This window comes from Ursus maritimus, unplaced genomic scaffold (assembly GCF_017311325.1).
Source record: "Ursus maritimus isolate PB19 unplaced genomic scaffold, ASM1731132v1 scaffold_26, whole genome shotgun sequence".
NCBI classification, from domain to species: Eukaryota; Metazoa; Chordata; class Mammalia; order Carnivora; family Ursidae; genus Ursus; species Ursus maritimus.
The window spans coordinates 15,340,607-15,484,785 of NW_024425119.1; the positions used below are offsets into that span (position 1 = coordinate 15,340,607).

General features: G+C 38.7%; 1 protein-coding gene and 1 non-coding gene across 2 annotated transcripts; one reads left to right on the forward strand and one right to left on the reverse strand.

Annotated features, from left to right (window-relative positions):
- Positions 1-44,608: 44,608 nt before the first annotated feature.
- SLC15A5 (solute carrier family 15 member 5) lies at positions 44,609-120,292 on the reverse strand. Its single transcript, XM_008707090.2, has 9 exons — positions 119,932-120,292; positions 115,717-115,939; positions 105,638-105,807; positions 95,102-95,322; positions 90,594-90,780; positions 77,032-77,220; positions 68,227-68,355; positions 49,690-49,798; positions 44,609-44,756 (listed from the first exon to the last, which is right to left on the reverse strand). Exons 1-9 carry the CDS (start codon positions 120,290-120,292, stop codon positions 44,609-44,611), a joined length of 1,737 nt encoding a protein of 578 aa, XP_008705312.2.
- On the forward strand, positions 65,000-65,106 carry LOC121105452. The gene has a single exon (XR_005837980.1). It is a non-coding gene; the product is annotated as a U6 spliceosomal RNA (small nuclear RNA).
- Positions 120,293-144,179: the final 23,887 nt, after the last annotated feature.

Here is a 144,179-nt window from a genome sequence, read left to right on the forward strand (position 1 = left end):
TGATCACGGAGCCTTAGTATGTTGGGTGACTAACAAGCTTAGGCCGATTTCCCCTGGTAAAGAAGCTTTGGATGACATAAGCCAAACATTTTTCCTCTTAATTCTCCTGGTAATAGCCATTTATCTTTTTCAAGCCGTGGTGGAAACGGAGGAGTGTACGTGAATGCAGATGCTGGACCTCTCTGCCCACCTCCTATGTAAATGTTATAATAGGATTTCCCTGACTTAGCCGTACAGGATAGTGGAGGTGCCCAGAATTTATTTGGATTCTCACCCCCGCTCACGAAGACTACTACATAGGTTTGTAGAAAAGATCGGCGCGAAGCAGAAAAAGTCACAGCCACACTAACACCTCTGGGAAGCGTGCGGGTTTACCAGAAAATACAAACCAATCTGAAATCCTAGTAAGAAAGTCACGGGTGTCTTAGGATGGTCGTGGCTGATCCACAATTGACTTGGGCAGATGTTCAACTGCCATTATCTTGCATTTCAACATTCATGAATAAATTCCCTCAACCTAAGGCATATAAACACACATTCATGAAAGAACCCACACGACTCTTTATTTTTAGGAGATTACATAAAATATTTATGTCCCTCTGTCCTCCTAACCAATTACTTCCCCTTCGAAAAAAAATAGTACATATGAAATGTGATTAAAAATTTACCTTGTAACAAATAACTGGCAATTAACTAATTCATTTCCACATTTCTTCGTTCTCAGTTACAGTCAGGATGTATTGTAAAATAACTATCACTTTGGAACCTTTCAAATTGGAAATACACCATATCAATGGTGGCAGGCAAGTCAAAACACAGTGTAGATTTCGTATCAATCAGAATGTCAGATGATCTCATTAGAGTTTCAGGTCTATATGTGGGTGCATTTCAACTACTCCGCTTTTGCGGCATGAAAGTTTAGCAAAGATTAAGTCATTTACCAGCGACAGTTGGCTAAGGCAGCTGAGTGGAAGCTTTGATGAAATGTGTCAGTCATTTCCCAGCACCCCTGCCTTCGACAGGAGGCTATCAGGAGTAACCGCTGTCGCTGAGCCGTTGCCAATGTGGCTGGAATTCTTTTGACAGAATATTCCTACTCTAAATTCTGTCTTTAACTTGTTTGTGAGCCTTCTACGTCTATGATGGTATTTACCATTAAGATTAACTTTCTCAGCATCATAGCCTGGAGTTACTATTCCTTTTTTGAAAATAATTTTGGGGAGTAATGAATTGAAGCGAAACGCTTTAGAGTTTCTAGAAAGAAAGAGTACATAGGTAGTGCACAACGAAACTTATGTAATGTGTTGTTCCAAGCTTTACTTAAAATTAACCACCTACTCTTATTGAGCTCAATTCTGAGAGTCAAATATTGTTTCTGGTCTTGTCCCTCTCATAAGCCTGACGCAAATCCAGATGTCTGGTGCTGTTGGTACACAGCATAAACTCTGCACAGCTGCTTGTGGTGTATTTATGGAAAGCAGAAAAATCTTGGCCTTCCGAGGGTCTCAGTAACAGGTCACTCTAGGAACTTTTCCAACTATTTCAGATACTGAGCTTCCAAAATATTGCCACTTCTCTTCTTCGGAGGAATCGGTAGCAATCAGATCCTAACAAAATTTGGAGTCTCTGAGCATGTGCACGCAAATATTACATAAAATGGTAAACAAATTTAACACCTAAGAAAATGAACTTGAAGTAATGACCATCTGTTATTAAAACAGTGATTTTACCCAATCTTTAAATATTTTTCTCAAACTAAAGGAAGCTACTTTAAATTTATCTTATCGCGAAAATCAGCACAAGGTTCATGACTTCTGTTTGAAAAGTGCCTTGTGGAATTCTTAGCCACACAATACTGATTTTAACTAGCACCTTGGTACTAACTGAGTAGACTGACCTTTAATAATGAGACATATTAGCCTGGCCATGATTACCATCAAATGAAAGCAGAGGACCTTCTAGTTCAAAACTACCCTCTCAAATTAGCTCGTGTGTGTTTCAAAAGTTGAATATTTATTTTAGGATATTACATATTAATTTAAGACTTTAGTGAAAGGCATGTATTAAGGAAGCTGAATCACACGGTGGAGCATTCTTAAATATTTTCTAAATATAAAGGAACTTTCTTTGGGGTTAATTTCTTAAGGAGAAAATTTCACTTAAAAGATTCTGAGTCGTGTTTTGAGATCTTGAAAACTTTTAGTAGGTGAATAATCAAGTGGCGTTGATTTGAGGGTGAAAAAGACATGTCAACAGATAATTACAATAAAATGTGATAAGTGCTATTATAAGGATTTGTGCCAAGTCCTCTGAGAGAGCTCCTCCCCTTCCATATGGGAATTTTGGCAATGACAGAATCAGGGTGTGGGTGAATTTGCTGAAGTGATTGCAATCAGGTCAGAGAATTAAAGAACTCTTGAAGTGGGGACTTAAAACAGTCTTCCTACTGATGGTATGTTGAGTATGAAGGAAATAATGTTAAATAGGATCAAAAAAGACATTATTAAGATTATCTAAGAACTCACTGTGGCATTCTAATTGAAATTAAAATTCTGCCTAAAATTGACTACAGTTATAATGCTTAAAATTTATGTAGCGCTTTGTGCTTTACAGAGTAATTTCTCACTGTATTAGCATTTGCCTTAAAAGGTAATTTAATTTTTAATATATTTATTCATATACCATTCATTCGCTCAATAAATACGCTCTGTGCCAGATACGGTGTTAGGAGTTGGTAATTCCAAGATGAATAAGAAACGGCTCTTGTGTTTATAGAATTGTATTCTTGCTAGACGTGAACACCTTTGAAGGAAAAGGTATTTGTAGCGTATAGGTACTCACTAAATGTTTGCTGAATGAATAAATGAATGTGTGTTTTGGTCAAGTTGGCAAATAAAGGATTCTTTTACCAAATAGAAGTTTGGGCATGATAAATTCATGGGTGCTGGAGTCAGAAGCCTGGTTTTAAGTTTTGGCTTAGATATATAGTAGGATACTGGAAAATTCACTTAACCTTTCCAGTCTCAATTTTTCTCGCTGTGGGCATAAAATGATATCTCTCTTATAAGGTTGCTATGAGGATGGATGTGAAAGAGGTTTCTAATCTGAAATGCTATTTAGATGTTAGTCATTATTAAAAATATGATCCCAATATTCTACATTATAGAGCAACATTTAACGGTAAGTGGCTCGATCAGGAATAAAGCAATATAGCCTTTCCAGAGTGGGTAAATCAAGAGTGCTAGTCTTGGCAAAATGCCAGGTACCCTGAGGCGAATACACCAGTGATTAGAATCAGAGGTCAAGACAGAAGTCTCTGTATAGATGAGTAAACCAAAGGGGACTGGAAGTGTTGTGACTTGGAGGTGGTACAGATCCCGGGTAGTTGTAACTGAAGGTACGGGGTTCTAAGTCTGACCAGCAACAGGCAAACGTGTTCCAAGGTCAATGAATGGTCCTACAGTCACCACTCAGGCATCTGAATTTTGGTGCTGGTATTCTGACGACGCTTGGAGTTTCACTGAATGGGAGCTAAGGAGCTGGATGAGTACATAGATGAAGGGCTGTCCTGGATGTTGCTAAAAATATGTGAAGACAGAAGGAATTGCACTGAGGTGGGGCTCATAGACAGCGGGCTTGATGACAAGGATGATGATGGTGATACTGTGACTACAACAGCCACTGCCAGCACGAATAACTATATGTTGATAGTTTACCAAGTAGTCCCCATTATCTCTGTTAATTCTCATTAAAAAGTTGTAAAGTACTTATTCCATATTACAGACAAAAGCATACACTCGATGAATCAAGTCACTAGTCTAAGGTCATATTACAAGTCAATTGACTTAGCCTCTATGAATCCACATCCCCTGTCACTTTGTATAAGATGATTGACCCTTTATGTCAGGGTCCCAGACTATCAGGGTGCTGTGCAGAGTGGCCTGGGGGAGCAGAAATTGTTTCTGGACAGTCAACAGCATTTACTACAGGCTGCCTTGAATTGTTTTTTTTACGTATGTGTGTTTTTTTCCTTATGAAGTGAAAAACTCCTTGAGAACAATAAACTTGACCTTATTCTCCCTTTTCATTGATACATCTTCAAGGGCAGTATTCGTACCTGCTAGACTAGATACGTACATTTAGTAATTATTAGTGTTCTAATAAAAATATTGACTCAAAGTTTGCTTTCCATTCAAATAGCTAATTCATGAATTGCTGCCATTTCTTCCCTCTCTAACAGACATATGCAGATTTCACCACTAAACCCATTTCTTTTTCATGCTACTAAATCCCTCTACTGTACCGTAGGACCAGCACATCACAGCAAAACCCTTCAGGCAGGGAAGTTCCTGAGCGTGGCTCCTTGCTGACTTGTCGCCCATCACGGTGATCCTCTTTTCTCTCCACGTAGCATGTGGCGTATCTAATGTGCCATACACTGTCCCATTTCTTTTTCTGGTTAGCTTCTCCGTTCTTCATATTCTTTGAACTTTATATTTCAAAACTAAATATTTAGCTTATTAAAGGAAGGAGAGACAAAAGGGAAAAGTGGAAGGTTAAAGTGGAATGAGTGAATGAGACAAATAATTGTTAGATTTTAAAACATAACTTGTATTTAAAATTACATTGCATGTCTCATTTTTAATGACTATAAACTTGTTCATAGAATGGAAGCTTAGGTGAGACCAAAGTGTGAGCGCAACGCCTGTCTTTGGTACTTATGAAGCTGCTTCTGGTAGTATAGAATCTGTCTGGCTCTCCAGTCATGCCAGACTCTTTCTTTCCTGGCCTAATCTTTTTAGAAACCAAGTAGGATGGGCTTCAAAGGGGGGGCAGCTGAAATTGGCCATGCTGAGATTGAAGTCTTACTCAGTAGTTCTCGATCAGCAGGCTATAACAGAAACATCTTGGAAGCTTTGCAGCCCATCCGGCCCACTCTTCCTCTCTCTAATGAGTTATCAGAATGCTGAGCGGGGTGATGACCTGAGCCGAAGGCAGACACTTAACCAACAGAGCCACCCAGGTGCCCAACTAGATTTGTGACTTTGAATGAACTACATAACCTCTCTCTCCGACCATCTTATTCTCTCATTTGAAAAATGTAGTTAATAATTCCTGAAACACTTAGACAAAATTTGCTGAAATACGTGCTAGACCTGTCTGGTAAAAACTAAAGAACACTGATAAAAGAAATGAAAGAAAACCCAAATAAGAGGAAAGACATATCACATTCATAGATTGGAAGATTTAATGTAGTTAAGAGTAATTCTTCTCAAATTGATATATAGAGTCAATCCAATATTAATAAAACTCTTATTGTGAGTATGATTTTTATAGAGAATGAGAAGTTGATTCTAAAACTTATAAGGAGATCCAAAGGATCTGGAAGAGACAAAAACAATTTTGAAAAAGAGGAAGGAAGATGGAAAATCACTACCTGATTTTAAGACTTAACTGTAAAACTGTAGTAACCAATACAGTGTGATCTTGGCATAAGGCCATATAGATCAGTGGAACAGCATGGAATCCAGACATATATTATCAATTGATTTTTGACAAAGGTGCCAAGATAATTCAATGGGAGAAAGACAGTCTTTTAACAAATGGTGCTGGGAANAGCGGCTATCTGTATGGGGGGAAAACATGAAGCTCTGCCCTTATTTCACAACATATACTAAAATAAACTGGAGATGGAGCATAGATCTAAAGACAAGTGGTAAAACATAAAACACCTAGAAGAAAACGTAGAAAAAAATCTTTTAAACATTGGGTGGACAAAGATTTCTTAGGACACAAAAAGCATACAAGAACATATTTAATAAATTGGACCACATCAAAGTTAAAAGCTTCTGTTCTTCAAAACACACCATTGAGAGAAAGAAGAGGGAAGCAACCAAAAGAGGGAAAATATTTGCAATATCTAACAAAGAACTTGAACCCAGAATCGATCAATTACTCTTACAACTGACTAGGAGACGAACAACTCTCCAAAATGAGCAAAAGATTTGAACAAAAACTTTTAAAAAGAAGATGTATAATGGCCAATAAACATGTGAAAAGATGCTGAACATTGTTATGTGTTAGGGAAATTCAAATGAAAACAGAAATGAATACTATTTCACACCAACCCCAGTGGTTAAAAAGGGTTGTAAAGGGACGTCTGGGGGCTCAGTTGGTTGAGCGTCTGCCTTTGGCTCAGGTCAGGATCCCAGGGTCCTGGAATTGAGCCCCACCTCGGGCTCCTTGCTCAGCAGGGAGTCTGCTTCTCCCTCTACCTGCTGCTCCCCCTGCCTGTGAGCTCTCTCTCTGACAAATAAATAAATAAAATATTTTTTAAAAAAAGGGTAGTAAAGACTGATAAAAAGACTGATAATTCCTAGTGTTGGTGAGGTTGTGCAGCAACAGGAAAAATAAAAACAGGAAGCAAAAACAAAAACCAGAAAACCCCAACCTCTTACTTTGCTGGTAGGAACATAATATGGTACAACCACTTTGGAAAACAGTTTGACGGTTTTTATAAGGTTAAATGTACACTTACCATATACCCTAAAACCCCACTCCTAGGTATATGTCCAAGAGAAATAGATGACCACAAAATGTTCATCATAAATGCTCATCGTAGCTTTTTTGGTAATAGACCCAAACTGGAAACTACTCAAATATCTCTCTGCAGGTGAATGGAAAAATAATGGTATGATAGCCATACAATGGGCTAGTACTCAACAGCCAAAAGGAATAAACTACTCATACAGCAAGATTGAGGAATCTTAAAAGATAATACGGAGAAAAAGAAAACAGACACAAAAGAGTTTGTACTGTATATTTCCATTTAAGTGAAATTCTAGAACAGCAAAAGTAATCCACATGACAGAAATCAGGTCAGTGATTGCTTTGGATGGGGAAGGGTGAAGGAATTGGCTTAACAGCGGTCTAAGGAAATATTTTTGAGATGTTCTATATTTTAATTTAGATGGTGGTTACATGATGTTTTCATTTATCAAAACACATCAAACTCTACACTTAAAATATATGCGTATTGTTGGGGCGCCTGGGTGGCACAGCGGTTGGGTGTCTGCCTTCGGCTCAGGGCGTGATCCCGGCGTTGTGGGATCGAGCCCTGCATCAGGCTCTTCTGCTGTGAGCCTGCTTCTTCCTCTCCCACTTCCCCTGCTTGTGTTCCCTCTCTCGCTGGCTGTCTCTATCTCTGTTGAATAAATAAATAAAATCTTAAAAAAATATATATATATGCATATTGTTGTTTAAAATTATATCTCAAAATAGTTGACTTCAAAAAAAGCCTGCCTCATATAATTGCTGTGAGAAAAAAGTTATACACATGTGATATAATATAAATATATATTATATAAATATATAGCAAGTGTCTTGCATAATAAAAATTGAATACATGAAATGTATATTTAGTCTACTTTTACAGTTGTCATCAGGACACTCTGAATGAAATACAAGAATATAAGCTATGATCATTATAAAGTGCGAGCAATTTATAGACAGACTTTGGTAAAACAAACAAACAAAACGCCACACAAATTAGCATAACAGTATTTATTTAAGTTCTTCGCTGAAAGTTGGTCAACATTAGCAAAAAAAAAAAAGGTTTATTTGTCCTTTTTAAATTTTATATTATTCTAGTACAGTTAACATACAGTTTATTGTTAGTTTCAGATGTACAATATAGTGATTTGACAATTCCACACATCACCCAGTGCTCATCACAACAGGTGCACTCCTTAATCCCCATCATGTATGTATGTATGTATGTGTGTGTGTGTGTGTGTGATATATGTATAAATATATATTACAACTTCTTTATCCATTCATCTGTTGATGGACACTTGGGCTGCTTCCATAGTTTGGCTATTGTAAATAATGCTGCTATAAATATAGGGGTACATGTATCCCTTTGAATTAGTGTTTTTTTATTTTTTTTGGTAAATACTCAGTAGTGTGATTACTGGATCGCAGGATAGTCTTGTTTTTAACCTTTTGAGGGGTCTCCATACTGTTTTCCACAATGGTTGCACCAGTTTGCATTCCCACCAAGAGTACAAGAGGATTCCTTTTTCTCTACATCCTTGTCAACATTTGTTGTTTCTTGTGTTTTTGATTTTAGCCATTCTGATAAGTGTGAGGTGACATCTCATTGTAGTTTTGGTTTGCATTGCCCTGATGATGAGTGATGTTGAGTATCTTTTCATGTGTCCATTGGCCATCTGAATATCTGCTTTGTAGAAATGTATGTTCGTGTTTCCTTTTTTTTTTTAAAAATTCATTTATTTGAGAGAGAGAGAGAGAGTATCTATGCATGAGTAAGAGGAAGGGACAGAGGAAGAGAGTCTCGAGCAGACTTCCTGCTGAGCAGGGAGCCTGATGTGAGGCTTGACCTCATGACCCTGAGATCATGACCTGAGCCAAAACCAAGAGTCAAACACTTAACCATCTGAGCCACCCAGACGCCCCTCTGCTGATTTTTTAATTGGATTATTTGTTTTAAGGGTACTGAGTTGTATAAGTTCTTTATATATTTTGGATACTAACCCTTTACTGGATATGTCATTTGCAAATATCTTCTCCCATTTGGTAGGTTGTCTGTTTTGTTGATTGTTTCCTTCACTGTGAAGATGCTTTTTATTTTGATGTAGTCCCAATTGTTTGTTTGCTTTTATTTCCCTTGCCTCAGGAAACATATCTAAAAAATGTTGCTACAGCTGATGTCAGAGACATTTCTGCTGGTGCTCTCTTCTAGGATTTTTATAGTATCAGGTCTCACATTTAGGTCTTTGATCCATTTTGAATTTTTTTGTGTGTATGGTATAAGAAGGTGGTTCTGTTTCATAGTTTTGCATGTTCCCAGTTTTCCCAACACCATTTGTTGAAGACACTGTCTTTTCCCCACTGGATATTCTTTCCTTCTTTGTCAAAGATTAATTGATCATAATATTTTTCCTTTAGATGCTTCATTTTGAAGAATCTGGAAGATATCCTTTACTATGCATTGGCGCCATACCCACACTAAGCACGTGAGTGTTATGACATCAGGTACAGATGGACCACCAGAATGAAGGTGGGAACTTGGAAGTGGGCCAGTGGTAGGAAGTGATGCTGGACACCTTTGTGAGGCAGACTCTGAATGAATTAGAAAGCAGTCTGTCCAGAAAAATAGGGTTATGGATTCGTACCATCTTCTGGGTTCTGTACGTTTATGATAGGCTAACAATAAGATTGTTCTGAATGTGGTAATGGACTTGACTCCTGTAGCTTTCCAAGTACTAACTGAGATTTTAGATTTAGGCAAAGAACACAAATGTACAAAATGTTTACAAGATAGCTTGAAAAATATTTGTAGTTTTAATTGTTCAATGTTTGATATATTTTCAGAGTTAATTTTTCTAGTTAAAATCATCTAATCAATCAACCACAGGGCAGCCAACCGCAACATGGAAACTAGATGCTATCTTAGGCTGCAAAGATAATGGTCTCTGCACTAAAATGGTACAAGCTGTATGACTTTGGACATGTTGCTTCACCTTCTGGAGCTCATTTTCCCCACCTTTCGAATGGCTCTTGCATTATAATACTTCTGTGAAGAGCTAATGCACAGATGGTACTTAGAACAAGATCTAGCACTTGGTAAGTGTAAATTAAATGTTAGCTACTAATTATTACTAATTCTTTCTGGGAGACTAAGGTGGAGATTTCTGTGTGAAGTAGGAGGCTGGGCAAGATGATCTCTAAAATTTCTTCCAATTCTATGTTTCTGTAGATTCAGCATATTGGGAAACATCCTTCTTTTTAGAGGCTTACAGATCATTGCCTTGAGTGTGGAATTCTCTTCCATGAAGACTGAAACAGTAAGCCCATCTGGGTATGATTTCACATGACTTACCAGGCTGGTTTAAATACTTGCACAGGAGACTGGCTTTTCTCTCCAGCAAGTCCGTGATCCGTTGTTCCTGGGTCACTTTTCATCTGTGATATTCTCAGTGAGAAAAAGAGTAGGACACAATACTTCTTTCTGTTGTTTTCCCAAGCATTGTACAAAAAGTTACATGCTATGACAGCTTATTAGAACATATTGACTAACAATCTAACATAGAGAAATCTTGGGCCCCTGGGTGGCTCAGTTGGTTAAGCCTCTGCCTTTGGCTCAGGTCATGATCCCAAGATCCTGGGATCGAGTCCCATGTGGGGCTCCCTGCTCTGCAGGGAGTCTGCTTCTCCCTCTCCCTCAGCCGTGCCCCCCTGCTCACGCCTTCTCTCTCAAATAAAATCTTTAAAAAAATAAAATACAGAGATCTCCACTGATCTATGAATTAATAAATACTTATAGAATGTATGCTATGACATAAACATTGTGTGAAGCGTTGGAAACATACTCATCGCTTAAAATCCAAGTTAAATACTACGTAAAAAAAAAAATCTCATCCGGATGTGTATCGTGACCCTTGGCTGTGTTACCAAGCCCCTCCAAATTAATGCTTTTCTTTGTCTTGGACTCAGCCAGGCAGTGCTTCTTGTCTCAGCTGGGGTGAGCTTTGTCTTGGCTAGGAAGCCCTGCTTCTGGATGTAGTTGGGTGTTGGCAGCAGCTGTGGGTGACTGGGCCACATATCTCTCATGTTTCATCAGACAAGCCTGGGCTTGTTGTCACTGCAGAATCCGGGGTTTAAGAGAAAGACGCCAGAGCCTAGGTTTAGAACATCATCCTTTTCACCAAATTCTGTTTCACCAAAGCAAATCACAAGTCCAGCCCAGGTTCAAGACTTGGGGAAACTGATTCGTCTCTTCATGGGCAGATCTACCAAGTCACATTGCAAAGAGCACAGATACAAGGGAGGCCAGTGTTTGGGGCCATCCGTGCAATCTATCCCCCACCAGATGCAAACACCAAATAGATGAGAAGTGCTAGTGTAACCCTGTTATAGAGGCAGACACCCTGCAGGACAGTGTAAGAGATTAACCATATTCGCTGTACAAAGCTGCTCAGAACTAATGGAAAGGTAAGCCACACTGGGGTTCTGCCAGCCGGACTTTTTTTTTTTTTTTACTCAGCGTTCCCAACAGATGTCCAATAAGCTGACAAATATATAAAAATTTTTAAAACAGCACATGATATCAATGACAAAATTATAGTGTCCAGAGTAATTTAACTGGAGGTGTCAGAGTAAATAGCCAGCAATGTGAATGTTCTAGAGGTATGCCGATTAATTACATAGTATGAGAACCAGGGACTTCTGTTTACAGACAAGGAGTTAAACTCTCACAGCAGCGCTAGAGAAGACTTTTGAATTAATGGCTAATTTCAAACAAAGCATTTAATGTCACCACTTGAAATGTTTCAGTAATAATTCAAATGGTTTAATTCTAAGCCACTTATGATTAAATTTCAAATATGCTAAGGTATTATTAGACATTTATGGGAAAAATCATTTTTCCCCTGCAAATTAAATGTTCTTCTGTGACAACGATTCAAGTTATGAGGGGGGGGGTCCCTGTTTCCTTTTAATTATAGCCCAAACACTTACACGGATAAAGCGGCAACACGATCACTATTTCATTTTGGAGCCATTATTAACAAAATGCAAAATATCTCAATATCTATCCCTCTCCCCCTCCCCCTCGGTTTTCTTTTTAATCCCATAAAAGCATCTGTCTTTGATTTCAAGTGGAGTACCTGCTGTGCAGGATGCAATGCAAATCCAATTTGTGTGTAACAAAACCAAATGGGCTGAAATGAACTCTGCATTTTAAAGATGTTTTTGTTTAATCATTGCCATCACTCGTCTTTAATGAATGCATAATCAAGTTAAACTTCAGGCAAGAAACGGAATGGCTCTTCTTAAGACAGAGAAAGCAAATTCCTGTGATATCCCTCACCGCCGATCTGCCTCCTATTCCTGTGTTGGCAGGAAGAAAATAAGAAAGATCTTCAAATGCGTCTTACGGCAAACTGTTGAGAACCATGGCGTGAACGGCGGCACTGCTCATTTTTTTCTGCTTTCTTCAGAAATCATTATAATTATTGTTTAGAGCAGAAAGTGAGATGTGAGATTCCTGGGTTCTCATTTCATCCTCCCCTTTTCCACATCTCTCAGAAATGGGAGGTGTAATAAAGTGCTCTGGGAGTTTGGAGGAGCATTTCTCTGTCACACACCATCCAGCCTCAAGGGTGGTTTCTAATGAACTAAGTAGAGAGTTTCTGTGTGGTAGTGAAACTTCGGTGGCTCTTTCTTTGGGAAGGAGGGAAGCTACTACAAAGACCTCAAGGTGTCAGATCGTTTTCGTATCGTCTGACACCGGACAAATAGATCAGTGACAAACAAGGAAGTGGGAGGAGGGAATGTTTCATTCATTTCACAGATGGGAAAGCCAAGCTTGAAATGTGCGCTGACTAACGCGGGGTCGCGCGGTTAATAAATGGGAGAGTCCGAGCTGGAACACTGCTCTCTCGGTCCTCAATCTTTCCAGAGCCATCCTGAAATATAACACTGTGTTACTGTAAAGCAGAGATGACAGACATCAAAAAGGGACTACGTAGAAGACTCGTTAGGTCAGTGTACATAAGCTTTGTATTTAAGGTGAATGAGAGTGGCATAGGGTTGAGCACAATGTATAAATGTATCCTTTTTTGTTGTCAAGCAAAAATCTAGAGATTTATGAGAGTGCCAGAAAGCAGCACTTCATTTCTTCTGATTATTTTTAATGGTGAAGAGTTAGGATTGGTTTTATTTATAGCTGAGGTCTCCATGGTAGGATTTCTAAAACTCTTGAGATGGACAGTTTGAACACCTGCCATTATGTTTGAAATTCCAACATTGCAAGTTATTTTTATGTGATAGAGCATTGCCTTCTTTAGGGAAAAATTCTTTTGGAGCCCTAACACTGTGAACCGGCATCTGTCCTTTACCCTTAAATTTCCAAAGATTCATTAATTTCCTTTCTGATTAGGAACATCTCCCTGGGAGCAGAGCCCTGTGATTGCATACCACGATGGTTTGATGACTGATGGGAAGGTTAAGTAAGGTTGGAGAACTGCTTACAGGCCAAGGCTGTTAAGACCCGTGGTGACTATTGTGGAAAGCCAGGGGATGGACCAACCCTGACAAAACCGCAAAGCTAGGTGCACTTATCTGCAACTTTTTTGAGGGTGAGTGCTCGTGAGTTAAGTTGCTCAGAGGGCAGATGCAACGATGCGTGTTCCAAAGATTGGGTCTTAGGAGTTCCCTTATCCTTGTCCTTGATCTGTTTATCTTGTCCTCCACCTATAGGGGTTCTATTCAGATAAGGATATGAATGTGGAGTTTTGAAAGGTATTAAAATTTCCCACGTGACAGGAGGAAAAATTATAAGCATAATAATTAAACTGCATTCTAGGAGAACAATATGACATGATATTTTTTATTGACCAAACTCTTTGATCCCATGACAGAACAGCACCAAACAACTTTCAATAAAATTGTTCTAGAGAGGTTAAAAGACACATGTGTTCTCTCCTCACTGAAAACATTTCAATTCCCACATTGCACTCGCTGGTCAGTGAGACCTCTTCACCCCTCCAACTTTTGCATTTTTTTTCCCTACTGCCAAAAGGAAGGCTTCTTCAATATCGGTGTACCTGGCACACGCAGAGGCCAGAAGGTCAGCCATGTAAATGGACTGAGTCAAACAGCTTATTATGTTCAGAATCTTTTTTTTTTTTTGAAGTTAATGTCGTCACGTGATTTGCTTTAATGTTCTAGAATCATTTTGAGCAGCGGACTCCGACCCGGCTACCAGAAATAAATTTATTTGGGGGAGATATACTTGCCAGTTGAGTTCTAAATACAAGGAACTGGCTATCAAAGGATCCCATTTATGAGAGTTTAAAAATAGTTAAAACCAAAACTCTTTAGCCTTCTTTGCAGTACAAGGGTTTATATCAAATCCTAGCGTATCATTGTAGTGATAATTCAGCTGTTATCAACCTAGGTGGCCACTGGATGTCCCCACTCTTCCTCAAATGCAGCCAAGGCATCCCTTAACTGGCAGTTATAAAAACAATGCATTTTGCAAGGAACCTTTAGAAAGATCCTGCAAGAGTTCTGGTGTGCTTAGCAGCCTTGTTTGCCCCTGGCAACAGCAGGGTGGACTAGAAATGGTGACTTAGAGACTGAGTTGAGTGGAAGGAATTCTCTGGGTCATGTCACTCTGCGTCATGCATATTTACTTTCATATCCTCTCCAGTGACTAGCTTTTCTAAAAAGCTTTAAAACAGAAGTAAGTCTGTGGATATTCTATTATAATTCACGCAGGTGAAACAAGTATGACTGGGGAAGGGTGAGAACATGGGAGAGTGCCAACCTTGCAAAATACATGAAAAACTGCCTCCTGGGAGTGCGGGATAGAAAGCCTAGGACATTCTTCAGCACAGTGGAAACTCTGAATTTTGATCACTCAATATGCTGAGCAGTTGGACCAAACCAGGTAATGGTGATAGGACAAATGACTGAACTTTAAATTTGGAGTTAGGACACCGGGATTTGAATCTTATTAGTAGCTCTGTGCCATTGGACAAGTATGCTTTTGTTTCTGAACCTCTCAGGCCCTTGTTTGTAACATGGAGAGAGTAGTCCTGTCTTCAGATTTGTTGAGAAGCTTCACTGACGTTTTGTATATATGAAAGAGCCCAGGGCAAAGTGCTTACAGAATAGATGTCAAACATATTAGAAATTTGAGATGCAATGAAAAGTTGAAAAAGGACTTTACATCTTCAAAACACCTAGGTCTAGTTAAAATGGAAAATAGAAGGATTTAGTTTTACTTCCAATATAGTTTATGATCTATGTGGAATTAATGAAAATTTGTTTCACCACATCAACTCTCCCTTTACAGTGTCAGGGAGGGAGAATAATGCAAGCTACTTAGGCTTCACCTAAACTGAAAGGCCTTGGAAAGTAGAACCCTCTTAAAAAAAAAAAAAGTGCTGTAGATACCTTGTTACTTTTCAGGATTTTTTTAGAGAGGGAAAGGCAGTGCAAATGAAATGAGGTGTTTTTTGTTTTTTTGTTTTTGTTTTTGTTTTTACTGAACGAGAAGCTGAAGCACAGAATGCTGCGCAAAGTTGAGGAAGGATTTTGCACCATTAATCACACGACTGATGCGGTAGAATTTACATTTGTTCTAGAACCATGGTCCGAAACGTTCAGAGAATTATGGAAAACTGGGAATTTTCCTCTCTGAACAGGGTTGGTAAGACTCCCAAATGAAGTCCCGTTTCTCTAATTCTATTCTACCACCAGACTATTTTATTTTCGTTTAGGGAAAACAATAAAACTTGCTTGTAACTAAGGAGCAGTCCTGGCACACTGTTCCTGCTGGGAAAACAGTATTGGAGCTCATCTGCAGGGAGACACTTTCTCATGCTCACTTCCAAGCACTGACTACCAGGCTACTAATTAGTATTTCTCAAAGGAAGAAGCTGACTCTTTTTTTTGGTTATGTATTCTCTACAATAATACCAATGTTTCTATATAGTTTAGCCAAAAAAAAAAAAAAAAAGAAAATCGGATAGTATTTCTGTCATTGGCAGCTTCAGTAAAAGTTATTTCGGAGATACTGTTTGATTTGAATGACTGAGAGTAAGATTCAAAGGCTTTTATTAGCTTTGGTTTGGTTGAGAGTGATTCTAAGCTGCCGAGAGGTTTGATAGTTCAGGAGTTAGGTGGGTGAAGAACTAATACTTCTCAGGGTTTGTAGCCAAGGTACAACTTTGTAAATTGGCTTTGGTTATCCCACTGAGAGGTTTTTTTTTTTTTTTTTTTTAAGATTCTATTTATTTATTTGCTAGAGAGACAGAGAGCAAGAGAGAGAACACAGAGAGGGAGAAGCAGACTCCCCACCGAGGGGGGAGCCCGATGCAGGGCTTGATCCCAGACACTGAGATCATGACCTGAGCCGAACTGACTGAGCCACCCAGGTGCCCCTCCACTGAGAGATTTTATTGACCATATTGTATAAAAAGAATCCACCCACAATGTAACCTCGCAAGGTGCTCGATAGAATGGATTACAGGCTCTGCTACCCTTAAGATCTTTGGACCTAAGAACCAGACGTGAGTTAACCAAGAACTGGAGTAAGTTTCACTGACATTTTCCTTTTTTGGAAACTAATACTAGTCTTGATTATTAGTTAGGCATTCAAGAAATGCCAATGGAAAAAAAAAATATTGCCCATCACAAATAAAACTGATGCCCTAGAAATTAGTTTTCCGGTTTGGGTAATAAGCTTGACTTTATCTATCCAGACTGTTTCCCCCAATTCCCCATATTGTTTAGCTGTTTTTAGTTGGGAAGAATGCTGAATAAATAAGGAAAGGGTAGAAGTAGAACTGCCAAGCAAAGTTGGCTCTTCGGTCTGAGAATTGAACTGCAGTCTAATTAGCTCTAACTAGCTGAGCTAACCAATCATAGACGTCTAAACTGAGCTCAAACTTTTGTATGTATCAGAATCATCTAAACAGCTTGTTTAAAGCACAGCCTTGGGCATCATCCTCCAAAATTTTAATTCAGTGGATCTACAGTAGGACCGAAGAATTTGCATTTTTTGTGAGGACTACTGTGATTCATCCTCAGATGGTTCTGGGGCCAGACTTTGAGGAACAATGGTAAGTGATACCCGAATCATTTGAATTCACTGGAAGCTAGTTAGGATGCAATGAAGAAGCAAAGCTTTACCTTCCTTCTGAGGGATGGGGAAACTGAGGGAGAAAGGGGACAGGGAGGAAATGGAGCTGGCTAGATGTCTGTAGTGTTGATTGTGAAAGTCATCCATCCTGGAAATGTATGACTTCCTTTTTTCATTAGATAAGTACTTCCCATCGTCCCCTTGGGACTGCGCACCACACGTCGTTTGGAGGGTAGGACTTACCCCATAGAGTTGCTAGGAGGAGGACATGGGAGAGTACAAGTGAAAGTGCTCAGAACAGTGCTCAGAACTAAAGCCTGGCCCTTAGTAAGTGCTTGATAAAAGTTAGCTATTACTCCTGCTTCCGATTCAGTGCTTTTCTGGGAAGGAAAGGGGATGCAGGTGGAGCTGGGAAAATGAGCTCACGCAGAATAGAAGAAAAAAAATCTAGAGCTTGTGAGCTCTTAAATTGTGCCAAACCATTTTGTCACTAGATTTCAGTTATTTTAAGATAAGATATCTCTATCTTGTAAACTTGTCTGTATTTGAACTACATTTGCAGTATTTGTTTTTTATTTTGGTTTTGCTTTGCTTCTCGGGAAAGTCCTATGTGAAAGATTCTAATGCTGACGTAAAGAGAGCAGTGCGCTAGAGCATTCCTTCTTGGGCTTGAGGGGGTCTCTGAAGTAAAATTTTGCCTGTATGTACTTACGTGCTTTTGTGGATACCAGGTAAGAAATTTTCTCTACCAGATTCTGGGAGAGCACTGGGATACCAGAAAGGTTAACAATCATCCCCTGAGAGCCAGCTTACCTGTGACCTTTTCCTGACCTCACTTTCTGTGACCCGAGGTGAGTGGTTGTCAACCAAGGGCAGCTTTGCTCCTTGCTCTGGGGGCACATGGCAATGTGTTGAGGGAGTTTTGGTTCTACAAGAAGTGGGTGCTACTAGCGTGCATGGGTAGAGGCCGGGGGGCTTGCGAAATATCCTGCAGTACATAGGCAACCACTCACAATGAGGAATTATCTGATCCGAAGTGTCAATAGTGTCAAGGCTGAGAAACCTTGTCCTAGAGGTAAGATCAGCAGAAGCCCAGCTGGGGATTGGACGCAGATCTGGTGAAGCTGGGTGCTAAGTGAGAAGCAGCAGAGCTGGGGACAAGGGAGGTCGTCACTCCTTTCCTTTTGAGCTGTTCCTTTAACAATGGTATGGGCTTCCTATCAGCACAATGCCAGATGCCAATGGCAGCTGATCTTTGTTTGGGTACAGAATACTCCTACCAACACTCTCTTTGGGACTTCATGACTTGCAACTGTGGGGGTACACTCCCGCCATGTTGTCTTACCACTTTCCCTGCTCATAGGTCAGGTATTGGGATCCCTAGAAATTTGGATGTTTGATTCAGAAGCAGGCAAATTTAAATTTCTTCTTTTGTAGTGTAGCTTTTATCAGGGGAGACATTTCCTCACTTGGGTAATGGAGTCCCAATAATAATTAGCAGTAATTGAGATCCAGGTAGGAGCTTTCGTAGAAAGGCTGACAACTCAATCACTCATACTGGTGACCTGGGGACTAGTCTCATAGGTCCTTGTTTAGTCACATGAATGAAGAAGAGGGAGGCAGAATTGAATGAGATTTTTGTTAGTTTTCAGGAAGCATTGCATTTGTTGTAAGCAGTTGGAAAACTATTTATCTGGACTAAATGCCATGAGCCAAATACAACACACACACACACACACACGCGCGCGCGCGCACACACACACACACTCATACTTTTCTTAAGGAGAATCTGAGCTCTACCTAATTATACACTGAGATCAGAGGGTCAGCAGGATTATTCTTTGAATAATATATAGGTTCTGTCTAGTAGCCTGGGGACAAGATCACATGTGTCCCAGTCATGTCCCTAGAGTGTCTTTGTGTGACTCTTACTTAACTTTCCTTCAGTTTCTCCATTATTAAAATGACCTAAACCTTTATTGTTTTCTGTTCCGTGAAAACTCTCCCATACCTCTGGAGAACGACATTGGGAGGGGAGGCTAACATCAGAGAGAGCTGTGAAGTTTAGAGAGACATGAATTTATTAGCATTCGAGAGTCATATCCTGGTTTTCTGGGGGAAATAGAGTAAGCGTGGGAGAGAAAATCATTTAGACAATGAGGACATCCTTTTAGATGGATCACAGATGAGAAAAAAATTCAGTGGGAAAAAATCCCTGAAAGAGCCAGGGTACCTGCCATGGAAAATAAGATGTAAGACTTTGGCTTTGTCATATAAACCTGGGGAATAGACGCCAATCAAAGTTCACGGAATTTTGACAGTCTCTCTCTAACATTCCTCATGAGAGTACAGAATAAGAAGTCATCTGGACTGATAAGGGCAAGTTCTCCATAATCCGGGACAAATGGGGTAGATGCCAAAGCTATAAGAGTGTCAGTAATCTTTGCCCTGTTGTTCTTGTGATTTTTCCATGAGGAGACAAAAGAAAGAATTATCTGGTTTCTAGTTCCAGCTTTGCCACTCACTAGCTGGAAAAAAAAAGGTCCTTCATATGCCAAGAAGAATCCCAGACAACTTTCTGTGACAGAAGTTTCTATGAGAGGGGTGCCTGGGTGGCTCAGTCGGCTAATCGTCTGCCTTCAGCTCAGGTCATGTGGGATCGAGTCCCATGTCGGGCTCCTTGCTCTGCCTGCCATTCCCCCTGCTTGTGCTCTCTCTCCCTCCCTCTCTGACAAATAAATAAATAAAATCTTAAATAGAAAAAGTTTCTAAGATAGAGTAAAATTTCTGTAATCCGTACCCCTGGGGCTCCCCAGTTTTAAACAAAATCTCCAGCTTGGACCTTCCCCTGGCTGAATTTATCATGAGAATTATTTACTGCTATGAGTCCCAAGCTTGAGTCTACACTGCTGGCACTCCAGGCAGTAGGACGCATCCACTCCTTTTGGCAAAACCTATAGACTCACTAGAAGCCTGTTTGCATAGAGGCCCATCGACATTTTATATTCTCTGTCCATGATAGAAATTCTTTAAGAAGAGAGTTCTAGACACCCAAGCTTGCTCTACTAGCCTTGGTAGTGGACAAGGTTTTGAATACATAGTGGTGTCCATTATTTTTAGTTTCCTGTTCCCACTAGCAACTCCATGAGACCTAAGGGTGCCTGGCTGCTAGCTTTGGTATTTGTGTGACAGGGTAGAACACAAAATGGGCAAGGCCTTTGGTGGGGAACAGAAGTGGGGCTTCTGTGAATTGAGGGAGTAAGAATACAGAATCTGAGGGGCGCCTGGGTGGCACAGCGGTTAAGCATCTGCCTTCGGCTCAGGGCGTGATCCCGGCATTATGGGATCGAGCCCCACATCAGGCTCCTCCGCCATGAGCCTGCTTCTTCCTCTCCCACTCCCCCTGCTTGTGTTCCCTCTCTCGCTGGCTGTTTCTCTCTCTGTCGAATAAATAAATAAAATCTTTAAAAAAAAAAAAGAATACAGAATCTGAAAGGCTCTCTCAGAGTTACATTATCAGGAGCTGTCAGGGTACCCAGGGGCTCTGACAAGGGGATCTGGCAGTGGTGATACCTGGAGTGGTCCTGGGGACTCTGGGAAGGAGGGCCCTTACGGTTAGTGGCCTCACTGTGGGTATAGGCTGCCGCTGTGCTACTGAGATCCTCTTGAGGGGCTTTTTAGGGACTATGTGTGTATGGAAGAGATGTCACAACAGTGTGTACTCCACGTGAGGTGGAGAAGCTTCTTCCGTAAGAACCTGGGAGGTCCCCCTTGGGGGAGACTTTGAGTAAGGGGCAGGAGCTCCAACAACCACAGGTCCAGGGGGCAATTGGACAAACATGGTGTATAACTGTAAATGTGAGCCCCTGTTTTCACTCTCCCTCCTCCTCCTTTAATAGCACCCCTCCACACCAGCCTCCTCCCTCCAACCATTCCCTATTCCTGGTGCTGAAAAACCACTGGGTCAGAAGTGAAATCTTATGGGAAGTCTGAATAGAACTGAGTTAAGTAGTTGCAGTGCTCGTTACTGCATGTTTGAAAGCAGTTCTTATGTAATAGTTCGAAACAGAAATGCTTTCAGGGGGTTTAAGATAATTTGATTGTAAATTTCAGATGATAATGGTAAAATGCAAGGAAAATACTAAAGGATGCATCCGAATGGAATATCCTGGAATAGAACTTGTACACATACCGTAACTTCTGGGAAGAGAGCCATAGCATATGGTGAGCTACACAACCTTACCTGGTGATCCTAGCTTGGAACAGAAAATCATCAAGCTTGCTTCTGTGACTTTTCCAGGTTTAAAATCATGTACAATTTCTTAATTGTGCTGAGCTTTCTACCCTGACATTCTAGGTCAGACCACTATAATGATCTCTAACCTTTATTTTACTTTTGCTTCCTTGCATCAATTTTCCCTATTTTAGGTGACTATACCCCAATTTTCCTTTGGCAAACTACTCTATCCCTAACTTTCTGTACCTGTCCTTCATTCCAATGGAGTAGTTGCAATCTCCAACTTCAGAGATGGGCACTGGGATAGACCTCTGTGTAATTAGAGAATTATATTACTCTAGTTGCAGTGATTGATTCAGAAATGGGCATAGGATCCATTGGAATCAATGGGATATCCTGAGACAATCGTTGGAAGTTTTAAGAAAGAACTCTGGCTTGTTTCTGCAGCTATCTAGGAACCATGATGTAAGAGCCTGGCTGAGAGTTAGTAAAGCCAACATGGGGGCAAGCAGAAGCAGATAATGAGAAAAGAGACATTGATTTCTGATGCTATCTGGAGCTTTCCATAACATTATATCAAGGGACCAGAACTAGTTTTATGTGTGTATGTCCTGTGCAGGCGCACAGGGCTCCATGCTCGGAAGGATGCTGTGCTTGAGTTTTATGCTCAGCCGTTGTCTTGAAAATCTGAATGCATTTTATTCTTTAACTTGTGTTTTGTAAGTGAGGTCCAGTGGAACAATGGAACGTGTGGGTGAACACAGGAATACATGTAAATGTGTCTGCTCTCCTTGCCACCCCACCTGCATATAGCATTCATGATGAACCAGAAACACAGAATTCCAGTAAACTCCACAATGTATAGAGGCTCAGGGAGACTCAAAGAGAGTACAAGGTGAGCCTGTGGTGTCTGTGACTGAGCAGGCAGGGGGATGCTGACGGTCCAGGGAGGCATGCCATCCCTCTGAATCAGAACTCACTTAGAATGCAGAAAGCAAGCAAGGACACCCTAAAAAACTACAAACAACCAAGCATCCCTGTCAGGAGTTTTCTTGCTTGTGTATTACTTCCCTGTATTAGTAACCATTACTCTGAAAAATGATCACTAGAAGGAATGGGAAAGAAAGAGCAACTTTTAGTTGCTTTTCCTTTCAGTCCTTCCATACTCATCAGTAAATGTAGGGTGGAGTGTTGGTAGAATTTATGCGTCTCAAGAAGTAAAATAGAAATAGTTGAGTTAGTTTCTGTGGTGTTTCCACTATTCTTGTAAGATTGGTATGGCTATGCACGTACAGGCTATGAAATACGAGTTGGGCCATTTTGGTGATTCTGCATGTGAGTTAAGTGCTCTTACCTTTGCATTTAAAACCGGCATTGCACAATCTAGAGGTGAATGGTAAAATTCATGCTAATAATTTAACATTTTAATTTTTCTCTGCTTCGAATGACTTAAGTAGCAAAAAGTAAAAACAAAAATGCCCCCAAAACCTGAACAACAAAACCACCATGATAAGTTGGAGGGAGACAAAAAAGGAAAAAAAGCCTGATGTTTTAGTAGCATTTGTGGTGGTTTTTTGTTTGTTTGTTTGTTTTTGTTTTTGTTTTGTTGTTGTTGCTGCTGCTTTTTGAACCAGGAGCACCACAGTTTCATTTTTCACTAGGCTTTGCCAATTATAGCCAGCCCTGCGAGGGACTGGTAGGAGTTTGCTAGGGCTTCTTTTCCTTGGCTTGCAGATGGCCACCATCTTGCTGCCTCTTCACAGGGTTGGCCCTCTGTGCATGTTTACCCCGGTATGTTGGTCTGTCCAAATTTCCTCTTCTCGTAAGGACACCAGTCAAATGGTATTACGGCCCACTCACCTAATGACCTCATTTAACCTTAACTACCTCTTTAAAGTACCTCTCCAAGTACAGTCACATTTTGAGATTCCGAGGGTGAGGGCTTCAGTGTATGAATTTTGAGGGGCTATGATTTAGTCCATAACTAGGCTTTTCAACAGCATGAGCAATAAATTTCCTTTTTTTAAATGTCAGCTGTGTTGGGGGTCTTGTAGCTGGTGTATTAAATAACGAATATGCAGAGTACGACCCGCTGAATGAGGGGGTATCAGCTACACACATGGGGTGGCAGGTAGCTTCCTCAGCATCTGAGCTTCCACTTTGGGGAAGTAAAATCCCGAGTGCCATTTTATTTGAAGGTGCAGTTTCAATACACTCACTCAAAAGAAATAAAATCACAAGATTTATTACACAGAAATTCCAGAAGTGGGGCAGAGCGCAATGAGCCCCAGGAGAGGGCAGTCCTCCTGTCCCAGGTCATGAGCAAGCAGGAGACAGAGAACGGAGAAGGAAGCACCTGTTACTTAGAAGGTGGTAAGGGCAGAGTTCCCTAACTTCTCGTGGGCTCAACCATAGTGGTTATTTTAATAGATGCCCTGGGAAAACCAAAGCAGGAACTTGTGGTGGGAATCCTAAGCTCAGGTCCTTATCTAAATGTCCAGACTCTGGGTGTGAGCAGGTCATACAGCAAATGCCTAAGCAGCAAAATAGTTGTTTTCTCATCCCATCAAAGTAGGTTTCAGTGGGTTTTTTTTTTTTTTTTTTGTCACGTAGAACTTAAAAGAGTCTAACTGAGACTGCTTCCCAGTGCAGCCTCTCAGCTCCTACTCCTCAGTATCCTGTTCTCTGCGGGCGAAATATTTTTAATGCTCTTAAGAGACTTGGAAATGAGGGAAGAGAGACCGACAACATTGTCATAAGGTGCAACCAGCTGTTTGTTAAAATATGCTTTCACATTTTGTGCATGAAGTTCAGAAAATATTTGTGGTAGTAGAGATCAGGTATCAGCTGCTTCATTCTGTAAATAGTAGAACAAAGCTTGGGGAAGTCGAATTCCATCTAGATAGCTTGGTGAGCAAATACTAGAACCCGCATCTCCCGAAGCCTAGGTCAGGATTCTTTCCATTCTACTCAGTAGTACTTAGCTCCAGTGCCCATACCTAGTACTGAGATGGAGTGCATAATTTTGATCCCTGAATTGGCTCACTTGTTTGATAAAAACCTCACCTCTCAGGTGGTGTTTGCAAAATTTTTTCAAACAAAGGATCATTTGAATGAAAAATGTACCAAATACACAAAAAGGTACGAAGATCCCCGGCTAAATTCAAACTAGCAAAATATGTGCAATAGAAGAGTGTTTTCTCATTTTAAAACAACTTCTTTTATGGAAGTAAGGCAAATGCATGCATTTCTCATTCAGGAAAAACCACAAATGCTACAATCGAAACTGAGATCTTTGTAGATGTGACTTCAATTACAGTATGTGCAAGGTGATCAATAATTATAGAAGGCAACTTCTCTAAGGCGATATTGGGCTGCGGAGCCAGGATTGAGATTTGAAATTTAGAACACCCTCTACTCATCCCCCGGAGTTAATTCTACATGCAGGGCATAGACTTTGGTCTCAAGAACGAACCGGGAGCAGAGAAACGCTATTTTACTTGCACAGTTTTCTAAAGAGGAATCACGTACGGGGTGGATGGATATTTTTTATTTATTGAATGTTCACAGCATTTCTCATTGGTGTCTCTAAGCAGCAGCACCTCGATCAATAGGAAGGCATGAAGTTGCAAGATGGGGATGAAAAATGAGATTAAGAGTAATGTTTGTAAAAATGCTAAGATACCTGTTTGAGAGACAGGGGAGGCTGGGTGACCGACTCTCTCAAGCTCCCCTCTCTTCTTCCATGAGAGCACTGATGCTGTGGCCTCCTTGAGAAAGCTCTTTCTAAAGTGTGGAAAAATAGAAGGCATTGTAGAAATTGAGGCAGGGATAGAATGAGATTTCAAGGGAAATGACCATTTGGTCAAAGTTGAGGTATTTGTCACTGTCCTAAATACCTCTGACTATAAAGTAATTTGGCTTTTTTTTTTTTTTTTTGGCTTGGTTCTGGTTTTCCGCAGATATACTAATATAGCCAAGTAAATGTTTTCATGCAAAATAGTCACCTTGACAATGCATGTATTACTACATAGTAGCCATTGCTTAAAACATCTTTGGGATTGCCTTGATTCTTTGAATATTTTCAGAGCTAATAAACATGTGACTGTTGATTTCTGGAAACTGCCAGAAGCTTGGAAGTGCCAAGTTTGGTGAATAAAGCCATGATTTAAGCAAATCATCTTTTTTCTTTTTTTTCTTTATTGTACAATTGCTAATCAAACATGGAGAGTCAATATGAACTAAGGGAATTGATTTTCTTGTATTGTTTATAAAACGATGCTGAAGGGTTAAGAAAGAGTTGAACAATGACAGCACCATAAATAGAACTTCTGACGGTGGCTATTATGAAGGGTCTAATATTCAAGTACATCTGGTTATTTTTGCAAACACATACATATACATACAAATACACACAGAGCTTACATACAGGTTGTACTATTTTCAATTGTCTTGGTTGTGTAAAAATATAATTTTATATGATTCAACTAAATATACATTCCAAGACACCATTACTCCCTGGTTATAAATATTACAAACAAAGTCAATTCTGAGTTTTCTCTGTTTCTGATTGAAGCACCATCAAGTCATAATTTCTGCTTCTTCCCAGGGCTAAGGTGTGATGTTTTCATAGTCTCATAGCAATAGTGAAGAGATAGTGTCTACTCCTTGGTCTTCACCTGTCCTGCACTGGTCTCTCCTGAGCTAAGCAGTTGTCCCATTTGGTCCTGTATGCTGCTTTGTACTTCGGTGCCCCCTCATCATGACTGCAGGGTCCATTTGGGGGCACTTGTTCTCTCTTTTACTCTGTTCTCTGTTTCAGAGCTAACATCTGTTCCTGAAAAGGTGAGGAAGAAGAAAGAGTCAGTGTACCTCCCATTCCTTTTGGATTGCTGCAGACCGGGAGAAATCTTGGGCCCTCTACCCTAGGCATCCCACGAAGCCATTCAGTTCCACAGCTGCCTTCTTTGGTGGTTTGGAAAAAAAGCCATATAAAGATGTGCCTGGTGTGCAAACAGGATCCCTATGAATATTTTTTGATCCACTGACGGGATGAATGCAGATGTTGTTTCCCAGAGTTCCAGAAGGGAAGTCAGGAATGTGTTTTCTCTTCTTTTGGATTCCCCAAACTAAACAAAGGTTCTATTCTTTTCTCCACTCTCTTTGAAACTATTCCTGAAGTAGGAATGGGGGGAAGAGGATGAAGCCCTTCCGAGAAACCTGGCAAGAATAAATCTAGACCTCCAAGGACTCCGTGTATCAACGTAGTCACTTGAGGAGGCTACCAAGTGTCCCACCTTATTTGGTTAAATTATACTTACCTTTTAGGGTCTAGATGAGCCCTACCCTTAATTCTCCTCTGGACTGTGTGCTCCATGAGGAATCTTCTCTGTTTTTGTCATCTTCGTATTACCAGGTATTGTACTTGGCACGTAAGCAGCCAATATGTATCTTTGAAATAATTAATGTGAATGTGAATAACTGAACTATTTGAACCAGTATATTTGGACATTTCAGAGGGTTACTGGTATTTTCTAGATTTTGGTAGTTTAGTTATCTCAGAAGACCGAAATTATTGTCTTAGTCCTGGCTGCATCTTTACAAATCTGGAGATAGTGGGTTAAGAGGGAAATGTAACTATTCCCAAGTTAATACCCCTTATTGAGCCCAAAACTCAGGGACATGATCTGGTTTTAAGATACCATTTTTTTAGCTTTTCAGATAGTTAGTTAAAAAATTTAGTTTTGCACACATTTAAGGTCCTATTAGAGTGCTTTGGGACAACTTGAGATTTGACAAAGTCAGTAATCATATGTAAATTTTTGGTTATATAACCAACAATCCATTTCTTACACTTCAGATTCCTCAGTGACCATAAATGACTTTGAAAGGAAGAGTAATCCTCACCAACTTGTACAGGGAAATCTCCAGTGGACACTTCCCACAGTGAAGATTAGGAATGGCTGGTAAATCTTTAATGGACAATTGGCTCCACTCTTCATGGGTTTATGAGAACAGCTGCACCAAGCTTACTAAATTGAAATGTTCTGCATTCTGCTAAGATGGGTCAACTTTTGTCTTCCTTCCTTCCTCTCTTTCTTCTTTCCTTTCTCCCTCCCTCTCTTCTTCTATTTCTTCGTTTGTTCCCTCCTTCTTTATTTTTATTTTCCTTATTACATTTCTAGTCATCCTGTCTTTAACCTAGTTAACTAGATTTGCACAGAAGTAATTCTACTTATGATCGGCACGTGTGGGGGAGAGAATAGTGCATATTTCCATTTATTTAAGCTGTGTCCATATCCAACTCAGCTGTACGTAAGAGCTACATTTTTTAAGGTTAAAGAATACATTTCAAGAAAAATAACAGTTGTCTGGAATTTCCTCTGGACATATACCTTCCTTTTATCAGTTACCAAAGACAGAGTTATTATACATCCTCAGAGTCAAGACAAAAATTTATCATGTGCGTGCAGTATTCCATCTTGATTAACTTGGGTTAATCGCAATGAGACAGTACAGCCAATATGAAGGGTGGGAGTTAGAAGATGTCAGTCCTTTATCTTAGATTTGGGAAAGATTATTGAACTATGGTTTTGAAATCTGGAGCTTCTTTCACTGGGGCAAACATGCATTCAGTTTTTTTTTTTCTTATTTCCTTTCCCTTAGTTTTGACAGTGAATCTTCCAAAGAGATGAAGACTGGATTATCAAGATGCATTTGTTAAACAACTAATTGTGTATGTCACTGACAGACTGATAGCATTTATAGCACACTTAAAAAAAAAGGTTTTAGTTTGGAATATTTTAAGCATACACAGAAAGAGTGAGGATGGTATTTGCACCCCGTATGCACTTTATGCACCCAACCCCAGGTCCAACATTTGTTAACTCACAGCCAAATTTGATTGATCGCAATTTTTCCCACTTCCCCTCACCTTAAATTATTCTGAAGAAAATATTAGACATCACAGCATTTCATCCATCTGTATTTCTATATGGTATTCAAAATGATACAAATTATTTGAAAAAAACATAACATCATGTCATTATTACGCCTAAAAATTAACAGTGATTCCTAGATTATTAAATGTTGTCAGTGTTCAATTTACCTCATTTCCCCCCACATTTGTGTATTGAATCAGAATCTAAGTCCAAACATTGAAATTGATATGATTTTTAACTTTCTTTTTAAAACTTTTACTTTGTTGTACAGGAGACTGACCCTTTTAACACATATTTAAGTGTACAGTACATTCTGGTTGACTATGGGTGCCCTGTCTTACAGCAGACCTCTAGAGCTGAAAGCTTATGCTGATTAGTAAGTTCCTATTTCCCCTTCCCACAGCCCCTGGTAATCATCATTCCATTTTTTGATTCTATGAGTTTAACTATTTTTGATATTTTCTCCCATTCTGTAGGTTGCCTTTTCATTTTTTGATAGTTTCCTTTGCTGTGTAGAAAGCATTTTAGTTTCATGTGGTCCCACTTGTTTATTTTTGTTTTTGTTGCCTGTGGTATTCATGTCATATCCATAAAATCATTACCCAAACAAATGCCATTAAACTGTTCCACTGTTTTCTCTTAGGAGTTTCACAGATCCAGGTCTTACATTTAAGCGTTCATCCATTTCGAGCTGATTTTTGTGCATAGTGTAAGATAAGGGTCTAACTTCATTCATGTAGATACCCAGTTTTCCTAACACCATTTGTTGAAGACAAATGGTCCTTTTTCCGTCGTGTGTTATTGGCACCCTTGTCAAAGATCAGTTGACCCTAGGTGTGTGGATTTATTTCAGGTCTCTCTATTCAATTTCATTGGTGGGAATACTGTAGTTTTGTGATATGTTTTAAAATCAGGAAATCGATGTCTTGTTTTTAGTATAGAAGTCTTTCACTCCTTAATTAAGTTTATTACTAAGTATCTTATTCTTTTTGTTATTGTAAATGAGATTGTTTTTCTAATTTCTTTTTCAGATAGTTTGTTGCTAGGATAGGAAAACAGAACTAATTTTTATTTGTTGATTTTGTATCCTGCAAATTTACTGAATTTATTAGTTGTAAAAGTTTTTTTATGGAGTTTTGGGGTTTTCCGTATTTAAGATCATGCCATCTGCAAACAAAAACAATTTCACATCTTCCTTTCTGATTTAGATGCCTTTTATTTCTTTTTCTTGCCTATTTGGTCTTGCTATGATTTCCAATACTATGTTGAATAGAAGTGGTGAGAGTGGGCATCCTTGGCTTGTTCCTGATCTTAGAGGAGAAATTTTCAGTGTTTGACCATGGAAGTTGGTGTTATCTGTGAACTTTTCATACATGGCCTTTATTTTGTTGAAGTAATTCCTTTCTATTTCTAGTTTATTTAGAATTTTTATTTTGAAAAGATATGTTGAATTTTGTTAAATGCTTTTACTGCATCTTTTGAGATAATCATGTAATTTTTATCCTTTATTATGTTAATGTGGTGTATCAAATTCATTCACTTTCATATGTTGAACTATCTTTGTATCCCAGGGATAAATACCGCTTGGTTATGGTGATCTTTTCAATGTGGTGTGTTGGGTTTGGTTTGCTAGTTTGTTATTGAGGATTTTTGCATCTACATTTATCTGGAATATTGGCCTGGAAATTGGCCTGGAATGATTTTCCTTTTCTTTTTCTTTCTTTCTTTCTTTCTTTCTTTCTTTCTTTCTTTCTTTCTTTCTTTCTTTCTTTCTTTCCTCTTTCTCTCTTTCTCTCTTTCTTTCTTTCTTTCTTTCTTTCTTTCTTTCTTTCTTTCTTTCTTTCTTTCTTTCTTTCCTTCTCTTTGTCTGGCCTTGCTGGCAGGGTAATTTGGCTCCATGAAATGACTCTGAAGTATTCTCTCCTCTTCAAGGATTTGAAAGAGTGTGAGAAGCATTGGTATTAATTCTTCTTTAAGTGTTTGGTGTAATTCACCAGTGAAACCATCTGGTCCTGAACTTTTCTTTGTTGGGAAGTTTCTGATTACTCCATACTAGTTATAGGTCCTTTCAGACTTTCTGTTTCTATATGACTCAGTCTTGGTGGGTTGTATGTTTCTAGAAGTTTATCCATTTTCTCTAGGTTATCCAGTTTGTTGGTGTATAATTATACACAGTGTTCTCTAAATTCCTTTTTATTTCTGTGGCATCAGTTGTAATGTCTCCTCGTTTCTTCCCAGGCAGTGGCATCTACCATACTGTGGCATTTATTGCTATGAATTCCCCTTAGTACTGCTTTTGCTGCGTTCTATAAGTTTGGGTATGTTGTGTTTTCACTTTTGTTTGCCTTGATGTGTTTTCTAACTTCCTTTTTTAATCTTTTTCTTTGACCAAATGGTTGTTCAAGAGTGTGTTGTTTGTATAGCATAATGTATAAAATTGTCGTATCATTACGTTGTACGTTGTCTGAAACTAATGTAACATTGTGTGTCAGCTATACTTTAACAAAAAAAAGTACCATGTTGCTTAATTTTTGAAAAATTTTTTATATTATTACTATTATTTATTTGAGAGAGAGAGTGAGAGAGAGCACAAGAAGGGGGAGGGTCAGAGGGAGAAGCAGCCTCCCCGCTGAGCGGAGAGCCTGATGATCATGACCTGAGCTGAAGGCAGTCGCATAACCAACTGAGCCACCCAGATGCCCCATATTGCTGAATTTTTACATATTTGTGAGTTTTCCAGTTTTCCTCCAGCTCTCGATACCTAGTTTAGTTCCATGTGCTCAGAAAAGATGTATGGCAAAACAGTAATCTTCTTAAATTTGTTAAGACTTACTTTGTGACTTAACATGTGATCTATCCTGGAAAAAGACCCAAGTGCGCTTGAGAAAAATGGTGTTTTGCTGCTCTTGGGTGCAATGTTCTGTCTAGGTCCATTTGGTCTACAGGTTAGTCAAGTACTTTAGTCCTTATTGATCTTCTGTTTGGATGTTCTGTCCATTATTGGAAGTAAGGTATTGAAGTATCCTACTATTATTGTATTGATGTCTATTTCTCTTTTCAATTTTGTCATTGTTTGTTTTATATATTTAGGTGTTCTCATGTTGGGTGTAGTTGTCCCTTTTGTGACAGTTTTTGACTAAAGTCTATTTGAACTGATGTAAGTGTAACCATCCCTGCTTTATTTTGGTTACCATTTGTATGGAATATCTTTTTCTAATAGACAGCATATAGCTGGATCTTGTTCTTTATCCATTCAGCTATTCTATGTGTTTTGTTTGGAGAATTTAATCTATTTACATTTAAAGTAATTATTGCTTAGGAAGGATTTATTATTGTCATTTTGTTGTTTGTTTCTGTAAGTCTTTTAGTTCTTTGTCTATTTTTTCTTCTCTTGTCATCTTCCTTTGTGCTTTGTTGATTTTTTGTATTGATATCTGCCTTTTGCACAGGACAAATAGGGGAGTTGAGTGGGGATGTGGTGGGAATCTGTGTCTTTCAAGTTCTTGACAGTGACAGTTTCTGCAGTTCCTTCAGGAATGTAGTATTGCCTTTGGTTTGCTATTTTCTGCCATAGAGGCCATCCTAATGGATTCTACTTGGCCTTTCTCACCATAATAACCCTTACCCTACAGGCCAGGAAGCTAATGTGAGCATTATGCCAGCAGCTAAGTATGTCTGTTCCAATTATTCATTCTGGAACTGGAGAAATAACCACCAAATGGGCTTGGGGACCCACTGACACACTGTGATTCATCTTTTGGGACCTGTTAGTCCCTACTCTGTCTTGTGGGCCACTGTGATATTTTGGGTCTCCTGGAATGAGTGTCAGTTCAAAGCCAGTATCTAGTGGTCTTCCCAATATCTGATTATTTCCTCCCCCCCGCTCCATGTACAGGCACTCTGGTAAAAGGCAGTAGATCCCTTTTGGGGAAAGCTGAGAGGAAAATTAACAGTATTGCATTTCTGTAGTGTACTGTGTTTCTTTCTCAAGGGAAACTGGACTCCCTTTCATCTAAGTGTTCTGGGTCTGTAAACTGGCTCAAGCCTGAAAATTGATCGAATGGCTATGACTCTCTGTTTTATGATCCAAGTTAGACTTTTGTGCACTTAACCTAGAATTTTTCTGCTTATACAAGGTGAATAAGAATTTGGTATTTCATGTCTAGGAACATCATGAGATCAGCTACTCAATTCCAAAAGTCTGCATGAGTCATGCTATTCTGATTGCCACTTTGACTCTGCTGTCCATTATGGTAACTATGCCCAACCTGTCTTTGGTGGTTGAGTGCTGCCAGTTGGCTCCAATCACTCCTATTGTATTTAGATTTCCCAATTCAGTGACTACAGTTCCCACTGTAAATTTTTACCTCTCAAGAAGAGTGATCACAGAGCTCTTCAAGGATGGTGGAACTCCCTCACAAACTTATTTATAATAATATTGTGAAAGGTATGTCTTCTGGATCCTTCCAGTATGGGTGAGTAGGTCTTAAATGACAAATCCATGCTAATATTCCAGTCTTCCTAAGCCCTTGAATCCCTTCTTATATATTAAACCAAGTCAGGCTGGGCTTTTCCGGTTTGTTCACTAGAGCTCTTCAAGGATGGTGGAACTCCCTCACAAACTTATTTATAATAATATTGTGAAAGGTATGTCTTCTGGATCCTTCCAGTATGGGTGAGTAGGTCTTAAATGACAAATCCATGCTAATATTCCAGTCTTCCTAAGCCCTTGAATCCCTTCTTATATATTAAACCAAGTCAGGCTGGGCTTTTCCGGTTTGTTCACTATGGGCCATTCTTTGGTTCATGTTTCAGCCAACCAAATGAAGAAATTGTTAGAAAGCCATTTCCCAATTCAGTGACTACAGTTCCCACTGTAAATTTTTACCTACCAAGAAGAGTGATCACAGAGCTTTTCAAGGATGTTGGAACTCCCTCACAAACTTATTTATAATAATATTGTGAAAGGTATGTCTTCTGGATCCTTCCAGTATGGGTGAGTAGGTCTTAAATGACAAACCCACGCTAATATTCCAGTCTTCCTAATCCCTTGAATCCCTTCTTATACATTAAACCAAGTCAGGCTGGGCTTTTCCGGTTTGTTCACTATGGGCCATTCTTTGGTTCATGTTTCAGCCAACCAAATGAAGAAATTGTTAGAAAGCCATTTCTAACTTTCTGAGTTGCATTACGTGCACAATTTTGGCTTAGTGAACCGATATCAATAAATTCTACCTGACCCAGCTTTATATTCCTTCTACCATTATCCCACATCCTTAGTGTCCATACCCACAGATATTCCCTGATTTTCTGTCTGTTTAAATCAGAACTGTAAATTTTTACCTACCAAGAAGAGTGATCACAGAGCTTTTCAAGGATGTTGGAACTCCCTCACAAACTTATTTATAATAATATTGTGAAAGGTATGTCTTCTGGATCCTTCCAGTATGGGTGAGTAGGTCTTAAATGACAAACCCACGCTAATATTCCAGTCTTCCTAATCCCTTGAATCCCTTCTTATACATTAAACCAAGTCAGGCTGGGCTTTTCCGGTTTGTTCACTGTGGGCCATTCTTTGGTTCATGTTTCAGCCAACCAAATGAAGAAATTGTTAGAAAGCCATTTCTAACTTTCTGAGTTGCATTACATGCACAATTTTGACTTAGTGAACCCATATCAATAAATTCTACCTGACCCAGCTTTATATTCCTTCTATCATTATCCCACATCCTTAGGGTCCATACCCACAGATATTCCCTGATTTTCTGTCTGTATAAATCAGAAAACGCATGTAGTTCTTCTGGAAGGTAGTGCATCTCTTCATGGAACACATGCTGTACCTCATCTCTAGGGGTCTACTGGTACTTGAGTATAGTTATAGGTCTAGAAGCATAGAGGGGTGATGGGGTGGGTCATGGGGATACTCAGCATTAGCTTGCAAGGAAACTTCCTCAGGGAGGCCATTACGGTTTCTTCAGGCAATGCAGACTGAGGTGGAAAGGACAATACTATAATGGGTGAAAAGGCTGATTCCACCGAGGGTGGGGAGACCACTTCCCCTGGTAAAGACTCATCAGAATTTAGTTTCAATATCCCCAGTTTCATCAAAATCTTCCTGCATGTCCCTGTTTCAGTCTGGTTCTTCAGGCAATGCAGACTGAGGTGGAAAGGACAATACTATAATGGGTGAAAAGGCGATTCCACCGAGGGTGGGGAGACCACTTCCCCTGGTAAAGACTCATCAGAATTTAGTTTCAATGTCCCCGGTTTCATCAAAGTCTTCCTGCATGTCCCTGTTTCAGTCTGCAGGATCCCATTCTTTCCCAATCAATGCCCTCACTTTAATAGTAGACACCCTGAGAGGCTCTGAGTTCAACTTGGGTTGTAACTCAATCACCAGAATCACAGGATGGTTCTGCATTTGATTTTCAGCAATTTCATCTCCGCACTACAGAAGATAGGGGTCTCCTTTGGGGCACATAAGGAAACTCTTAGGTCATTTATGGGGTGCTTGAACAGGGAATTCAAACCTCGTAGCTCATCTTTTTCTTGCATTATTTTGTCCAGCAACATTAGAAGTAACCAGCCAATGTCATTATATTCATTAGTTTTTAAAAAATACTCAAAAATATCATTACGAGTTACCTAGTTTCTTGGTTCACGTAGGTAGTTGATTAGGAGTATCCCATGCAGGTGTTTCGGCTAGGTCATGCTGTGGGCTATCAGTGTTCTCTTTATAACTATTGGAAACAGAGTCATTAGCATCTTTACATCTAGTCAGGTTAGAGAGCCAGTTCCAGAAACTCTGGAACCAATTCAGAAAACTCATTCTTAATGTCCTGTCCCTCTAGAACTACTTTTCGTACCAAAATCTGTATTAGTCAGGGCTTTCTAGAGAGAGATAGAGAGAGAGCTAATGGGATATGGAGATTAATTATGAAGAACTGGCTCATGCAATTATGGAAGCTGAGAAATCTCACAACCTGTGGTCTGTAAGTTGGAGACCCAGGGTATGATTCTAGTCCAAGTCCAAAGGCCTGGGAACCAGAGGTATAAATCTCAGTCTGAGGTCAGGAGACCAATGTTCCAGCTCAGGAGGCAGGCAGGAAGGGGATGAATCCTCCCTTCCTTCACTTTTTGTTTTATGCAAGCCCTCAATGGATTGAATGATGTCTACTCACATCAGGGAAGACAATCTACTTTACTGAGTCCACTGATTTAAATGCTAATCTCATCCGGAAACATCCTCATAGACACACCTAGAAATAGTGTTTAATCTGGACACTTTGTGGCCCAGTCAAGTTGACACATAAAATTAGCCATCACAGTTCCTTTCCATCTCATATACTGATTATCTGTATGAATTTCTAACTCCATTTATAATTCACTTATGAGTACCAAGGAAGTGAAGACTTGCTAATTGTGTATCTGAAGAAATTCCAAATTCCATGAAGACTTGTTATGATGAATCAACAGGGACTTTTGTTCTGCTGAATGAGATTTCTACTTCTCAATCTCTTCTAGCTCTCAAATTGAAAGAATTCAGGGTCTGGTATCAAGGTGATTGGTATTAATGGTTAATAATTTTATCTGGAGTAAAATAAATAGGAAAGACAGAATTTTTTTAGTTTTCCTGAAATAATGGTGAGGAAAATCATATTAATTAATATCTATCTGTGAATGGTTTGGGGGGTATAGAAGATGTCCAGTGAATAATTGCTGATTAAAGAGGAGGAGAAAATAGTAGCTGATTCATTTTTACTGATCATCTCTATGTCTGAGGGTCTTTGCCACATGAATTATACATGTTGACATACAAAGTATTGTGAAGAATATGCTCTGACCCTATTTTGCAGATGTAGAAACTAAGGCTCAGAGAGATTAAATGACTTGTCAAAAGCTGCCCAGCTACTAGCATTCAGAGACTTAATTCAACTCCAGTCCTGACTTCAAAGCCTATGTATTTTTTACCCTACCAGCATTTCCAATGTATAGCAATCATGCCCTGAGCCGAAGGCAGACGCTTAACCGCTGTGCCACCCAGGTGCCCCGTGAAGAATATGTTCTGACCCTATTTTGCAGATGTAGAAACTAAGGGTCAGAGAGATTAAATGACTTGTCAAAAGCTGCCCAGCTACTAGCATTCAGAGACTTAATTCAACTCCAGTCCTGACTTCAAAGCCTATGTATTTTTTACCCTATCAAAAGCTGCCCAGCTACTAGCATTCAGAGACTTAATTCAACTCCAGTCCTGACTTCAAAGCCTATGTATTTTTTACCCTACCAGCATTTCCAATGTATAGCAAGGAAGAGCAGTGCAGAGAAGTATTCTCTGAGTAAAAGACTGTGTGGCTACATGCACTTAGAAAGCTCTTTATAAGTACCGCGCGCTAACCGAAATGACTTGTCAAAAGCTGCCCAGCTACTAGCATTCAGAGACTTAATTCAATTCCAGTCCTGACTTCAGAGCCTATGTATTTTTACCCTGCCAGCATTTCCAATGTATAGCAAGGAAGAGCAGTGCAGAGAAGTATTCTCTGAGTAAAAGACTGTGTGGCTACATGCACTTGAAAACTCTGTATAAGTACTGCGTGCTAACCGATTGCGCCACTGGAGCATTAGAAAACTCTGGATAGGAAATTTGTTTCTCAGCGATTCCTAATGTATGCAATAAAACTTCTGAGAACTCCTGAGGAAATGAAATTGTTTGCTAAATCTAGCGCTTGACTATGGACACTTTTGTTCTTTCATAATAATTCTCCCGAGAATTCACAGCCTAATGTATGCAATAAAACTTCTGAGAACTCCTGAGGAAATTAAGTTGTTTGCTAAATCTAGCACTTGACTATGGACACTTTTGTTCTTTCATAATAATTCTTCGGAGAATTCACACTTTACTGAGCTAGGCTAAGAGTCAAAAGTCATGGAAGCTTCACTAGCTAAACAGATGTTTATCTATGGGTAAGTTGGATCACCTCTTTGAGCCTGGATTTCCTCATTTATGAAATAAAAAATTGGCCAGATGTTTCATAAGGTCTTTTTTAAGTATAAATGACTGATGACCCCGATTCATTTTTAACATGAACAAAACCCACTGTGTCTCATAGATCACTGGCAAGGTGTCTGAAATCTCCACTCAGTTTCCTACAGGACACCTAAAATTGATTATGTACAAACATGTTTCTATCCTGTTCCTCCATCCTCCTGTATTTCTTTATTTCTCTATTTTATTAAGTGGCATTAATAGTCACTTAGTTGCTTGCCAGAAGCCTGTTAATGATCCTGGACTCCTTTTCCTTTGTCATCACCACCTCCAATCAGTATTAAGTGTGGTAATTACATGTGTGGGCTTCAGTGCGAGACTCTAGAACTCCCAGTTCTAGTTGTCGGAAAATGGGCATGGAGCTTTCCTTCCCTGTGTCTCAGTTTTCTTATGTAAAAAATGAACACAATAATTCCAAGTTTATAAAGTTTTTGTCAAAAATACACGAGATAATTAAATGCACAGTGGAGATTCAGAAAAATGGGTTCTTCTTCTTATTCTGCCTTTGAATTTCTTCTGTTCTTCCCCTCTTCCCCATGCCCAGTACTGCCGCCATAACCTCAGACCTCATTATCTTACAATATTCACTTACATGGAGTCACCAACCCAGGCTAACTCTTGTCTAGTCTGCACCAATTTATCCTCTACATTTCTGACTGAGCTTTCTTTTTGAGTCACAAATCTGTCATACTATTCTGCCCTTGAATCTTGCACTCCAGTCAAACAACTGTTCCAGTCAGGAGTCCAAATGACTTGTAATTTTCAGACTGAGCTGTGATGGTTCACGCTTGGTCATTGGCTTGTGCCACTTTCTGATGTTACCTGGAATGCTCCTGCCACTGCCCTTTGTTTGTCTAACACATACCTGTTCATCTTTAAACTTAAAATGTTCGCAGCGACATTTCTGGTCCCAGATGCATTTCTAGGATCTTGCTACTTCTCATGAAGAAATGGAGCCTATTACTTCTCTTTTTAAGTCTAGACAACACTTTCTGACATCTCAGCAAACAAAATCAGTGTAGGGGATGCTGTGTAGCCCCTGAGGCTTGGTCATAAAAGGCAACAGTGTTTATGCTTGGCTCGCTTTCTTTTTGTGTGTGTGTGTGGGGGGGCAGGGGGTGCGGATGCTTGCTCTTGGATATCAGCCACCAAGCTCCAAAGAAGTCCAGAGTAGCCCATATAGAGACATAACTTGAAGAAGTCCACATGGAGAGGAAGAGAGGCTCCTAGCGAATAGCCAGCATCAACTGAGGGCTGGATCTCAACCTCTCTCCCCCCCATATATGTATGTATATATACTCAATATATATGTATATATTCTCTTTCTCTCTCTATATATATACATTCTCTCTCTCTCCCTCCCTCTCTCCTTCCTATTTATAGAGATCAAGATACTTTATGTATATATAGAGAGATGGTGTATACATAAATATAAATATATGTATGTATGTATATATGTGGAGATAATATATCTCACAAAATATATCTGCACAAAAATCCCTGCCTTCACGGACCAGATATTCCCTATAGCCTGTGGCCGTGTGTAGGAAATAAGGATACTATATAGTAAAAGAGATGTCCTCAATGAAGCCAGAAGAGAGGAAAGTATCCTTTTAGATAGATTTACTCATTAATGTGAAAAATCATTTACAATTTAGCATGAATTAGAAGAGAAAGCTGGAAGGAGAGAAGTGCTTGGATTTTTTCCACCTGCTCATCTAGCCAGTGAACTTCATGGACAGTTATGCATTCAAGCTTCTTTGTAATTGAAGCCTTCTCTTGTGTGCTGCATATGGCGATCTCGGCTAGCCGTATGGGATGTGACTCCTGCTTCAAGAGTAATGCTGAAGTTTGTAGCACTCACTGCCGTGGTGGGAAGCAGACTGTTGTTGAAGTGTTATTATTAATGAGGATTACTGCTGGACAGCTTGAACTAGAGGATAATTTATTCTCCGCGAACTTCTAATTGCAGTAAAATGGTTCATTCACTGCCACACTTGTCCGTCTTGTTTGCTCCTGTCTTTCAGGCACGGTTGGCTGCAGTGAAATAAGGCAGAGCTGCACGAGCCGCACGAGAAACAAAGTCTGCATTTCTGGAGACCCCGCGGAAACTGGTCAGGGAGCTTTCACTCGTGTAAGAGAGGCTTGGGAAAATGATGCAGAGCGGTCTGGCATTCTCACGGGGGTGATAATCAATTCATGCGAAGCAAGGCGCCTACTATGCGCAGTGCATTATGCCGAAATGGGAAATGAGTTTCCAGATGGCCTCTCACTGCTCTCGCTTTTGAAGCTCACACTTTCTCTCTGGCATTTCCGCTAGAGAGCTCTTTCTCTTATTTTAAAATTTAGCATACCCTTTGCGTTCTCTCATTTTGTTTCCAGAGATTGCCTTGGGAAAATGAAAACTGCCTGTGATAATGACGTGTGTGCTTTCTTGGTAGGATCTTTGATGTTATGGTGACTTCCTCTTGATTTTTGCCAAATGTCTGCCTCTCATTGATTCCATTTTTCTCCATCTTTTATCACTGGTAGAACGACTGCCTTGCTCTTTGCATAAATGTCATTAAATGCACTCCTGACTTGCTGCTACCATGGTAATAGACGTTTGTCATAGGCTCATTACTGTATTTATAAGAGATTTGGTCACTTGTGGTTTAGCAGGCTTAGGAAACAACCGGATTCGCAGCCAATAAAATGATGCAAACCTGTCTAAGATGGATGATAGAGTAGGGTTTGGTTGCTATTATTATTTAATAGTTAGTAAGGTCTCTGAGTGGACTGGTGACGGTATATCAGCTCGGGAAGTGATCTTGGCTGTCAAATAGCATCCATTCTGCTGTAGACAATCTTAATGAGACACTCAGCCAGAGAGAGAGAGAGGGGCAGAAAGAGACTGAGAGAGAGAAGGAGAGAACAAGACAGAGAGACTGAGTCTTGCCATCACTATCCTTGATTATCTTTGACAGTTTCAAACTTACTGGATAATAGGCCTGGAGGAATCCCAGGGAATGTCTGTATAGATGCTAAGAAAGTGGAGGGCCTAGGTGACCTCAGGCTCCCATCTTGATCTAGCAACAAGTGCTTTGTATGAGGAACAGGTGGCTTACATTGTGATTTAAGGGCCACTGGGAAAGTAGCCATACAATCGTTATCGGATAGATGTACCCATTCACTGCCACAGAGCCTGAAATTCTGCCCTTAGAGTCATGCCTTTGGCTTTAAGCCAGAGACAGTAATTATTCACAGAAGGGGAGGATGGGAAGCACAAGTTAGAGGTGTTAAGAATTGCTCACTGAGACTCAATCTAGCCATTACTTATGGAAGAAGTTATATTCTTGTGTGGTGGGACAGAAAAAGGTTGGAATCCACTGGGCTAAGACATTGCCTTCCCTGGAATCTCCCTGAGATTGTATAAAAATCTACTATAGACAACAGCTTACTGAGAGGCAGTATGTAGAGAGGGCTAGACCCTGGATTTTGTAGTTGGACTCCCCAGGTCTAAATGTTTACTCTGTCCATAGTCCCTGTATAATCTTTGGAAAGTCATTACCTTCTCTAGGCTTCATATATATATATATTTTTTTTACCTGTAAAATGGATTAACAACTGTACTTAGCTCATAGGGTTATTGTGATGATTAAATGAGCTAATACACCAAACTGCTCACTTAAAACAGCGACTTACACTGAGCAAGAACTACAGGAGTCTTTACAATTATTAATATTTTGGGGGGTAAATTTGTTTTTCTCAAATTGCTGTTTTCCAAGGCCGTTTGGAATTGACCGTAGCACACCCAGAACATTCTGATGAAAGGAGAAGGGAAAGATGTTTTGAGCCTAAGACCCCCCACCCCCACCCCAGTCACTCTGGGTGGCTCTTTTCAGTGGAGGACAGTGCATGGCCTCACAAAAGCTGAGCGAGGAAGACGAGATGTTAGAAAGACCCTTGCTTTTTGTTAACCTTTTGTCAGGGTCTCTAACCCAGCCATAACCTTTCTTCTCGTTCTTGTTTCCTTTTAGATGAGGAAGAGAGCGATTCGTGTAAGTGGTTGGGGATGAGCCTGTGTTGGTGACATTGTGAGTGCTGTTTGTAGAAGTTGCTGGCACTTTAGAGACAGAAAGACCAAGGTTCAAGTTCTGTCTGTGACATCTACTCTCTCTGTGAGTCTTGATAAATCACTTAACGTCTCAGAGCTGCAATCCCTCATGTACCAAATGGGCATGCCAAAATGTGCCGACCTCCCAGAGGGGTGGCGCTAATCAGATGTGATGATACGTGTGACAGCACCTGTAAACTGTAAAGGGTGACATAGATGTGAGTTGTTATTATTCGCGGTCCCTTTAATTGCCCTGTTCTCTACCGGCAGACCTGCCTTTCAGCAGCACCTGTGCGCTGTCAGCACTTGGCCGTTGATTTTATTTGAGGGCTTTACTCGTAAGCCTATAACTGGTAATTGTACGCCGGCTTCTCGAACCGTGGAGATGGAACATGCCCATTGTCGGACTGGTCCAGGGAACTAATGCTGAAGCTGTTTCCATGAGACAAGGAATCCTGGCAGTGCTCGGGAGGGGGGATGCTCTCTCCTCAATTTGTGAATCACACCGTATGAATAGGAAACTTTTTGGTATCATGAGCTGTTTTGGGGTGATACTGTTTCTCTGATGGTCCATCAAACACTTTCAGAAACGACGAGAATTAGAGGTTGGCCAGGGTGGAATGAATGCTATAAATCAAGATTACCTGAGGGGATAGGACAGATAAGAGGTTAAGTTGAGTAAAGAGATAACAAGGGGACGATATCCAAGGAGCTTGGAAAAATTTACCAACTTGCAAGAGCAGATTTCTGAGTATCACAAAAGAAAAAAAAATCATTCTGATGGAGACATTTCACTAGCAAATTCATGTACTAAGATTATGGTTTTCTTAATTTCGTGTATCAGCTCACTGCAGTGACGTTTGGCTGCCTTGGATTGAAGTGTTATAAGAAAAAAAGGAAGAGGAAAGAGATGTCACTGTCAGTTGTGGACAGAATCAGATGGGGTCAGATCTGTGCTCTGCGGGTCACAGAAAACATTTTCAAATACCTTGCCTTTCAGGTCTCGATCATGGACAAAAATAGACCACAGAAGGGGCTTCTTAGGGAAGACTTCATTTTTCCGATCTTTCACAACTGAAAAATGGAGCAAATGAGTGTCTGGGTACAGACCCTTGGCACCAAGTGACTGGGAGTAAAGGGAACACTGCAGGGACACAGAACTTTGCCCACCGCTGAGCATATTACCCGAGAAATACAGTACAGACCCAGCAGGCTTCTGCAAACAACACATCCCTTTAAGTTAATTGGTGTTATATAGAAGCTGAAATGCTCCGCTTATTTACAAAGCTGCAGATTTATGTAAAGCAAAACCAATTACACTTAATGCCTAAACTATTCCAGGTGCTCAATGATAATGCTGCTAGGCTCTAGAGAAGAAACTGCAGTGTGAATGCATCCTGTTCCGAATGGAGGCATGTGTAGTTACCGCAATTTAGCTGATCACAAGTGTCAACCCCAATGTGAGAATTCCAAGCTCTTTTGGTGCTTGCTTTGGGTCAACTTTATAATTCGGTAGATCTCTTTTCATCCCTAAGGACGAGTGAAAGCATAATGAGCGCTTTTTTCTATTATGATGTAGAAATTAGGGAGATGAAGGCAAATTAAAAAAAAAAAAAACCACACACGCAACAAAATAAAACAGACCCTTATTCTCATGGGGAGAGAGACTGCCAGAGCTCCTCACTGTACTAAGGTGAGGTGTTTAAAGGTTTTCTGGTATTTTGGATATTCGTTAAACCCAAATTGCAAACGTGGCTTTTAAGCTTTTGCAGCAAAGAAAACCTCTAAGACATATCCAGGGGTTGGCCTCACTATTTTGCCAGAGAACAAATACAAAACAAGAAAGATTTGGAAAAGTTACAGGGCAAGAATTCGTGTACGTAAGAGCTAGTCTTTTTATTTGTCCTCAAAACAAACAAACAAACAAACAAAAAATTGTTTGAGTAAGAGAAACACCTGGTGCTTTACAGCTGCTCTTTTGCAATTAAAAATGCATATCATATCTAATCAAGAGGAATAAATCTTTTATTGTACCGATCTAAAATATTTTAGGTATACACAAGGGAGATGCTTAATTGCAGAACCATTTGCAATCAGCTGATAAACTTACCTATCCTATCCACTGTGAACTGTCCTAGAAAGCAGTGGTGTTTATACTTTAGGGAGCACAAGAATGATTTGGGTGTGTTTGTTAAAACCACTGAGTCCTGGGGGCGCCTGGGTGGCTCAGTCATTAAGCATCCACCTTCGGCTCAGGGCATGATCCCAGGGTCCTGGGATCGAGCCCCACATCGGGCTCCCTGCTCCTCTGGGATCCTGCTGCTTCCTGTCCCACCCCCCTGCTTGTGTTCCCTCTCTCACTGGCTGTCTCTCTCTCTGTCAAATAAATAAATAAAATCTTAAACAAAACAAAACAAAACAAAACAAAACAAAAAAACCACTGAGTCCTGGAGAAAGAGTTGGGTTAAAGCAGTCTTTAGGAGGGGCCAGAAAATTTTCCTAAAGCAGGTGACCCTCAAGCGAACTTTGACAAGCACTGCTACAAAGGCTTGGGGCATGAGTTTTATTTTACATTAGTTTATTATTTATTTTATTTTATTTTTTTAGAGAGGGAGATACAGGGATTTGGGGAGGGACCGGGGGAGAGGGAGAGAGAGAATCTTAAGCAGGCTCCACACCCAGTGTGGAGCCCAACGTGGGGCTCAATCTCATGACCTTGAGACCACGACCTGAGCTGAAACAAAGAGTTGGATGCTTAATCGACTGAGTCACCCGGGTGCCCCAGTTCATTATTTTTAATATGCATTTCCACATTTCTTTGTTTATACAGGAGGAATCTCTTTAAGAAGACGATTTTGTGAATGTATCTGAATTGGTAGCACTGGAGACCAAAAGATGTCAGTTGGGTTAGGGAATTCTTTTAAGCTTCTCTTTTTGATTTATCGCTTACCCTCTCAACACTCGTTTCACTTTCTCCAATTTCCCTTTTTCCTTTAAATCATTCCATCATTTACCTTTATTTTATAACTTCTTCAGTATGTGACTATTCTTTCTTTGTTAAAGATCTCTATTTTAGTTAACATTGCTTTTCAATTCAGAGAAAATTTCCTTCCTTCCTATCTTGATAGTGTAACATCAGGATCAAATACAGTAAGATCACATATAGGTTTATTATTTAGTCAGACATAGTGTATGATCATAAAGACTGGCATTTAATAAGTGCTCAATAAATGTGTAGAAAGGAGGAATGTTAACATACTATTATTTTGGTTCTATTAGCACATTAAAACTAACAAATATCATTTCTATTGCTCTTAGTGGCTGAACCATTATTGTAAAAAGTTATAAAATATTGTAATGTGCATGAAATTGTCCTTTTGTTGTCATGGAATATCACAGGCTTTGAAATTAACTGTAATATATAATGTGTTAATGCAAAAGGCATAATAGTTTACTAGAGGAGTCATAATCAGTCTTTATAAATAAAGTACACAGATAATAGTCCTGAAGTCCCACCCATACATGTTCGTTCTTAAACTAAAACGCGTAAGATGTTCAGCTGAAGAAAACAATGAATACTTTGCTCGGAAGACAGGTAGAGTCAAATGTAGTTTCATAGGGCTGTCTCCCAAAGATCAATACTTGGAGAAAATTCCTGCGTACTGCCATAAAATTTCAGAGACTTTTCATGGAGGAGAAGTGTTTCTTCACGATTACTTCCACTGATGTTCTGGGCATTAAAATGATTTAGATTACAATACCTAAAAAAGAAAGAAAGCAAGCTTTTTTTAGGACCAGATGTAGATGACTTGATAAATCATTTGCTTTCTTCCTGTGCTTGTCTACCTTTTATTATGGGCCATAGATACTGGCACAACAGTGATGATTATTTAAGAGCACGGCTCACCAGAACAGTCTTTACAAAATGACAAAAGGAGTTTCAGGTCATATTAAGGTGTCCCATAAGGACCTTTAGATGGCGCTCTTTCACAACCTGCAATGAGTGACAAAGCGCGACAGACTGGAAAGTCTGAAACCCTGTCAACTTGACAATGTTCTTGGAGGCCAGGACTCAGGAAAGGCTTATCAGATGCATGAGGGCTTTGTAAATTCGGTGTTGAACCTATGTGGAAAACACCGCTGTCAAAGAAGAAACCCATGGATACATTTCTAGAATGTGTACCCTTTACCCCTGACCCGAGGAACACCTGGTTTTCCTGAGTGTCTTCTAAGTATTGGGCACTATCCCCACCCTAACTACTGAATTCTCACTCTAACCCTGGAAGGATGAAATTGTCCCCATTTCACAGATAGGAAAACTAAAGTTCTAAGAGGTTAAATAACTCCCTTGGGGTTCATATGAATAGTAGTTGGCAGAGCCTAGGTTTGAAATCAGAGCTCTCTTATTCAGAATCCTGGCCTTTTGGTCCTATGGTGCACGACTTCTAAAGACACATTATTTTCATAAACACCTTCGAGTAAGCTTCTGGAGGATTTGAATTTCAGACTGCTTTATTCACTGCGATGTTCTTAGTGCCTCGACCGGTGCCTCGTACACAGCAGATGCTCAAAAATATTTGTTGAACAAAGGAATATGGGCTACAGGTTCAGTTTTATCAGGTGCATGTAAGCCTCCAAAGTTTCCAAAGTTCATTTTACCTTCTTTCCCCTCCCAATATATTGCTGAAAGTAACTGTAGGAGAAGAACATGCTTTGGTCTCTGATTTACGTTGCTTTCAGTAATTGTTACAGGTTATGCACTAAAGATGACTGGTATCATTGACAAAATCAGTGCAATGGTACAACTTTATTTATTTTATTTTATTATTATTTTTTAAGATTTTATTTATTTCTTTGACAGAGAGAGAGACAGCCAGCGAGAGAGGGCACACAAGCAGGGGGAGTGGGACAGGAAGAAGCAGGCTCCCAGCGGAGGAGCCTGATATGGGGCTCGATCCCAGGACCCCGGGATCATGCCCTGAGCCGAAGGTGGACGCTTAACAACTGAGCCATCCAGGCGCCCCAATGGTACAACTTTAAGATGTGTTTTAAAACATTGGAGGAACAGTGGTGTTGTTTTAAAAACAAACACCTTTTTGCCCCCTCCCTAAAACATCTGTAATATCTTTTTATTTTAGTATCTGATGTAGGATACATATTTATATTCAGCACTATAGAGATGTTTATATAATACTTTTCAGCTAAGGAAAGACATTTCACCTACCTACTTCCTTCACCCCCCCCACCTGGAGACCTTCACGTATGACATGTTACCATGCCCTATTTCAGATTTGATGGAAGAGGACCCTAATAAAAGACAGAGAGGGCTGTTTTTTGTTTTGGGGTGTGTGTGTATGTGTGTGTGTTTGTTTTTTGTACAAATGAAAAATAAGTCTGGCCTGACATTCACAGATAATTCCTAACTGTACTCAGTTAGGTGATATCCCAGTGACCCTGACAAGATTTCTTTGGCTCTAGGGCTGACACTAGGATTCCATCAAACTCATGAAATTCGTGGTGGAGCTGCCCTCAGGTGAGGATGCTGTTTCATAATAATATACTGTCCTCAAAATTTTAGGGACAAGAATGACTTGGGATTGTTCTGCTCTTGATAGATTTGCCACTGTTATCTGGCTCTGAACCCCACTGGGTTTGGTCAAAATTGGATTGTGACTGGATGTTTATTGTAATCAAGCACCATGTGATTCCTAAATGTATCTCAATAATACCGTCCCTAGAATACTTGTGTTTTCTCCTGTGTCTTTGCATGCTTACTGTTTGTTAGTGTTTGACAGTCACAATCAGAATAGAAATAAATCAGAATCATTCAGTCCTCATGATAGACACTGCTGTCCTGCTACTGTAAGTTCCATATGATTTCTTGCCTGACTTCTGGCTTGGCGCGTCCCACCCCAATGGGCAAGAGATACCCAAGGTGATGTGTGTCTTTGCACTAATGTAAGTTGGTTTTAGCTGCTTGACCTTTACTGGCAAATTTTCCAGACTCTTTCCTTCTGATATGTGACACCTGTTCTTTCCCTATGGCGTGGTGGGTATGGTTACTTTAACTGAAGGGACTGGTTTCTTCCCTACCCACCAGACTCAAGGGGCTGTCACGGAGCAGGTGGAACGCTCCTCTAAGGCACTTAGAAATAGCACGCTATATGAGAGAAAGTGTTTATAAACAAACACATTTGGTTTTGAATCCTAGGTGTGTGAACCTAGTCAATTTGCTTACCTAGATTCTCACTTTGGTTTTCTTATTTATAAAGGAAAGTGATAAGATTTAGGTAACAGAGGGGTGGTGGAGATTAAATGTTATTTGTCTTGCATGCTGCCCAAGAGAGAGAAGTGCTCAACAGTTGGAAAATTAATTTCTTCCCTTCCTGCTTTGTTTTATCCTCTCTCTCTTTTTTCCCCTTTCCTCAAAAAGTATACAGAAAAAAAGGGGGAGGAGTATAGGGAACTAGAGAAGATATGCTAAGAATCAGATTTATTTCTAAATAAATTTTCTATTATCACTTAGTCCATTCTCATTTTTGGTTCCTCCAGTATTTGGTGCTTAGTATAATTTTATTATTGCTTCCTTCTCTGCACCCCACTCCACCATCTTTCACTTCTTTATAGTAATTCACATGTTCAACAATCACAGAGAAGGAATCACCCTTAAATAATTTGATTTGAGCACTAGATATTAGCTCCATGTAGACTGGTACTCCGCCTTCTTCAGTTCTATTTTTTGTAGTGCCTGGAACAATGCTGAGTATATTGGTTGAATTAGTGAATGAATGAATGAATGAATGTGTAAATCCCTGAGCTAATAGATTCTGGGTCCAGTGCTAGTTCTTCCACGAATTCAGCCCATAATCCTGGTCATCTTGGCCACACCTCTGCATGAGTCTAGAAGAAGAATTAAAAAGAGGAAGCAGGGAGCATAAGGCAGAGTATGAGGCCATTGGGTTTACTGTAGCTAACATTTTGAGCATTTTCTCGTCCTCACAACAACTTATGACACAATGACTGTTCCTATTATTTCATTATACAAATGAAGAAATGGGTTTAGCAAGGTCCAGTGCTAGTTCTTCCACGAATTCAGCCCATAATCCTGGTCATCTTGGCCACACCTCTGCATGAGTCTAGAAGAAGAATTAAAAAGAGGAAGCAGGGAGCATAAGGCAGAGTATGAGGCCATTGGGTTTACTGTAGCTAACATTTTGAGCATTTTCTCATCCTCACAACAACTTTATGACACAATGACTGTTCCTATTATTTCATTTTACAAATGAAGAAATGGGCTTAGCAAGGTTAAATACCTTGCTGATGTTTGTACAGCGAAGTTGTAGAACTGGAGTCACCCGGGCTAACTTGAAAGTTTGCCTTTTAAACTACTTTATGAAAAGACGTGGGTCAGATCTTATAGTGGGAGAAAAAGTAAAAAAGTTGAGAAACTACAGGTTTATGAGAATTGGTAGATGGGCACCACTACGTGTTTGGAGGCAATGGGTGGAGGGGAGAGATGCTTTGCCTCCACCTTCAGTTGTCATTGATGGCTATTTTGCTACCAAGCTGAGGACATTCCTGTTGGATTCTTCTGCAAGACTCTCCGATACTCTAATTTGGTTTTCAATCCAAGAATGAGATAGATGTTTTAGAGAAAATATACATTGTGGGGGGTTAATTTGATAACTTACACACTGTGGAAGGTAAGAGATTTGAAAATCCAGGGAGCCCTTAAGACTTTTGACTTTGTCATAATGGGATTTAAGTGCCTCTCTCTTATACTGGACAATAAGCTCCATGAGAGAGGAGTATAATAGCACGAAACATTTATTGACTTGCTGACTTAGTGTCCTTCTAGTTTACTGTAGTCCCCATCACATGACGGGTAGTTCCAACAGAGATTTATTCAATGAATTAAAGAATGATTTAGGCAAGGGAGAAGTGACAATGATAGGATCAAATTTGACTAAACAGATACATGAATGGAGGAAAATGAGAAAAATAAAGATCTCTGTAGTTTCCACAATGTGGTAGGCACTGTGCTCGGCCCTTTACCAAAATTCATATCCCTAAAAGCCCACAAGATGTTGGTACTCTTGATTTTATTTTACAAGTATAAAAACAGAGGCTCAGAGAGGTTAGACAGTTTGCTCAAAAGTACACAGCTATCCAAGAATATGTCTGTGAGAGAGAGAGGTGGGCTGGCGATGGATGGATGGTAGATGATACATATTAAACCACTGAATGGTCTCAGGTGACTGACTAAATGATTTTGCAGTTTGTTATTGACCTTGAAATGGTCACTGCTGATTTAAAGGCCTGAATGGAATCCAAATCTTAAGCATCATTAGATTTCTAGCTATTTGTTTAATGGTATTTGCTTTTAATGATAATGACTCATTCATTCTTATTATCAGTATGGTTATTTCTAATTCTAAAATGGTACTCTACAGTGGAGAAAAAAATACCTTCCTTCAGAACATGTTTTAGAATCGAATAAAGCACTATTTTATTATAAGGATCAATGGCAAAAGTAAAGTCTAAATTGAACTTTCTTGCTCCGAATAATCTGTTAAATTTCTCTACTATGCTAATGTGTCCAGTCATGGCATACAGGATTCCCATTGGCCCAGTGATGGTTCCCAGATCAATATTTCATGGACTCGGAAATTGCTCATCTTACCACACACTTACCTTTGTGAAACACTCCAGAATCCCAGGACGTTCAACAACGTTAATGATGCCAAAAAGAAGAAGAAGCTTTCTAAATTGCCTTTGTTTAATGTGTTTGGAAACCAATTGCCTGTTTGGAACAAATGTAATTGTTATTCAACTGCAGAGTTGTAAGTTTCTGTGAATGTTTTATCATTCCACTATTCACACAGATTTATTCGCTTCAATAATATCTACAAAGCAAAAAAGCTCATCTGAAACTCATTGTCAAAATTCATTTAATTCTGTAATTAACAGTAAAATGACAAGTAAAGCACCCCAAATATTTTGAAGGTCACAAAATCTGAATAGCATAACACAATATAGGTTCAGAAGAACTGAGCTATAAAAGTCACCCTGATTATGCTAATTTACCAGAACCATGTATATATATATCTTATTTATCCTTATATGTCTAGTATCTAGAACAGTGCCTGACATATAGGAATTGTTCAGTGAATACACATTGAGTGCATGAAAACTGTTTACCAGAGTCTGTTGCATATTCTAATTGTAAGGTTAGTGACATAATACATGTAGATTCCAGATGTTACATTATTTTGACAATTTAGATAAATCCAGTATCACCTCATTGTAATATCGCAGACCCTATTGGTCAAATTACTTGTAATCTCTGGTTGACATGAAGGTATTTTTTTGACCTGATAAGTAATGCCTTCAAATTAATACTTCTAAAGAAGATACCCCCACTTTCTTATGATGTCAAACTGCTATATACAAAACTATCACATGAGTATATATAAAACTATTTAGGATGCAAGGCAATTGTTTTTACTTCACTGCTACATTTTGACTTTTGCTTTGGATCTTTGCTATAATTCTCTCTTTCTTTCCATATCCAAATACACATCTCTATGGATCATCTCTATTTCCACACACACGCAATTTTCCTTCAGTGGGTTTGAGATACTAGTATTTAATACATCATATGAAATGATGTATTATATATGGAATGCTTATTTTTATGCGGTACTTTTAAAACAACAATGGGATCTTAGTATTAACAAATACATATATATAATACCACAGAACGTTAAAAAGATTGTTCAAAAGGCAAAAATCTGTCTTGGCGGAGAGAACTTAAATTCAATTGCAGTTCTGAATGGGCAGAATATTTCCCAAAAAAGTTATGTATTATGAGAACAAGAATTGATCTCCTTTGAGCAGTCAGATGCCAAGGTTTTGGCATTTTCTTGCTTTTTTATGGGAGCAGCTCCCACAGTGGGTTGTGAGGAGGGGTGTGGGACTAGAACAATCGGTCTATGTGCCAATAAGACTTGATCTTCAGTGCCGTCTTTGGTACATGGGTTGTGAGTTGCTTCCTGAACTAGAAAATGGTTCTTGGCCTTTTCCTTGACAGTGCGTACTTTTAAATGAGATTTGAATTAAATGCTCTGTTCAGGGTTGATAGTCAGCAAGTACATAAGTATGACAGCTTTGATTCATTGTGCCACTTCCCATTTAAAGCTGTTTCTCTTCTGTCATTTAACAATGACTATTATTGTGGACCAACCATGAAAATTAGCTTGTGTCTTGGACCTATAATTGAAATCTGGTATTGAGTTGAAAGCTATGTGGTGAGTTCTACTTCCCTATTTTATTAATTTGTGTTCCATTACAATAGAAATGTATGGTGTTATTGCTGTATTGACATAATGCCTTCATCTGATAGGAGTAGCTTCATAGAATGTTTCCCTCTGTGTTTGCCTATTGGGTCTATGTAGCTTGCTCTGTGTGTGTGTGTGTGTGTGTGTGTGTGTGCGCGCACACACACACATAGAAACTAAACATTTGATTGTACTTGAATGGGGGTGGAAGTCAAGGTAAGGTGAGATAACATCACACATATTTTCAGGAAGAACTAAACCACCTTGCTAAGCTTATTCAAACAGTCCTATTTCCTTACTTCTCTTGAATTAATATCACAATCATATTTCTGTCCTTTTCATTTCACATCAGCACTTTGCATGTGATGCGATTAGACCATTTTTTCATAGTGTTTCTCTGGCGAGAGTAAGAGAAGTTTGTACAGAGTATGCGAAGCCTCAGAATTAACATGACATTAATTTTTCTTGGAGCATGAATTTTGGTCCATAATAAGTAATTGAAAAAGCTATCTTTTTATTATAACAAAGTCAGATGAGGGAGAAGAATATAAATTTTGTAAGATCTTTAAAGGTAAAACATAATATTTCTAAAAAAAAAATTATGCAATTGCAGCAAATACCAGCCTATCCTGATACTGCACCAGCTCACCCTGCGCGTGCCCATGTGCTTGTAACTGTCACTGGGGGTACTGTGGTGGGCACAAATAACAAGCGCGATGACTTGGGATGGGCATGTGGGGTGACGGGAGGATGTCGTGCTGGAAAGGTTAGAGAAAGGCAGTGGGAATTTACGAGTAACGCAAAACATTTTGTGAGTGGAGTTATTTAAAAAATAAAATGAAAGATTGCCATATAACCTATTCAAACTCCTGATAACATTTCTATAGTCCTTCTCGAATATCATTTTTAGTGTTCACCTTCCTTCCTAATGCCGATCTTCATGCTAGCCCCATATTTTTGCCTTACTTGGCTGTAATTTTACATTCCCTGTGTAGCTAATTTACATGGTGAGTTCCAAGGTAAGGAGGACAGTCATCTGAAATTGAATACACACTAGCATCACGTTGGACAGAGAGATACTTCATGAAACGTAAAATTTGTTTTATTAGTATAGAGATTATCAGTCTATGTAAAGAGATAGCTTTGGGTGTGAAGAGACATAGAAAAAGCGTGGGCTTTGGAGGCAGAGAGACTTTTGAAGTCAAATACTGTCTCCATTATTTAATAGTCTTGTTTTGGGGCATTTGCCCGATCGGACCACTTCAGCCTCGGTTTCTCCTCTCTAAAATGACAATACCACGTTTCTCACTGAGCTGTTATGAGACGTAAAAGAGGTAATAGATGTCAAGGGTTGGTCACGGAAGAGGCACTCCATAAACTTTAGATTATCACCACCCCCATGCCTTAGAAGTGGCTCATACAAAATCATGTAGCCTGAGCTTGATCTTAGACCCTTTTCTAATCACATATTTCTTCATGTTCTTCATGTGCCATTTTTTTTTTATCATTATCCCAGGACTGGTTGTAAAATGTTCCATTTAACATCATCAGTTGACTCAGCTCTTAGGTACTATAACTTTATTTTAGTAGCTTATAAACTTTTATTGTCGTAATTCACATTTGTGCCATTTTTCATCTGACATTTCTAGTAGCTGATTGAAATCTGGGACATCCTTGCAAAAGGAGACAAAGGGAAGACTTTAGGTCTAGAATGGGACTAACTAAACTGCCCCAGATCTTTACTTGGGTGGGTAGGAAGGCTAATAATGCTAGAAAAAGTACATCGCGTAAACAGTGGGGGACAGTAAGTGCCATATGTTAATACTCACAGTGAACCCTAGTTAAGTACTTTTTAATAGTATAACCAGCCTAGTTAGCAATGAGTGTTGGACCACTGAGTTCTAGAACATTCACAAAGTACTTTGCATGGCTCAGAAGTTCTCCAAATATTTCTTGTTCAGTTAGATCTATTTGTTCATTTGAAAATCATTCGTTAAGAAGTTTTCATGTACCAGGAAATGGACATTCCAAGTTCCTTAAGTAAAAAGAGGTCATAGATTAGTAGGGGAGACATGCAAACAGATAATTACTCTGGAGTATTAGACCTTATAGATACTAAGTAAAATGTTTCTATTTTATTTATTTATTTATTTATTTATTTATTTATTTATTTATTTATTTTAATGAAAGTTTATTCATTTTTTTAAAATATTTTTTTATTTACTTATTTGACAGAGATAGAGACAGCCAGCGAGAGAGGGAACACAAGCAGGGGGAGTGGGAGAGGAAGAAGCAGGCTCATAGTGGAGGAGCCTGATGTGGGGCTCGATCCCATAACACCGGGATCATGCCCTGAGCCGAAGGCAGACGCTTAACTGCTGTGCCACCCAGGCACCCCTATTTATTTTAAATTATCATGGTCATTTTGGAGACAGAAGGACTGTGGAATTATCTAGACTAGTTCTTGTATTTTACAGATTAAGAGTGAAGGTGCAGAGAGGTAAACTGAGGCACCGTTCAGTAGAAGAACCCTCATCTTCTTACAACTGCACTACTAAAGCTGCCATTGATGCTAATAGGAATATGTTACTATAAACAACACAAATTTGAGTCTCACAAGGCCCCTAAGTCCTAACCACATACTTCTCTGCTCTTTCAGATACACTCCCCACCCAGTGGGAAGTCCTCCCTACTTGGCTAGCTCTCCTGTTAGTCGGACCAGCTGCCTGCTACTGGTTTCACCTCCTTCCCAGCCTTCAGCACTATTCAAACAGGCGATCACATCCTCCTGCAGGACCCAAGAGTTGCCTCCCTGTTTTGTTACTACCAAGCCTGCTCTCCACAGACCATTGTTCACTCCACTCCCAAGTGCAGCCCCCTTACGGCACTGCATGGCACTTTCTCTTCCCTGGGCTGTGAGTATATGTGCCTAATAAACTGCTGTCAGTCCATTGCTCAAGTCAGGTGTCCTACTTTCAGCCATCTTACCCTACTTAGGTTGAGGATCCCTTCCACACCAAACAGGTGGATAGGAGGTGATCAGAACATGCCCCCACACAGAAATCAAGGTCAGTTCTAAACAATATAGATGCTGTTGCTCCAATGCATAATTACTGCTTGGGGGAGGAGAAGTAGCAGTTGCACATTCCATTCTGATCAGTACCCAACACCAAGTACCTCTGCCTCTAGTACCTCCTTAAACCATAAGACGAGAAGTAATGGAAGCATGACCATCAAGGTGCACCACGTTCTGGTAATACAGCTCCCAAAGGAGAGCTTATAGATGAATGGGATTTTTAGGGAGCACCCGATAGTCATGTATACTTGAAACCAGTTTACAGTCACATCATTTGATCAGATTGTTGGACAACCAGAAAATGGCATAAAATTCTCACTCCATCCCAGCAGTCTGCTCATCATAGTAACTTGGGTTTTAATGGGAGCACTTTCACAGAAGACTTTATTAAAAATATGGAAAATGACAGGGGCTAAGGGAATCCACACATATTCTTCATTGGTCAATACTGCCTCTCAGTAAATCTCTTCTTTTGGGGATGACTAAATACAATAACTACCCTGTATTCCAGTAATCACACTACTGGGTATTTACTAAAAGAATACAAAAAACACTAATTCAAAGGGATACATATACTCCTTATGTTTATAGCAGCATTATTTACAATAGCCAAACTATGGAAGCAGTCTGTGTCCACCAAGAGATACGTGAATGGATAAAGAAGATGGTGTGTGTGTGTATGAACATATTATGTATATATAAACATTATTCATCCATAAAAAAGAATGAAATCGTGCCATTTGCAATGACATGGATGGACCTAGAGAGTATGATGCTAAGTGAAATCAGTCAGTCAGAGAAAGACAAGTACCATATGATTTCACTCATATGTGGAATTTAAGAAACAAAACATGAATAAGGGAAAAGAGGAACAAACTAAAAAACAGACTCTTAACTATAGAGAACAAACTGGTGGTTACCAGAGGGGAGGTGGGGGGTAGGGTGAGATAGGTAAAGGGGATTAAGAGTACACTGGTAAAGAATACCCTTTAATTATTATCCTTCTAAACCTACAAGTATGCTTGATAAAAAATAAGAAAGAGTCATATGAAGATTATGAACAGGATAAAATGTGACTGTCTTCTGGTATTAACATGGCTCCAAAGTTCTGTGTCCTGGTAAAGATGCAAAACATAGGAGTTAATATGGGAAAAATGATTTTAAAAAATTATAATTAAGATTAGATAATTTTGCTGTAAACCTAATATAAACTAAAATACTCTCATAAATTTACTAAGAAAGTTTAAGTTGTTGAATGCAAGGCACAGACATAGATGTTAATAATCCCCCTACGTAGTAGTGATTATGTCAGTGAGTTGTAATGAGGCAAAAGGAGTCTGTTCATAACAGCAAACAGAAAAAGAGCATAAAACGCCGACAATAGATATAACAAATATTCAGGATATATACGAAGAAAAGAAAATCTCACTGAATCGAATTGTTTAACATTGAATAAATAAAAAATTATGTTATGTACTTAGGGAGAACACTAAAGATTATAAAAGCTTTATTTTTTTAATTAATGAACAAGCTTTACTTATTTAATTAAAATAAAAATGAGATTTGGGGAAAACTGATAAAATGCTTCTAAAATTCACCTGGAAATATGCACCCCAGGAAATAAGATTTTTACAAATGAAGACTAACCATAAGAAGTACGATTAGCAATAGTTGATACGTAATATATACCATAAAGTGTAATAATTAAAGAGAGGGTGATGCTAAGCCAAAATCAAGAGGCAGCTGAAAGGTATAGCCCTGAGACAGCCCTGAATCTCCTAAGAACTAAAGATATATTAAAGTATTTATTACTGATTAGTTTCATTCCACTTATCCTATGGCAGTGGAGTATTTATGGTTTAACTAACTTTTCACAACAAATATCAAGTTATACTGTGAAATTTGGTTATTTGAAGGAAATAAGTGTTTATCTAACACATAAGTAAAGTTCACATGGATGAGACTATTATATTCAAAATACAAAACTACTGAAATTTCTACAACCATAGATAAATGCAATGATATGAATCACAACAAAAAAGGTTGATAGATTTGATTACATGTATCAGCAAAACTTGTGCAAAACAAACTCATCTATGAAATTAAAATGCTAACTTAAAACTAGGAAAATATTAGCAATAAATTTGACTATATGATAATATCCCTAAAGTTAAAAAAACCATTTAAAATAAAAAATAAACAGGACAAATAGGCCAAAAGAAAAAATGGGCAAATAGTATGATGAAGCATTTCATGAATGTGAAAAGATAAAAGTATTCATACCATTAGAAATTTCAGTTTTCCATTTTGAAAAAATATAAATTAAAGTAATAATGCAATATAATTTTTGCCACTCATTAACAAGAATCAAAATATTATTATGCGTAAGGCTGCGGCTAACACATTGAGACAAGTATTATTCTACTGCAGTGGTGGCATAATTGATGCAGCCTTTTAGAAAACAATTTGTCTTTACTTCTCAATACTCTTTAAAATGTTTATCCTTATTGAATGAGTAATCCCATTTTCAGGATGCTAGAAAAAAAAAGTGAGCTTAATTTTTTTTGAATTTGAAATGACATGGAAATATGCTCACGATATTTTTAATGGGAAAAAGTGGGTACTTGATATGATTTTTTTTATTGAGCATATAGCAGCATTTATTCAATTGTGTTTAAAATCTCTATATAAATTTAATACCCGTGCACACATGCATGCAAATAAAAAAATATTGGAAAAGAATTTACCCAAATAATAATTGCCATCATTTTGTTGGTCTTCCTCCCTCCCTTTAGAGTTTGGATTTATTTCATCATATATTACCTTTACAGCAAAAAATAACATTTTAAAACCATTTCACCAAGCATACTTTTGGAAAACTCTGCCTTCCCCAAGTCACTTCTGGTTTATGATAAAACAACGGAAAAGGGTGGTTTTCTATCACAAACTACCCTTCTTCTGCAACTGAAGTATTGAATAGCAGCCTTGATGCTGTGACTCGGAACTTATGTGCTATTTATAAAACCGTCCTAAGATATTATTATGGAAATCATAACATCCCAAGTAACAATAACCAGTCTATTCTGAAACCTGAGATTCACTCACTTTAGTGATATGTTGCTATATTTCCTACTGGAACCCTCGATTTACCAAATATCTCAAATATACATGGCATTATTTTAAGTGCTGTGGCATACCGCTTTTGAGTAGAAGCAGATTTCTGCTATGTCTTTTCAGAGGAAGATTCAGTCATTCCCCTTTTTACCAACACCGTTTTATTTTGAACATAATGGAACTTTGAAAATATTAAAATGTGCCTTTTGGAATCTCTTCAAATGATAGTTGGGCACAGTGAGCCATGATTTCCCCTCAGACTTTGTTAGACCTATTTTTTTAAGTTAATTTTTGTAATGCTGGTGATCTAGCAAACGTCCAAAATTGTTGAGACAGAACTGAAATGGGTTTTATACCTTACTTTATCCCTCGCTTCACTATGTGCGAAGAAGTATGTAGTTAAAAACGTGTACCAGCCATTCTCCAGGATGGCCGTGCTTCTGCGCCACGGGAAATAAACTCTGGTGAAGCAAAAGGAGCTTGGGAATCTGGAATCCAGCCCTGCTGTAAGATTTGGGCAACTTGTATAACTTTCTAGGTTCATTTTCTGCTTACGTGGGAAGAGGCTACAAACATCTACCCCCAAAGAATTGTTGTGAAGATTTAATGAAATAATATATTTGCAAAATACATATAGCAAGGTCTGCATATAACTGACACTTAATAAATGTTAATTTCTTTCCTTCCCCCTTTCAGTAACCTGATTTAAATGCTTCATTTGAGATTCATAGCTCTCCTACTTGAGTTAATTTTTAAAACACATTAATTTTCATGATACCTGAAGGAAATAATATCTAACAACTATATGCTAACTTTGGCTTTTCTACCACTTTTTCGTATTTGTCTAATAAGTACCCAAATTATTATTACCCTCAATTTACAGATGAGGAAACAGAGGTGCAGAGAGGCTGAACTGCTTGCCTAAAGTTATGCGAAGGAGACAGAGTAATTATTTGTTGATTGAACGGGTGAACGGAGGTTGGGCCTCAAATCTGCACATGCTTGATACCTTGCTCTCATAACAATGTCTGCATCAAGACTTTAATTTGCATTTGTACTTCTTGGGAATTGTGGATAAAAATGAAGTTAGGTTGCTGTTTCCAGGAAGGGACACTGTGTCTTTCAAAACTGTAGAGAAATCGCTGTGCATTGTTCACCTGAACTGCAGAAAGAATGAGCATGGGTGATATTTGGGATAACAGGCTTTCTTATAAGGGTGAGTTCATTCTCTTGAAGAGCGTTGGGAGGTAAAAACCCATCAAGATAGTGTGTTCTCATGATGATTTCAATGAATTATCATGGAAATGAGTTTTAGAAGAGAGGTAATGCTTTGTGATAATAGCCCGATAATGCCATTAGCTATGAACTGTAATTGTAATAGCATTAGTCAAATGAATATATCTGATATTAATTTGAGTGTCAAATATTTCTATAAGGCTCTTCTTGTTAATTAAACATCAGCCTTGGTATTATTAATTCACTTTCTGGCCAGTGCTGGCACATAGTAGGAACCCAATATGTATTTGTGAACTGAATTTACAAGTCAACCTAGAAGTGGAGCTATTTAAAATAGTAAAATATTGGGTTTAAATAACATCACGGATATAGCAGGAACTGATTTTGCCCAGTATCTGCTTATTTGTACAGTCCTTTCTCTGATTTGTAGATTCAGTTAGCTAAGGATGGAGACTTGTTTATTTCAGAATTTGAAAAGATATCCACCCCCTTCTCTCTTGCATATCTGGAGGGAAATCGTATATAAGATTTGCTTCACATTACTTTAATTCGGGAGTAGAGTTTGTGCCTTTCTTCCTGTCTTGTGGTCTTTAGACCACTTAAAAATCCACCGGACAGCTTCATAACTGCATTGGACACCTGAATGTCACTGGGCCAAATCATGCTTTAGGTCCTTTGGTATCACTCTTCGTGATTACCAGTACCAGCTGGGCCTTCAGCACTGCCCACAATCTTAATGGCTTCTCTTCTAAATCATCTGTTCTTGCTCTTGCGACAGCACATTCTTAGCTCCCTGCTCTCCCTATTCCTCATTTTCATCCCAATCTCCTGCTCTCGTGAATGGCTCGTTGCGTACTTCATAAAGAAAACGGAGAGTCTGGACAGGTAGGTGCCAGCATCTTCCCAACACCAGAACCACACGTCTGTTTGCCTGGGCGCCCACCCTTCCCATTCTCCCTTCTGTGTGAGTGCAGGGAGGAAGCATCCACCCCCAGGAAGAAGTCAATCTCCCTTCTTTCTCATGCCTTTTTAGCTTCTCAATCTACACCAGATGTTTTCTTTCACCAGTTAAATATGCCCAACTATGTCTCGAAAAAAAAAGTACCTTGAACTCACACCTAACCTCCCAGATAAAATGCAGGACTCACCATTAAATTCAAATTTCAGAACAACAATGAATTATTTTTTAGGATAACCATGTCTTAAACACTGCACAGATAGTTTTTTGGTGTAAAGTGTGTTCGCAATATTGCATGGGACATGCTTGTACCAAAAAAAAGTATTCATTGTTTACCTGAAATTCAAGTTTAACTTGGTGTTTTGTACTTTCATTTGCTAAATCTGGCAAATTTACCCACATACCCATGTAGCCCCTACTTTCTCTCTTAAATCTTCGTCATTGCCAAGTTCCTTAAAAAAGTTGTTTGAATGCAATACCTTTACTTACTCACTTCCTAGATGTTCTTCACCCCACTCCAATCTGGTTTTTATTCCCTTCTCACCACTGAAATGATTCTGGGTAAAGTTTTCAGTGGTCATAATATTGCTAAATCTACAGATTTTTTCCATTCTTCATTTTACTTGATCTCACAGTAGGATTTTACCTAGCTTATCATTTCCTATTTGAAACAATCCTCTCTTTTATCTTCAGTAAATAAATATATGCATACACACAGACAAACATGCATACCCGTGCACGCACGTGTGTTTGTGAGTGTGTGTGTGTGTGTGTGTGTGTGCTCCCTCACTTCTCTGGCTGCTGCTTTTCTTTCTTTGGCAGGCCATTCCTTCTCCATCTAAACTGTAATATGGGGCTTTTCAGGTCTAAGTACTGGGCTCCTTTTGCCCTCATTCTCAATATTCACACTAGGTAATTTAATTCACTTCTATGGCTACCAATGCTATTTTTGTGCCAAGGATTCACATATTTATATATCTAACCCAGAGCCTTTTACTGAGGTCTAGATATTTCTATTTGGATGTCTCACTGGTATGCCAAAATTAATGTGCTAAAAAATGAACAGGTGACAAGTTTCCCAATCTGTTTGCCTTCTAGTGTTCTCCATTTAGCAAAGGGAATTTTTGTCCACCCAGTTGCTCTTGGCAGAATTTGGATGCTTCCTTGATACCACTCCTCTCTCCTGCATCCTACCACCTCCTCACTCCACTAGGCACTATTGATTCTACCTCTAAAGTCAAGCTTATATCCATTCATTTCTCTCCATCCGCCTACTTTCTTCCTAGTTCATCGCTACTCTAGACTCGCCTGGGTTAGTTAAAGTGTACACTTCTCCCAAACCATTCTTTTTCCCTTCTAACTTAAACTACATCCATAGTGATTTTAAAACAAATAGATCATGTCACTTTCCTGGTGCCTTTATGATTTCATATTACATTCAAGTTAAAAAAAATTCCTATAAGCCAAAGGTCCTGCATAATTTTGCATCTGTCTAATTCCTCAACCTGACTTCATGTGATTTCCTCCCATTTGCTGATTATTTTCAGATTACTGATTTTTGAGTTCTTCTGATGCACCTAGTGTTTCTTTACTTCCAGGCCTTGGTATATGTACTCTCTGCCAGAAATACTTCACACCAAGCCAAATACCACCATCCTTCTGTTGTCAATTTCAATAGTATTTCCAGGCACTCTTAGTATGAGCATCCATGCATATCTAATTCCATCTAGACTTGTATGTTTTCAGTGAAAAGGAAGCTCCACTAATGACATGGGTCCATGAGGCCAAGAAGAATCTCAGAGTACTGCTTTATTTCATCTCATCCCAATCTGGACCTGTAATTGAATAGGATACCTGATGTCCTCATTTATGGAATACATTCTTTTTTGAAGAATTATTAAAGTGCTATACCAGATTTTCATACCCATGGTAATCCTAGCCTACTTGGAAAAAGTTGAGATCCCACTCAATTTAGAATAGCAACAACACAAATCATTGTTTCTGTGCACTTTTATTAACCTGATACTTTATTTCCTCTAGTCCTTCTAGAAATCTTGGAAGCTAAGTTATTAGTGACACCATTTTAGAGAATGGTGAATGAGAAATTGAGACTCAGAAAAGTTAAGTAATGTGGTCAAGATCTCACAGCTTGTTAAGGGCTGAGTTGAATTTGAATTCAGATTTGTCTGACTCAGAAATCTGCCCTTTCAGGGGCGCCTGGGTAGCGCAGTTGTTAAAGCATCTGCCTTCGGCTCAGGGCGTGATCCTGGCGTACCGGGATCGAGTCCCACATCAGGCTCCTCTGCTATGAGCCTGCTTCTTCCTCTCCCACTCCCCCTGCTGTGTTCCCTCTCTCGCTGGCTGTCTCTCTCTGTCAAATAAATAAATAAAATCTTTAAAAAAAAAAAAAAAGAAAAAAAAAAAAAAGAAATCTGCCCTTTCTACCTCTGGTGAGCCAACGGCAATGAATAGTTGCTTACCCCAGTATAGTGGGTATTTTAAACTCTGCTTTGATACTGTTATGAACCCTGAGGGCTCTGAGCAGCTCCAAGGGTCTCTGTGAGCGCCAAAGTTTGGGGGCATAGGATAAGTTATACCTGAGATTCAGAACCTCATTGTACAAGGAGGATTCTGAATCTGCTTCTGACTGAAGACCATGAGTAGGATTTGCCTGCAAGAGTTGGTGGGGGCCTGTCAAGTAAGCTCCAAGAACACTGGAATGAATTTGAAGAAAATATCTCTCAGAAAATAGGCATGGACCCATGGAATCCAGTTAAATAGCTTTCCAGGTGCATAAATATTTTCTTTCAAGTTTACTGCAACTGTAAATTCCTATTTCAAGAGTGACTCCATGATTCATGCTGACGTGGCTGTCAGTGGTCTCAATAATCACAGAGAGTCATGTGAGAATTTTAAAAGATCACATTTTTAATTTAAAATGATCTTGATGGGAATCAAACAGCTAAATTCTTTGCTCCTTTCCTGAATTCTAGGAGGAAGGACGAACAGGGACAAGAAGATGTATTCCTTCACTTCTTGATTCTGCCCAATTATCCTTTGTCCCATAGACATTTTGCTTTGGATCTTTCAATCACCTGCACGTCCGTAACTAAGATGTCACTTTCCCCTGAATTCTGTTTTGTTATTTTTGTCAAAAAGTAAGCCCGAACCCATGAGTGTGAGAAAATTGATCTGGTTGCTAATGGGATATAGTGGAAATAAGCAGTTTGACTGACTTCTTCACTCCCTCATATTAGCATTACTACTTTTAGAGAAACTATTCCTGAAATGATTAGTGTAGGAGGATGGATTTAGTCTTGTATCTTCTCCTTTAAAGCACTCAGAGTTAGAGATCCCAGAAGGATCAGTTTTCTCACTTGTACTGAAAATGTCACTCTAACAGTTATCTGTCTGCACAGTCAAGTTTTGAGAAATCTTTTGAATTTACCGCATTCACACCATTCTCCATCATGGTGCTAAAAATGACTAATGCGGCTTGGAGACTGGGAGACTGGGAGAGCCGATCGTCTCTCCCAGTCATCCACCAACACTCACACACTCACATACACACATGCTCGGCTGACATGAATCCTTAAAGGTTTAAAATATCTTATATGCTAAATGGAATGCAGAGGCGTGCGGGATGCTTAAGTACATAGTTACAGTGATGGTGTCACTCTGGTGGGTTCTGTCAAAAAAAATTGGTCTGGTTGTTTAACTAAAAGACTGGTCTTGTTTTTAACCAAAGGGGCCACTATAACATATGACTTTATTTTCTATTTAAAAAAATCTCTGGTATGAAAATGATCAAATGCATTATTTAATTTTATCCTCTCGTCATCTCTGAGAAAAGTGGGGTGCAGCATTCCCTTTTTCAAATAAGAGGAAATAGTCTTAGGGAAGATGATGACCTACCGAATGTCGTGTATACAAAGGATCACTCTTTTTTAGGGGCCCTGACTAGTCACATAAGCCACGTTAGGGTCACAAGAACCAAATCCTCTAAATAAACATCATTTCCTTCCTTCCTCCCCTTTTTTTTTAAAAGATTTTATTTTTATTTATTTATTTGACAGAGAGAGAGACAGCCAGCGAGAGAGGGAACACAAGCAGGAGAGGAAGAAGCAGGCTCCCAGCGGAGCAGGGAGCTCAATGCGGGGCTCAATCCCAGGACTCTGGGATCACGCCCTGAGCCAAAGGCAGATGCTTAACGACTGAGCCACCCAGGCGCCCCCATCATTTCCTTTCTTGATGATTGCTATTCTGATGGCTAAAGGGATTTTCACAAACGCAGATATATCCTGCTCCCAGAAAAACATATGACAAAATCTCCTGTGATGTCATTCAGGGAATGATGGAGAACTGCATGAGCTGAATGATAGTAATTAGATGAAGTGGGAGCTGATTACATCCAAAAGGGGAAGATTAGTTGATAACTGGCAGTGAGTGAGGTCTCTAGGAACTTTCCACAAGGCTCTATTTTTGGTCCTGTCCAATTCACCAATTTGGTCAATTACCTGAAAGAAGTCTAGGCACTTGTTTACTAAGTTTGCAGATGACACAAAGCTAGTAAAGAAGTAAAGATTAGTAATTAACTGGGTGACAGAATCAAGTTTTTAAAATGTCTGTTATTTAAAATGATGAGTTGACATGTATCGAGGATAAAGATAAAGTCTTACATTTAATTAGAAAAAAAATTGTGGTAAGAGGAGTCAAACTGAACTGAAAGCAACTGTTACAAACAAAATTTTAAAAAAGCCTCAGGTTTTCATTAACCATAAGTCCAGTGCAACTACTGAAAAAGTCAACACAATCTCTGTTGGCGTTCAGAGAGAGAGAGAGAGAGAGGGAGAGAGACACTAGGTTGATAACAATAACATCTTGAGGATTGTGTTTAATCCTAGAAGCCATACTATTGGACCATAGCCATCTTTACTGAGCACCTACTGTGTGTGTTAATTACGTAATCTTGATAGCAGCGTGATGAACTATGCATTGCTGTTACTGGCATAGAAACTGAGAACACATACCTAGACTGTCTGGATTTGAACATCGTACCTCATTATGTCTCCCAAGATTTATCACACGTTGGAGGAGTTGGTATATGGATAGAAAATTAGACTTCCTCTGTGGAACATAGTGATTAGCAGACACAGGTTACATTCAAAGCAGAGAATTTTTCTGGGTGTTAGATGACGCAGGCACATCTAGATTTGGGTACAGTGTTAGCCTAGATGGCCTCTGACATTAATATCCAGTAGTAAGATTCTGATTTATTGGGTGCTTGCTTCGGCAGCACATATACTAAAATTGGAACGATACAGAGAAGATTAGCATGGCCCCTGAGCAAGGATGATATGCAAACTCGTGAAATGTTCCATATTTTTCGAGCCCTGGGTGTTATATGCAACTGATGAATTATTGAACTCTACATCTGAAACTAATGATGTATTTTATGTTGGCTAATTGAATTTAAATAAAAAAAGATTCTAATATATTGGGATAGGATTTAATGTAACACAGTATTATTATGAACAACAACAACAAAAACCTCTCAAAGAAGAAGCAAATTGAATTAATTAGTGGTAATTTAAATGGTGTTCTCTTGAATACAAGTAGAGAGCACCCCACTCACATTGATGTAGCTAAGATATCCTTGCCATTTGTCCTTGGTAAACTTTGCCAAAATTATATAAACTTTTGTTTACCCATCTTTTATTATATCTAGAATATTATCAATAATATCCAACGTGCAAACCCCCATCCGAAAAGGTTGTATTGCAGAAATAGCAAGTGTCATTAAAAGGCCCTTACACTAGGTGACTCTTAATAGCTGTTTAGTGTATTAAAAGCAATGTTGATGTTGGTTTCAGAACACTGAAAGGGTCAGATTTCTGTCAGATACTAGTTGTGATGATTTGACCACTTTGTTTTCTTTTTTCTGTCTTACTATATTTCAAAAATAAGTATAAGATTGCCTTTATATGATTGTTGCAATAAATGCAATAATGTAAGTAACAGTTCCTACCACATTATTCAGATTCTCAAGAAAATGTAGGTTTTCAATGAAATGGTTTGCAAGAATAATTGGGTGTAATAGAGGATTTGCCTGGCCTTTGTCCTGGTTCCTGTTTGGTAAACACTAAACCCTTTGAGTTCTCTGAGTAACTGGAATGCCTTCGTTATTCATGGCAGGTCTCTCCAGCCCCACCTGATGGTTTATGCTAATGAGAGGACACATTAGGGGCCTGCCAGCCAGGAAAATTAAGCACATGATTAGAGGGTTGAGGCTTTGAGCCATGTGATAGCCCAACCTCCAGAGGGAAGAGGCTGGAGACTGTGTTCAATCACATGGCCAATGGTGCAATCAATTCTGTTTACATCATAAAACCTCAATGAAAATTCTGCAATCTGAAGTTCAAGCAAGCTTCCCTGGTTGGCCATATTCTGCATAGTGTCACACATTGGTGTGCCAGTTGGCCACTGCATCCCTGGGGATGAAAGAGCTTTCGCTTTTGAAACCCTCTTAGGCCTTGATCTGATTTGTATTTTTTGCTATCATAACGCTGTAATCATAAGTCCTGTGCTTTTCTGAGTTCTGTGAGTCATTCTCGCAAATCGTCGGTGGGGACCTCCACATTTATAGCCAGCTTATCAGAAGTGACTGCAGTCCTGGGGAATCTCTGAACTTGTGGCTAATGACGAAGGTGAGCACAGTCTTGTGAAGTTCGGCCCAACTGGGTACGTTCCTCAAACGTACATATGAAAAATGTAGATTTATATCAAAGATAAACTGATAGTAATATCTGACTTCATAGCTCTTCTAGAATATGGAAAATGTGGTTTGATTGTAGACATTTTTAAAAGCAAATTTTCAGGGCGCCTGGATGGCTCAGTTGGTTAAGCGTCTGTCTTCGGCTCAGGTCATGATCCCAGGGTCCTGGGATCGAGCCCTGCATCAGGCTCCCTGCTCAATGGGGAGTCTGCTTCTCCCTCTTCCTCTGCCTCTCTCCCCTGCTCATGCTCTCTCTCTCTCAAATAAATAAAATCTTTCAAAAAAAAATAATAAAAGCAGATTTTCATCTTCATTGAGTAATGTTGAAGAAAATAAACATATGCCGAACACATAAGATGTTTAGGTAGAGATATAGGTAAGACTTTCCCAGGTTATCTTATAAAAGTCTAATACCAGTGCTTTGTCCCTTGTTTATACATAAAGAATCTAACCACCCGAGCAGTCAACAACTTGCTGCTGTTCACGCGGTTGTTACGATGGTTTGAATTTTCGTGCTTTGAGAAATGGAACCATATCTCACAAATTCCGTGTAGCACAGAGCCTGGCACACAGTAAGCAGTCAATACACACTTGTTTCACTTTCTCAGTTAACTAAGACAAGGGCAATAATTCATCTTATTAACAATCAATCAAGGATTGTACATTTGTTCCCTAGAACTCTACGCTACCTACCAGCAAATTTATCCTTCTTAATTTGACTTGTTCCCTACACCCTGGAAATTTTTTGAGGATTTGGGAGCGTTTATTTCCTTGTCATGGTATCCCCAGTGTCCAGCGTGGTACCTGGAGCAAAGTGGGTCTTCCATAAATATTTTTTGAATGAAGATAGTGTTAAAAAGAATTTCTCATTCATAGAAGCTATTTCTTCCGTAGTTTGAAAGTAAGTAAATTAAATTTGTTACAGGAAAATACAAACCAATGCTTTCTTTACATGATTTTAAGTGTACACTGTAAGTACCTTTGAAAGTAGAGAATAGGCTTGTAGTATTTTCATAAAATAAGCAAAAGTAAATTAAAAAAAAATGTTAAGCCATGTTAACATCTTAGAACAAATAAAGGAAAAAGCCTGTGGATTTAAAATACAGCCAAAGACATTTCACCATGACATCTAATCACTGTCATTCTGTCGATTTTTCTGTCAGCACACGTCTGAGTAGCACTTTCTTGTTGCACGTGAATTTTTCAGATGGGGTGTTTCTCCTGATCAATTTCTATGGGAAAAATTTCCCAAGACTATTTGCTATTCAGTTCACAGTTTCTTTTTGATTGCATAGACATGATTTCTGGAAAATCACAGGGAAAAGAGATCATCCAGATACCCCATTCTCCTACATTTCCACAGGACTTACCTTTTCTGAGGATTATCTATGCCAGCTATGAGGCATTATTGAATATGACCTCACTGAAAGATCTAATAAGAATATAATGACTGATTTGTTTTAAAATACACTAAAGAAAGACAGCGGACAGGGCCTCATGAGAAGTGACATTCTGTAATTACCTCCTCCTATCAAAAGAAAAACAATTCCCAGAAATTAATGAATACAGCAAGAGTCTATTTCCTATCTTAATTCTATCTTAATTGCAAAAGTGGATCAATTAAAAAAAGACTACACTGGCAAAGCCCTTCTTTTAAGATTTTGTCTCCCAATTCTCTAGTCATCAAATCAATATATATATATATATAAGCATACCATGAACCTATTTTTACCTTCTGAGATGAGATATACCAACTCCACCAGCAATGCCGCCATGAAACAACCAAATCCATTGAACAGTGTCAAAAAATTCATAGAGGTTCCTCTGATGGTACTCGGAACAAGTCCATATATCACAGACACTGAAAGGAAAAGAGAAAGTCAAAAATTAGACATTCTCTGTGAAATACTTCCATAGATATTATTCAAATCAGTGTTGATCATACCTCAAAGAAAGCTTACCGATAAAGGCAAAATTTGGGTTGGACTTTGTTAAAGTTACTATAGTAAGGCATACTATGATGGTACAATTTAGGTATATCTAAAAGGAGTAAAATACGGCAAAACATACTCTTGTATAGCTGCAAGAAAAATTTAATTGCTTGGTGATTTGAGTGTCCCAACATATTCACCCAAATTTCACCCCGATTTGAATATTTCTTAATTTTGGATTGAGGTGAGGCTTGTACTGGGTACTGTGACAATCTAGTAATAAGGTCTATGATTCTGTGATTCCAAGTAAATCATTAGTTTCCCTACAGAAAACTTGAATTTATCATATAAAATTAGCATGGGGGTTAAGAGGATGGGTCTGGAGTTAGACAAGATTTTGCTAGAATCCCAAGTCAACTATTTATTACCTCTGTAATTTTAAGTAATTACTTAAACTTCCCAAGCTTCAGTGTTCCTCTCTATAAAATGGGAATAATATCATCACTCACTTGCAGAGGGGCTGTGGTTCTTCCTTGCTATAATGTATGTATAATCCCATCATATATGTAAAATGCTGACTTGTAGGAACAGAATCAGGTTGGCTATTTTTAACAGTATTAATCTTACCAAGTCAAATGGCTCCTTCTTGTGCAAAGTGCCTTACATGCATTTAAATTATCCTATTTAAGGAGAGGTTACCTAAAGAGAGACTAGAGCTTAAGCTTTGGGTCTCCAAAAAGATTATCTTTCTTCCCCCAAGTCATTGTTGCAAGTGGCAAGTGGCAAGCTGTTGAAAAAAACACCGTGGAGGAAATTTTTTTTTTTTTAATTTCAATTACAAATAATTTTTTTGAACAGACTCAATTATAGAGAACAAACTGATGGTTGCTGGAGGGGAGGGGCTGGGGGATGGGTGAAATAGGTAATGGGGATTAGGGAACACACCTGTGATGAGCACCAGGTGATGTATGAACTCGCTGAATCACTATGTTATACACCTGAAATTAATATAACACTGTATGTTAATTAACTGAAATTCAAATAAAAACTTAAAAAGCCCCCCCCCCAAAATTTTCTGGGTATCAGACATAGATGAAAATGAGTATATCTGATTTTATACATATGATATTAACTATATTAAAATATGCATGGCAACCTTAGGGGTACATGCTAAAATATTTACAACATTTATCATAATATGGTATCTGGGATTTGCTTCAAAATTATACAACGAGGAGGAAGAGAGTGTGCAAGTGAGGGTAGAGATGAGACAAGTTTGGCTGGCTTGAGAATGATTGAAGCTGGAACGTGAACACACAGGAGTTTATTGCAGTAATCTCTCTTTCATATTATGTGCGGCAAAAAATTGGAAGGAAATACATAAAATAACAGGAATGGTGTTAGCTTTGAGTGGTTGAATTATCGGATTTTTAATTTTCCTTCTCCTTACTCCTTTGTACTTTGTGCAAATTTGTCTACAGTGAGAGATCATAAATAAACATTAAAGTTCATTTAAAAAAGAAAAGTGGTGATAGAAAACCAATATACCAGAGAGGTTAACCTTTAGTTTCCTTTTCTTTCTTTTTTTTTTTAGACAGGGGAGGGGCAGAGGGAGAGGGAGGGAGAGAGAATCTCAAGCAAGCTCCACACCCAGCACCGAGCCCAGCTCGGGGCTCCATCTCATGACTCAGAGATCATGACCCTGAGATCATGACCTGAGCTGCAATGAAGAGTTGGATGCTTAACTGACTGAGCCACCCAGGTGCCCCTTAGTTTCCTTTTCTAGAAAGAGATCTCATTATCTTCTCCCTTCTCTCTCGGGAAAATGTCACCCTGGTTTACGTGCCCTCTACCCCAGAAAAACTCTGCATTTGTTCAGCCCGTTTAAATAAACTAACGAATACATAATGTTCATGTATTCATGTACCCTCCTAGCATTCATTTAACATTTCTGTTTTGGTTTCTGCATATCCTCCACATGTTTTCATTTATCATCCGATGACCATTCAAAGGAGTCGCTTGTCTGCGCTCCAGGAAACGGGCTGAGCTTGGAGGCTGAGGTGGCCCTCAGTCAGCCTCTGAGCATCCTTCCTAGATGTTCCACTCTGGGCAGGCAGAGAGCAGAGACGTGCGCGACGCTAAGGGCCGCGCTAAACAGGCACTTAACACCACAAATACTTATTGGAGGTGAAGATAGTGATGGTGATAAATAAAATACTGTGGAGACGGACTTCAAATATCAGCGGCAAGGGGCCATGGGTACCACAGCTCTCGTTTGGGGTGCAAATCACCCTCAGGAGCCCGAGGCCAAGCTCACAAGGTTTTGTTTCTTTCAGGAAGATCTGGAGGACGGTATGAGGGAAATGCTGAAGAGGCTTTGGGAAGAAATGATTCACTGTTATAAAAAGGATTTGGCTTATGAACTTTCCTTTCTATAAATATGAGGAGACAAACAACGGGCAGAAAGACGAAGTAGGCCGATTTCTTTCCCTGAGAAAAAGCAGAACGTACAAGCCCATTATTACTCTGCTAGTTAATTATTAATCCTATGCTTTTCTCTTGCTAGAACTTCTGGTGCGGTATATAATTCATGAACACACTTTGCCAGCTCTCTGCCTGCTGGTTAATCTCTCTTTGGTGTCATTTTAGTCGTTTTGAAAGCCTCCGGTTCCCTTTTAGAGGACTTCGCTTTTCAAGTCCTCGGATCTCCATTTTCAGGCACCGACTCGCATGCTCTGATCTCTTTCGACTTTAGTGATCATCAGCCTGATTTTTTAGGCTCTGCGGTACTTCTTTTAGCACATGATAGCATACATAGTATCCACAAGTCTGCCACTATTCCCCAATTCTCATTTTACCGTGAAGACACAGTAAAAAAGATTCGGTGTGTGTGAAAGCTGGTCTTGCCAAGGAGAGCTGAAATGTGCCTCCAGGTGGAGGCTGGTTAGTGTTTGCAAAGATACCCCTCACAGCATCTGTGGAAACTACAGACTGTGGGGCTATAAGCACCTTCCTGAGGCCCTGGTCCTGGGGACTCATTGCTGAAATTTCTTTCACTCCGGTTGTTCTTAAACTGTTAAATGTGCTGATAATGTGTGGTGAGAAGTTATTTCGAACATGGGTAAGAGAAGTACCTCCGTCTCAGAAAACGGAATTTGATTCTGTTACCCACTTTCAGATCATCATTCCTTCCTCATCCCTAAAAAGCTTCAGCTTATTGTTTCTGCTTTTATCAGTATTATTCGATGGTATCACCTCATATTTCTCTTTTGTGCGGTTGTCTGTTAATCTCTAGGATATTTTCCTCTGTTATTCAAAGTCATCAGCTCCTCTCTCCTCGCCACGTTCTCCAGTTCTATTCCTGCCTTAGTTCCTGGCAATTTTATCATATATAGAGGTCACCCTTCGAAACTTCCATCCTGCTAGATCTTGGTTTCTCAGTTCCTTGACCTTCTTTCTAATGTCCTCCTCCTCCATTCTACCTTAGCCATTCATTACCACGGTCACACCCTGAACCTTGTTCCTCAGACCAGGAGTTGGTGAACTACCATCAGATAAGGTTCCGGCTGCCACCTATTTATAAATAAAGTTTTATTGGAACACAGCCACACCCATTCATTAGGTATGCCTATGACGGCTCATATACCACACTGACTGAGTTAAGTAGTTGTAACAGAGACTGTCTGGTGTGAAAAGCTTAACTGTTTATAATCTGACACTTTTCAGCAAAAGTTTGCCAACCCATGCCCTAGGCCAGTAATTGTAAGCGCTCCATAATCTCAACTTTGTGCAACCCCCTCTGATTATAACCTCCTGCCTTCCCAGTTTACTGTCTGCTACTCAACCACAAAAATGCTTAGGCTCCTTTAGGACCTCCACTCCATTGCTCCTTTCATTATTCTTACCTCTTTCATACCCTTTACGTTCCTACTACTCTTTTTAGCTCAGTTAAGTTCCATAGTTAATTGTTATGATCATATTCTTTCACATACCCTCATTCCCTTGCTTTTCTCTTGCTTTCTGGAAATTGATTGACTCAACAATTCACTCTCTGCCATCTCTGCTCCTAGATCCATGCAGCCTAATGTTTCTGGAAGAAAAACACATAACCATGTTGACCAACTCATTTTAAATTCCTGACCACACACCTCAAAGGTCTCCTAATACACCCTGGCAATGTTCTAGATCTCCCTAGTTCATTCACTCTCTCATTGTCTTAGACAACAATTTCATATCTCTGCTCTCTCCTCAAACCCCCCAACTATACTCTCCCATCCTTACTCAGAGCTCATGGCCTGACATCCTACTTCACTGAAAAAAAAAAAAATCAACCAGCTGGAAGAGAATTTCCGTAGGAATCCCCACACCTGTTTACGCACCCATGAGTCTCTGCACCTTCATACTCTCCCTCCAAACTGTTACCATTGATGAACCGTCTTACTACTATCGAAAGCCACATTCTCAACTTGTAAATTAGATCTCAACCTTTCTATTTGCAGTAATTTCCCCTCCCACTGCCATCAACTTTCCCTCTCTTTTTTAAAAAAATTTCCCCCTCTTTTGAATCATTCCCACCAACATGCTGTATGACACCATTATCTTTCCTTCCTCAAACATAAATAAAAAACTCATTCTTAACCCCATTCCTTTGTCAGCTACTGTCCCATTTCTTTGTTCTCTTTTGCAGCAAAATTCTTCACATAAATTATCTATAGTTCTTCTCTTCTCATTATCCCTTAAACTCATTCTAAAGAGGCTTTTGTGCATTCCCATATCCCACATAAGAAAGCTTTTTTCCAGACCACCAATAATGGCCAAATTCTCAGCCAATTCTCAGTCCTCATCTTACTTGATGTATTAACAGCATTTAACACGGATGAACACCCCTTCCTTGATACCATTTCTTCATATGACTTCTGAGATACTGCTCTCTTGGTTTTGCTTTTTCTTGCTTGTCACTTCTTTTCTCTCGTCTTTGCAAATTTCTCATCTTCTTTTAATGTCTTAATGATGATGTGCTTCAGGGTTGAGTTTCTGGATCCTCTTGTCTATACTGACTCCCAATGTGCCCTAACTCTCTTGGTGATCTCAACTAATCCCATTGCTTTAAACACCATTGATGTGCTTATGACTCTCAAATTTGCTATATCTGCAGCTCAATATGAAAATACAGACTTGGATATCTAATTCTCTATTTGTCACCTCGATCTGACATCTTGTTCGTGTCCAAAATGAAACTGGTGATCTTCTCCCCAAAGCTTGTTCTGCCTGTAGACTTTTGTCTCTCTGTAGATGGCAACTCCATCCTTCCAGGTGCTCAGGCCATAAATTTTGATGTCATCATTAACTCTTTTCTTTTTCTTATACCCTATTTTTCCTTCATTAAAATATAACTAAGCTTGGATTATTTCTCACGACCCACACTGCTACTATTCTGGTCTGAGGCTCTCATTGTCTCCCCTTAATTCATCTATCCTCTATCCTTTTCCTCACTGTACTATATTCTTAATCTATCCTTTTCTTCAAGGTAGGATATTCTCCACAGCAGAGAGAAAGATTCTTTAAAAGTGTAAATAATATCATGTCATTCTTTTTCCCATCTCACTCAGAGCCCAAGTCTTTACAACGGCCATTCTGACTCATCTCTTACTAGTTTCTCTCTTCCTCACTCTCCTCCAACTTCATGAGACCCCTTCCACTTCATTGCCAGATATACTCCCATCTTTGCATTTGATGACTCCCTTGCTAACAGTGATATTCTTTCCCAGATATCCATGTGGCTGACTCCCTCAACTTTTTCAAGTCTTTGTGTGTTACCTCTCATTGAGGTCTGTCCTGACCTATCTCTTAATGCTGCAGTCTGCTGCCTCCTATGCTTGGCACTCCTGACCCTCCTTATCCTGCTCTATCTTTTCTTTTTCTATAGTACTCGTCACCCAACATGTTCTGTAATTTAATTACATTTATTTTTTATTATCTTTCTCCCTTTGGTAGAATGTAGGTTCTACAATGGCAGAAAGTTTCATCTTTTTTTTTTTTAATTGATTTGCCTTAAGGTTCTAAAGTAGTGTCAGGCCTATTGTAGGTACCAACACAGTATTTTTTGAATAAATAAAACAAACACGGGTTATGAGACAGCTGGGGTATACATTGCTGTAATTAAGACATAGTTTGAAAAGTTTTCTCTGTGTGTGTGTGTGTGTGTGTTTCTTGTAGCTCATCTCCTAGGTATAACATGATTTAGCATGGTAAACAATGTCCAGTGAAATTAGGGGAGAAATCCACTGTGCTTTCTCGCCCAAGGCCATCAGTGTAGGACATTGTCAGGAATTTGAATGATATATTTTTATTGTACTCACATAGAAATAGCTGTATATTTTATTCTCATTTGTTTATTCAGTATATGTATTAATCATCTTCTCTGTACATGCACTTTAAGGAAGAAAGAACATTAGAATCTAAGGATAGACAATAAGGATAAGAATCTTGATTTAAAGCCTGCACATTCTCATGGTGAGAGGGAAGCAGTAAACATACACATATAAATACGATAATTGCGGGTCCTGACAAGTGCTATTAGAAAAAATGGAACAGGGTAATAGAGTGAAAGTGATAAGATCACCTAGACAGCCTCTTTGAGGAGATAATCTTTGAGAAAATTTGATGCTGAGAAGAAGCCAGACACTTGAAAACAGAGGAAAGGGGATTCTAGGTCGAGAGAAGAGCAAACACAAAGGCCTTGGGATGAAAATAAGTTTGACGCTTTAGAAACACAGAATGAAGATCATTAAATTTCTAGGGGAGTGGTCAGAGGGAATAATGTTATAAAATGTAGTTGGAGCAGTACAAGAGGCCAAACCGTGTACAGTCTTATTCACATTTAAGGAATTTATCTCCAAAATCCTATTGAGAAATTTGAAGCAGGGGAATGGTAGGACTTCTTTTGGAAAGAGCATGATGGCTATTTTGGAGAATGGACTCCTGGGGCAGGAGAAGAAGCAGGGAGACAAGTTAGGAGGTTCTGACAGAATTGGTGAGATATTGGTGACCACGTAGGCTGATGCGGGACTTGATCCCATGACCTGAGCCAAAGGCAGACGCATAACCGACTGAGCCACCTAGGTGCCCCAAATAAATAAATCTTTTAAAAAAGGAGACCTAATAGACATCTATGATTATAATTCCATAAACTTTCTTTTTCTTTCTTTTTATTTATTATTATTTTTTTTCATTTTTGAAAGGCAGGCCGTGGCATGCAGCTCCTCACTTGAATAAGTGTCTGGAGTCTTGGAAACCTGACTACCCTACATTCTCCTGCAAATGGACACTGAGAGCTTGTTTGGAGGTTCTAGCAATGGAATGCAGCTACTCACATACCCTTGACTGAAGAATGTCCCTCCTCTATGAGGTAAGTCATCCTTTTCCACCGAGTCTGCAGCTTTGGGAGGGAAGGAAGGGGACACCTGCCTAGTCAACCAGATCAGCCGAATCAACCCTGAAGATCAATGGGGTGACAGATGTTACGTCAGATCGCCTACACATCCTACACAGAGTTTATTAATTGCTTTTACTTTTACCTTTTTCAGTGAATTGCTTTGGTATCATATATGTATGTGTCTGTGTGCATATATACGTATGTCCTTATTAAATATGTATATTTAAGGAATTTGGAAATAACTGAAGATAATAGAATAATTGAAGATTTTGGACAAGTGAAATGATCAGAACTGTCATTTAGGATGATTGAAGGTCGTGTGCTGGTTGATACAGTGGGAGAGATAGTGGAAGTAGGAAGATAGGTAGTAAAAAAATAATCTTGGTGAAGTATAATGATTTACAATCAGGGCTCCCACTGCAGGGAAATATAAAGAAGCTAAAAAATAAGATGCAATAGATTACACCGATAAACACACACACACACACACACACACACACACACACACACTGCTGTATTGCAAGACGTCACTGAACTACCTTGATGAATTTGAAAATGGCTAGTTTAATTAATATCAGCAATCTAGATAATCCGGAAAACCCTTGATATTTAATAAAGTTATTTTGAACCTGTCTTATGAAACACTAGTGATCACACTTAATTTAGTGTAACTTAATTTAAAGACATTGAATTATCTGGAAAATTGGCTCAAATTTTCATTTCATTTGCATGTTTATACACTCTCAGAGTACCTTATAAATGTCATTTTTGGAGGGAGTATCTATGTGAGTTTATCTGCGAGTGGGAGGGCGGGAGGTGGGAAGAAGAAGACAGGAGAGTTTTCGTCTGAGTGTACTGGACTTGTCTTCTAGGTTTTAGCAGTTTTTCCTCCTGTTGTGTATTTGACCAAATAGTAACTGCCTTTAACTAAGTTCGTAAATCTTTCCTTCCATCTACATTCAGGTAGAATTAATAATTTGTTCTGTATCTGGCAGAGGAGTGAAGAGAAATTAAACCTTTTTTTTTTAAATGAGGGTGATAAATAGGCTTGTTCTGAAGCATTGTGGGAAATCTCCAGGGAGTGAATAGGTCGCCAACCGCTTGAGGTGATGTGTTCTGTGTAAAGGCTCGGTGTGCTGCTCTTACATGAGGTGATGAAATCCTTACTTACCCGCTGGGTTGACCAGTGTTTCAGCCACTCCAAGTAAAAAGTACTGAAAAACCAGGTGGAAACAGGGCATGGAAGAAATGGTGAGGACGTTGCCTGAAAGAGGCTGCTCCACTGGAGGGAAGTGTTTTCTCTGTATTTCAAAGAAGCCAGCTACCATCACAGACAAGGCGGCAGAAAGATTTCCAGCGACTGAAGGAAAATAATGCAGACAAAAAAGAAAGAAAAAAAGAAAGAGCCCCAAATCAGTGCAAGAGGCCATAACATTTCTTACACATTGACACTTGGGGATGTTTGCTAATATTTTTTGCTTTGGGAATATCCAGCTGCCAGCTACCTGTGTTATCTGGCTATGCTATGCTTTGACTGTGGTCTCTCAGAAACAGCTGCACTGACTCCCTATTTCCCAACTTACTGCTTGGAGGGCCTCTGGAAAGTTAGTTAACCTCATGATCACTTTTCTGAGCTCTAAGATGGGGTTAATGATGCTTACCTTTGTAGGGCGAGTCTGAGATTTAAATCAGATAATGTACTGGTATTATTATAACAGCTCCGTAGCAATAGGGAGCAATTATTGAAGATAAAGCAATAGTTTTGAATTTTTGTCCTCAGATAAGATATATTATTTTTCATGACTTTTTAAGATTTATTGGAGTCAAAAATAGTTTGGGGGAAATTTAAAATAAAGTGATCTCATCACAAAGTTTTAATCATTTAAAAAATGGGTTGGAATGATCTGTATTATCAGTCCTCAGTTTTCTGACATTTCTCTGATCTTTGCAGAGAATTAAAGACTAGAAACGTTTGTTTAGAAAAAAAATAGTGAAGGTGAATAGCTAGATAAAGAGTATAAATGAAAGCAATTATTCAAAAAGTCGTCTTGCTCATCTTTTCATTTTACTCTTGAGGAATTATCTAGAAAATTTTGGATGAAAATGAGTAGGGATTTTGTTATGATTTTGTTACAGTTTATATCCACTGCAACCATTCCATTTTCTCAATTTACCATTCATATTACTGGACTTAATCCCATCTTTAGAGCAGAGGCAACCTTGAGATTGATGGAATTTACTTGAAATTTAGAGATAGTCACATTTTGCTAACTTGCATAAAATTTCAGATAAGGCAAAGCTTTCAATTCAAAAAAATCAATCTAATGTTTAAATAGCTTAGTGTTTGTTTTGGTTGATAGAGAAACTGGTAGGTAAATTTTTTGATTATATCTCAGTATTTAAATGTATCTGTAAAGTCTGCTCTTTACTGAGTCTCTAAGAAATAGAAGGTGTAAAAAAAGGGGGAAATCTGAATAACAGAAAATTTGAGCAATTTTTAATTTATTTTTATTTGAAATTAGGTTCCATAAAGGCTCATTCATAGTGGGGTCAAGATTTTGGTTCTTTAAACAGCTCATATAAAAAATCTGAGTCTCAACATTATCTATGTTTAAGATCATGTTCATCACATAATTGCATTTATTTAGACTGTTTGGCACATTATACGGTCATCAGAAAAAGAGCTAATACGTCAATTCAATTTAGTATTTACTGTCCTCCTGCTCTATGCAAGGCAGTATGTTAGGCACAGTTGGAGATATAAAATTAAAAAATATCTGTTCTCAGTCATTGCAGACTCATATTCTGTTGGGGAATCTAAGAAGACGAACTTATTTCTAGCTGGGGAGGTGAGAGAAATAATTTTATGCTTTAGAGAAAGAAGGGTGTCCATATGAAAAGGTGAGGGCAGCATCGCTGGCATGAGCAAAAGCACAGAGTTATAAAACATTTGGACAGATTTTCAGAATAGTGAGAAACAAGTTATTTGGGAATTGGGGGACAAGATAGATTGGGGTCAGATCATAAGAAGCATTTAATATATTTTTAAGGAATCTGTAAATTGCTCCGAAGATAATGGAATCACTGAAGATGCGAGACCCAAGTGAAATGATTAGAACTGTCATTTGGGATGATTACTCTAAAGGCTTTGTGCTGGTTGATAGAATGGGAGAGATAGTGGAGGTGGGAACATAGTTAGGAAGTTAAAATAATATTGATAAAGTATAATGGGGCTTAAGTTACAGTCCTGGCTCCCACTTCCAGGAAACATAGACAATAGAAACATAAAATGCAATAGATTCCACTGATAAAGCCATAGCAAGATCAAAGAGGAAGCAGATGTCAATGTTGAGTGTAAGTCCAGGTGACTGGAAGGATGGTAGTGCCAATAATATAAATGAGAACCCATGACAGGGAGAAAATGAATTTGATTTTGAGTTGGGGTAGAGGCACAAAGAGATAATTTAAAGAGAAGTGCTCAGAAAACAACTGAAAATGTGAATCATAGGTCAGAAGACAGGTTGAGTCAAGAGATAAAGATTAATGAATCATCTGCATGGAATGGAAATTTAAGATCAGGTGAAATTTAAAAATGATGGGGAGCGAAGGAAGAGAACATCTAAGCAATGCTTTTAAACATATTTGCATTTGGGGGCAAAAAAAAAAAGAGCTAAAACTATGGAAAGAAAGGCCAGAAAGATAAGTAATCTGTAAGGGAAGGTTTCAAAGAGGTGGTTATACAAAACAGAACTTCTGATCTTTGCCCTACTTTTTCTTCACTCTTCCCCATCTCCACCAGTACCTTCACATACTCAAGGCAGGAATCTGGGATCCTCTGTCTTTCCCCCATCTCCAAATATATTATTAAGTTATCCAGATTCTATTTCAAAATGTATTGTGAATTAACCTGCTTCACTTCATAGCCACTGCCATCATTTTAGTCCAAGTCATTATTATTTTTAACCCAGACTATGTGCAATACCATATTTAATGGTCTTTCTGTTTTCACTCTTGCCCACCTGTACCCTACTAAGCACCATACAGTCAGGGAGATCTTATATAAATGCAAATTCAATGCTACTCTTCTGCTTAAATTCTGTCTGTAGGTTTTCATACGGTTAAGATGAAATCCCAGGGGCGCCTGGGTGGCACAGCGGTTGGGCGTCTGCCTTCAGCTTAGGGCGTGATCCCGGTGTTATGGGATCGAGCCCCACATCAGGCTCCTCCGCTATGAGCCTGCTTCTTCCTCTCCCACTCCCCCTGCTTGTGTTCCCTCTCTCGCTGGCTGTCTCTATCTCTGTCAAATAAATAAATAAAATCTTTAAAAAAAAAAAAAAGATGAAATCCCAAATCTTCAACATGGCCTTTATATTGCCTGTACTTATCATCTCTCTCTAACTGGTTGCTACTTTCTCCTCTCTGACCATTTTTCAGCCACATTTTTTGTTTTTCTTGACCATCTTAAATTCGTTCCCACCTTAGAGCCTTTGCTTTGCTCTTCTGAAACATTTTTCCCTACTCTTTACTCGCCCACGTTCGCCATTGATATTCAGCATATTACTGGAAGACCTAGCCAGAACCTTTAGGCAAGAAGAAGAAATAAAAGATATCCAAACTCATCAGGTTATGTACATTGAATATGTACAGCTTTTGTAGATCAATCATACCTCAATAGAGCTTTTTTTTTTTGAAAGAGACTTATTTGGGGGCACCTGGGTGGCTTAGTTGGCTAAGTGACCTACTCTTGATTTCAGCTCAGGTTATGACCTAAGGATTGTAGTATTGAATCCAGTGGTGGGCTCCATGCTGTGGGTGGAGCCTACTTGGGATTCCCTTTCTCCCTCTGCCCCTCCCCCACAACTTGCTTGCAAGCAAGTGTGTGTGCTCTCTCTCTCAAAAAAATTTTTTTTTAAAGAGACTTATTTGGATTATTTTAGGAGGGTCCAACCCCTATTGTAATCAATAGGAATTGAAATACAGAGAAAATGAAGAAGAGAAAGTTATATTTTAAAAAGAAAAAGAAAAGTTATCTGATTGAGAGAATGGTGAGAATACCTGTGAATAGTGCAGTGGTTGAAAAGACCTTTACCAGGGTACAATAACATGGCGTCTTCGAATATCACTGATAGAGAGTGTGCTCCAGTTAGGAAAAGAGGTCATAAACACAGGAAAGAGCATCAGAAGGGCACTAGGCTTTTCAACAGTCCTTCAAGTCTGTGGATCACAATCAGAACAATAGCTTCAAAATTTTGAAGGAAAATTATTTTCAACCTAGAATTCTGTTTACAGGTGATTAATCAAGTGTAAGGGTAAAAAGACTTTCAGTCATATAAATTCTTGGAAAATTATACTTTCCAAATACCCTTTCTTAGGAAGTTGCTAAAAAATAAATGATAATGAAAGAGGAAGTCAAGAAAGAGGAAGAGGTCATTAGAGATCTAACAAAAAAGAGCACCATGCAGCCCATCTAGAGGGCCATCGTCAAGACAGAGAACAAGGACATAGACGTCCGCAAGAAGATCTCCAGAGGAAGAGGAGCCTCTAGTACATTACCTTACGTGTTTTAGCGCTGGGACGAAGTAGTGGTAGTGTCGTGAAACTGGTAAAGCAGTTTGAAACTTAAAAAGCAAACAATTTTTAATTAAATAACTGAGGAAAATCACATACTTTTTAAGTACAGAAAATAAACTTTTATATGAGAAAATTGAATCCAATTCTTTGGTTTTGCCATGAGTTTGTGTGTGTGTGTAAAACTGATCGCCGATTTAAATAAAACTATTTCTATAATCTTATTATTTAGCAGTATTCACTTAGACAAACAACATCTAAAATTTGAAAATGATTTGTCTTTGGGAACCATGACTGGATGGCGGAGAAAGCCAGGCTAGAGACCATAACTTGCTGTTAAAAGGCTTTCAGCATTATTTGTTCGCTAATCTAACATGTTTCCTGAATCTAAGATGAATTAAACTATAAGAAGAAACATGTTTCTATGTATCACCAAGAAGGGAAAAAAATGCTGCCAATCCATTATAATATGTAACCCAATTTCATTTCATTTTATTTTTTTATTTTTATTTTTTTTTAAAGATTTTATTTATTTATTTGACAGAGAGAGACAGCCAGCGAGAGAGGGAATACAAGCAGGGGTAGGGAAGAGGAAGAAACAGGCTCCTAGCGGAGAAGCCTGATGTGGGGCTCAATCCCAGAACGCTGGGATCACGCCCTGAGCCGAAGGCCGACGCTTAACGACTGCGCCACCCAGGCGCCCTGTAACCCAATTTTAGAGATGAATCTTTACGTACATATAGTGTTGCTATGAGTCCATATATGTTCCTTCAAAATAGTGTATTGAAGTCTTAACCACCAATGTGACTATTTGAAGACAGGGGTTTTAGAGAGGTAATTAAGGTTCAACGAGGGCGTAAGAGTGGGGCCCTAATCCAATAGGACTGGTGTCCTTAGAAGAAGAGGAAAAGGCACCATGTCCGTGCATGCACAGAGGAAGAGCCATGTGAGGACCTCGCGAGGAGATGGCCATCTGCAAGCCAAGAAAAGAAAAGCCTTAGGAAAAACCTAGTCTTCCTACGCCTTGTCCTTGGCCTTATACCATCTAGAACTGTGAGGAAACAATTTCTGGTGTTTAAGTCACCTAGTCTGTGGTATTTTGTTATGGCGGCCTGAGCAAACTGACGCAGGTATATTCAGGCATGACATAAAACTTAATTTGTACAAATTGCACAAACTGTATTGTCCATGATAATCATATGAACTGTAGGGGCGCCTGGGTGGCTCAGTCATTAAGCGTCTGCCTTTGGCTCAGGGTGTGATCCCAGAGTCCTGGGATCCAGCCTCACGTTGGGCTTCTCCACTGGGAGCCTGCTTCTTCCTCTCCCTGCCTGTTCCCTCTCTCGCTGGCTGTCTCTCTCTCTGTCAAATAAATAAATAAAATCTTTAAAAAAAATCAAACAAACATACGAACTGTAAAGAAAGTGTTGAGGTAGGTAAGAATAAGTTTTCAAACTTTCTTGTTTCAGACTTTGAATTCTATGAGAATCTTCTCTGATGGCCCCCATCCTAACTACTTTAGGGTAATCTAGATAAAAAACATCACCCCCCCTTTTTTTGGTTATCACCTTGTACTATGTAAACCAGGTTATATTTTACTCAGAAAAGTTGATAGCATTTGAGGCAGTAGCTCAGACAAGATACCTGCAATTTTTTTTTCCTGTAAAAGCCCGATAATAAACATTTTTGAGTTTGGGGGACAAAAAGGCAAAATTTTGAAGATATGAAAGTAATTTATGCAACAAGAGGTAGAATATGTTTCTACAAATTTTTTATGGATGAAATTCAAAATAATAATTCTTTGGGGAAGGTGATGGAATTTCACTTAACCGGGGTTTAAAGTTACTGCTTCTTATCATTGGATCAAGAGCAAACGTTCATCTGTGAAAATAATTCTTTTTTTTTTTTTTTTAAAGATTTTATTTATTCAACAGAGATAGAGACAGCCAGCAAGAGAGGGAACACAAGCAGGGGGAATGAGAGAGGAGGAAGCAGGCTCATAGCAGAGGAGCCTGACGTGGGGCTCGATCCCATAACACCGGGATCACGCCCTGAGCCGAAGGCAGACGCTTAACCGCTGTGCCACCCAGGCGCCCCTGTGAAAATAATTCTTAGTTTGCCGGCCGTGTAAAAACAAATGATGGGCCAGATTTAGCCCTGGCTTAGCCATCAGCTTTTATTGCCTACTCCTGAATTTGAACTCTGACCGGATGAGAAAGAGTGGCAGTTTTTCCTGGGCTCCTACTGCCTGTATACAGGCATGAACCATGACAGAGCAGTCTCATGGCCTCTTTATCTGTCCTTGATACTCAAACCGTAGTCCCTGACCAGCAGTGTACGTATCACCTGGGAGCTCGCTAGACCTCCAGAATCTCAGGCTCCACCTTCGAAAGACTGAGTCAGATCTGCATTTAAATAAGAAGCCTCAGCGATTCCCATACACATTAAACTTTGAGAAGTACTGCTCTAGCATAAAGCACTATGAGAACTAATCTAGCAAAATCCAATGAAAGACGGTCCTCCAGACAATTTCAAGCGAAGTGCAAATACTTAACTCATTTACCCAGATATTTTAGGGCAAAGCATATTTTTTACCTGAAGGATCTAGATAACTACATTTGCTTTGTATTTGCTACTGCACTCTGATGCTAGTGAAAAATGACTTTCTTAACATTCAAAACAAAGTTTGATTACAACCTAAATTTAATCCATTCCGTTTTTATTCTTAACTTCTATGAGATCATAACTCGTCCAAAGCAGAGCGCAGTTTATCAGAATGTACACATTTTAAACCTCCAGCAGATCTGTATTTACAAGATAAAGCACATGGTTCCAAAGGAGATACTATATTCGGATAAATAATGTATGTTTTAATATTGGCTGTGGGGTTGTAGACAAGTCTGTAAGAGGCTTGAAGCTCTTATAGTTTATTGTATTACTCTGCCATGTAATAATTTTCCAAATTAGACCACAGTGAAATAAAGGAAAGTCAGAATTTATTCAAACGTTGCCGTTTCATGTTGAAGCAATCTAATACTAAAAAAATAGATATGTTAAGATTCTGCAGTTATTGGTTAAATTTACCGACTGAGAAAACTGTGGGTTTTTTTATGGGTAGTCTGATGTATGAGTCTCTGATACGTAACACAACTGTGAGTATGAAATTCTACTGAGCCATGATCCATGATTTTGGCCAATTCCCAGAATAGGAAATTTGCTCATGAGAGAACATACAGGTGTCCATAAACCACTCTCGGAGACAGTATGACTTTATTGTCGTATGTGTCTGCTGCCTTTGCAGAAGATATTACTGACTCACTACTAGAATGGTGTGTTTTTAACTTTCATTGTTCCTATTAGTGGTATGTTCCTATATTTGAACGGAGGTATTCGTATTCTGTCTTTTGTTTCTCTTTAGACCACCAGAACTCATTTCAGGAGGGTCAACTTCAGTTGGTGTTTTATGTCTAAATATGGAGCAGGTAACTCATTTACATAGAAATCAGATGCACACGTGTTATCTGTAAGATATCAATTATTGCTTCAATTGGTGTACGAGCTGGTCTACTTTACTTCACAGTTAGTCCATTGTTGATGTCCACTGTAAAAATAAGAACTTGAGAACACTAATGTGCTTTTATGAAACAAATGAACAATCGAATAAATGAATGATCCAGGCTGGATATTTACACATTACTTCTTTTAGTATTTACAGTTCCTTCGAGCAGGTATTTTCAATGGGTATACACTGTGATTTTCTTTTTGGAAAAAAATGCATCAGTTCTAAAACTGTAATAACGAAAAAAGTGGTTTTACTAAAATATTCCTTTCTTTTTAAAAAATTTTATTTATTTATTTGACACAGAGAGAGAGAGAGGGAGTGAGCACGAGCAGGGGGAGGGGCAGAGGGAGAGGGAGAACTCCCCACTGAGCAGGGAGCCAGATGTGGAACTCGATCCCAGGACCCTGGGATCATGACCTGAGCCGAGGGCAGATGCTTAACCGACCGAGCCACCCAGGCGCCCTAAAATAATGCTATTTTCAATGAAGGTGATTGGACCTCTGACTCAATTTTTAATTTATCAAGCACTTTGGCTCCAATCAAAAAAGGAACCCTTTTTTTTTTTTTTGAAGATTTTATTTATTTATTTGACAGAGAGAGAGACAGACAGCGAGAGAGGGAACACAGGCAGGGGGAGTGGGAGAGGGAGAAGTAGGCTCCCAGTGGAGGAGCCTGATGTGGGGCTCAATCCCAGGACTCTGGGATCACGCCCTGAGCTGAAGGCAGACGCTTAATGACTGAGCCACCCAGGCGCCCCCAAAAAGGAACCTTTTAGAGCATGTGTGCAAATGTGGATAGGGGCAGAGGGAGAGAATCTTCAAGCAGACTCCATGCTGATGTGGAGCCCCAGGTGGGGCACATTCTCATGTCCCATGAGATCATGACCTGAGCCAAACCAAGAGTTGGCTGCTTAATTGACTGAGCCACTGAGGTGCCCTCAGAAAGGAACCTTTTATTACTGTCAATTATTAGAACAAGTACAGTTACTGGTTATGTAAAAAGTGACCAACACCTTGGTTGTCCCTTTATCATAAAGGACTTGGGGTTAAAATTTGAATTTTCAAGTTTTTATTTTAAAGAGGAAGGCCTGGGAGATGTTTGAAAATACTTCATCGACATTTCAACTTAAATGTTATTTAAAAGCCAACATAATTGCTACCTACTGTGTTATACACTTCTGCTTTATGTAAGACTTAATAACAATCTTAATTAGGCTAATTTTAGTCAGATTAATACTTGTGTATGTCAGCACTAACTGCTAAATACCACATACTGTAGGATTTTAATTAACACTAAGGAAAGGAAGTACTCATCGTATAAACATTTTTGAACTGAAAAAGGCTAAAATGAAGTATGTCCAATTATGACAGAGCATAAACCACAATATCACTGATTTTAGATTTTAGGTGAATTAAGGTTGACTCGTAAACAGATAAATCTGCTCACATGTAGTGTTAGGAAAATACAGTCTTGGTAAAACTCTGAGCGTATCAAGCCTCTGACTTTCACGGTTCTGGAAGGTTTGGAGATTCTTTATAGTTGGTACTGTGATATACTTTTTGATTTCTTTAGGTGATAAAGTCAAAACCGTCATATCTTGAATCAGAAACCCTTCTCTTGTTGCATTGTTTATGAGCTAGATAGAAAAGGTAAGTTTATTTTTTCCTTTATTAAATTTCTAGTTTGACCAACTGAGTGAGATTTCCCCATCCCTCATTCTTGGCCTAGGCTGTGATTATCCATGTCAAACACTAGGCATGTGCACTGTCTGTACCATCTGCCTCCTGAAACATGACAGTCCCTGGAAGGGGGATGACGAATGTAGAAGAGAGTGCCGGGTCTAAGCAGTAACTGCCTGTTGTAGTGACGAAAGGATTTGTTTTCATTCATTGCAGAGCCTTAATTAGAAATAGTAGTAAGGGGGCTCCTGGGTGGCCCAGTCGGTTAAGTGGCTGCCTTCAGCTCAGGACATGATCCTGGAGTCCCAGGATCTAGCCCCACATCGGGGTCCCTGCTCAGTGGGGAGTCTGCTTCTCACTCTGTCCCTCACCTGGCTCTTGTGCTCTCTTTCACTCACTCTTTCTCTCTCTCCAAAATAAATATAATCTTTCAAGAAAGAAAGAAAGAAAGAAAGAAAGAAAGAAAGAAAGAAAGAAAGAAAGAAAGAGGGAAAGAAATAGTAGTAAGGGGGCACCTCAGTGACTCAGTTGGTTAAGCATCTGCCTTTGGCTCAGGTCATGATCCGAGGGTCCTGGGATCCAGCCCTGCATTGAGCCCCACATTGGATTCTCTGCTCAGGAGGGAGTCTTCTTCTCCCTCTCCCTCTGTGCTCTTTCTTTCTCTCACTCTCCCTCAAGCAAATAAATACAGTCTTAAAAAAAAAAAGAAATAGCAGTAAGGATTCCAAATTAACAATGATAATTTACCTATCATCTAACAATTACTTATAGCTGGTAAGTGGAATAATAATAATAATAAATAATAATAATAACGCTGCTGCAATGGCATTAGAATGAGAACACCTGAATTCAAATGGCACTTACTCTCTTTTAGATCCTTGACCTATTAAATGACAGTTTATCATGAGCCTAAATGGGATATGTATAAGAAGGGGCCTAGGTTCAAATTAGGAACTCATAAATATTTGTTCACAAGTTATGTACTTATATACGTCATTCATATTTTCAAGGCACTTGGGTTGAAAGTGAAAGGAGATTTTAATATTGGACTAATTCAGTTATGTAAATTACTACCAAAAAAGTAGCCTAAGTTTGTGCTTGTATGCCCTGATAAAACTTGTTAATCTTCCATAATCATAAGCAGAATAGGAAGAACTGAAGCAAACATCTAGTTTTAAAAGATGCATATCATCACACTTTTTTTATATTCCCATAGCAAAATATTATGCAAATAAATGAACAAGTATGTAAATGAACAAATGAATGGAGTCTGGCTTAGAAACAACCGAATTCAGTATTCTGTACTCAGAGGAACATAGCTCATTTTTTTTTTTAATGAGTCTAGTTTTTCCTTTTTCTTGTCCAACAAGTCTGTTACCAATCTTGAAGGGGAATATTTAGTTCATATATATGAGATATGTTAGGTAACTCTGCCTAACTTTCCTCCATCCATAAAAAACATACCCCTTTGAAAGAATAGAAAGGATTTTAAATATGTAAGAGTGGAGAATTGTCCAAGAGAAAGTTGCTCATATTTAAAATGAATTTAAGATATCTTATTCTCAGGAAAGACTTCTAATGTAATTCTTTCAGCCATGCTGTATAGTATATTTTCTTAAAATGGCCCGATTTTTTAAAAAAAACTAGTAATTAAGCATAATTTGAGAGCCCAGACCGGATTTCCATTATACTGTACAAGACTGCTGAAGTTTTTGGCCGTTTGCAATATGAATTACCCCCATTTTGTCCTGTATTCATTCTGTTTTAATAGTGTCCTTGCTGGGGACGCCTGGGTGACTCAATTGGTTAAGCCTCCACTCTTGGTTTCAGCTCAGATCATGGTCTCAGGGTCATGAAATTGAACCCTGCATCAGACTCCACGTGCAGCACAGAGCCTGCGTAAGAGTCTCTCTTTCTCCCTTTGCCCCTCCCCACATGCATTCTCTCTCTCTCTCTCAAATAAATAAATAAATAAATAAATAAATAAATAAATAAAATCTTAAAAAAAAAGTCTACTTTCTGAGGGCATGTACGATGTCTTGCTTTTTGCTTATATCTTGAAATAGTGTTGGGCATTCACTAAAGACTGGTTTTAGAATTTCTACATTGGCAGACCAAAAAGCACTTTTTAAGACTTAAGGATTGTCAAAACCAAGTAAGATTTATAGTTTGCCTAAACCAATTACGATAAATAATGTTGGGGTTAGCGGCTTAAGAACTCAATCAAAAAAGGTTATTTGCTAAAGGCCTCTATAATTGGAGATAACAACATACACTGCGCTAAGTTCAGTCACTTTGAGTTCTTTCCAAAAACAAATCTAACCTGTGATGTGATCTGAGGTGATTTGGTGGCTTTGGTAAATAACAAGAAGCATGCTCTCTAAAAGTAACTTCTACAGAGAAATAGCCAAAAAAATATAGTAATGGGTTATTAAAGGCTGTATGGTCTCCACTCCTCTCTAAGAGGGAGGAATTAAGAATAGAACAGGTTAACCAAGAGAAGAGAATCTTCTAGAGTTATATCTCAAGTAGACCATAAGATGTTAGGTTACCATTATAAGATATTTCTTAAGTGTTTCAGATCACCCTTGCTTTCTGTTTATGCACACCAGTTAGACCTGCCCCCTACACATGATGGTTCAATACTAGTTAACATTTACAGAGCTTTCACTATGTGTCCAGACTATGCTCCAGGCACCGACATCATCCGGAGTGATATTGAAAGTCTTCCAGAACAGAGGGACCCCAAATTGATTGAGGGTCTGCCCCTGGGTGAACAAAATAAGTGAACTAGAAGACAAGGAAGGTTAGGCGGCTTTTCAGGGTCGCGCAGCAGGAGCTCAGCAGCAGAGAGGCTGAGGCCGCGATCTCTGATTCTTAGGCGGAGCCTGGTTTGGCCGTACCAATCCTTGTCCCCTGTTCCTTGGAGGTGCCTGAGGGACCTCGGCCAGGCAGAGGCGGAGTGTGATCAGAATGGACTTCAGCTCCTTCCTTCTCTCCCACCGCAATTGGAGAATTTTTATTTTATGGGCTATTGCTTGTGTTCTGAGTAAGATGACCTACTTTTTTTCCCTTTCAAAAATGAAAGTTGAGCTTTAGTGTTCTCCCTATAACAAGAAAGCAGCGCTATGTGAGGTGAAGGGTGTGTTAACTAACCTGATTGTGGTAAACACAGTGTGTACTTGTCTCAAATCATCACATCGTACACCTCAAATTTCCACAATATTATATGTTAATTAAGCTGGAAGATCAATAAAGCTGGAAAAAATGCTTGAAAATTTTTACTATATATCTCACTTTATGAATGAGTATTACATTGAAATTCTGAATCACAGTACTAATTTTTAATAAATTTTGCTACTGGTTCAGAAGTTAATGCCTCCCAAATATAGTCAGGCATTATTTTTTGGGTTCGTGAACCAGTGTTAATTTTTGTTTTTAAGATTTTATTTATTTCTTTCAGACAGAGAGAGAGAGCGCGTGCAAGCACGAGCAGGCTCCTGGCCGAGCAGGGAATCAATCCCAGGACGCTGAGATCATGACCTGAGCCAAAAGCAGACACTGAGCCACCCAGGCATCCCAACCTGTGTTAATTTTTAAGAACATACTCAGCATTGACTTAGGAGTAAGGACCGCCTCACTCGAGGAAAGACAGGACATTTGGTAGTACAGGAAGCTTCGCCAGGTCTTCATATCAGCTGTGTCCTCTGAGGCAGCATACACGGATGGGGAGAAAATGGGCCACTGATGTCTGTGTAGAGACTTGAGGAGTTGGATTCAAATTCATTTTCTTCCCAATTTGTCAAATTGGGAAGAACAATATATGTTCTACTCCAGAACATATAGCTAGCTTAGATCTTAGCAGAGTGTTTTTTTATTTTAAAAGTTGCAAACAATTCACTTGAGATGCTAAGTTGTACTTACTAATACACGCCAACAGAAACGATCCATCTCTCTTCGAGGGCAAGAGGCAGGTGCCGAAATACTCCAGACAGGGGGCCAGAATTAATAGTGGTAGGGTGCTGACGACATTCATTACCGCAACTGGCAGAAGAAATCCATCCAAATTCAGGTTGGAATTCATGGTCTGCACATAATATCCTGAAGGAATCTGTATTGAGGGGGAAAGCGGCCAGGCATTACGAGGGTGGTTTAACTCTGGAGAAAGCATCTTGCAGCAGATGCCTTGCCCCTCGCAAGTACTCTGTGACAGTCGAGTGGCATGCTCCCCAATTATCAGCTGACAAAGGGCAGTATGATCTCTGTTTAATCTGTTGACAATACACCTGATTCTTCATGGAAGAATCTTCTGTTATCCCATCTAACTTCTTAATTTTCCAATGGAAAGTAAAGATGGCCCTGATTTTGTGCTTAGGATGACACATAAGAGATCAAATAACTTACTAAAAAAATATAACTTTGCGTAAAAGCAAACAGACTTTTTTTTTTAAAAGATTTTATTTATTTATTCGACAGAGATAGAGACAGCCAGCGAGAGAGGGAACACAAGCAGGGGGAGTGGGAGAGGAAGAAGCAGGCTCATAGCAGAGGAGCCTGATGTGGGGCTCGATCCCATAACGCCGGGATCACGCCCTGAGCCGAAGGCAGACTCTTAACCGCTGTGCCACCCAGGCGCCCCCAGACGTTTTCCCGAAACAATAAATTAAAAACCAGTAGAAAGTATTAAGGATGTTTGTTTTTACCCTGATGAAACAAATTGGGGGCTAGAAAAAATCCTTTGTATAGTATCTAGTCTGGTGGCAAAATAGATAGGAATGATTTTTAATAAAAAGAGGGCCCAGTATAGAAACACAGTACTTGTCATAGGCTGCCTTTGTTGGCTCCTTGGATAGGCTTCACTTCTAAAATGAGCCAAGTAACACGAAAAAAGAGAAACAAAATACACTTGGGTTTACACTCTCGTTTTAACCTAAGTGTGTGACACTGGTGGACCACAAAGGAAGCTGTGTGAAAAAGGGCTGTGTAATAAACTAACAGGTAAGAAATGAAAAACAAATAAACAAAATCCCCCCAAAACCAAAAAGCCAAAACAAAGAAAACCTCTACCCCACCCCAAACCCTCAGTGTAGTGTCAGAATTTCTTCATTTTTAAAATAACCCTAATCCTAAGTAAAAGCATAACCTGAGCTTGGAGCCTCTTGATGTGTTCCAACCTCTTGTTAAAAATCACAGTGTCACAGGAAAGAAGGCTTCTCTTTGCTTTTCTAGTTCGTGAACTTGGTTGCAGTCACTCATCATTATCACTCACAGTGCATAGCATTTCTCTGATGCCCAGTGGAACACAAAACTGCTAAGGCCCTTGGAAAGGAAGTCAAACTGAGTCTGGTCCTTGGAATGGATTCTCCAAACCATTTTTTCTTGCTGTGTGTGCACTACGTTAGAATTTCTGCCTTATTGCCATGGTGGGAGAGAAGCCCTGCTCAACTGTCCAGATGATAACTTCCTGTTGGAGGCGTTTCACTGACTCCTCTGTTATCAGTTGTTCAGTTCGAGAGGGTATAAGAAGAGTCAGAGTCGTAAGTACAGCTGTTAACGAGAATCCCCCTTGTAAAAAGAGCCTCTTGCTAGTTAACTACTTAAACCCAGGAATGGACCACATTTGCACAGACATTCTTTCTCTCTCTATAAAATTTGTCCTGGTGATAACTCATCTTCCAATCTTTAATTTGACTTTTATGATCATCAACAAGGATTGCTTTGGTTGGGTGCAGATGGCAAGACTGAAGGGAACGGTAGCTAGTTCAGCCCTACTTCAGTAAAATTATTAAGCACGTATCCCCCAATCAGAGGAAAATGAATGATGTTTTTAAAGAAAAGTGCTGGCAGCAGATCTGCTCAAAGACTGAAAGGCTCCCAGCATAACTTGGAAGTTTCTGTTACTGATTTCAAATGAGAATTATTGTTAATAGGAATAAAGTTATTATCGGCATGAATCACAGACACAGAAATCTGTTAACTTAATAATGTGGCGAATGTACTATTAATCTTTAGTGAGGCAATATTAATATATTGCCTAATCTAAGAAAAGGCTCCAGTGTCTTGAAAGCTTGAAATCATTTCTGCTTCTGCCTCAAGTTCTGAAATCATCCCCTTTTAAAATTTTAAATACTTTTATTTCATACAAGCCTCTGAGTATTCAGAAATAATTGCTGTCAATAGAGATTCATTTTCACCTTTGAGTGGCCAGTAATGTCAAATGGCAACATCCTCAGCCTTAATATCAACATATTTTAAATGTATGTCTCGGAACTGAAGGTCAATAATGACTACTAAATTTAAAATATGGAATTCAAGGATGTTTTATTCTTGGTACTTTGATCGCCTTTATGCTGGTGATTATTTCATCTGAAGGTGAAAATCTAATTTCAGCCTATCCCATTGGAAGTTTCCTCTGCCTCCCTTGAGAAGTACATTCTAAGCTTTTTTTTTTTTTTTTTAATTTTCTGGCATAACATGACGGTGCATAATTTTGAAACCTACAGATCTGTGTCAGGAATTTTTAACCCAGCTGCCAGAGAGGCATTGTGGGTAATAACAAACTGTGGGTGTTGATACCAGCACTGAGTCTGGATGCCATATGTTAGTGAGGTGACTGCAAGCAAGTTACAGGTTACTTCATGTCTCTGAGCCTCGGATTTAGGATCATAATAACAGACGTTGTAAGCTTGCTGTGGGGATTAAATTAGATACCATGAAATCATCTTTTAGGAGCTATGTCCCATATATAAGTGATCAATAAATAGTAGTTTTTGTTCTTTGCAATGCCTGAGTATCTAGATTTGGTGAGATAGTTAAAATTCAGTTTATTGAAATTTATGGTAATTTATGTCAAATTAAAAAATTTATGACAGTTTGCAGAAGAGACTCAAATTTAGCCCAAAAACAAAAAACAAAAAAAAAAAAAAAAAAGAAAGAAAGAAAGTGTCACTGCATTACGAAGATAAAGAATCAGTAATTTGTGCTATTTGTACAGAAAGTTCGAGGCTAGGTATGGACTACCTGGTAATTTTGTACTTATTATTAATTCTGCCCTTTTAAGATGTTCTTTATGATATTGAAGATTATGTATATGGTAATATTTTTGTGTTTTTGTGCTGGCTCCTATTGTGGAGTCAGGAGGGAAGTCGAATCTGCTAAATTAACCTAGCTTTCATGCACTGTTTATAGCAAGGATTCTTGGCAAATTTTTTGCAAAGGGCCAGATAGAAAATATTTCCACATACTGATTCTGTTGCAACCACTCAAACCTGCTGTTTTCATGTGTCAGGAGACATAGTATGACAAATGAACAAGAATGGCTGTGTTCCAATAAAACTTTATTGGCCCCGAATTTTGAATTTGGTATGATTTTCATGTGCCATAAAATATTTTTTCTTTTGATTTTTTTCAAGCATATAAAATTTAAAAACCTTTTTATCTTGCAGGACATGTAAAAATAAAAAGAGCATGAGAGAGAGAGAGAGAGAGAGAGAGAGAAAAGCAGCAAGCTGGATTTGGCCTACAGACAGTAATTTGCTGACCCCTGGTCAATTAGAGCAAACATTGTCCGGAGAGTCAACAGGTAGATTTGTTTTTCCTCTATTATTAACTGTGTGACTTAGCTATCCTTTCCATTATCACTTAATTTTTCTGAGCCTCAGTTTCCTCTTCAACGAATGAAGTAGTTGTGTAAGTTAATCTCTAAGTTTATTTTCAGCTCTATTGTTCTATGATTTATGAATATAACTCACTCATTAGCCATCTAAATTCCAGGTTAGCAGCAAATATAGTCCTGAATTTCTTCAAAGACTTTGGAGTCACTTATATTTCTTCATAAGTTCATCTTTGGCCATTATCATATTAAAATTGTTTTTTAATCATTTATATTTATGAAAGGTACTTTGCACTTGCTATTTTCCCTCTAATTTCTCCACAGCATAGGGACTGAATCACTAAGGAACTAAGGGTGGGTGGGGAAATAATCACTTGCTCATTAGAGCATACACTTGAGTACAGGGGAGGTGGTACTTAAATCCGTCAAGTTATCTACATGTTAGTGCTAGCTTTTAAAGGCTTAATGAAGGAGGCAGGCAAACTTTGGCTGAAAAAAGTTGGGTAATTGCCCATAGATCTGATATTTTTGTGCATTGCTCTTATGCCTTGTGACTGTGCATTCTGAAATGTCTGCATCTTCTGAAAGACATTTCCAGTTTTACAGGAGAAACAACATACTGGGTTCTCCTCAGGTATGCCTCTGCCTGACCCCACTTGTCTCTTGAAATTAGAGCCTGTAATGATGAGAAGCACTTATAGGATAACTGCCTGACAAAGTGTATGAGAAGAGTTTGATGGGATGAAAATAAATATTTACATGTAATGTTCACATACAATCATTTTATTATTGTGGGGTAGTACTCATTACCCTTCCTTACCTGCATAATGCATATTCTGTAAAGGAGCTGAAAAATGAAGAGAGGGAGAAGGGTGAAGAAAAATTTTGTATCTTCCACATGGAGCTCATTGTAGCAACCGCCATTTTTTTTCTTGGCATGGTCTAACCAGCTTGTCACATCTCCAGCAAGACGCCTATAGCGCAGACAGCATATTTTCAGTGCATTAATGAACACCCCAAAGGTTGTCAGGAGGGAGCAACCTGCAAGTAATTCAAGATATTATGTATCAGTGAAGGAATTGTTCTTCAATTTTCCAAGACTTCCATCAGAAAGATGACAATTGCAAGGATGAAGGGCAGTAAAGTGACTGAGAAGGTTTTAGCACCCAAGGGGTTGAAATCAAAGGAATATGATTCTGACAAGGGTTCTGGCATCCTGGTGACCAGCCCAAGATGGTGCCTGGCAGCTACTGTAAAAAATGACAAAGGTAAGATCAATGGGAACATGCTACAAAGGGAAGAAAGGTGACAAAATAAAACACCAAAGTAAGAAATTCCACAATCTCTTAGAAGTCTAACTCGTTAATGAATAAGACAACTAGAACTTTCTTTTACAGTCTTAACACAAAGGACTAGTACTATTTCTTAATATAAATGGTTATATAAATCATCCTCACTCATCAGGTAGAGGGTGGTTTCTTATTTTGACATGGAGATGAAGTGAAATGTATTCTCAGCTTTGACGTTATCCTTGAATTTCAGACCTAAGGTTAAACCTTGAACTCTTCAAATGACTTTATACATGTTGATAGTGTCACTAAAAGTTCAGATTGGATTAGCTGGCTTTTGACTTTTCCAGTAGTTTCCTCTGGGTTTATATGGCTGTCACTTCAGCATCCGAAGCATTTTATTGCTTCAGAATTTAGCAGTCACTTACTGCTCGTGATTTGCAACCTCACTGTTGCTTCTCTGATGATCTTTCAGATTCCACCTGTTCTTTGACTCCATTAGGACTTCCTGATACAATGACAGATAAGGTACCCCCCCCCCACTTTGAGTTAGCCGTTTAGCTCTGCCACCATAATTGTTACAATTTTTCATAGTACTCCTCCCTTGACCAAATAAATCCTTCCACTAAATACATAGGTACCAAACCATCGTTGCAGGATAATTGGTAAAATAAATGTAAAAATGTTTGAGTTTCTCCAAGGAAAGCTGCTAAAGAAATTCAAAGGATAGTTTGGTGGTCATTTTGTTTATGTTCAAATTTCCCATAATAAAATTCTGCATGAAATACATTCTAACCAAATCCATATAAATGCCATCGAGTATTGGTTTTTATATTTAAATAAAGAATATTTATTAATATTTCTTTTTATGGTTATAGAGTGATTATATTGATTTGATCTCTTTTAAGAGTTGTAATAGACCTATTATGTCAGCCTTTGATTAATTGAAGAAGCTGGGGGCCTGGTAATTGAATATGGAACCTTTCACCTCTAAGTCACTGAATCAAATCCAGCCCAAATGGGTAGTGACCAAGAATGATAATAGCAGTGGCTTTTTGGTGGCCTCTGTGAAGTGTGTTGAGGTCAAGTGGAAGTATGTCAGAATAATTGCATCTCCCATGGGCTCATACCTGTGGTCACTATTGCCTCTTTTTAGTCACTATTGCCAGACATAGAGGAAAGCCCAGGGACTGAGAACACCACGGGAACAGAAGCCCCTGTGGATGGTTGCATCTCTTAGGAAAGAAGAGGGACATCTTTTTATTATTGTGGGAAGAACTGCTCTATTATGAGACTTTCCTAGCTATTTCAATTAGTTTACTTAAGACTTCAGTAAAATGAGAACTGAGAATGCCTTGATGAACAGTCTGGAGACTGAATTTGAACAGGTCTGGGCTAGGAGGCTTAACTTCCTGACATTTCCTTATGATCTTGTCTCTGTTGCTCATCAGTCTGTTCTCGGCTCAACTTTTGCAAAACAGTGCTGTGTAGTCGGGAGTGTTATTCCTGGCATTAATCCAACTTACTCTATGCTTTCGAATAGGCTTTATGATGAAATGATCGCTATTCATAGGATGACAAACTATTTCCAACGACATTCTTCCCAATTTCCCCTCTTTTTTTTAATTCGGGCACTTAAATTGAGTACATGTTTTGAACCCATCATTACATTTTTGTTGAAGCAGATTACTATTGGTTGCAAGATGAATTGGCATCTCCTCTTAATGCATGGTAAATTGATACCTGCAATCTTATTAAACAGTTAAATATCTTTATCATATTATTTCTAAAGAGAAATAGTTTAGATTATTGCTTCTTAAAGTAGCTGTATTAAAAAAATTTTTTTAAAAAGTCTCAACCATTGTAGTCAATACATTTTAAGATAACCATAAAGATAACCTAAAGAATAAAATAAAACAGACATATAAAATATAAGTCCTGATATTTTTATTATTAGATTCAACAGATGTAGAATCTAACTTTCTATAAATACTTCTACGTGTTTTCTTTCAATGTCTGTATTTATTTTGTTGCATACCAGTAACAAGCACTTCATCGATCAGCCCTGCTCCATGGACAAGGCTTTGCGTAGCACTGGCTTCAACCGGATACACACTTTGAAAAGTGAGTTTTATTTAAACAAGTAAAGTTATATCTGATCGGGTGATATGACACAACAAAAACAAAATGGTTATGAACAAGGAATGGTTGAACATGAATGAGGTCTAAAATATTAACTAGGACGGGGCGGCATGTAACTGATTCCAAACAAATGTGAATATGAAATCATTCATTCATTCAACATATTACGTACCTACTATGTACCAAGGGCTTTTGGGCCCTGAGAATATAATAGTGAACAGGACCTATAAATCTCTGTTTTCTTTCTGGTGGGGGAGATATTAAATAAGCAGAAAAATATTAGGCAGGTTCAATGATGGAAGCGAAATGGGTCGATAAGAGGGACACTCATTATGAAGACCACAGAAAGAGTTGAAATTGGAACTGCAGATTGAATGACTGGACGCAGGCAAAAGACATGGAGAAAGCATGTGCCAGGCATCTCATAGGGCAGAAATAAGCTGAGGGGCACCTGGGTGGCTCAGTCGGTTAAGCATCTGACTTCGGCTCAGGTCATGATCTTAGTGTCCTGGGATCGAGCCCTGTGTCAGGCTCCCTGCGCAGTGGGGAGTCTGCTTGTCTCCCTCCCTCTGCCCCTTCCCCTGCTTATGCTTTCTCTGTCTCTCTCTAAAATAAATAAAAGAAAATAAAATAAAAATCTTAAAAAAAAAAAAAGCTGAAAGAAGTTCAGGATCCCTAAAGGCCACTGAGGCAGTAGCTTAGTTAGTAAGAAGATTGGAAGGAGATGAGGTCCCAGAGTTGGTCAGGGATCAGACTTCACAGACTAAAGTAAGGAGCTTGGAGTTTGCCCTTAGTGTTATGGGAAAGCATTAAGGAATTTTATGCAGAGGGGAGATATTGTAGAATGTATACATTTAAAAAGTTACTCTAGAAATCTGACAGTGGTGTGGATAATAGAAAACCAAGAGGGGAAGCTGAGAGAGGCCAAGAGGTAGTGGCGACTTGGACGTCGTGATAGCAATGAAGGCAGTGGACAGAATGGCATGTGTGTTTGAACAACCAGCAGTATTTCATGATGAGGGATAGTTTGAAGAAATGAGAAATTTGAGGATGACTACTTATTTTTCCTTAAAATACTGGGTGTTCGTGATATACACTGAGATGGAGAAGACAAGAAAGAGGCTGGGTTGCCGTTGGGTGAATCAGGAGTTGAGTTTTGGTCAGGTTAAGTTTGAGAGGAGCATTAGATAACCAAGTTAAAATGTTGATGCCTGACTTCAAGAAATGTATGAAAAGTTCTTGTCTTCTAATGCCACATTTTCTGTTCTTTTCATTTTTGAGGGCTTATACCTTTTTGTCCTTGTATTTTTATTTTAATGAGGTTTTGAAAGGTAGAATTAAATACATGTGGTCAATCCATGATTTGATTAGAAGTCTTATTCCTAAATTTCAAATACACACACACATATATATGAAATATATATATATGAAATATATATATGAAATATATATATGAAATATATATATGAAGTATATATATATGAACTATATATATATGAACTATATATATATGAAGGGAGAGGGGAGGTAAACTGTGTAGAAATGTTTTAAATTGAAAAATAAAAGTTTCTACTGTAAAAAAAAATGTTGACTAGAAGTTGGATATATGAGTTTCAAGATGAGGCTGATGTGAACTTGAGTGTTTAGTATATATTTGGCATTAAAAGTGGGATTAGAGATTACTTAAGGAAAGAGGGTGTGAAGGTATGGGGTCCAGGGAATGAACCCTAGGGCTTCGCATCAGTTAGAAGACTATCAGAGGAGAAAAGAGAAGACTTTCAAGGAGATTGAGAAGAAGTGGATGGTGTACTATATGGGTTTTAAGTCAGAGGGAAAGAAGGCAGAGAAGTAGTAATCCTAAATGGATCAGCTGACTTGGGAGGGAGTCATAAGCTAGTTTGAGAGGGTGAGAAAAGGAGCTGTACAGTCATCTGTCTGCCCAAGGAGAGCAACAGTTGCCCCATCAAACCGGGGAGTTATTCCTGAATGTTGGGAGAGATACCCTGTTGAAAACATCTCCGACTAAACTTCACACCACCTCCTTGGATTAATCCATTAGACTTAATAGAAAATTCATGCCTTCTGTACAAATAATTTGGGGTGTCATGTAGACTTCACTTTTAAAAAAATCCCTTGTCATTATAATTTTCAAATTGCTTTTCTGCACCAGGAGCAGAAATGGGAAGTTGAAAAAAAAAAGGAATGAAAAATGCAACTGAGACTTCAAGCTCCAGTTTAAATGTGCATGGCAAACACACCAGGCGTGCACATTTTAAAATAAAACAGATGAGCTATTTTAAATGTTTTATTGCAAAACTTAAAGATTGTAGCTATTACTATTAAAAAAAACTTTAGAAAGCAATTTTTCTATTCTTTGTACCTTTAAGTCCTTGGCTCTGATGTTCTGCTCCTCTGACCTTGATCTAATCATGAATATCTATGCTACTTAATTATAATAAAAAAAAAAGCCTACATTGCACTCTAGATGGTAGATGCACATTTTTTCTTCTTTGGTCACCTGCCAGTTCTCAAAATTATAGCAGTGGGAAGAAATGCAAATGAAGGCCATGCTTGACAGCTAAACATAATGGAATGCATGGTCCACATTTGAAAAGTTACCTTAAAATAAAAGGTAGCATATAAAAAATCATTTCTTTAAGGTCACCTATGGCTTTGAATTACAGCTTTGAGGAATTTCCAATTTAGTCATCAGAGAGGAAGAAGCCAAAATAAGGATTATATACTTTGCTAGAGGGAAGACAGAGTTTTACTTCATCGTTGGGTGATCTTATAACTTGGAAATAGAAAACAAAACAAAACTGAAAACTGCAAAGTATTCAGTTTATGGAGTATTGTGTAAAGTAAACAACTCGGGAACATTTTCTATTATACTTTTCATTACAACGAATAAAATTTTTTCTCATAAATTTCCATAGAAAGTTTACTTCATCATATGTTAAAATATGTAACATACGGACTACAATAGGTTGGCAGTGAATGGTTGATTATATATATCTGTATTACTTGAAGAGTTGTATTTCTTTATTCAGATAAATATATTCTCAAATAGGAAATTGGGAAGCAAATGGATGGATGCCATATAGATATTTAGAAATTTTGTATTTAAAATTATGTGTGTGTGTGTGTGTGTGTATATATATACACACACACGTGTGTGTATATATATATATAATAAATTCATATTCACAAAACCCCAGAATTATTTGCTAATTTTACACTCCAGAAATGGCTAAGTTGTCTTTCCATGAAATTTTATGCTTTACAGCGTTGTTTTTTTTTTTTTTTTTTTTTGCTGTGTGGGGCTGACGAAACCATCCCTCAGATACCTTTCTGCGTATTGAACCCATTCCACAGATTGCCAGGAGGATGTGCACTGCTTAGCTGTGATCCGCAGACCACAGAGCTCTGAGAAATGGGGGCAACATGCTGTCATAAAATGAGCTCTACACTGGGCGTTGTATGTAAGTGGTAAAGCACTGAATTCTACTCCTGAAAACAACGTTGCACTGTGTATTAACTAACTTGAACTCAAAAATTAAAAAATAAATAAATAAATAAATAAATAAATAAATAAATAAATAAATAAAATGAGCTCTAGCCTGAGAGAAATAAGGCCTGGTTTCTGGTTCCACGTCAGCCATTTTCTGTGAGGTAAGTTATTTAGTTTAATTATGCCTCGGTTTCTGCCCTTGGTTTACCAATAACAAACACGAGCATTTACCATATTCCAAGCATTTGTAAGGCACAGGAATACCTAATTGTATTCACAGGTAGATCATTTCAACATAATATGGCAGATCAAATGGCAAAGATATGCTGAAGTTGCCAGAGGAGCAGAGCAAAGCATATGGAGCCTGAGTTATGAAAAGATACACGGTTCCCTTCCTACTGACTTCACAGGTGGGGGGTGAAAATGAAGTAACGTTGGTGAAGGTGCTCAACTGGTAAAAATACAACTCATTGTATCACTCTTACTGGTAGTAGTTGTGTAGAGAAGTAGTAGAGACAGTGGTAGTAGTAAAAGGAAAATACATGAGAAATTAAGCTCAGAATTAGACAAGATAGATAGATAGACTGACCAAAGGAACAGAGTAGAAACACCAGAAGTGCAAGTGTCTGTATACGATGAAGGGGATGTCTCAAATTAGTGGGGAAAATACAGACTTTAAAATAAGTGAGTTTGGGTAACTTGATAGTTATATAGAAAAAAGATAAAATTGAATTCACTCTTAAAACTATTTTATTTTTAAAAAAGATTTAATTAATTAATTAATTCAAGAGCGAGCAAGTGGAGGAGCAGAGGGAGAGGGAGAGAGAGAATCTCAAGCCGACTCCACGCTGAGCATAGAGCCCAATGCAGGGCTTGATCCCACAACCCCAAGATCATGACCAGAGCCAAAATCAAGAGTAGGAGGCTTAACTGACTGAGCCACCTAGGTCCCCCATAACCTATTTTAATATAACTTCCAAATGGGTCAGAGATGTAAGGGTAAAAAAAAAAAAGAAAATATGAATACTGAAAGAATATGAGTGAATATCTGTATAATCTGGGAGTAAGGAAAACTTTTCCAACATAATTCAGTAGGGAGATAGATAAATTTTATTATAAGCATAATGCCCCACCAAAAAAGGCAAAACAAACTTAAAAATCTTGTGTGTAGAAAAAAACACAAAGTTAAAAGATATATGACAATTGGAGAATAATAATTTGCAACTTTTATCATAGACAAAGGGTTAACATCTACAATATAGAAAAATCTTTTAAAAATCAAAAGAAAAGGTTCACAATCCTATAGAAAAAAAAATGGACTAGATGTATGAACAGGTAGTTCACTGAAAGAAATACAAATTGTTCTAAGCAATGAAAAGATGTTCGACTTTTCTCATAATAAGAGAAATGTTGGTTAAAACTTTTGCAAGATACCATTTTTCACCCTCAAGTTGTCAAAAATCCAAAAGTTGGACAACACGATTCTGCTGGAAAGACTATGGGAAACAGGCATTTTCATACATTTTTGGTGGAAACGCAATGGTACAACCATTGTATGTAGATTTACTTTTTGATTTAACAATCCTACTTCTAAGAATCTACCCTTAAGCTAGGGGAAAAAAGTGCGAAGAGAGGATTACATCACGCTATAACTCTATCACGCTAGAATTCATTAGAATCTACTTAACATAGCAAAAGAAAAAAAAAAAACCCAGCCTGAATGTCTAACAATATGAGGCTGGTAAAATAAACAATGGTTCATACGCAATGGAGTATCAGGCAGCGACAAAAAGGAATGGGGCATATTTTTATATACAATTATGAAACAATCCCCAGTTTACATTAAATGAGAAAAGCAGGTGAGAAGAGTGAATAATATGCTATTGCTTATATAAGGAGGGGAGAAAATACATACATGGAGACATACACACACATATAAATTTTAGTATTTTCCCTTATTACAAAAATGGAAAGATAATTCTTTAAAAATACGTAAATGGACACCTAAGGGAATAGGAGAGGTTATAGGACTGTAAATAGACTTTGTTTTCTACGTGAATTTTTAGATACATGAAACTATTCCCATGACTTAAAATTAAATTTTAAAAATATGTCTAAGTATAAAGAAAAAATGGAACAACTACATTTAATTGTACATAAAGTTAGTGACATAACCAGACAGAGAAAACCTATAATAAGTAACTTTAGAACATCATAATTTTGGTGTACTTTCCTAGGGATTATAACATAAAGAAAAAAAAAAAGAAATCCTGCAAGAATCTTGAGGCTGTTTTCAATAACCATACGGGGGGCACCAGTGTCAGTCTGACTACTGAGTTTGGTGTACATTTCTAGGGATTATAACATAAAGAAGAAAAAGAAACCCTGTGAGAATCTTGAATGTGGTTTTCAATAACCATACTGGGGGCAGCAGTGTCAGTCTGACTACTGAGCCTTCAAGATAAAACAAATGTGCAGAGGTATTGCTGTCATTGAGAACTGGGATTCTTGGGCTGCAAAGTAGGAGAAAAAGATCTGAGTTTGATAGGGTAAGGAAAAATCCTCCAGCACTGGTTTTGAGTAAGTATTAGTATAATCTAAAATGTATGTTATTTTAGAAAGAAAAAAATAATAACATTTTCTAGTTTTGTGCATGGAAAAGCCCAGGAACTATGATGGACTAAGTAGCATTGAGCATCCTCATAGCCGAGATTATAGTCTCTAAATACCAATATCCGTAGAAAGGAAACACTGTTTTTTTGGAGAAAGAGAAGATTCCAAGTTCAGGGAAGGAAATGATGACCATAGAACACGTTGTTATACCAGAAAGCAAGAAAACCACGAAAGACAACAGAGGCTTGTCTGAAGGACTCAGACACCTCACTACCCAGATATGGAACAATTTGAGCATTGATAACTGTAGTGGATTGAAACTTACCAAAAATTTTAAGTCTATAAATTAATAATAATAGTTAAAAAAAAATCAACCAGCAGGTCACCTCTGAAAGATACTGAAGCTCAACTCTTAATTTGAAAGTCTAAAACTAGAGGAAAAGAATTAAACATTTTTTTTCTTTTTTTATATAAACTGTACTTTTGTGTAACTGAATAGTTAAAGAGGCGCCATTTCTTTTTATAGAATTACTTCAGCTAATAATGGAGGAATCAATATAAGACTATCACTGCCCTGCAACCCACAGTGGGGTATGGACTTGGGCAGAAATCATCACTAGGTGCGTATAATCAGACATCTCTCCTCTTCAAGTCCATGACACCACCAATGAAGGAATTTTGTAAAAAAAAAAAAAAAAAAATCTTAATCTCATCAAGCGTCTTTCAGACAATTAAAAGGTATTAAGAAGGAGAAATACCTGTTGCATTCCAACTTGTGGATGTAATCAGTGAAATCCAGACTATGAGAAATGCTCTGTAGAATGTTCAGACTTCTTTAAAAAAAATTGAAAAGAGACAAAAATGAAAGAGGACTATAGATGATGTAAGGGGCATATCTGCCATTTGGAATGCATGGGCCTTATTTGGATTTGATTTGAACAACACAAAATACACAAATTTAAAAAACGGAAACAGATTTTAACAGTGAGCAGATAACTCAAAGGTATTAAATTCTCTTTCTTCCATTGTGTGTGTGTATGTAATAATGACATTGTGAATATATTTTTTAGAGTATTTCATTTACACACTTGCACACAAAGTAAATGCTATAATATTCTTAATATTTTTTTAATTTAAATTTTAGTTAGTTAACATGCGGTGCAATATTGGTTTTAGGAGCAGAATTCAGTGATTCATCACTTACCTACAACAGCCAGTGCTCATCCCAACAAGGGTGAGTCTTAATACCCAACCCCCATCTAGCCCATCCCCCACCCATGTCCTGCCATCCTCCCTCAGTTTGTTCTCTAAAGAGTCTTTTATGATTTGTCCCTCTCCCTCCTTTTTTTCTTTTCCCCCTTCCCCTATGTTTATCTGTTTTCTTTCTTAAATTCCACATCTGAGTGGTATGATCATAGGGTATTTGTCTTTCTCTGACTGACTTATTTCATTTAGAAGTGCTATAATATTTAATTATTGCCTCAAAATGACCAGGCAGGATGGAGAATGAGTGAGTGGAGTTGATGATAGCTGAAGCTGAGAGTGCATACGTGATTTTTTTTCTGTTTTTGTTTTGTTTAAAACATCCAATTATTGAACCGTTTTGAACAAGGGAAACCTAAAAGATCTTAGAGATCGTTGATATTCTTGCAGACTTTGTTGCTCTCAAGGGTGGTAACTGGCAAAATCTACAAATTCTGTGAGTTGAAAGAGCAGTTACAGGGGATCAAAGATGGAGAAGCTCAAGTAGATCAAGAAAACGGTAAAAATAAAAAAATTAATGTAAGTGTGATTTACTTACATTTTTCTGGCTGGTAAATCAAGTTACAGTGCATCATATGAAGAGTTATCAAAGCCATAAGTGTAGACATAAAGGGAATGAGTAACATGAGGGCCCAGGCCCCTGAGTGCTGGATGTAAGATATTCCCAGAAAGACAACAGTTGCTTTCAGGTTCGTGATCCAACAAAACCTGTGACAGAAATAAAAAGACCACTCAGTTACTTCAGAGAACAATTGCTAATTTCAATGCTTTGATATAAATGTAAGTTATGAAGTGGTGGCCTGTTGCTGAACTAGAATTTGCAAATACTGTTTATTAGACTTCTGGGTTTTTTTTTTTTTTTTTTTTTGAAGATTTTATTTATCTGAGAGAGAGAGAGAGAAGGAGCAGGGGGAGGAACAAAGAGAGAGGGAGATGCAGACTCCCCAACTAGTGGGGAGCCCGACATGGGACTTGATCCCAGGATCATGACCTGAGCTGAAGGCAGGCGCCTAACCAACTGAGCCACCCAGGCACCCCTGTTTATTAGACTTCTTAATCAATGTATACATATCAGCTATAGAGTCTTATCAGTTTTGTTATCTTTGTTTCCTTCTTTTTTAGAACACATCTGAAAAGAACGTGTTCTCTTCTCTAAAGTAGAAGTTGACCTTTACTGCAAAGGGCTTCATAGTAAATATTTCAGGCTTTGCGGGTCATACTGTCTCTACAGCAGCCCCTCAACAACGTGTTGTGGCAGTAGAGAAGCCATAGACAATACTTAATCAACCATGCCTAATGAATCCAGAAAGGGTTGCATGGTTAAAGAGTTGAATCTTCCAATTTTTCCACTTGTCAAAGTATGAGTAAACTCAGAACTACTGTGGTTATACCCAGACCATGCATTAAGCCAAAGAAATGAGTGAGATTTGAATAAAACTTTCAGTACCTCTTCCTAACAAATAGTATCACAGCTAAGCACCCGTAGCAGTAGTCTGGTTTGTAATTTGGGGGAAATAATCTGTACCTCTCAACCTTTCATTGGATCTAAATTCCTGCTGTTAGAATCCCATTGCAGAGGTGGGGTCATAACATTAATTTAAAAAATTTATGAGGTAAAATTAAAGACAATAAAATACTTGCTTGAATGTATAGTTTTACGAGTTCTGGTAAATTTTTCATTTGGGCAAACACTAATAGATCTGCGTTTTAGAACACATAACATTATCACAAAGGTTTAAAGGGCCTATCTGGTTAGATAAAGCCCACTCAGGATTCCAGGATAATCTCTTCTTTGATTAATTTAAAATCAAATTACTAGAGACTTTTTTAAAAAAGATTTTATTTATTTGAGAGAGAAAGAGGGAGGGAGAGAGCGTGTGTGCATGAGTGGCAGAAAGGGCAGAGGTAGAGGGAGACAGAACCTCAAGCAGACTCCCCACTGAGCAAGGAGCCTGAGGGGTTCAGTCCCATGACCCTGACATCATAACCTGAGCCAAAACCAAGACTTGGATGCTTACCTGACTGAGCCACCCAGGTGCCCCTAGAGACTTCAATTACATTGCAAAATCCCTTCACTTTTGCCATATACCAACATAATCTGGGATTGATATACTGCCATATTCTATTGAAGGAGTCAGGTCACAGGTTGTGCCCAGACTCTAGGGGATGGGTCTGTCAAGAGTGTGACCACTCAGGTTCATCCTGTGACATTTCCTCTACATGTTCTAATTGTTCCATCCTTCCTTCTTTCCCTCCCTCCTCCCTTCCTCCCTCTCTCCTTCCCTCCTCCTTTCCTTCCTTCTTTCCTTCCTTCTTTCCTTCCTTCTTTCCTTCCTTCCTTCCTTCCTTCCTTCCTTCCTTCCTTCCTTCCTTCCTCCCTCCCTCCCTCCCTCCCTCTTTCCCTCCCTCCCTTCTACCCTTTTTCCTTCCCTTCCCGTCTCTTCCCTTTTTTTTCTTCCTCTAAGTGAAAGAAGAAACAGAGTCAACTGGTAAGCATGGCTATGGGGAGGGGATATTGAAAGTTTGAGGGGAAAAGAAAAGGTCAGAACTTATCTAAACGAGGAGGAGGAGAAATATTGGATGCTGGTTACTTGCTATGTAATGCTAAGGGGCCCACTTGAGGTTGGTCATGAACATAGTGCCATGTTCGTTTCTTTGTTTGTTTTTAAGATTTTATGTATTTATTTGAGAGAGAGAGATGGAGTGTGAGAGAGAGTGAGCACAAGCAAGGGGGAAGGGCAGAGGGAGAGAGAGAAGCAGGCTCATTGCTCAGTGGGGAGCTGGATGCGGGGCAGATCCCAGGACCCCAGGATCATGGATTTGAGTGACAACTCTGATGATCACATGACCTGTGTCTTAGGCTATCTGGAATTCTGGGTCTTTATCTTTAAAATAGGGATCATACCCTCTAGACAGTGTTTTTGTAAAGATTGAATGAAGAACATAGACTGTAGCTTCACTGTGCTGAGCTAACTTCGTCGTGTTCTTCACTTTTCTTCAATCTTGATTTCAGAAACAAAATGAGCAGTGAAGTTGGAGCATGGTGAGCAAGGAATAGAGCATTTGAAGAGATGATCAGTAAGTCAGTGCAATCCAGATCATGCAGGGCCTTGAAGTCCATAGTAGGGAGTTTGGTTTTTATTCTTAGTACATTGGGAAGCCATTTGAAGGCAATCGATCATGGGGCTGGAATGATCTACTTTTAGAGATTTTTTTTTTAATTTATTTGACAGAGAGAGAGACAGCCAGCGAGAGAGGGAACACAAGCAGGGGGAGTGGGAGAGGAAGAAGCAGGCTCCCAGTGGAGGAGCCTGATGTGGGGCTCGATCCCAGGACTCTGGGGTCACACCCTGAGCCGAAGGCAGACGCTTAACGACTGTGCTACCCAGGCGCCCCGGAATGATCTGCTTTTAAATGGAAGAAAAAGAAAGGATTATTGTGTCAGGTCTATGCATAGGGCCGGTAAGGAGACCCATCACAGCTACTGTAGTCTGGAGGAGAGCTAGGAGTGAACTGGAGTGGGGGTAGCAAACTCAAGGGAGAGAGGGAGATCAGCGTGTGATGTACATTTGGAAAGGAGACACGTGCCCAGCTAGCCTTGCCCCTTTGCTGTCCTATAAACACAGTTGGTCATTTTCATTCCTGTAACTTTTTTTTTTAAATTTTTATTTATTTATTTGAGAGAGAGAGTGCAAGCACAAGCAGGGGGAAAGGCAGAGGGAGAGAGAAAGGGAGAAGTAGACTCTCAGCTGAGCAGGGAGCCTGCCACAGGTCTTGATTCCAGGATCCTGAGATCATGACCTAAGCCTGAGGCAGATGCTTAACCGACTGAGCCACCCAGGTGCTCCCATCCCTATAACTGTTCTCACTTAACTAAAGTCCCGTGTCAAGTCTCTTTTCCTTCATTCAATATTCTCTTGAATAGAAATTCTCTGAACTTCTAAAACAATCCATTCCACAATGACTTCACGTTTGTCAGTTTTGTCTTCTCACAGATTGTCGAGTTCCCTGGCAGCAGCAACACCTTATTCTTTGTCTCCACGGGACATAACGTGGTTCTAAGCCCACACATAGGGAGAGTAAGTAATTGATGAATAACATGGCATCTCACAAAAATCAAGTGATCAAACAACAACATATAAAAACAAATTTTCAATAATTGACTTAGGAAAGTAATCGAACATCAAACATGGCCATGCTGAGGAAACTGGTTTGCTATAATCCACTACCAGAGACTTGTCCCAGTGCAGGGAAGATGCAAAGCTCGAGTTTGGTAGGACAACTGGATACAGTTCCTAGGCTCAGTCTCGGGTCATCCTGTCCTGCTGTTGCACGCTGCATGCTTGAGTTGTGGCTGTGGCAACTGGGGAAGCCGGAGCTGCAAGCAGGGTTGCGGTTCTTACAATCTTTGGGAAACTCTTCTTTTAAATGTTCACTATTGCTGAGAAAATCCGAGAGGACATTGTGTGGCTCCCCGGAACACCACGTGGTGATGTGAACTAAATCGTTCTAAAGAGGGTCAAGGGAAATTACAATTATTCCAAGACTTAAATCTTGCGAAAGGTAGTTAGAAACAAAAGAATTATAGTGTTAAATAGCTGTGTAAAGGAAGAGATTTCACACCAAGTACTAAATGTATTTTAACAAATGCCATCCAACCTATTTGATTGTGTAATTTTCTGGAAGAATTACCTAGTACAGGCATGTTTTGTATATGTCTTTATTGATCCATGGACAGGATAAGCCATAGATAATTAAGGGTGAAATTGTGTATGTATGAACTGTAAAAAAATAAAAGAAATAAAAATCCACAGTTTTCAAACTCACCATTAAGGCTCCTTTCATCTCATAGCTCACTAGCAAATTGAATATATAAAGCACCTCTCACACAGAAAGTCAGAGAGCAAAGCACTAAAGCAAAATAAATACCAGTGATTAAGGAAAATTGAAAGCAGCAGTAAAAATATGTTTCTTTAGTCTACTTTTAAATACAGACTGGGAACTGCAAATAACTGGGAGTACATATAAGTCTTTTTTTTTTTTTTTTGTCTTCGTGATTCTATGGTATTGAATACAAATAAGGAAAAGAAACCTTGTTGATGCAAATCTCAGCAATCCTTTTGAGATTATTTCTTTTAAATATTCGCCTTTACTTATTTAGTAATCATGATTAAAGCTTTTCAAATACTTTGTCATTTCTTAGGCTGCCCCATTTTGACATACTTCAGAGTTATTTTCAGTGATTTTAGGTAAAATGGTTTAAATTGGTTTTTCTTAACCTGAGAAGATACCAAGAGGGAAGGCAAGCTCTCGGGTCTTCCTGGTAATTTACAGAGTTCAGGGAGAATATTTTATTCTGCATTGAATAATATTGAGATAATTCACCAGGGGATTTGTGGTTCTTCAATGGGATAAAATTGTTCAGAAAACTCAAGGAAACACTTGGGTGCTGATATCCTGGTAGATGGTGGTTGTCAATGTTTGCTTCTTTTAGCATAACCATTGACCCATTGAAGTATTTCAAAGAATACTCTGGCGGCCATGAATTTAGAGAAAAAAGAAGCAAATGGAAATTTTGCAGTTCTAAATACTATTTATCTATGATTTTTTTTCAACACTGCAGTTAAAGAAAGGCATTTAATGAAGGAAGAGTGTTGGTTTTGGTGAATAGACAGCATGATTAAAGTTAAAGGTATATTTTTAATTAAGAAATTCAGAAGAATGTTTCACTTTTTCTCTCTTGCTCTCCTTGCCTCTGCTTCTTTTAACTTATTCTCATTCCCTTTCTCTCTTGGATCATCCCTTCTTTCCCCGACCCCCAACATCCCAACTGTAAGAATTGTTCCTGTATATCATTTTCTTATTTCCTTAATTTATGATCTTTAGACCACTGCATGTTTACTGATGAAAATAGGTCCCTACTCATATACCTACCAAGTTGAAAAGTGACCAAGCAGGGCTTAAGAAAAGGAAGGAGCAGTAAGACAGATAAGAAATTTGCCTTTCTTTCTTTCTTTCTTTCTTTCTTTCTTTCTTTCTTTCTTTCTTTCTTTTTTTCCTTAATATTCTTTGCTTTCCACAATTATGTGTTGGAGAGGAATTCTGAATGTATTTCCTGAAAGCTTACAACTTTGGCAAAAGTAAAGAAGGAGGTGTCTGTTGTTATTAGAGTGGGTGGGTAGCATTTGAGAAGCTTGGCTAAAGCTCATGCAAATAGAATTTTGGAAGGTTTAGAGATTTTTTTTTTTTAAAGCTATTTACAAGCTATTTCTCAGTATGCAATTCAGATGATATTTTGAGTATTAATACAATTATTCCATGTACTACTTTGATTTTGTTGGCTGAAATGTACCCTATAAATTATGATTTTACTATTGCAGAATTAAGTATATTCGTATTTTGTTTCTCTTCTCAAGGATTAGGTAGAATTTCTCAATCAGATAGATTTCTAAGTGCGGTGCAAAATTGCTATGAATCGTCAAAACTTTCCAAAGCCGCCTAGCATCCAGTATGTGAGCTCAAATGATATTCGGTCCATTTCTTTTCAAAGTTATCTCTAGACCACGTTAGTATCCCCTTTCCATATATCTCTGGAATTGTTTTCAAAATTCTGAAGCACTTGATAAAAGTGGTATACATTCCCCAGCTATGCTTCCAGGAAATTCTGATCTTGGAAGTTGTGGGTGGGGTCTGGGAAACATTTTTTAAATAAAGCCCTGAAGTGATTCTGAAAATTAGACAACTGCTTGAGAGCAGTAGTTCTTAAACCTGATTACTTAGGCAGCTTAAAAAAAAAAAAAAAATCCTGGTCTCTGGATCTTGCCTCAAACCAATATATATGGAACCATTGATACCAAGGCCCAGGAATCAGTATTTTTAAGAGTCCTCGGGTAGCTTTTATGTGCATCCAGGATTGAGAATCGCTGCTTTCAAACAACACTCAAGTCAATATTAAAACAGCTTCTGAAAAAGCATTCCGTGGGATAATAATTTTTTACCTCTAGTGTTTCCTTAAAAGTTATTAAATTCAAGTAAGTATTAGTATCAGAACATTTTAGTGTGAGACAAATATGTAGACTCAATCTGAGTACCAGAAATATTCAAAATTTCTGAGATAAAATAAGTTAGTCTCTAGATTTTTTTCAAGAACTCTACCAATATTCTATTTGGACTTTTAAATCATGTATAATTCACTCTGGTAACTAGTTAGGAACAGACTATGATATGCAGATTGGATGCAAATTACCAGGTGAAGTAAGTAGAGAAATGTGGAAGCAAGATTTGAAGTTAATTGCAGTAGAATTTAAAATTATGGTTATAGACAGACTTAATTATCCACCTTTCTTTTTGCTTCCAGAAAAGATTCTGCACAGGTGTATTTACCTAGATGATCTCCAGTGTGGTGACTCTTAATTGCACACCTCAGATCTTGGAAAATGCTGAAAGAGCCAGGTTCTATTCTAGATAACTGCACAAGGATGTTGGAAGATTATTATGCCTCTTGATTTCAGGGAGTTTAGCTTTATTCTTTCAATAAGGTACATAGTTGAGGAAGATCCAGTACCAGATGGCAATGTTGGCTGGGAGTGGTTTTCTCACCTACACTTGGCAGCTCTACTCGGAAGTGGTGCTTTCCATGCTCGAGACTTCCAGTCTATACTATTGAACATAATCACCGGGAAGCTTTAGGTGGTATAGATGCAATGACACATCTCATTAAAGGTCCTGTAACCAGGAACGTCTGACATCTGTGCTGAAAATAGAACCGCATGCAGGCTTCAAGTGGCTACGGATTCAAGTGGTATGCTGTTTTTTAAAGACACCACTGAAATTCATTATATTAACCAAGCTTGTAATTTCTAGAGGCATTTTTGACATGGAGAAATAGATTTTAAATTAAGACGCTGCCCATTTAAAGATGGCCGCCTCCTAAACGGGTTCCCTCTTACCCAGAATTTAGACAATGATTTTAGCTGATTTGTCATTTAATAACAATAGCTACCCTAATTGGAATCCCATGATGTGCTAGGACACCTTGTATATAAGCTATACAACCGCCGTCCAGCGTTTTCCCATTTTGTGGATGAGGGACTGGTGCCTGGAGAGGTTAAGGGACCAAAAAGCACAAAAACTCCTGTGACAGAGCCAGGATCCTGTCAGCCTTCTGACTGCCCAGTAGGGTCTCTGTTCATCTTGCCACCCACCCCTGCAGTACGGACAGCCATAGAGTTAATATTCTTTTCTATAAATTACAAAAAGCAGTTGCCCATAGAAGTTGCCCTGTAGCTTGGTACTATAAACTTAAAAAAAAAAAACAACCCAAAAATGGAAACAACCAGATTCAGCCTTCAAGAAGCTTACCATCCAAAGAGTTCTTTGTCAAATTAAAGAGTAACACCTTGATTCCTCATGCACATTTCTAGGTGCCTTTTTTTTTTTTTTTTTTAAAGATTCCATTTATTTATTTGAGAGAGAACACATGCACAGGGAGGGACAGAGGGAGAAGCAGACTCCCCACTGAGCAGGGAGCCTGATGCCAGGCTCGATTCCAGGACCCTGGGATCATAACCTGAGCCAAAGGCAAATGCTTAACCGACTGAGCCACCCAGGTGCCCTACATTTCTAGGTGCTTTAACTTGAGGTTTTAAAATTTCTGCATGATTTTTTTCTTTTTTTTTTTTTTTAAAGATGTGTTTAATTATTTTTAGGGGGGGAGAGAGAGAGAGAAAGCACATGAGTGTGATGAGGAGGGGCAGAGGGAGAGGGAGAAAGAGAATCTCAGCAGACTCCCCACTGAACCGGGAGCTGATACTGGCTAGATCTCTTGACCCTGAGATCATGACCTGAGCCGAAAACCAAGAGGCGGATGTTCAACCAAAGGAGCCATCCAGGCGCCCCTGCATGATTCTTTTTATTAGAGATTTTAGTGAAATTAGAAAATAATAAGAAACCACATTGAAATGTGCTCCTCCTAAATTTGGCCTGGCTCCTCACTGCTGCAGAAATTCATTTTCACCCCACTCCCCATCCCCCCTTTAAAGGCCTAAAGTACAAACCCATTGGGAGTCCCCCCTTTCCCAAAGGAAATATTTCATTCATATAATGTCTCCTTTGTAATCAACACTGAGAAATGTCACTTTGATTAAACACAACTCTGAATGACTAAGACCACAGTACAATAAATTCTCCAGAGCTATCTTTCAGAACAACTGATTGCTCTCCAGTCTTAATCCTCCAGAGTCTTATTTAATCAAAATGATGTTGCTAATTAAGGATTAAAACCTCCGAATAGAATAAAAAAGAAGGATTTTTCTTTCTCCTTTGGGCAGGTCAAGGAGGCAGAATTTGCTATATGGAAGTAAAGAGTCCCTTCCACCTTTGGAAAACTGTATTATTTTCTGACATTTGGATTGAATCCAAAATAGGCCTGAGTGCTTTGTAATATTAATGTAATTAGAGGTAGGGGGAGGAGGGAAGGAAGGAAGGAAGGAAAGAGGGAAGGAAAAGAGGAAAGAAAGAAAGAAAGAAAGAAAGAAAGAAAGAAAGAGAAAGAAAGAAAGAAAAAGAAAAGAAAGAAAAAGGGAGAGAGAAAAAAGGAAAGAAACTGCCTTGGATAGTTATATATACAGAGATTATTTATGCTAAATTTTTTTCATTTAATGCTTTAAGTATGAATTTTCTTTAAACGTTTTGTCTGATTCTGTCTGTGCTATGAGTTTTTCCATTGCTAACATTGGTGGAAAGACAGAATATTTAGAAAAATGTTGACAATTCATTTCACAGAAAAGAGGGAACAAAAGAATGTATCTCAGATCTACTTGACATTCACTGATGAATAATAACACCAAAATACTCTACCTGAAGATCAAATTTTTTTTGAATTTGTATATGATAATAAAAATTGGTTCCTTAAAGCCACATAAAACTGTGTAAGAATTCACTGGGAGAGAAAAAGATTCACAGAAAGGTGGTTTGATTTTCACGAAATACAAACTCTTTTAGGTGTGAAGGGTGAAGTGGATGCCAAACAGAAGTGCTGGTTGATGTTTCAACAAATTGTAAAACCCTTTTTCTTTCCTTTTTATCTTCTCTCTGCACGGTCCTGTGAATTTATAATCGCTGTCAAATTCATCTCTTCCAGTGTAGACAGAACTAATAACAGCTACCACTTATGATTACCTACTACGTGCCTCTAATTAAACCCAAGAAGAGGTATTATTGATAACCCTTCACAAATGATTAAACTGAAACTTACAGAGAATAAATGACTTTACCAAGGTCAGATAGCTTGTGTTAAGTCGAGTTGAGGTCTGTCTGGCTCCAAAGCCACCTTCTGTTCAGTATGACAAGCCACTTCACGCTTATTTGTAAGGTGAATGCATTCATGTGTCCCAGAAGGTGCTGGTAAGCCACGCTGGTCTGTACCTGACTCCTAGGCTCCCACACTTACTGGCTGATTCATTGTCACAGGCACTGTCCCATCGTCACTTGACCCAGGCCAGTCAATGACAAACACTGACTTTCTACCATCAAAATGGGACCAGAGAGCAATGAGAAATCCCAGAAGGGAGAGGAATGTCATAAGCCTCATTTCACTCCTAGCCCAGTGCTACTTACCAGTTAAAAAAAGACATTTGTTTCTGGGATCCATACTCCTGAAGGCCGTAAGCACCCGGTGGACAGACGATGGCTCTCATTCCACCTGTGCCAAGGCAGATGGCCAATAGTGCCATGTAAAACAGCCCCTTCTGCTCCTTTTTTGGTATATTATTAATCATATGGTGAGTGCCTATATAGAAATCTTCCAAGGGAAAAGCAGCCACAGATAGCAAAGCAGTGCCTGTAGATAGAGAAAAAAAAAGAATAAATACGGCATAGACCAAGTGAATCACCAAACCACATTATAAATAAGGTTTTTCCTGTGCAAGGACCATCATTATGTGATTGCGTTCGTGAAATATTTGTTGGTCACTGCAATTCTGGAGATACCATGATTTTTCTAAATGTGAAAATTTTCTTCACTATGTGTTTTAATTAATCCAGAGGCCTAGTTCCCCCCCTTAAACTTGACCTATCTTCTCTCTCAGAATGTATAAGCAAATCATGTCCATTTTAACAAAATTTGGAAATATATCATATAAGAAACAAGCGATGCCTGTAATCTCACCCCCCAAAGAAAACCAGTTAGTAAGGGTTATTCTTAGTCGCTAGAGTAATAGAAAACTCAAAGATCTCAGACTTGTTAGGAGCCTGTTAAAGAAAATGTTTTACGGAGAATATTATCATAGCGGTAAGAAGAACATAGATCTCTTTTCCTTTTCTACTTCTCTTTCTCTTTTTCATGCCCTTTGATTTCTCTCACTTCTTATGCTCCTGAGCAGAGCCATCTTGGCGCACACAGAAGTGAGAAGGTGAGGTGGGTGATTTGGTACTAGGTGGGAGGCGGGGGAGGACAGGAAGGCACAAGGGGTGGGGGTTGAGCCTCTTCTCACTTCCATCTCACAGGCACTAGGCTTGAACACTTTCCTTGTTTAATAGAAATTTTGATTCAATTCTATACTTTTGCTAAGCTCTTTAAATTCTGTAAAACATTTATATGTATTATTTGTTTCATCTTGGAAAAACTTTGTGATGTCAGAAGATAGATTTTCTTATTCCAGTTTTTCAAAAAAAAAAACAAAACAAAACAAAACCCCGGTTCAGTGAGGTTAAGTGATTTGCCCAATGTTACAGAGTAACCCAGATATAATCTGCCACTTTTCATAATTCCTATCAACTGGTCAAATCATCCTTTTTTTTTTTTTTTTTGGTCAATTTGATTAGTGTTTAAAAATGGCTTCTCCCTGTTACTTTTGTCCTCCATTTTGTTAATTTGACATTCATGTTTTTGGTGTGATTTTTTATATGGTGGCTGTATATGCTTAGTTTTCTCAATTGGACTATAAGTTCCTTAAAGGCAGAAATTGGGTCTAATGTTTTATCTCCCTTAGGGTGGCTTTTACAATCTGAAGAATATATGTGCTCAATAGGTGGTAACAAATTGATTTACCATGAGAGCGGGCCCTTTAAATTACTGAGTTTGAAATGTTTCCTATTAAGTTTGGCCGGGTATGATACCAACTGCTTTCTCTCTCCCACTCAGTCCTCCTTGTCTCTGGAAGTGTGATGTGAGGCCTGGTGAGGCTAAGGGTTATCCCGAGGGGGTGGGCAGAAGAGTTTCTTCTTGCAGCAGCCATATACTTAAAGACAAAGCACTTTTAGTGGTACCTTTGTGTAAATTGGAAAGACACTCTACTTCCATCTTTTGAGAAAATGTTGTAATATACTGATTTCATTAGATCAAAACTTTATTTTTATCTGTTGTAAAACTGAAGTCATAAAAATACAAGTCTACAACATGTATGATAGACAGTCTCCTCTCTGATGTGTGCTGTGTTGTACACTGCCTAACCAGCACGCACACTGGATAGCTCTGTGTAAAACACCAGGCTGGGTCATATCCTCTGCTAGGTGGTGGGGGTCCACTGGCTTTCCTCTCCAGGAGCTAGTGAGTCCATCAGAGAAGACTATCCAGTGGAAATTAGATTATAATGTGGTAAGTGAAATTATAGAGGTATGATTAGAATGTGGTTGAGCAAGGTGGGTCTTGAAGGAAGGACAGGATTTTGGGGATAGAAAGATAAAGGAAGGTTGACAATTTCAGGCATAGAAAAATAAGCATAAGTAACATTAGAGAAGTAAGGGATTAGAGGCAACCAAAAGTTCAGCATGGTTGGGGTCATATATTGAGACAAAAATCTGGAAAGGTAAATTTGGGATAGATTATAAAAATTCTTATGTACAAAATTGGATTTTATTTTTTAGATAATAGAGCCGATACATAGATTTATTTTATAGATTTATATTGAGATTTATATAGATATATAGAGATTTATTCTTATTTATTCTTAGTGTTAGTAGAAAGGTGTATGGATTGGAGTCATACTGACGTCTGATAGCCCAGTAAATAGGCCATTGTAATGGTCAAGAAAAAGAAAGCTGCATTTTTGAGCTAAGGGTTAGCATTTGAAACAGAAGCATTTGAAACACATTTTTGATAGAACCTCTGATACACAGCGCCTGGTTGGAATTTGATGGCAGCCATGAGTGGGGGGCACAAAGGAAGTACCTCTTAGTAAGAAAATGAATGGATGTGGAGTTGACTTAGGTCTTTTATTTGTCAAATTCTAAAATTGGGACTCAGTCCTAGTCTGATGGCTTACACGGAAATTGAGACTGATAGGAATTGCCATGTTAAACAAGAGTTGCCAAGTGCCATGGATATGGCCTGTTACCAAGCCAAGAAAAGTAAATCATTCAGACGCTTGCTTAAACGTCTCCTTATCAGAAACCATTCCCTGATACAGAACAGCAACCATGTGACTGTGCAGTCTGCCCTGTCTCCCCCTTATCCACCTATCTTTTTCATCACAGCACTGCTGAGCACCTGACATAATATCATTTGCTTGTTTATTTTCTCTTTCCCACACTGGAAAGTCAACATTGGCAGAGAAGAGACTGCTTTCTTTTCTGTTGCATTCCCAGATCCTGGGATAATGCCAGAGTGGTCACTGAAGAATATTTGTTGAATGTGGAATAAATATTTGCCATGCAGTGACTTTGTTTTTACTTAACAAAGCTGACTTGGTGAAGAGTTGTGAGTTTGCATCACCCTCTCATTGGTGAATGGTAAATGGTAATTTATTACCTGCCTGAAATTGGGGGATATGATGAATACCTGATATCCATCCTTCCTCATTTATCTTCTCCCCTGTCTCCAAACCTGCATTTCTGCTACATTTCACAGGGTCGGTGAACCACATACTAGCTTCCTAAGTTCCTCAGCTCAGAAACTTGGTTAATTTCTGTTCCTCCATCATATTTGTGCTCTTGTTTAGTTGCCAAGTTTTTATGGTTTTTCACATGTTCTCTCCTGGATTGACACTTCTCCTAGACCATCCTCCTGAGATGTTCTGGTCTCCCTCTATTTAACCTCTCACTGTGGTTGCCTATCCTGCTTATTGAAGAAAAACATTTCCCAGATGTTTTTCATCATATCTTCAGTGACTCCTTGTTGTCCAGAAGAACAACCTGAACTTTTTAGCCTGTTCTAGACTGTTCATCAACTTACTTTCTATACCTTGTCAAACAATCTTGGTATTTCCCCCCAAATTTCTCATGATCACTTCACTCCCGAAGTTTTGTAGATATATTTATTTTTTTTTTCTATGTAAAGAAGCTTAGTGTAGTGTTTGAATTCATTCATTTATTTAGCATGTAGCCATAGTTCATAATATAGAAATCATGTCTCCATACACAATCTTAATTACCCTATGACTAATTAAAAACCACCTTTTGATGAAAACATTCTTCAGTTATTCTACATGAACTTCAAAAACCTTTTTAGCACATTTCATCTTGGTTGTGAAGCAAATGAACTTCATGTCTCACATAAGAATTTGTCACGGATTTGGGCTTGGGGTAGGAAGGGGAAAAAGGAGGGTGTTTGAAGGAGTACAGAAGACAGATATGTGAAGAGATAATTATAATAAAACACCATCAGTGCAACAATATAGGCATCAAAGCATCCACACATCGACACACACACATACGCACACACGCTAACTAGCATCCCTCAAATAATACAGAGAACAAAGTAAATTGGAACAACATTCTTACCTCATTTATCCCATTTTACACTAAGAGCAAGATAAGAATAAGAGAGAGCAAAAACTCTAACGAAAAGCTATTCAATTAAGTTGCAAAACGATCCAGTCAGAAGAGGACACTCACCTAGAAAATGTAGACATAAGCAAGCGTATACCAGTTTGTTTCTTCCTAGACAGACATCAGCAAGCCATCCCGCAAACACAGGGCTAAGTATTGAAGTCCCAATAAAACACAAGTTCAAAATGGCTGCCTGGTAATTGGGGTAGCCAAGCTTGACAGTGCAAAAGGGGATCATATTGCAGACGACTTCAAAGAAAGTGAACCTCTCACACACCTCCACCAGAAGCAAACAGATTCCAACCCGAATTTTTTTCACAGCGTATGCTGAAGAGAAAAAACCAGTATGTCTTAGAGTTTTCTCCTTCTCGGGGCTGTGATGTAGGGAAACTTTCTCATCCGTTGTTTTGAAGTCTGTAACAGACATGACTACCCTCCTTGAATGCAACTTATGTCGTGTTTCGAACTTGGTGATTTTTTTACTCCCACCCTTCTAATGAAAAAAACAAATAAGATCTTTGCTTTGAATTTCACAACTGCATGCTAAAGTTGCGTGAGGTTTTTTGCACATTAACATGGAGGAGCACGGGAGAGGAGACACAACTTTTTAAACGTTCATGGTAGCCCAGTGTAGCCAAATCTGATTTGTTTGTCTAATTATTTAGAGGCTAATTAGGCTCTGCCTCCAAACTTATATTGTACTACATGAATCCTGTTGCATTCGTGTGGAAAGTCGTCTGCCTCACACTGATAAAGGTTTAAATACCGAGGCAAAAGAAGCCGTTTTTCAGGAGAATTTGAGCGCTAGATCAAGAAATAATTTGAGTCTAATAATTTCTGATACTTTAATTAAACAAGCCAGAACAGCACCAAGAGATAAAGCGCGAAAGGAAATCTGTTTTGAGGGGGCAGGATACCTTATCATTATTACATTTCTTGTTATTTTTGGTTGGAATTCTGATAAGAAAGCTAATTAGGTAACAAAAGTGCTAGTACATTTAGGTAACAAGCAGAGTTTGCAAGAAAGTAATTTAAGTGCACTAATGAAAGGGGAAAATATTAAACAGAAACCCTTTTCCTTTAAGTTGACCCCATGCTTGTAGAACAGTCTCTCGGAGGACATCAGAATCAAAAGGTGCTTTTTGACTCCTTATTATGAAGTCAGCAGCAGGGATGCGGCAGCCATCCTACACATGCTTTGGGGAATATTGGATCTGGTATCACCCTGACCTTCCTCCAGCTGGGTGAATGGAAGTTAGCATTCTATTTTGGAAAGCAGGAGGGCACCAATTAAGCTAAAAAAGCAGCAGCAAAAGAGAACTCTTGAACATTTAGGGATTTAGCTGCAAGGACATAGGAAGACAAGAAGATGGAACTATTGGGTTCAAGTCATAATACTTCAACACATAGGGCGTGAGTATAGGAATGTAAATTTTATATTGGAGTCAGAAGCAAAAGACTGATAAGGGCTTTTGACTCTGATTCTTATCTTTTGACCGGAGAGATTGGGAGCAAATACTCTGCTTCAGTTCCTTCTAATAGTTTCATTCTATTTTCATCTGCTCAGCATCACTTCCCCCTCTTAGGTAACAATGCCCTATTTTTTTTCTTTGTGTCGAGTGATCATGCAATTTATTATCTCAACTTGGACGCTTCCGTGAGTGAAAAATGAAGCTATTTATAGTTATTCCTGAAAAATAGATACAAATGGGGACCATCTAGGGCAAGAAGCAACACACATCTTACCTTCGGGGAATAACTTCCCTCTATTCCATGAGATCCTGGTGGGGTTTTCTTCTGGCCAAAGGAATCAACACACGGTCCAAGGCAATCCTCTTACATTTTTTCCCCGAGAATTTTAATCATGAGGGGAACGACTCCAGTTTGGAATTAGAAGCTGAGTCATTCAGATGGCAGCTGTCAGAAAAGGGACTGTTTCTGAGGTTCTGATGGAAAAGTCAGTGCCATCCTGGTTCTTATCCTTCAGGAGACATGATTAGCTTTTCCTCTGTTAAGGACTCACTTTCCATCAGTTGTAGTTTGCCTAAGGCAGCCATGTTTGATTTCTGTGCTTGGCAGAGAACCCTAAGCGATACTTTATGTTATTGTTTGCCCCAGATGCAGAGAAAGTTTTTCCCCAGCCACTGGGTATATATTTAACTGGCACCCGACAAAGGACTCCTGCAGGATTATATCATAAGTAGGGTAGTCCTAACCCTTTCCAGGCCCTGCTGATAAGCATGTTTGAATTCTTCAGCTACAGTGTGTGCCCTTGTCTCCAAACAGGCCACAGGTAGTGGCAACCTGTGGTTTGGAGATGGTTGAGTCAGGGAGAGCAACAGCATTTGCTGAGTAGAGTTAAAGCAATGGGAAAACACCTCTTTTTTACGGCTATTTCTTAATACCAAGCCCAGGGGGAACATAAAGGACAGCTACCAGTTCTACTTGAGAATAACACTTGGCAGGGAATATTGAATACCGTCATCCTTATCAACAAACTTGAGCCCTTGAGTGGAGGCTTATGCATCCTTTAGCTTCGTGCGTACTTCCACCTGCCCCAGACCTCAGGTTTGCTCTCTTTCTCCCTCCACCTGCCTTAATAAAATCACATTTTTCCTCCATTTTAAGAGCAATGTATGTACACTGGACCCAACGTGGAAAATAATCTAGAAACAGATATAAAGAGAAAGTTTTCGCAGAATTTATTTTGATGTTTTCCCCCACGACTATTTTATATTAATAGACTTTAAATATTTAAATTATATAATTATATGCAACTACTGTATAATGCATTTTCTATCCCTTTTGTAGGTAATTTAACATTCCGTTATGAAGTCTTTGTGAACATAAATTTTTATGGTTGTATTAATAGATACATCATTCACTTAACTATTCCTCCATTTTTGGTTGGTTACGTTTGTCTCAGATCAGTTATAACCCAGATGTTAACTTTTGATTATACACGCACATCTAAAAGAAAAAAACACCTTTATAAACAACGCTGGAATGAGTATTTGTTCATAAAACTTCCCCCATTCCCACATTATATTCTTTAAAAAAATTTTCTTTTAATTGCAGTTAGCATACAGTGTAATATTCATTTCGGGTGTACAGTTTAGAGATTCCACACGTACTTATAACACCCAGTGCTCATCACAAGTGCACTCCTTAATCCCCATCACCTATGTAACCTGTCCCCCACTATCCATCTGGTAATCCTCAGTTGTTCTCTATAGTTAAGAGTCTGCTTCTTAGTTTTCCTCTCTCTTGTTTCCCCCTGTGATCGTTTGTTTTTTCCACAATCGCCAAATTATGTAAAGAGCCCAAGTGTCCATCAACTGACAAATAGAGAGATCTTATATATACTCAGCCATCAAAAGAATGAAATTTTGCCATTTGTAACAATGTGAATGAAACTAGAGGGTGTTATGCTAAGCGAAATAAGTCAGTCAGAGAAAGACAAATACCATATGATTTCACTCATATGTGGAATTTAAGAAACCCACATTATATTCGTAGGCTAGTATTTAACAGTATTACTGGGTTAAAATGTGGGAAAGTTTTCAGGCGTGTTGACATAAGTCAAATTGCAATACAAACTTCAGGCATTTTTTTTTTTTAATTGAAAAGCCCATGTTGTTTTTGGAATGCAAAGACTATACTTAACACTAGAATTCTTTTTTTTTTTTTTTTAGATTTTATTTTCTTATTTTGACAGAGAGAGAGAGGGAGAGGGAGGAGCAGAACGAGAGGGAGATGCAGGCTCCCCACCAAGCAGGGAGCCTGACCCGGGGATCATGACCTGAGCCGAAGGCAGACTTTTAACCGATTGAGCCACCCAGGTGCCCCAACACTAGAATTCTTCACTGGAGAAATGAAAGTCATAAGTCAATGTGTGGGGTGATAATGTTGACCATACTTAACAGGTATTGGAAAATGTATCTTATTTAATATGAAAAATTAGTCAGAGGCTCATTTGATGAACTAATGATCTTCCATGGTTTTTACTAAGCATCCAGAGTGTGAATGCATCAGATCCCATGAGGGCTGCAGGAATGTACCAGACGTGGAAGCCCTGCTTTTAAGGAGGCTGTTTTTAGCAATGAAGGATTATAAAGTATTTTTATAATCTCCAAGTTGACTATAAATTTTGAGAAAACTGTAATATTTTCTAAAATGGTTTTACAATGTGTTACTGTAACACTTTCAAATTTTATGTACATTTGCGGAATGACTTTTCATAGGTCCTGTAAACACTAAATAAGCATTTTTAAGGGAAGAGCTTTTCTAACTCGATAATTCTCTGTATATGATAAGCACAAAGGTTATTTGAAGATATTTATTCTTTTAGGCCTATCAACTCCATTTTATTCCGTTGACTATAAAGTTTGATAGAAAACCTGGTTTGAGCATTGTCAAGCACATGAAGGACTGGTCTTAACTATAACTTAATTATTAAAAATTGGGCATCAAAGACTTGGAGTGAAATTTTTCCTGCATTGTTCAAGCTGTAAAGTGGAAATGCAAAGGTACATATAGGGCTGTAGTTTTGTTTTAGGAAAGACATTCTCTGTGTTAGTCTTTACTCTTCCATTACACAGAGGCTCTGGCAATTGTGTGTGTTTCTGCCCCGATCCTTCTAAGATGTGAAGGAGAATTGCTTCAGACTCCAGCAGATAATAGCTCATGCAGTCCCAAGTACCAAGAAAATGTTCCATTCTTCTTTTTCTGAGGATAACTAAGAATGAAGGCCATTGTACTCCTAAGGGGATTTTCTTCCTTACCACTAATGACTGTTATGAATTTTGCTATTGCACTGAAATCTGCGTAGAAGGTGTATTTGTATAAAGTAAGACTAGAATGATTTATCACATCTACACTGTAATAATTTTATGTGTCAACTTGGCTGGGCCACAGTGCCCAGATAATTTGGTCAAACAATATTCTGGATGTCTCTGTGAAGGCATTTTTGGATGAGATTTACGTTTTTCTTTTCTTTCTTTTTTTTTTTTTTGTAAGATTTTATGTATTTATTTGACAGATAGAGACAGCCAGTGAGAGAGGGAACACAGGCAGGGGGAGTGGGAGAGGAAGAAGCAGGCTCATAGCAGAGGAGCCTGACATGGGGCTCGATCCCATAACGCCGGGATCATGCCCTGGGCCGAAGGCAGACCCTTAACCGCTGTGCCACCCACGTACCCCGAGATTTTACGTTTTAATCACTGGCTTTAAGCAAAGGAGATTGCTTGATCCCATCATTTGAAGGCCAGAAGAGAACAAAGGCTGACTCCCCTGAGCAAGAGGTGATCCTTAAGGAGATTGCCTTTGGACTTCCCGGTAATACTGGCTCTTTCTGGTTTTCCAGCAGACTGCCTTTGCTCCAGCACGGTAACTTTCTCCTGAGTCTCAAGCCTCCCAGAGTCCGCAATCAGATTTTGGACTCAGGAAGCTTCCACAATCATGTGAGCCCATTCCTTAAAATAAATCTCTTACTGCATAAATGTGTATCCTTTTGGTTCTGTTTCTCTGGAGAACCCCGACTGATAGACACCATCCACACCATCCCTCTTTCTCTGTCTTGTCTTTCTGTTTTGATCATGATGGAAAAACAAAGACGTCCTTAAGAATATGGAATCGATAGCTCCCAAATCTGTATGTGTAACCAAAACATTTGTCCTGAGTTTCTGATTAGCTGACGGGCATCGCCATCTAGATTTTCTACTGAAAAATTCAAACTCATCACATCCTCTGCTAATCATCTTCTTTCCAGGTCCTCCTCCTCTCTTGCTCTACCTTCTTTAAAATCACCACCTACTCAGATATTCTAACCGGAAAACTGTGCGATGTCTTAGACTTTTTCTTTAGTGTTTCCTTACCTATTTTGTCTACCTTTTCACAGGAAATATTTACTGAGTTCTTACCACGTGCCAGGCTCTATCTAGACTTTGAGAGCAGGGAAATACTGTCAATTCAACCTTCTAAATATTTCACAAATCCATCTTTTTCTTCTTCACCTTTTCTACTCTGATCTAAATTTGAACTTTTAACCTTTCTCCCCTTCTCATGGCCTCCAGTATGGCTTCCTTTGATCTCAACCCCAGTCACATGTACATTATTTTCACCTGTTTGCCATACCTGTGGAATCTCTTATCCCTCTGCCTGTTCTGATTTTTTCTTATTATATTATTTCCTTAGTGGTATTGTTTAGAATGATTTGTTCTTTAAAATCAAGTAAGTCTATTTAACAGGAAAAGTTTAATTATTACTATAAAAGGCATCACTTGCCATAATAGAAGGTAAAAATAAATATAATAATCCTAATTAAAAATAATGGCTAATGTTTTTTAAGTGCTTTTTTAGTCAGGCTCTATTCTAAGAATTAATTCATTTATCTTTGAAACCATTTGGTGATGTAAATGCTAGTTTTATGAACCCCATTTTACAGTTATGGAAACTGAGGCACAGAATACAATTAACTTATTCAAGATAATTAATTATAGAGCAGAGACTTCAACCTGGGTGCTTTGACTCCAGAGCCTACACTGAACAGAGGCTTTTTCTTTTCTATAATAAAAATATGGAAAGATATTCTACAACCCCCCCCCCACAGAATTCTACGTTATTTAATGCCCAAACTACATATCACTTGAAATCATTTCCAATTCCAAGATATTGGGAAACATTCTTCTCTTTAATTCTCCCTAAACCCTCCAGAAACTTTTATTTTGAATTTGATCAATGTGCTCCCATGCTTCAGGTCTGTGAACAACTCCTTTAGACTAAGTGATTAAATTAAACATTCTTTGCCGGCACATAAGGCCTCTGCTGATCACGTTGCTGCCTTGTGACGAGAACCTTCCCTTGCCAGTCTGCTGTGGAGCTGGATCACATGCTCACAGTTTCATGACTAGGCTCTGCTCTTTTATCTTTTCATGCTTCTCACATGCCATTGCTTCTGCCTGGAACACTTTTCCACTCAGGGAGCCTCTTTTCATTCCTTAAAACTCAGCTTTAAGTATCACATCCTCAGTAAAGTCTCCTCTGATTCTCAGATAGTCTTCTCTGTGCTCTTAAAACACTGTATCTCTTTCTCTCTCTCTCTCTCTCTCTCTCTCTCTCTCGATACATATGTTATGTTATAGTAATTAGCTTGCATGACTCTTTTCCTCACTGACTATGAGATCTTGGAGAACAAGAGTAGTTTCTTATTTGTCTTTACACCCCCACTGCCTAGCACACTGCCTGGAATGTACCGTTGTTTAAGCACGTGTCTAGGGGCTGAGAGTGGCTGTGCCGTTTGCCATATTCAGACACAAATAACCTGTATTCCATCAGAGTTCTGCAAGGAGTGCTATTCGTGTAGTTTTCCCCAGTCTGCTACCAGGATCTTGACTCTAATAACTGGGTGAAATCCACTTGAAGCCTATATATTAAAACATTTTGAACGGATAAATGACTTCCCAAATGAAGAAATGAAAGAATGGTTTAGGATCACACATCCTTGGGACGTTATGACGGAAACAAAAGCAATCCTATGCACCAGTGGACCTTATCTGACTATGACCAAATATTTATTAAGCGCCTAGTTGAAGCCAGGCCCTGAGGATCCCATAATGACAAAACACCAGCCTTGGTTTTCCAGGGCTTACAGTGTAGTAAGGAATATTATCAAGCAAGAACTACAGTCCAGTGAGCTGTGTGCCGTGATGGAGGAAAGAGAAATTGCCACAGAGCGTACAGCAGAGCTTGTACCCCAACCTCAGCAAGTTCACAGAAAGGTTCCCGTTGAAGCAGTATCTCTGCTTGGGTTCTTCCGAGGGACAGAATTCAGCCTGGGGAAAATATGGAAGGTGAGGGGTGCATCTAACGGACAGCATCTTCTCTGTAATATGAGCATTTACTCTTGAAGGACCTAAGAAGTTATTTTTAATGCTTTGAGGCAAGAGCAGATTCAGAAGGTCTGGATCAGGGAGCTGCAAGGATTTGGAGAGACATGAGTGTTAAAGCTGAAAAGATAAGAAAAAACAGATCATAAATGGCTTTATGAGACAGAATTTTGACCAGTTCTTGAAGTCATTTTTCTTCCATATGACAGACTTATCTAAGTAGAATGAATTTCTACCAGAAGCAAGGTATGAAGGACTAAAGTTTTTCATACAAATAATTTTTTTTCCTACTCAAGATCAGAAGTATGGGTATGAGTTAAGAGGTACTGGCAAGACCCAATAATTTCTAGCTACCTCTTTTTCCCACCACCACCACCACCTAAAGTACTAATATAATAATCTAGGCAAAAATAAATGGAAAAAAATACTAGGATTTGATAGAAAATCAGACACAGAAACTTTAGGGCTCCTTGGACGTGTGGCATGAGGAAGCAAGGGCATTACGGATGATGGGCAGCTTTTTAGTGTAGACATGTCAGTGGATAGTTTTGTTATGCAGCACAAAGGAACAGACCTGGAGTAAAGGAAAATGACTTTACTATATGACAGATCAAATTTGAGGCCCCAACAGCATATTCAATTGGCCACGAAAGAGGGGAATCAAATTCTCTTTCTTTGTGCATGTGGAAAGAGTTACTTCTTGCTTTAAGCCCAGGTGAAAGGTATCTTCCAATGAAGCTTTGAATAACAATATTAAACATTCCCAAAGTGAAGAAAGCTTAGACCATTGCTTTCTAGTTAATCACCTCTACTGAATGCCATTTAAATTTCATGAGAATTTACTGGGCCCTATGCCACCCCCAAGGAAGGGGCCTAGTGAAGGCTGTAGGAGACTGTAGCAAATGCTGAACATAAACTAGAACAACAACCTTTTCTGGAGAAAAAGTTAAAGTTTTTAATAAAATAGGAAAATGGATATGCTTTAGTTGTTTTACAATTAATTACAAAATACGAATCTAATTTAGTTTTAATTTCTTTGAGTCACTTCCTCTTATTTCTGGCAGTGAACTAAACAATGTGGCTGTTATTTTAACACTAGATTATATTTTCATTAAAAGAAAAATGAAAGCAGTTGGATCATGTACTATGTTAATCAACGAGAAGGTGAAACCAATTCTCTGTTATTCATCTCAGATTTGGGTTTTGCCTGCACCAGTTTTGGGGAAAATATGGAGGAGGAAATAATTAACTTCTGTAGCACTGGTCTTGAAAACTTAACATAATGATGAATGTTAAAGCCTCCACTCTCGCCCCGCCCCCACTCTTAAACCAGTCATTTGCTTAGAATATGAGCTTGGCCACAAGTTAACAGACCTGATTTAAATCTGATTAATTTAAACCTGATTAAATTAAAGGAATGATGGCGCCCTTAAGGAAGATGTCTTACCATTGTTGGGGGAGGATTGCAGATGGTGGATACACAGATAGGACTGGTGATATCTCATTTTAGAAACCCATAATTTTAGACCAACTATCCTTTAATTTCAAAATTATATAATTTTAGATCTGGAAGAGGGCATTTTGGCCAAGCTCCTTGTTTCACAGTGTTTTACAGCTGAAGGTCTGAGAGGTGAAATGACTAGTCTAAGCTATTTTAACTAATTAATAGCCTATCCTGCCATAAATTCATGTCCTTTTCCTGCCAGTCTAATTTTATTTTTATAACATTACAGTTGGGTGAAAATATATCTTAGAGCTTTGAAGTTTGAGTACTTCGAAAATTAGAAACTGACCTGGAACAATAGAGCTTATGCTTAATCAAATCTATAATATTGTAGAAATGCATTTAGACCTAGTTCTTCCACTGTCAACACAAATGTGTACAATAAAATTTTTAGGGCCTCCGTTTTCTTAAACAGTGACTAAGGGCCTTTGTGTAGATGAGATTTAAAGCCCTTTCTGGTTCTCTGATTCTAATTTCCCTTGCTAAAGACCTTGGAAATTTACAAGAAATATATCCCTTTCACAATAGTAATGGAATTGTCTTCCTATAAATTTTTCCCTTTGTATATGTAAACTATGCAGAGGGCATAAGTAAGATTTAACTTTTTTAAAAGATACAATTACCTTGGTTATGGCTAGATTTCTATCTTCGTAGTACTATCCCTGTGGATCCAATTTGAGAAGTGGGGAAGGTGGAAAGCAAAGGAAGAGCTTCTACATGGCTCTCTTTCTCTGGACCCCGGAGTTAAAAATTATTATCCCTGGCCTTTCAAAATTTATACAAGAGAAAAAAAAAAACAGAAAATTTAAAAATATATAGCTATAAATAGCACTTTGGTTCTGATTTTATTGTTTTTTTCAAACGCTGCAAATTTTATTCTGGGGACTTTATTCAAACACATGTAATTACCTAAGCTAAGCAGTTTTTCATACTTTCAAAGCTCTTGCATTATTGCACCTGTACGACGGCTTTATAATTCAGTAGTAATTGAACAGCAATTATTTTTCATGATGCATGTACATTTTTATATCAGATTGTTGGCAGATATTCTTTATGATGATGTCGTTTTCACTAATGAGGAAATTAGAGCGGGTTATCTCATAGAGTGAGATGTCTTTTTCTGACTCATTTCCTAGCTCTTGATACGGATTTTAGAAAAGTTTTTGTATTGTAAAACAGCATCCACAAATGGGAACAATGTTATCTCTGAAACCATGGAGGGTAAGGGGAGTGTTGAACTTTTTTGTAGGAATAGTTAGATCCTATCTGTCTTGTCCATATGATGAACTCTGATATTAAACTCATGTATGCAGCTATGTATCTATTTAAATTATAAAATTCCAAGAGAACAAAGACCAAACCTTTCAAGGTTTTCACAAACAGTGTGAAAACTGTCAGAGAAAAAGACACAGATCTGGCCTGTGGAATTCATAGTCTGATGGTAGAGATTGAAATAAAAATAAAATTAGAAAACAGTGACAACTGTTCTCATAGAAGAATGCACAGGGCACTATGGGATAACAGATAAAATACACTTTAATGTGATTGTATTCAAAAAGATTTCATTGAAATCTCAATGAAGGGGCACCTGGGTGGCTCAGTTGTTCAGCGTCTGCCTTCGGCTCAGGGCGTGATCCCGGCGTTCTGAGATCGAGCCCCACGTCAGGCTCTTCCACTGGGAGCCTGCTTCTTCCTCTCCCACTCCCCTTGCTTGTGTTCCCTCTCTCGCTGGCTGTCTCTCTCTCTGTCAAATAAATAAATAAAATCTTAAAAAAAAAAAAAGAGGAATCTCAATGAAGAGCAATGGGTTACCAGGCCAAGAAAGAAGGGAAGTGCATTCTGGGAAGAGGGAGGAGTGAGTCACAGGCAGTAACACGTGAAACCAAAGAGAGAGTTTGAGAACTGCAGATATTTTGATAGTACTAGAGCACAATGAAAAGAAGGGGTGCTGAAAGATAAGTTAGATGAGGGGAAATTGTGGAGCCTTTTGTCATGATAAAGAGCATAGCTTTTATTCCGAAGTTAGGAGAATGCCATCAAAAGTTTCCACCTATGGATTGGTGGAGTCAGAACTATATTCTAGGGAGCAATGAGGAACATGTTTCTAGCAGCAATGTGAAGAATGGACAGGAGGCCATAGAAACTGGTTAGTATAGAAGCGATCTTGGTGATAAGTGATGAGAGTCTATTTAGGGGTATTTTTTAACATCTGTTTATACCAAGATGCTTTTTGTTTCAGCATAGTGGTTTTCTTCACTTGATATTAAATATATATTAGTAGTAGTGGCTGAGTGTGTGGGGGGGTGCACATCCACCCCCAGTGAACCGAGAGCATCCTGGCATTGCCCTTGATAGCCGGCAGAGGGCGCATGTCCACTGATACACTGAATTCTGAGTGCTCTGTGCTGAGCCCAACAGCCAACACGGGCAAGCAAACTCAACATTACTGAGCCATATGGAGCACCTGCACATTCTTTTGGAGGAGTGCAGTGTATGCACAGTGAGGAAAGAGCTTCATTTCCTCCAGACCTCCTGCAGAGATACCACAGTGGCTACTGGACAATGTGAGGAGGACTTCAGTGTGGAAAATTCTCCCTGTCCCCATTCCAACCGACGAGGTGGCTGTGTGTTTTAGGATTTCCGGGACATTTTCTTTTTTTCTTGTTCTTTTTTCTATTGAAGTGTAATTAACATACAGTGTTATTTTAGTTTCAGGTATACAATATAATGACTCCACATTTCTATACATTACTCTGTGCTCATCACTAGTGTACTCTTAATCTCCTTTATCTGTTTCACCCATTCCCCACCCACCTCCCCTTTGGTAACCACCAGTTTGTTCTCTGCATTTAAGAGTCTATTTTTTTGTTTGTTTGCTTGTCTCTCCTTGTTGTTGTTGTTGGTGGTGGTGGTGGTTTATTTTTTTTAAAACATGTTGAGTGAAATCATCTGGTATTTGTCTCTCTATCTGACTTCTTTCTCTTAGTATTATACCCTTCAGGTCCATTCATGTTGTTATGAATGGCAAGATTTCATTCTTTTTTTATGACCAATATTCCGTTATATATACTACATCTTCCTTATTCACTCATCTATGGATGGACAATTGGATTACTTCTGTATCTTGGCTATTGCAAATAATGCTGCAGTAAACGTAGGGGTGCACATAGCTTTTTAAATTAGTGTTTTTGTTTTCTTGGGCTAAATACTCAACAGTGAAATTACTGGATCATATGGTAATTCTGTTCTCTATTTTTGATTTTCAAAGAAATTTTCATACTGTTTCCCACCGTGGTTGCACCAGTTTTCTTTTCCACCAAGAGTGCACAAGGGTTCCTTTTTCTCCACATCCTTGATAACACTTGTTATTTTTTGTCTTTTTGATTCTAGCCATTCTGGCAGGTGTAAGAGGTATAAGATGATACCTCACTGTAGTTTTGATTTGCATTTCCTGATGATCAGTGATGGTGAACATCTTTTCATATGTCTATTTACGGGTGTTTCAATGGGGATAGAAAACAGGGTACACATTAGTGAGTCATTAAAGAGGGAAATTTACAAATATTTCTGGCTGATTTAAATATCTTTGCTAGGGGAGGAGAAATCAATTTTGACTCCCAGGCTTCTGGTTGGAGAAATGTCACAATGATGTTTCCTAAGACACAGGTTGGTGGAGGGACTTTGTGGTGGGAAACTTGATGGGATTGAGGAAAATAATGAATTAAGTTTGTTATGAGGCTTTTGAGAAGCCGATGGATCATACAGAAAGAGATATCCAGTATATTCGTATCTGAAGTGATGCAGGCAAACATGGACCAGAGATACAGATTGAGTCATCTATTTACTGATGCTAGATGGAAACATAAAAGTGGTTGATGCCTTTCAAGAAGGGTGGGGAGAGAAAAACAAAGGCAATACAAAACATCTTGGAGAATTTTAATGTTTAAGACAGAAAAAGAGTTGTGTAAGTGGAAATGTAGGAAGAAAGTGGGAATGGCAGCAAGGGTGGGATTGCCCAGTAGATTTAAAAAGAACTGAATTTCAAATGTCAAGTTAGATGAGAAATAAAATGTACCTTATGTGACTTAATATCTTTGATGAGGAACCAATTTCATTGGTACATTAAGTGCTATACTGAAGGTGTTTTCCAAGTGCTCATATCATGTTACTTGATACTTATATAAGATGCCTATATAAGAGGTGAGGTGAGGAGACAATCCATTGATATTTGAGCTGGGCCTGAACAAAGTGGGAACTTGTCTTGTGGAAAAGGTGATAAAGAATTCTATCCAGAGTATGAGCAAAACCCTGAAGTCTGATACTGGAATATTTGGGTGACTGTGTGGCTGAGAATAACCTGGTCTTCCCCCTCCTCCAGGCCTCACTTTTCCACATGTGCCAATCACCCTGATCAAACTGAAGCAGAAACCAGTTGGTAAGGGAGCTTCAGAAACAGAGTTTTCAGAGGGCAGACCCCAGTGATACAGAGATAAGTAGGAGAAAAGTCAGGAATGAGCAAATAATAATAGAGATGGACAGAAAGAGTAACTCAAAAGACATGCCTTAGGTATTGATGCCCAAAAATGCTGACTGCTTGGAATGGGCTGGGGATACTGGTCCCAGAAGGATGCATAAAAGGTGACTTCATTCGCCCTTTTCTGGGCCTCCACACACATTTGGATGAATGATGTTTAACTGGGATGGAAAATACAGAAGAAAGAGCCGGTTGGGGTCAGATATTGAGCTTGAACATAGGCATATGGCTGAAGTTATGAGAAACATTCAGATGTCAATAGAAGAAATATGGGCCTGGGGCACAAGAATATGAGCCGTAATGATGTTGATTTGGGAATCATCAATGTAAAGATTATCATTAGAGTGAAGAGAATAGATGAGGTCATCCAGGAAAGTTGTGTATAGGAAGAAAAGAAGACCACAAAGGACACTTCCTTGTGGAGGGCTTGACAATTCTGGATTAGATATTTATAATATCTGCTCTCATGAACCATCCTTCTAGATACTGATGTCATTGTTGCCAAGGATATCCATGGTAAGTAGGTTAGTGAAGGGAAAGACTGAAGTTATTGTAATATTGCTAAGTATTCTAATATTTCTTTTTAAAAAGAACTTCAAGTATGGAGAGAAAGAAAAGTTTAGATTGTTTAATTCTTTATTTGCTTGTATTTTTATCGTTTTTAACAAAAATAGCCACACAGATGATTTGGGTTGACTCATTTCACTTCATCATCTAATTTCCAAATACCTCGTTTTTTTTGACTTGTGTACTTATAGTCATACCCAGTTAATCTGCTTTAAAGAATCTACTTTGGGCCTTACTTTGGCCACCTCTACCGAGAGAAATCAATGACTATTTCCTGAATCTCTTTGTGCTGTGCTGACAGTCTCCATTTAACACCCAGAGAGCACAGAACATTTAGTTGTTGCATTCCCTTACATTTGCAATTCATTTTCTGTGTCAATTCATGTGGCTGATATTATAAAAATCATTTTAAACCTAGTTTAACTTTTCTTTTTTAACGTTTGGCTTATTCATAATTTTATGAGCTATAAATTTTATTGCATTGTGAATTGCCTTTCCCATCTGCAGATAACTCTGAGGAAGTCCTTGGAGGAATTGCTTAGGATGTGGTAAAAAATGAAAAGAAAGAGACTTCTGTTGTGATTTGGTTCATTTTAGGCCAAAATGTATCCTTGAGTAGAAAATGACCAGGAAGGAAAGATTTGGGCTCTGTAAATCTAGTTTTATTTGAAGTATTCACTCTAGCTGAACAGGTAAATGTCCACAACATGCAAAATGAATATAAAATTTAATACAATTGCATGGTTTACTGAAAACAATAGCTCTAACTAATTCATATGAAGTCTTTCTCAGCGAAAGATATTCCTCAGTGTGAATTATCCAGATAAGTTGTCAACAAGAACTAAAATGATGAGAAAACACAAGTTTCTAGGTGTGTGTGTGTGTGTGTGTGTGTGTGTGTGTGTGTGAAATACTGATTTAGTCTTGGTATGGGTTAAGGCTGGGGTTATTATAATTATACCAAATATTTATTGAAGGTTTTGGGATTTCCACACCCATATTTTATTATTAAGGCAAAAGCAGAAATATGTAGAAGAAAAATGATACTGATTGGTTTCATGTTGGGTTTATTGACAGAGTCGAAATGACTCAAAGGGTATTAAAAAACAGCAACAATGAATTTTGAGTCCAAGTTCATTTGATTTGTTAATTCAGCACAAATATAATTTTATCTGATCACAAACTATTTAAACTTACTGTTTTTATATTTCCGATTGTGTATAATTATTCCTCTTGAGAGTTTGGAGAGGTTCAATATCAGATTATTACGAAGTAGTAGATGCTAGATTTGAATATTGCTCCCCTGGCTCAAACCTCACTCTTAATTTTGCTGCCTTGTAGACACTGTCTGTCCGTGATACATATTTTCACTATACCCATAAACACCAACATGTCACCAGTGTAGGGCCTTTTCCTGAGCTTTTTCTTATGTCTAGAATGCTTTTCCCCTAGATAGCTTCATGTCTAACTTCTTCACTTCCAACAAGACTTTCCTCAGATACCATCTTCTCAATTAGGCATACGCTGAGCTTCCTCTTTAAAATTGCTTTCTGTTTCCCCACTCGTACATTAGGGTGACCAACTTGTCCTGGTTTCCCTGGGATTTTTCTGGTTTTAACACTGCAAGTCCCACATCCTAAGAAACCCCCTCAGCCCAATATAACTTACTCTGCCTAAGTTTTTAACCTATCTATCCATCCATCCATCCATCCATCCATCCATCCATCCATTTATTTATCTATCCACACAAATACCACACAAACATGTGCACAGACACACAGACACACACACACACACACACACACACACACACACACACACACTTAATTGAATAGTTCCCTATTGTAGAATTAAGTTCCATAATATCAGGAGGCTTTGCTATTCCCCACCCCACCCCGCCCAACCCCCAACAGAAACATCCAGTGGCCTCAAAGTAGTGCTCAAAGAATACTTGTTAAATGAATGAAAAAATTTATATGTCAGGGCAGATTAGTAAAAATTAGAATAGAAAGGCCATGTTGATATTCCATCTGTTCAAATAGCGACCAGAATTATGTTCTGATTCTTATCATTTTCCTAGCTCGTAGTTACAGGTAAACTCTGAATGAGTCAGAGTTCCCAAATGTAATGCCTTAAATACTGGTAGTTTGAACTGAAAATTGAGATTTATATAATGAAAATGCTGATTCATATCAGAATTGTGCTACAGGATAATCAGATTGGATAGAAACTTTCAGTGTGTCTCAGTCTGTTGTAGACACTGATAGAAAAATAAAGAAAAGAGAAGAAAATAATGGGCCTAAAAGAGCATTATAGAACTAGCTTGGCATCTGACTTTAAAGAAGGCATGGAACAGTAAGTACTAGCAGATTTAGATTCAAATTCAATCAACCAAAACGTGCTTAGGCACTTTTATATGTAGCATACAGATATATGTTATCTAGTGAAACAAAACAAAACAAAACACCAGAACACAAATGTAACAAACCTGGGTGTGTTTTTAGATGGTGTTGGGAAGGAAAATTTTTCATTTTTCATTTACTCTTCAAAGATTCCTCCGGCTTGTCTAAGAATTAAGTTGACGTGAGACAGACTAACAAAACAAAACAAAACAAAATCAAATTTAATTTCATGTTTTGGGAATCCCACTTACATTAGGGGCTCAAAAACAGAAAGCCAAAATCAGGTATATATACCATCCTGTGCTGAGGAATGGGAGAGGGGCCTGGGGCTTCAAAGGGGAGGAGGGCAATTCACAGGGCAATAGGAAGAGCAGATGTTTAGTAATTAGATGTTCACTCTGCCATACAGATGGGTCACTCTGATAAAATTTATCTCTGGTAATAATTCTAATTCTGGAAAAGACATCCAATTTATATTCCTCTAGGTAGTAAAGGGAGGGGCAAACGTTTCTCTTGAGACCACAAGATCTCCATTTGAGCCTTTAGCTCAAAATAACCTACATTTTGGGCATTCTTGCTCAGAATCCCTTCAATGCCATCAGTGCAAGTACTACCAGTAAAAACGAAGACATTAGCCCAGGAAAGTTGCATGATTTACCATGATTATTCAGAGAGTCTCTCCCTACACGTCTTTGTTACGTTTTCTTTTTAGCTTGTGTCCTGGCCCCGTGGCTAAGCACTGCTATTTTTCATTTTTTCCTCTGCTCCTTTCTCATTTAAACTTCTGTGGTTTGGGATATTTCTCCTCTTTCACTATCTTCTTCCACATCCGGTCAATCATCAGGCTGTATCCATTTTACCTTCAGGTATTTTTCAGATTGTCTCCTCTTTCTTACCCTTAGTGTTCCTTAATCAGGCTTTTATTATCCCTTGCCATAATTATTGTAAGAGATTTCCTGTTGATTACCCTGTCTCTACTTTGGTAACATTACAATCCCTTCTCTGTTTAGCTGCCATCGTCCTCTCTTTACCCTGTCAGTCTCCAGGATGAAGTCCTTGCTCCTTAAGAAGACTCACATTGCTCACCGTAATCTGGCCTCTCCTTCTCCCTTCAGGGCTCTCTCTGCTTCAACACTGAACTACTCATAGTTCCCAACAGAGCTCTGGCCTTACTTTCTTTCCTTTGGCCCATGAAGTTTCCTATTTTGTGAATACTGTCCTCTCCAGTTGGCTAAGTTTTCTTCACATTTCCAGAATTATTTTAGATTTCCTGTCCTTTAGGAAGATGTCCCTGTGCTTCAGTCCATGGCAGGTGACATGTTCTTTCTCTGTGCTTCCATTTCACTGTACTTCAAGATCTTACATTATTACTATCTATTTATATCTCCTTTCCCCACTTTGTCCTTCTCTCTTGAAAACATGGGTGGAGTCTTATTCCTCTTTAAATTGACAGCATCTGGCAAAATACTTGCTGATCAGATAACTGTTTATCGAATGATTGAATAAATGAATGAATGTTTATATGGCTTCACTCTTATCAGCATTACATCTATGGGCATGCTTTGAGTCATTCATTGATCAGCAAAGGACTTCCTTTTAACTCTCTTTTCAAAGGAATCTCTTTTGTTTCTCTCCTGGAGAATCTTCTTTTACTTCGACACCTGACAAATGAGTCACACCTCAGCTGTAATGAAATTTTCCTTCTACTGCCAATTCTCTGTTCCTCATGGAAGGATCCATGTTAAAACTTTTTACTTTATTCCCTTCAGACTATTGTAATAGTTTTTTGGCTGGTGTCCCAGCACACATAATTAACAGACTTCAGTTGGTATGAAATGTTGTCGCTAAAATCCAATCCAACACTGGATCAAATAAGCACATAACTCTGGGTTTTGTGTCATCAAAATTAAAGATGGAAAATTATTATTAGTTCCGCATAGACCCATTCCTCCTGGGAATTAAGGCAAAATTATTCCCCTCTGGTGTTTTGTCCACTGAGTTTAAGCGAATCAAGCAACAGGTCCTCTACTATTTCCCTTGGGAGATTCTTTCATTGTCAAATAGAAGTGATTAAAAAGAAGAAGGAAAAGAAGAAAAAAAAAACCCCTTCAACTTATATTAGGTTTTCTTAACTTTTTTCTTTCTAGCCTCCGCTCAGTTGCATTCTGAAGCATCTGTACATGATGGAGTGTATCTTTTGGCCAAAAGGTTTCTTTTCCTTTGTGATGCTTGTTGAAGCCATTGCCTTTATAATGACCCATTTAATCCCAGTCACTTGGAAATGAGTTAAATACTGCCTCCTTCACACAATCTAAATTGGTTTAACATCTTTCAACGCCAGTTATTTGTGTAATTCCCTGCACATGCTAATGTGTACACCTTGATCTGACTACATAGACATCAGGTCCAAACAAATGATTTCAGGGGCCCCGGAGTGAATTACTGTATTGATCTATTCAATAGACCTAAAATGCTTGTTTGGATTTGGAAGTCACTTGCAATCAGCCACATTTTAGTGGAAGGTTCAGTCTGGGAATGACTTAGTAGTAGGATGCAAAGCCATTGCCTAACTACCTATAGGCATCAGTATTCCAGAAGTTTCCCCTAAAGATTTTCTCGACTAGCAGGCTTTGCTCTGAGACTTGATGTCAATTTTCTCCATTAAAAAATTCTTGACATTAGATTATGGTCACGGGGGAGAATTTTCCCATGAAAATCTCTTCACAGTTACATACTATGTTCATTAGGGAGGAGTTTAACACAGGGGAAAGGAAGCTTGCTGGAATTTGAAGCCAGATGGACTTCCATTCAAATACCAATTCTTCCACCTTCTAGTGAAACATTAAAAATGTTATTTGCCTTTCTAAATCTCTGATTTCTCATTTAAAATTTGGGAATGGTAAAATAATGCTCAAATGATTGTTGTGGGGATTAAATGAAATAACATTGGTAGTGCATCTTGGCACATGGTAGACTGTGAATAAAATTTTTATTTCTTTCTCCCCTTCCATAGTCTTGCTAGGAAGACTATTCTACTACATAAATCAATGAGGATGTGTTGGAAAATGTGGATGAACATCTGGGATAAATTTAATATGTATTTTATAGAGCTAGGAAATCAAGGTACAGTTTATGTTTAATTATTAATAAATTACCACAAATGCCATTAAATAGAAAGTTGCGTAGAAGTTGAAGATACTACTGCTACTGCTAATATTATCCACTTAGTGATTCGTCACATCCCTTAATAGCTTCCTCTTCACCAATAAAACCCTTCAAACTTTTTTTTCCAATGTATCTTTCTGTATCCTCAAATATTATTTGGGGCACCTCAATCTTGCCTGTTTGTGTCAATAGTATGTAAATGTATCATACTAAAAAGTTATCTCATATGTTCTGGAGGCCCTTTTTCCCCCTCTTATTTACAATTACTTTGTCAATAATATTAATTAAGCTCTTGGAGCAAGCAAAGTGTGTGTGTGTGTGTGTGTGTGTGTTGTTTGGGGGTGCATGGATGCATCGAGCAAAACGTGAAATAAAGAAGCATTATGCCATTTAATTGGGTCCTGTCTCCAAAGCTTCCATCATTCTCCAGGCTGATTTTTGAGGTCCTGGAAGCTTTATTACTTGTTTTGTGTTACTGTATATCTTACTTTGTTGCTTAAGCAAAAGACAGTGGAACTCTTTGGACTTAGGATGTGGGTGCGGTATGGGGATCCAGCAGGAGTGGCCCAGCCTCACACCACCAGATGGATTTCATGCTAGTCTGGGTCAAGAACTGGGAAGCCAGTTTGATTGAGGTCCTATAGGAAACCCAGGAGAGGATGAACTGCTGTGTGAATTGTGGTCTTTAGTACACAAGCTGTAAAAAACCTGGTGGTGTCAAGGATTTCTAGATTGTGTTTCAAGCTAAGTTATGATTCAGTAAAGAGAATCCATCCTTTTTTCACTCTCTGATTTGTTTTCCCACCCAAAAAAGTTTTTTTTTGCTGCCTTAGCATTTAAGTTGCATGTTATATTTAAAGAGGTTTTCTAACTTTTTTTCCTTAAATAACTCTGTGAGACAGACCGAAATCAACCCTGGTTGAAGAAAAATAGTTCCTAGAGGCAGATGTTTACTTTAACTTGTTTCTATCTAGAAATAAGCTCTGATCCCATTAAAAGAAGTGTCATAGCAGTATTAATTAGGTTATTTTTACATAAATCTGCATTAATATCCAAGACTTTACTCCAGGTATGCAAAATAAAGTAGCATTAATTAATTCGTGCTACGTCTGTCAACTACATTCAAACCCAAGATCCAAAGCGTGAAAGTGGCTGAAACACACAACAGGTATATAAACCAATTAGTGCTAATTCATGCTTAGAGGAGACGCATAAAGCAAGTTTTCATACACACACACACACAAAGGAGGATGTCACAAATAGATACCCTCATGTTCGTAGGTGGAAACATGACCACTCCCTTTCCACTCCTCCCTGCCCCCCCTACCCCAAAGAGACATGTCATAAATAACAACAAACACACATAGGCTGGAGGGACAGAGAGCCCTTGTCAAGAACTTAATAAAGCCTCCATATACATTTTTTCAAATTGTATTATTATTTTAGCTTTTAAATATGCCCCACTCTCAAACACTCGGTGCAGAATTAAATGAGGTGGGGGTAGGGAGCTGAATTGTTCTCCATTGGTATATTGTGGGAGTGTGGGGGGTGGATTGAGAGGGAGGCAGAGGGAAGGGAAGGACAAGGGAGGAATGGAGGGAGTAGCAAGGAGGTCTAAGCAGTAAGGAAGACAGAAATCCTGCAAAGGCTGACTATATACTTTGATTCACCAGAGCAGACAGTATTACATGGGGAAAGATTATAGAACAAGAAGAGGACAAAACTTGGGGGAAAACTGTAATTTATGAAAACAAGGAAGAAAAAGTGTCCATGAAGGAGATTAAAAGCAAGTTTTCCTTTTCCTGAATACCCTCCACCTTCTTTTTTTTTTTTTTTTTAAAGATTTTTGTTTATTTATTCGACAGAGATAGATAGCCAGCGAGAGAGGGAACACAAGCAGGGGGAGTGGGAGAGGAAGAAGCAGGCTCCTAGTGGAGGAGCCCGATGTGGGGCTCGATCCCATAACGCCGGGATCACGCCCTGAGCCGAAGGCAGACGCTCAACCACTGTGCCACCCAGGTGCCCCATCCTCCACCTTCTTAATTTTCATAGTACCGACACAGCACATAGCTCAGAGTGTGGTTATCTCCCTCCTGGACCATTGCTAACACCTTTTCTGTGTGCTTTGGACTTTGAGAAAAATTGGAAGCAACCTAATTTTCACCAGGGGGAGAATTAAGAGAGAGCTTGTATTACATTCACATATGAATATTACACAGCAGGTAAATTGAGTGAACTAGAGCTACATGTATTAACAAGGAAAAAAACCTCAAAAACATAAGGATGAATGGGGGAAAATGTGCAAAATGATATATCCAGTAGGATACCATGCATATAAAGTTTAAAAACTAAAAAAAAAAAATCAGTTATTATCATGGATACATACATAGGAGTGGGAATGATAAACAGGAATTTCGGGATAGAGGTCATGTTGGGAGAGAGAGTAGAGAGAATGGGATTGGGTAGAGTTGAGATACTGGCTACAGCTCTATCTTCAATATCCTATCACTCTCTTTCTTTTCTGTAGGAATAGAACTTGCACCTGAGTTTACAAGGGCACTTGGCTGCCTAACTAGAGATTATGTTTTGTGGTCTCACTTGTAGCCATTGTATGCTCATAAGACTCAGTTCTTCGTAGTCTGATTCAAAGCGATGTGTGTGACTCCCCAGTTGCTTCCTTAGAGGAAATTGCTTGTCTTTGCATCTTCTTCCCCTTTCTTAAGTGCTGGAATATGGGCATAATACTGGTAATCTAGTCTCAACCCTGAGGACATGGGGCAGGGGTCCTTGGGCCAACAGCCTCATCTGATGCATATAATAGTAATTCATTAATGTTCATTCCTATGTCTTATTTTAGTGTGTGAATACGCCATGGTTTATCCTGTTGAGGGACATTTAGATCATTTCCTGTTCGGGGCTATTAAGAATATCCTTATATAAGTCTCCTTCCTCAAAGATGAGAGTTTCTCTGTGGTATGTTCTGTCTTTAGTCTGTTTGGGCTACTATAACAAAAATACTGTAATCTGGGTGGCTAACAGACTAACATTGATTTCTCACAGTTCTGGAGGCTGGGAAGTCCAAGATCAAGGTGACAGCAGTCAGTGTCTGATGAGGACCCAACTTCGAGATGGCCGCCTTTCCTCTGTGCTCTCACATGGCGGAAGGGGCAAGGGAAGTTTTCGTAGTTGCTTTTATAAGGGCACTAATCACTCAGGGCTCCAGACTCATGACCTAAATCACCTCCCAAAGGCCCTACCTCCTAATATTATCACCTTGGGAATTAGGTTTCAACATATGAATCTGGGGGAGACACAAACATTCAGACCATGGCTCATATATTTAGGAATGGGATTGATGAATCATAGGATATGTCTATGTTCAATTTTCCTTGGTAACAGCTTTTTTCTAAGTGGCTGTAACAATTTAAATCATCACCAGCAGTGTGTTAGAGATTCTCACCTTGTTTTTGAGTAAATTTTAATTTTTAAATTTATCGTCATTTTAATTTTCACAAAATCAATTATTCACTCTTTTACTGTGATCTTAATTTACATTTTTCTGATTACCAATGAGGATGGGGATTTTGTTTTTTTTTTAAAGACTTGAGAGAGAGAGAGCACGGGAGCAAGAGCAAGGGGAGGGGCTGAGAGAGGGAGAAGCAGACTCCTCACTGAGCAAGGAGCCTGACAGGGGCTCAATCCCTGCTCCCACTCTGCGATTCTGACCAGGAACCCCACCTCAGCCCTGAAGACAGACACTTAACCTGCCTCACCTACTGAGTCACCCAGGCGCCGCCCCAAGGATAAGCATCTTTACATATGCTTGGAGTTATTTGCCTTTGCTGAGAAATGCCCATTCACATTTGTGCTGATTTTTCTGTTGTGTTGTCTTTTGCTTATTGGTTCTTCATATAAATCCTTTGTTCAAAATATGCGTAGCGAAAGTCTCCTGTGATTTGTCTTTTTTTTTTTTAAGATTTTATTTACCTATTTATTTTAGAGAGAGAGAAAGCACGCAGGGAGGAGCAGAGGTGGAGGGAGAGGAAGAGAGAAAGAACCCTAGCAGATTCCATGCTGAGCAGGGAACCCAAGTAGGAACTGGATCTCAGGACCCTGAGATCAAGACCCCACCGAGAACCAAGAGTCTGCCACTTGGACTGAGCCAGCCAGGCACCCCTCTGTGATATTTCTTTTTAACTCCTTATGTCTTTTGATGAATTCAGGTTTTTAGATTCAGTGTAGCAATACACCTATCT

Excerpts from the sequence above, each read along its gene's own strand:
- SLC15A5 (XM_008707090.2), bottom strand. The coding sequence starts at position 120,292 with ATGTCTGTTACAGACTTCAAAACAACGGATGAGAAAGTTTCCCTACAT. Across the intron at positions 95,323-105,637 it reads GATTTACCAGCCAGAAAAAT|GTTGCTCCCTCCTGACAACC; the intron begins GTAAGTAAATCA and ends AATTACTTGCAG. Across the intron at positions 49,799-68,226 it reads GGTATATCTCATCTCAGAAG|GCAATTGGTTTCCAAACACA; the intron begins GTAAAAATAGGT and ends TGTTCCAAACAG.